This window comes from Pseudopodoces humilis, chromosome 1 (assembly GCF_049639895.1).
Source record: "Pseudopodoces humilis isolate 2021_Gansu_Grassland_sample_001 chromosome 1, ASM4963989v1, whole genome shotgun sequence".
Lineage (NCBI taxonomy): Eukaryota > Metazoa > Chordata > Aves > Passeriformes > Paridae > Pseudopodoces > Pseudopodoces humilis.
This window is the reverse complement of record NC_142200.1, coordinates 37865131-37987026: the sequence shown is the minus strand read 5'-3', so window position 1 is coordinate 37987026 and position 121896 is coordinate 37865131. Positions and strand designations below refer to the sequence as shown.

Below are 121896 nucleotides of genomic sequence, written 5' to 3'. Positions count from 1 at the left end.
TTGCATTCAAAGAATTGCACTTCACAGTTGCACAGTTGGATTGTATTGGAATTCTTTAGGAGCACTAACAGCATGTAGATAAGGCACTGATTGATACCTTCCCTTAGGGTTTACAAAGGTATTTGAAAAATCCTTCACTGCAAACTTTTGAAAGGTACTAAGCAGCCACATTTAGGAGAGAAAACTTGGGGCTGGATAAGTCAAAAGATAGGCACAGGCAGTAAAATTATCAGTTCTCTCAGCAGGAGGAAGTGCCCACTGGTGTTTCAGGGATCCTCTGCTGCCCAGCACATCCACAAATGAAGTTCAAGAGGGAGAGCCAGAAGATAAACAAATTTGCTGATGGTGGAGTTATTTAACTGCAAGGGCCAACTACAAACTGGCAGAAAGAAATTCACGGTATATTGGTGTAAAGTGAGTCAAACAGGCAAAATTATCATCATCACATAGAACCAAGGATTCTGAACTGTTAGGCTTGAGATATTTCTCAATTAGTATTAATCAGAGCTCATTAGCAATCAAAAACAAAACAAGCCTTTGAAGTTAATAAAAAGGAAACCATCATTATGACAGCAGAGTATGGTGTGCCTACATCTTGAGTGCTGTGCAGAGTTCTCTCTCACACTATCAAAAGAGAACCCCATAAAATTGACAGAAACATCTGCAGAGCTGATTATACTTCAAGAGTAGATCTTGGCCATTCAGTATCCTTCTGTCAAGTACAACAGAGAATTTGAAGGGTGCTTGATTTTTCACAGAGGCTCAAGTAGCACTTGTTGATGTTAAAGTATCATTAACCAAAAAATCAGTTTTCTAGCAGTATAAGCAGCAAGCTTCCTAGACTGGCAAAATAAATACAACACATCATTAAGGAACTAGTAAAAAAAAAAATTCCATTTTTTATTCTTTTGAAAGCTGCTGAAATACTTTTATTTAAGGCTTCATGTTAAGGTGAGGCACATCAATGGCTTTATCTAAAATTTTATCTTGCATGCCCTCAGCTAATCATTTCAAGAGGTAACTGACTTATTATGATAACATCTATGAATGTACTTTTTTATTAAATAAGTTATACAACACTCATAAAAAAAAAAGTTCTGGTTCCATAGCATAATTATTTTGACAGAGAAACACAGGAAACTTTTTCCAGAATTTACTTCAGTGTTTTTTATTCCAGCCAGCATTTTCTATTTCCACTTAAGGGGGACAGAAAACCAAGAAATAGTTAAGCTTAGATATGCTTTATAAACCATTAATTTCAATTACCAACCCAAATACCATAAAGACCTACAGAATCATCTCAAATTCACATAGTTGCTCATTTCCAGGATTTCACGGGGCTAAGAACAGATGTGTGTCAGAAATCAGGAAACTGGCTCAATTCCTTTGGGATTCTTTTTTTCCAGAATGGAAGCAAGGGGGAGGAAGGGTAAAGAAGAAAAACAATTTGACTGAAACATCACTCTTTCTCCTGTCTTAAAAAGAAGTAGAGGCTTTGAGCAGAATGGCAATATCAGCTATAGCAGGCAGCTCCAGATAAGGGTTCAGATGTATAATTATCAGTTCTGATAAGTCAGGGATCAGAGCTTTTTGTCTTCAGCATTGCCTACAGCACTTCCTTTCCCAGACACACTACAACCAGATTAGGAAAGATAGCAGATAAGACACAAGCAGTACAGAGGATAGTTCAATAGTGTATGCTTTGAGCACCAGCAGAGGAACATTATTACTGCTGTAAGCAAACCTCCTTTTCAGTACTTCCAGTATCTTGTCCAACACTGAGCCATGCATTATGAAGCACAAATAATCCTCTTTTTTCCCCCTTTTTTAAAAACTACTCTGCACAAAATGTTCTTATACATCAGAATTTACACTGTTCCAACTAGCAAGTTGCTACTAACACACCTGACAGCAGGGAAGTCCTATAAAAAGGACAGGTTGTTAATGCACTTTCTTAATCTTAGTAGCCTTAGAGTGACAAAAAGGTTCTTTATTTCAAGGACTATGTGAGTAGTTCACATTTTCCATATCAGAAGCAGCACACTTCCTGAAATTAAGTACATCAGGGAACAATAAATAGACCACTGACACTACCTATATTTCTGCATTCATTGATTTGTGATACATACTCATTCCTTGGTAAATGAAGAAGAAAAGCTCAAATGCACTACCCCAGCTGGCGTCAAGAACTACTCATATTTGACATTTAAAAAATATCACAAGGTATATATATAAAGAGCCTTCCAAAAGAAGACCCTTATTTGTACTTCACTTACAACCAACAATTTTTCTGCACATCACAGTGAGTAAGGCAGCACATAACTCATAAACCAGAAAAAAGTTATGTCTGCCAACATCTTCATCTTTGCCTCTATCCCCTTCCAGAGTAAAACCCCACAGTATCATTAAGTCTCTTTATTTTTAATTTTCTTATATCAAAACAGTTTGGATTCTTTCTTTTTCAAGTATAAAAAAACAGCAACAAAGCCTTTAGATCACACAGGGGCTAAATTAATTACGTTCAGAGGAAGGGTGGAGGGAAAGAAAAGTCGACAAAAGTAATATAAAGAGTCCTGAGTTTTCCTATTGGCTCTGCTTGAGGGCCCTGAGGCTGGGAAGCAGCTGGTCTGCACTCAGACGCTCCTCTGCATTGGCCTTCCAGCAGCAGCTGATGATGCTCTGCAGTGTCTGTCCCACCGGGGACCGCTGGAACACCTCGGCAGCCAGCGAGGGACGCAGGTTGTAGGCGACCACGGCATAGAGCACGTACTGCCGCTCTCCCAGGTACGGCTGCTCCCGCATGACAATCTGCCAGAGGGTGATGGCAAACGAGTAGATGTCTGCTTTGGCAGTGACCCTCTCCCCCTTGAGGAGCTCAGGGGCACGGTGTGTGTACGTGCCCCCTTGCTGGCAAACATGGGTGCTCTGGGACAAGCCCTTCTCCAGTTTCTGGGAGCACCCAAAGTCTCCAATCTTGCACGCTCCCTGCTCAGTGATGAAAATGTTTGCGGGCTTCAGGTCCAAGTGCACAATGTCCTGTGAGTGCAGAAAGGCTAAGCCGGTCATGATGTCACAAGAATAGCACACGGTCTCTTCCATGCCCAGGGCCTTCCTTCCGCATCCTCCTTCATCGTCCTCCCCCTCTCTCCATGCACCCCCAGTGCCATAAATTACATGGTGCAGAGTGATGTTACCCACGTACTCCATGATGATGGTGCCCAGGCTGTTCTCGCTGGCTGGGGCACACGTGCTGGCAGCCACCACACGTACCACATTATCATGCTGGAGCTGGGCCACGTTCAGCTCAGCCCAGAAGCTCTGCCGCGATGCCAGCCGGTTTTTGCTGCTCTTCTTCACCTGCTTCACAGCCACCGTTGCACCATGGTAGGTGGCTTTGTAGACAGAGCCGAAGCCCCCAGATCCTAAGGGCTGCAGGAGGCAGAGCTGGTCCCAGTCAATGGAGTACCAGGACAGGCGTGGAGGCAAGCGATGAGTCCTGGCTGAAGAAGCTCCCCCCAAAAAGCTTTTGCTGTCTTTGCCAGGGATAACTAAAGGGCTGCTGCAGGGGCGCAAATTTGCAGAGGGTGAATACTCAAAAGAAAGAAAACAATTAAGAGGAACAGGTGATGGCATAATATGAAGGAGAAAACAACAGGCAGCTACTAAGACAGAAGACTAGAAAGCTTCTCTGACAGAAAGGACTCTCACTGACTTCCAAAGCCTTTTATCCTCCCTTCACCGTTTTCTCTCCCTCCCCCAAATGAACTGCATCTGTCACAACTGTCAGAACCAAATCAGATTCACCTGGAAACATTCTTCTCCAGCCCTGAAGCAAATCTCTAAGAAGTCAAGGCAAACGGATTTAAAGCTAAAAAATTAACTCATAAGTATTTTGCATCATTTCTAATCTCAAAAGAAAAATAAATATGTTCTGCCCATTGAATGCCTCTAGCAAAATGCCCCAGGAGTAAATAAAGCAGTGACTGGTGAATGCATTACACCATGGCTCCAGGCAGGAATGATCAGCATCAGGTGCATTAAACAGCTCAAAGTCTTTGTCAGTGGAAGCAGCTGAAGTGGCGACTGCTAAAGTTTGATGAAACTATGGCAGGTGTAGATATAAAAGTGTGTTTATAGGAACCTACCACTTAAACATGACTGGGGGACTGGTTTGGGTGCTCAGCTTTGCCTGTGTAGGACCGCAACCTTAATAGCAGCATAAAGACAAATTATTGTTCTGTATCATCCTTTGGATACAGTAACTAGAATTACACATAAATATTTGGTCATCTTCCTGTCACACCCCATGCAGTACTACAGGTGTGTGTTTCTGGATCCTTCTTAGAAAAATTATTGCTGAATTTACAGGGCTGTTCTGGCAGAAATCAAAGAAACATAATTTTTTGTTAGTGGTCCATGTGGTTTTTAAAGGGCTTTTTTGAATTTTGACCCTCTCACTTATTTGCAGTGCTCATGCTAACTGCCACAGTGTTTGGTACCTGCTGTACTGCTGGACAGCAGAGCACCCTCATGGGACCTATACAGCTAAGGATTTTTGGATATTCCACTATCTCTCTGTACATGTTGACAAATACCTTGGAGAACCTGGAAGCCATTTCCTACCTCCTCACTCTTCCTCTGGATGTCAGATTTTTTCAGTACAGATTCTGCCATGGGACTTCAAACTGACAGTGCCACCTTCTCCAGGGTTTATTTCTGGGCAGCACCAACTCTGCAGGCACTTCCTGCAGGGGTTTCCTGGTGTTTTCATTTTTGTTGTCTTTTTTCCCCTCTGGATGAGTAAAATGCAGCACAGGCTGCTGAGGGGGGGTTTCAAGGTTTTCACCCAGACCATGTGCAAGCAGAACTGGAATGTTCTCCACCTTGAAATGGGTTCAGTTGTTCACCTTAACACACAAACCTCTTGTCACAAAGTCATCTGACCCTCCCTGAACTCCTGATCAGCTCGACCAGAGGGTTTCAAGACATCACTTCTCAATGAATCAGTGATGGGAGATCTTTCCAGTACTGAGATCTAGGACAATCAGGATAAATTTGCCACAGCAATTCACAGGGAAGCAAACTTGGACCACAGATGAAGGGGAACGGAGAATTTGGGTTATCCTCTGGCACCGTGAAACAGACAGACTGGGGAAGACCTAGATAAATAGGTGCTAATAGGACTTGTTAACAAGTGAGAGCCTAAGGGATGCTAAGAGACCTCTAAGACCTGCTAAGATATTAAGGGATGCTAAGAGACCTCGCAAGGGCAGCGGGTGGGACAGTTCCTGCAGATGGGACCGCCTGACAACACAAGGCTCCTCTTCCCTGAAGGAAGGGCTTCTGGCAGTGCAGAGACCCCAAGACCCATCAGGACCCACGCCCCGTGAGCTTTCCCTTGCACAGTGTGGGATAGCCAAGTAACACCCTGCTGCTAGCCCTGCTTTGGGACGTCTCTCTGGCTCATCATCAGTCACACAGGGATGTTTTGGGGGTGGGAGAGGACCAGAGGATCTTTAGTGTAGTTTTATATATTCAGTGAAATCAGCCATGGAAACAACAGGTATTAACTTTCCTCTCTTGAGCAGCACTACCATATTCAGCTTGTATGCAGAAGTCTTTCCAATCTTTGCAGAGAATGTCTTCCAGGCAGCTGAGCTGTGATGGAGATGAAAAGCTGCAGAAAGTGAATGAAGCTACTCTCTCAGAGAGAGAAAATACTTTTATGCCCGTTTTCTGCTAGTAGGGCTCCAATTCTTCAGCAGGCTTCTGTGCCATAGAGCATATAAAAGCTCTAGAAAGCTCTAGAAAGACATTTCTGCTCTGAATTCTCCAAGCCTGTTTTCACCAAGTTATGGTGGCAGTGAAGTTCAAAGGGAAAGTTGGGTGTGGGGAGGCACAGGTAGAAGGATGTGTGGATGAAAAGATGGAGCATAGACCTGTTAAGCTGACAATTGTAGCAGCCTATCTGATGTTTGTGAATGCTATAAAACAGAAAGAAAAATCTGTGTTCATAACATAGACATGATTAGGGCTGTTTCCAAATTTATTTGATTGAAATCACATTCAAAAGGATATATCAGACCTTCCAAATTTTTATTTCCAAACTCCATGTCCTCATCTGTCAGTTGTCCTTGTCCTTTTGTTACCATTTCAGGTAATTTTCTTGTTACCCTTTTCTGTCAGAAATCTTTCTGGTTTGCCCTGCCACGGTAGACATCGTTGTATTGTTCTTGGGGAATACACTGAACTTCTGAACAGGAAGAGGGGCATTCTTTGGGATGTAAAATGCCTCAATATAATTTACTGTTCTGCCTCAATCTTACGGCTGAGGATCAAAGCAAGGGAACATCCAGAGTCTTTCAATGTGAACATGATTAAATCAGATTTAAATGCAAGCAGGCTTTTATTCTTAATGAACATTATTTTCCTGTAAGGTATTGGTAATTTGGCTCAGGGGCTTCCCAGGGGCCACAATTGCTGTAGGATGTCTGTGCTAAGCCCTGTTTAGCTCTGGCATTACCACAGGTGAGGCTGGGGAGCCACTGCAGAGGGGAGCAGGGCTGCTGGGGACATGCCGCCCCTTCTCTCCCGGCCACCCTTCCCCAGGGCAGCCCCCAGCAGCCTCCAACCACACAGTTCCCATTGCACTGCCTTTTCCATCAGGGAAAAGGAAGCTGTAGGAGCCAGAAGTCATCAGTACAGAATGCAATAGGAACTTTTACAAGTGACAGGAGGGAAGCACACAGTCTGTGTCCCATGCAATATGTCACAATAAACCACAATAAACTACAATAAACCACAGCAGCAATGGGTTTGTTCCAAGCTTGTGTGTTGTATTTCTTGCAAGCAAAACGTACCTGTGCATCCAGTGCTGTACCAGCTGCCCAACCTAGTCTGTGCTTCTGGATGAAAAAGAATACAGAATCTCACTCGGTTCCCCCATTCATATTTAATTTGCATAGCAGGAATACAGAAACTCTTTGTTGGCCATTGCTCTTAGTTACTACTGCTGTTTCTGGTCACTGGACAGAAGTCAGCCCCAATACCAAAGGCCTTAAAGGGCTGGCATGGATACAGCACATGGCACAACACAGGGCATGTACCAAACACCAGTTTTGTTTTCATCAAGGTGCATCGCTCTCGTGGTTAATAGTGATTGTCTAAAACAGGAGGACAGGGCTGGGGATCGGACCTGACTTCAGAGAGTTTAGGAGTGTATAGTTATACATCTGTCCTCAATAATTACTTTATTTCTTTGTACATTTGGTGGTTGTACCATGAAACAATCCCTTGAAGGCTTGGCTATCCAGAGGCTTCTAAGAACTGCCTTACAATACAGAGGTAGCACTGTGTTTCTATTAGGTTACTTTGTAACCTTGCTAAAGCAGCCAAATGTAGCTCTTCAGTACTTAAATTACAGTCCTACTCAAAGCAGGACAGTTCCATAGCCTGTGGCTTAGTGACTTCTGAGAGGTTTTCTTCTCTGTTTGAAACCAAGAGTTTTCTTTTTTTCTTCTTTAAGTTAGTCCCTCTGATCTCAGCTTAGGATTTGATGCTGAATATACATTCTCATGCACAGAGTTCCACAGTCCAAGCGTTGTTCCCAGTCCCACCTCACAGACCTCAAATGATATTCAGAGTTGCCTGAAAGGAATTCTGATATCATCAATTGCACAGGTGTTAAGTGATAGCATTGTCTGGAGCCAGTCCCCTACAGAGGCTTGCTCTGGAGACAGGCCACTGATTAACCACTTTTTCCTTTTTTTTTTTTTTTGTTTTTTTTTTGTTTTTTTTTTTTCTTCTTTGCTACAAGAACAAGCCAGAAAAGAATCCAGTTCATGTTTCAGAGTTTGGCTGTTTTGGTGAGAAAAATGACACCTTGGAGCCACAAATACAAGCAAGTTTTCATTAAAGAAGTGAAAGGTAAACCCAAATGCAAGGAAAAAATACATCTGCAAGAACTGTGATGCTGTTTTACTGCTGAGACATCATAATAATAAACATTTTAAAAGGTTAAACCCTAGTTTATAAATAATAAGATCAAGTTTCAAACACACATTGCCAAACAGCTGTTTGATGCTCTTCTCCCTTCACGCTAAGGTTACTCCATGTGTTCAAGAGCACGAAGCAAAGGCTCTCCTTACCTGAACACACTGAGGTTTTAGCTGCAGGCACTGGAAAGGCAGGTGAGGTTTCACAGCTAATTTACAGGGGTCTCAATGACCACGGTGCACCAGGCATAACAATCTGAGACCTGCTGCTGTAGATTAATACCACAATTTCAAAACAGCTCCTTGTGACAACATAAAAGAATCCAAACTTTGGATAAAGACAATGAAATGCAAACTACAGGCTCTCACCCACAGCAGTATTTCCCGGCCATGCAAAGACAGATACCTATCCTGGCTGGTTGAGTGCTGTCACATGGCAGGCACCTTATGCAGTATTTTCAGCCAAATTGTCCAAGACTAGTTTTGCAGTTTTGCCCCTGGAGCAAAGCTGACTTTGCTGGGTCACAGGGAGATGCCAAATATAGTGGTGGAATTTAAGACTTGTAGCTTTAGGACAGCTTCAATGCTCAATGAGAAAAAAAAAATCACAAGGACTTGGGGGAGGGGGGGTAATGTTAGTGCTAAGTCTAGTGCTGGGAGGCTGCTGCTTTGCCAGGTACATGGATTTAATGCTGATGCCCAGACTGATGTTTAAAGGGGTGAGTCTCTCCCAGCAGCTTGCACAATCCCAGTAACACAGATCATGCCCAGCTTTATGATGTATGTTAAATACATTTCCATAGCAAATGTGGTGGCTTCCTGCAAGCATCGCCTCTTTGGACAGATGTAGAGGGGAAGGGGCAAGACAATCAGCTAAATTTGGTGGCTCTGAAGTGGCCTGGGTACTCTGGTGGGGCACAGCAAATTCACAGAGGTTGCCTTAAGTTGAAGGGTTTTAAGCCCAACATTAAAATGGGTCATACAATTCAAGTCCATAATCTCAAGGCTTCCAGTGAGTAAGCAGAAGCTTCTTGTAAAAATACTGCTGAATTCAGCCTAAGCTGAACAGAACATATAAACTATGGGGCAACCCTGTAATACTTCCTTGGTATAAGGAGTCTAACACTGACAAAATAAAAGGAGACTATTTTCAGGTGAGACTTCAGAAAGTTTGGGACTTTAGTCTGTGTTTATTTGTCATAAATGTTTGATATTTGATAGTCTTATGTTACAGCTCAGATGTTGCTCACTTATAGCATGCCCCCAAACCACACAAGGCCTGAATTTTATTTTTATTTTCAATATAAGTACTTGTGAAGGAACTTTAAGTATTTACCCATGACCATATGTCTAACAATTTAACACAAAAGCTAGTAAGCCGGAGTTGAGCCTAATTTGAGAGGAACAGCATGCACAACTTCTCTGCTGAAATTGTATCTAGGACTACACAAGGACAACTGACAAACACCTTCCTCACTGGAGTCTGTGCACCCTTTAGATAAACTGCTGTTTCTCATAGATTAATCAAGTAATTGGAAGAAGCTCTTCCAGCTTGCCTGGGAAACCACACACTTTGTTAACTTGGGGATACCTTAACAAAGAATATGATTCACTTCGAACTTGTAAAACACAAACACTTTAGACTTAAACATTTTGGAGGAAGCCAAAATGAAAAAAACCCAAAACAAATTTATCAACTTCTGCAGCTTGGATTACTTTCCCATGCATACATGCATACATACATACATGTGCACACTAATATTCAACACAGTTTAAGCAATGTACTGATTTTTAGAAACTGTGACTCCTCAGGTTTTCTGCACTACTTAACACATTAAGCAGAAACCCGGCATATGAAAGCCATTCTTCTTTGTACGTGGCAGTTCATTGCGACAGTGAGAATCAGTCCCATGAGTAAACTATCAAGGGATCAATTCAAATGATTTCCAGCTCAGCCACAGCAGCCATTACCATAGGCCTGTTTTCAGAGTGCTCAGCTGACAGCTGATGTCTGTTCAGTCCCCTCTGAGGCAAACTAGCTTTGTAGCATTTCTTGTGGTACAAATATCCCCAAATGAAACAATGCTGAGTGATGACAATGACAAGGAAGAAGAGAATTGTTCATTACATTTTTTACAAATACTCATTTCTCTGAAAAATTACTTGAGGACATGCAGACCATTACAATAAATAAATAAATAAAATGACAGAAAAATAAAAGTACCAGGCATGTTGGTATACCTTTATTAGGAGTAGAGAAAGTTCATACTGAATTACCTGCGATACAGCACATGAGCAGGAACTTGAAACTTCACACTACTGCTAGGGTCTGTCGTTTTCAACACCATTATCTCCAGTGTTGTTCAAAACAGAAATACAGTGTTGCTGTTAATTTGCTAAAGGCCCCAGCTCACACTGATAAGCACCAGTTAATCTTCCAATATACTTCTCGAACTATTAAGTACAGACTAAGTTTTGTAGCAGAGTTTATCTTGCTGTCCCACTTGCTGCCTGTTTGTGATCGCCAATCCTTGCCGTGTGAACAGCAGCTGCCACTTTGGAAAACTTAATTTCTATCCAATTATATAGAATGTTTTGATTTGCAAAGCAGGGAAACCAACAGCATGTACCTGCTCAGCTCTTGCTCATCCAGCAGTAGCTCTGCATTAGTTCTGAATTTCTCTGTCAAAAAACACTTTTTATCCTAGGGTATACTTGTATGTGGAAAGGAAAAGAAGGTGTAAAGAATGAGGGCAAGAGAAGGGGAAGACCAGAATAGCCTTCCTCTTCCACTCCTGGAGGACAGTGAGACCAGGCATAGAGGATACTACAGAACCGTTTTCCTGTACTTCTGCAAATTTTGGAAAGAGGCAGTTACAGGAGAGAGAGAAGGGAAGATGTCTGTGGCTTCGAATTTAACAAGGAAATTCTGGAGGGATTGCATCAAGAGTAACACAACAGATGTCATCTGTGCAATCCCATTCCAGTTACTGCAGAGGCTAGAGGCTATCTGCTTGGAAGGAGGACGTATTAAATCAGTAACAGTGGGTGAGACCAGCTAGGACAGCAACACAGTGAATGGGGTGGTTTTCTCTTGAGGGGTTGCATGTGGGGTATGTGCTTGTGGGTGGTTATAAATTGTTTTGCGGGTATTTCATATCATAGAGCATGTGCTGAGCTTTTGACTCTCGATATAACAAGGCCAACCCTCTCAAACAAGTTAGACACCTGTGGCACAGAAGTGGTAAGTCAGCTCAGAGGAATGGGGTAGAGAAAGGAAAGATGTGGCGAAGGCAAAAGCCAGCAACTCTCTAACAGTCATTTCCCTCCAACTGGGTTACAGCAAGGAACCTACAAAGCCAAGATTTGGAAAAGAGAGGAACTCAAAAGCAGGGAAACACAGACAGGGCTGAAGATGTTAACAAAATATGTTCCAAAAGGCAATGAAATGTGAAATGCCACTCTTTCACTTTCCTGGCAAACAGTCTATGCTAGGGAACACCTGCGTGGAATGGGCAGAGGTAACTTTCTGCAGTAGTGTGCAGGCAGGCTGCTTTGTCTGGCTGCCAGGCACCTCTTCCCCCAGCACTAGCCTGGCTTCCTCAGAAGTCAGTGCCACAGCCAGATGGATTTCTATGGGATCAAAGCAACCGAGTTTCCCCTGAAACATCCTAAATACTGTGTCTAGTACATGCCACACCCTTCAAGTTTGTCCTGAAAACTACAACAAACGATGTATGAGACTTGCATGAACCTGCAATGATGGGGAATCACTCACTATGTGTCCTAAAGGAATGGTCCCGCTATGGATACCCCATACTTACCTTCCAGTGTCTCACAGTGTTTCAAAAATGCAATTTGATGGCAAACTCAATTGCTTCCTTCAGTTCAGATCTGTCTTGTCACAGACACAGTAGCATCATCCCATTTGTTCCTTGGTGAAATCATGAAATGCAGATATTTCTGCGTTAAGATTTTCTGAAAAACTGACATTTTACCAGTCATAAATTATAAAGACAATTATGCCTTTAAACTACACCCAGCAAAACTGGATGTACTCTGTAATTACTTCTTGTAATCCCAAACACGCAGATCAAGATTATCTATTGAAATGCCAGGCGTAAGTTATTCATTAACTAAAACCATTCTGTAATTTTATTGATATATTTTGTGGAGTTCACATATTTTTGTACAGCAAACATAACACTGTAGGCCACAAGAAGCTGCAGCACTATTGTTTAATAGCAGCAAGGTATATTTTATAATCAGGGTATGTGGACAATAAATAGTCTGTTTCTTTGGATGTGAATGTTTAAAATGAAGTTCTGCTGCAGCTTCATAACGTGATTGCTATTTTACAGAGCTTATACACAAAAATATATATGCAATCTTTTTGTCTATATTTTATACAAATACAACAGTAGTTTGTGAATACATTTTAAAGTACATATACATGAAAAGCAACTCAATTTCCCATATCACAGGATAGCAAATTTTAAATGCAAGAAACATATACAAATTCAGTCTGGAATGCAGGGTTTTCTGTGTTCTTTTTTTTTTTCCTCTATTTTTTTTTTTTGACTCAAAACTTTTATCATTAAAAACATTTTAGCATACAAGTCCAAAAAATTTTTCTACTAGCTAAAAATCAGCAATCCGAGTCAGGTTTGGGTGTGACATCATTCACCAATATACTCTTCCTAGTTTTTGTCTAAGGCTTTTAGTAACATATAGTATGTTCTTCACTCCACACCATATAAAAAGCCCACATTTAACATTAACTAGCAGTCACCTATTTTTGTGAACAAGAGCTGGGCTTGTCAGCGTTTAAATTTGCATGTCCAAAATTTTACTTTTGCAAGTGCATATGAATACATTGTGGTGTTGCACAAAGTTCATTAATGACAAATTCAGTCACAGTATAAAAATATATCATACAACTATAGGTCTAGTATAGTCCTTTTTTTTCTATGGGTAAAAATACATCTGAATGAGACAGGGAGGTTTGTAGCACCATGAGAGGAGTTGTATCCCAAGTTACATTAGCAGCATGATCCAATATAACAATATTGCAGGAGTGTTTCTGAGGAGATAAACATTCACTCTGGTTCAACTGTACCACTGAAGCTTATACTGAAAAGTGTTTACATATGATTAGCAATAGTTCTGTGTCACTTCCAGGGCTAGATAACTGTTATCAAAAGACACTGCCTTCCAACAAAAGTAAGACACCCTTATTGCATAAAAGCTTTGGGACTACCCAAACACATTTTGAACTACTGTGGCGTTACTTGTAAGTTGAGCATGATGCTAAGTAAGCTGTGGTTTAAACTGTACACTGGGGGGAAGCAGGACGGGCAGCTAAGCCTATAATGGTTTACTACATACCAGATAAGTATATATATTTCAGAGGCTTATCTATAGACTGAGAAGAATACAGGAGATGCTGCTAAACCAGTGTATGAGACAGACATAACAAAGGATGCAGGATCCCCTCAACATTTATGGATGCAGGATCAGGCCCAAAGTTAACTTCAGACAGCAGCATAGCGATGATAGGATGTGATAAAAAAAAAATCTGTATCAAATACTGCATGTTAAATATTTTTGACAAAGTTTACCATCAAGAACTCCAGAAGACACAGTTTGCAAATGGTGAGGACAAACTCCTAATTGTTTCTGACTGGTATTCAAGATGGCAGTAGAAGACAGTGTAGTTTGAAACATGTAAACCTAGTAAAAACCATTGTAAAACCCTTAAGAAAGACACACTGGTTCTGTGCAATATAGCAAATTGATAAGAAAACACTGTAAAAATGTACCTGTTTAAAATTACAATGTCTACCATTTTGTACACAAAGCATTATACCAAAGGCCTACATATATGTAATCTAATGGCACTTGAAACAAATTATAATAAAAGGTTTTATAATAAAAAGCATAACCTGTAAGAAATTTTCTTAAAAGGTTTAGGTTTTCTTTTTTGAAAGTGCTATATCTTGTAATATGTGTAACATAGAGGTTGACCAAGCTTTATTTTAAAAAATATTGGCCTATAATACAAGTTTAGCTCACTAGGCAAATGATCCTGAAAATATGTACTCTTAACATTCATTATTAGCTTAATAAAGCAATCAGCTCTGGCTCATGTTTCAGTCAGTATATGGTTTTTAAAAACCGCTACTGCCAAATTAACAATAAATCACTCTATTCCACAATTTACTACTAAATAAAGCACAAGCAACAAGTACACAAAAATATATATATTTAAAAAAAAAACAACAACAAAACAACCTTACTAGAAGTTTAGAAGTTGCACAAAGAGTGGTGCATGATCAGCCAGCCCTCCCCCCTCCCACCAAGAATCCAAGGGAAATCAAGAAAACGGGGTTTAAAAACTGATGGTTTAGTAGTGGCCAATATTGGCTCTGCCTAAGTGATGCTCAAGAGCACTCTGGTGGTATTGGTATTGCTTAAAGGGTCAGTCTGCTTCCACGTTACCCTACATCCCAGTTCAGCTGCAAACACTCTGGGTGCAGCCACCCACTGAAACCCTGACTGAATGAGGTTCAATATCTTGTCTGAGGTCTCTATTTCTCAAGTGAAATGTACATCTACTCCAAGTGAAATGTCAGTCCCTTTTCAGGAAGCTAAGGCACGAACAAAGTAGTAAGGGTTCTGGCTACGCACTAAGAAATGGGTGTTGGCAAAGTGTCTGTGGGTTTTGTTTTTTATGAAGTCCTTTGGCAGCTGGGGCCGATAACAAAGTGGCTCCAGACTGGATATTTGTGTGCCAGAGGCTGCCCAGGGAGGGCAGCGCTGCCCGGCCACACTGCTGGGCCAGCTGCAGGATGCCAAGCACTCACAGCTTTCCTCTGCTGCAGGGAGAGTCGCAGATGCTCAGCTCCATGGGGGACATAACCCACCAGAGGAATCAAGTCCATTTATCTTCACCTCAGATTAAAAGGATTGAGAATAAACCCAAGTTTTTCTTAGGTGCGTTACGGTCGTTCATATAAACTAGAGTTACATTCGGTTGCATTCAGCTTGTGCTCTGTTCATCTGTGTTTTTCTTTCCTTTAGAAAGGTGAATGGAAAAAAAGCAATATTGAACAAATCATTCAACTAAAGATGTAAGTAAGCGAGCAATCTGTTTCACAGAAACCAGAGGAAGCAGTCGTGAAGCAGAGCTAAATGCCCACTTTGAGATAACATGCTCCTAAACCCAAAATCTAGGAGTAGTTTGCAGAATTTCAAAAGGTATTTTCCTTATTAATACATCCTTATTTTAATGCCTTTGGAACACAAACACATTTATAAAAATGTTATTTTTTCAGTAATAAAATTTAAATACACATATGTATAAAATAGTAAAACTACACCTGCATATTGCTCCTAGCATTAAAAAAAAACAGTAGGAGCTACTGATAAAACATCCGGAGCATGAGCTCCTTAAATGGGAGCAACTTTTGTTTCTGTGAAGTATATTTAGTTTAACCACTTAAAACCTTATATGAATCCTCATTATTGTTTAAGAGATACTAATGTACTCCATATCCATTTTTTAATTCCTTGTACAAAAATGACAAGGAAAATAATGTGATTGTTGAATTACAGCAAATCTAGTTTGCTTTTATGCATCACAGGGTTGGTTGTTTTTTTAGGGTTTTTTTTTTCCTCTTTTGGTTATTAGGGGTTGGGGAATAGAATATATTGCATTAGGTAAAAGTGGTGTAAGCAATATGCTTTTACTTCACTCCTAAGAGTCCTGTCTTTAAATCTTGGCAATGGGCAAAAAGTCCCTAACCAAGTACCCAGGTGTAGAAAGTGTGATTAACATCTAACTTGCTGCTTAGGAGGACATAACACACCATGTAACACAATTGAAAAGATCACTCCAATAAAAACAAAACAAAACAAAACAAAAAACAAACTGGTAGTTGCAAATTTACATTCACTTTCTGACTGCACACTAGTTTTGAACTGAAAATAGGTACACGCTTTCTGGCTGGACTTGATCCACCCTTTGGCGGTGGCAGCGGGGAGAAGACTGATGCCTACAAATGTGAAAACACTACTGGAAGGTTCCTATGCAGTACTCTTTCTATGCTACTAAAGAGAAAAAAACAGCAAGTTAAGAATTAAAACAAAAACTGCGACAAAATATTCTGCATTACTACATTACAACACTTCTATATTTCAAGATCAGACATTAATTTTGCCTGTTTCCCTATACCAGAGTCACGAAAGCAGAACAACACAGTTTCAAATTCAACTTGAAACATGTCATTTAGGCAAGCAGAGATTCCCTGTCGAAATTCTGTTCAGCCCTAATTTTAGAGAATTATACAATTTTTTTTTTCTTCTGTTATCCATAACAGGCCACCAAAATTTAAGCCAGAAAATGGCAAAATTCTTAACAACTTTTATAATGACTTCAATACAAGTCAAAATGCTATATATATGTACATGTGTATATATGGACTTCTATATATACACACACAAGTTTTCAGAAAAATCTGAATTCTATATTTATTTTAAAAATTTAGATTTGTCATTGTAGAACAGGTCAAATGTGTCACCATTTGGGAAGAGGACTCGTTTGGAAACAGACTGGAGAATTTTTTTCCCAGATCTCAGGAATCCTTGTGATACATATTTTAAATGGATTATTTGCAAATAGTAAAATATATTAAAAGATAAAAGTGGCAGTTCTGCCACTGACATCAATAAAACAGAATAGCTGGTATGGTTGAAGTTTTAAAAACGGGATGAGTGTTGTGAGTTTGCTTGGGACGACTTTCTACTGAACATTTTAAATGTGTAAATTGGCAGTGAAAATGAAAACAATACAATGAGACTGTTTAAAAAAACCCCAACAAACCAAAGTAAACACAGCTGAGAATAAACACTTTCAAAACACTTAAAAAAAGTTAATTTAAATTTCTTACTGGCTTCATGAGATTGGTACTGTACAAAAGCAGAGAATTTATAATGTCTTATAGTAGGCACTAAGTTAAAAATGGTCACCTAAGGCATTTCTACAAATAGACAGTTAACAAGCCAGCTTTGTACATCCTATTGGAAAGCTTGATGAAATCGTGGTAGGGTGGTGGTTGTGCTTAGACTGCTTGTGAAAGCTGCTGACAATGAGTGCAGAGACCCAAGACCTATACTATTGCTAGGATCTTGTGGATCCTGGGTTTGTGGTGGAAGTTGAGTCATAGAAGAATGTGCCTCCTCTTGCGTATAACTCATCCCGAGGTTCCCCACTGAAACAGAAGGATTATAAGGAGGGCCATTTACAGGTATGAAGTTGAACAGCTGAGAAAAGTCCAATGATGGGGCGTTTAGAGGTTCGCTAATAGGAACGGAGCCCTTGGAAAGGGAAACTTCCCCAGACCCATCATCTAGTGGACCTACTTGTGGATCCAGCCCTAGTTTTGATGAAGATGCTTGAGAATCCTGGGATGAAGAAGGCATACCACTTTGCAACTCCATTAAGTAACTTTCAATTTCTCCTTTCAATGGCTGTTCTTTTTCAGGCATAGAAATTGCGTATGAGGTAGTACCGAGCGGATATTTCAACGATAGCTGGTGAGAAGGGTGGACAGACTCCATATCTATTGGACAAGGCATTCCCAATGGTAACGATGTGGCAACCATTTGGTGTGCAGATGCAGAACTCTGCATGGACTGAATCTGAGTGTTGTAGAGATTTAATTGCAAAGTGTTTGTAAATGGCTTTGATGTCAGTTCACTGGAAGGTAAAGACATCACTGGAAGCAGCTCATCCTTAATAGGCACAGAAACATTGCAGGTAAAGGGATCTAGAAGGTCCATTGGCTCTGTTTTGACCTTCAAAAGTTCTTGGTTGTGACTTTTCTTCATGTGGCGCGTGAGGTGATCCTTCCGCCCAAATCTCTGTGCACAGTACTGACAGAGGAAGTCCTTTCTTCCAGTGTGCACTACCATGTGTCTGCGGACATCCTTTCGGGTGTAGAACCGACGATCACAGTGTTCACACTGGTGCTTTTTCTCCTTCACTCCACCCGATGACTTGCCTGCATGAGTTTTTAGGTGCTCCAGCAGCACTCCTGTGCTTTCAAAAGTCTGCAAACATACCTTACAGGTGAGGTCACCACTTGTTGCAGCATGCAAAGCCAGGTGACGTTTGAACCCAAGCTTGGTATTGTAGTTCTTTCCACATTCTTCACACTTAAAGGCCTCTTTGTTGGGATTGTGTGTATGTAGGTGATTCTTTAGGTGATCTTTTCGGTGAAACATTTTCTCACAATAATTACACTTGTGGGTTTTCTCAGGAGAATGAGTAGCCATATGCCTTTAAACACAGATATATTCTGTAAGTAATTATTTTGATCAAAAAACACACGTGCTCATTTTTTAATGGCAGCTAAATACTACACTAAGGGCTGCTTTGCAACAGAACCTTTTAACTGAAAGCTTGACACTACAAAGACAGTTTGACAAATTTAAATATAGCAAAACACGAGCCATTTCTCTTAAATTGACACTTTAGTTTTGGTGGGTTTTAGCTACTGTAACAGGGGTATATGGGCAAGTATGAAAGTACTCATGTAAAAGTCCATAGCCAAAGAACTTTCAGTCCATACTCTTTTTCTTGTGACAATTCCTTATACAAATGAAAATTCTACGCTCATTAAAAACAAAACAAAACAAAACAAAAACAAACAAACAGAAAACAAAAGCAGAAAACAAATTAAGAAACAAAATCAAAGACATTAGCTTGCAAACTTAGGTAATTTAGAATTCTAGAAACAATCCAATGGCTACTTTAATTAACACATCCTCTCTGCAATCAGCTGAAGGTGTACAGAAATATATACTTTTACACGGCTTAACACGGCCAACATAAAATAGATAATATAATCTGAAAGATAAATAGAGTTTAATACCTTAGTAATTTGTACTTAGAAACAAAGGCCTTGGTGCAGTCTTGTTGTGTGCACTTGTAGGGCCTCTCTCCTGTGTGAGAGTATGAGTGAACCTTTAATTTCTCAACACTGTTAAAGGCCTTGTCACACAGTTGGCAAGGAAAGTTTTTTCTTGGTTTGGTTTCACCACGCTTACGTTTCCCTGAAGGGACTTTCTGGGTATCTCTTACTTCTGACAAATCACCAGGAATGACAGTGGCCATCGCAGCCTAAACCAGGCCTTCTTGTTGGACACTTGGGAATTGCCCAACTCCACTAAATGATTTAGCTTTAGATGGCTTCTCAAGTTTCATGTGGTCGTAAAAGAAAGCAAAAGGGGACTGGAAAAAAAAAATAAGAAACAACTAGTTTGTAACTAAACTTAGATTTTGAAGTTTACTTGCTATGTGATGCTTCTGAATAAAACTTAAAAATAAAGTTAGGTTCAGCTGGTCTAATGTAATACCTACAGGTTTCTTTATACTATTTGCTGCAACTCTTAAAATGCATTGCTCAGGATGAACAGATCCACATATGCCCTGAAATCACACCTCAAAACCTTCCCCTCAAGCACTGATGGAGAACAGCAAAGTTTCTGTCAGATTAAGGGAGGCATGAGGCAAAGAGCCTACCTACCCAGACACCTTTTGGCAGTTTCCGATTTCAAAGCAATTACAGCCGCGCCTGTGGTGTTTGCACAGACATCCTCACACACACACATACATACACACACACACACACACACACACACACACAGCTATCGGAGTCTGTGAGCCTCAAAACATTTGAAAACCTGCACAAAATGCAGCAGTACCCATGCTGGCACTAGGGAGGGCAAAGCTCATGTTCCCTTTCAGATGTACCTCCTTCCCCGTGATTACTGCACATCTACACATCTACTCTAGCAAAATGCATGCACTGACAATGATGCCTAACACCAGGTGAAATTCTCCTGTAAACTCACCCTCTGCTAACAGACTTGATCTATGAGCGACAGAAGTCTCACAGATTAGGGTTGGATTAGACAGATCAGAGTTTTATCAGCCCAGTTCTGGAGACCCCCAGCCTCCTCATGCTACCCTGTAAGACATGAAGGCTGTAAGCATTCAGACTCAGGCTAGCTCAGGATGGAGGCTCCAAGTCTTGCCCTGCAGCATAGCAAAATGTCAACTAAACCGGAGGCTTTCATTGTCAGGAGGTGCATGATGTGACTTGTGTCTGACTTGTGGGTGAGAAGCTTTCAATTTGTCATCTGGTATCATATAGTGGCAACTGAGCACCTGCCATCACAGGGCACTCAACAGCTCATCTTTGTCAGGGGTTGCTGACAGCTTCGCTTCATCCTCGGAGCACAACTGCTACTATAGATACCAAAACCCTGTGCTACCCACAGTGGGAAGGGTGGAGCGCGAGGTCTGCAGCAGCGGGGACAAGGAGGACAGCAGGACAGCACTCAGTGCAAGCATTTGGGAGGGCTGGAAAGCCCCAAAATTTAGCTTTTCTCCCTTGAAAGTGCCACCATCCACCCCCAGCCCCGGAGTCGTGGCTGGCAGCTGCTATCCCCTCCGGTCTCTGCCGTGCAGCTGCGCAAGAGGCGGCCGGGCCGGGTGGCACCGGGGCCGGGCAGCGGCCGGGCCAGGGCTCGGCGGCCGGGCAGCGCCACAGCCCCGGCAGCAGGGCCGGGGAAGCCACAGCTGCTGGAACAGGTGGAGCTGGGCAGCTGGAGCCGGGCAGGCACCACCAGGCTGCAGCTGCTCCAGCCCAAAGCCACCTCCCAGGAAAACAAACCGGGCTCTTCCCTGATGGCAGTGAGGGAGTAGCTGGGAGGGAGCTCCAGCTTTAGCTGTCCTCTCACCCCTGCTGAGGGAGGGAGCCAACTGCTCCAGAGAAGAGTGGAGAGCAGTGCCCAGGTGTGCTGGGGGGAAAACTACACACTCCTTGCAAGTGCCCCAGCACGGTCCTGGAAGAAAGCGAGAAGGAAGGTAAGCCTGTGTTTTCTTCAGTGCCTGGCAGGACAGTAGAAGCAAGGAGAGGAAGAAGGGGAAGTGCCTCTTTCTTATTTGCATTTTAAGAAATCCTCAGACTGAGACTTTCATTTAAAATTGTGTATACAGAGTATGTCTTTGTCTAAGCCTTTTCCTCCCTCCTCCCCATTTTCCCTTGTCTTTAGAGGAGGGGAGAAGTACTGGGACACCAAAATGGAAATCTGCTTCCTTTCATCCCTGAAGTCCTTGAATGACAGGTTAAACTATGCTATGTCCTTTAAACAAGCAGTTTTGCAAGACCACCTTATTCCCTTAAATTTTATAAGAAAACACTAACTTCTTTTAAAGATACCTAATGAGAGAAAAGGCATGTCTTTAAGGTCTGTCTTGATTTCAGGTTTGTCTCAAACTCATTCTCACTCGTGGGATGAAGCCTGGAGACATCAGTTCCATGAGTGGGAAAATGCACAGGTCTTCAAAGTATCAGCTTAATTTTATTTTCTGTCTCATAATCAACAATCTAGTTTGTTAATTCTATTTCATAAGAAACAGTTGTTTGGAGACCTAGGAGCAATAATTTTTTTTCAATAAAAAGTAAATGAAGACCAGTTCCAAAGGCTTCAATGAAGCCACCAATGTTACCAAAAAGAGAGACTGATTCACATCAAAGTTGTGATATATCTGTGGATTGAAAGGTATTTTTTTTAATATAGGCTTTAATCAGAATCCAGTAATAAAATAAATTTTGATCTTCTGTTAATGGACACACTGGTCTTCAATGCATATTGGCCTGAATGTAGAATGAAATTTTGTTTTAGTCTAATCTTTCCTGACAAATGAAGTTCAGGGGGGAGAAAAAAAAACAACCTGACCTACACTTGCACAGGGTACTTTTATACCATGCAGCCACCTGCATGAGACCCACAAGAGCTGAGAGCACAGCAGTCACAGCCCTCACAGCATGGCCAGGGCACACTTACAGCCCCAACAGGGTACAAGGCATGCAGCCCCTCTGGCCCCCCTGCCAAAGCCATACCTAGCCCGAGACAGGGCAGGCAGGGTTAGCAGAAAAGGCAAGGGAACAGCCTCCACAGCCTGCTGCATGAGAGTGGCACTACTCCGGCCATGCTGGGTCCAGAGCTCAGCAGCATGTGGACTCTGTGCCCAGACAGTGACAAGAGAAGCAGGGACAGCAGGAAAGATATTGGGAAGGAGGATGAGCCACCACAGGGAGGGAGAGCGGACAGAACCAGGATGGGGGTGTAGGGCTAGGGAGGCTCAGGGAGTGCTGCACAGGCATTGGGAATATCTAAGGACATGAACATAGGGGTTAGCTGGTAACACTGGTGTGGGTGGGAAGGAACTGAACATGCATCAAGCTGGGGTGATGCAGCATATGAGGCCATGCAGAAGGGTGCTCTGCAGAATCTGATGTGACGTCAGAAGCAGCCTTTGCTGTAAAACAGCGAATTAAGCTTAACAAATTAACATCTGACAATTTCTCACTCCGCAATGCAAAGATCATATCTCAGGCTGGAGACCATCCTAAATTCAGGCCAATATAACATTACTGTTATCTTCCCCAAAACTTCAGGTAACCTAGCTGCTGTACCAGTCAGAACATTCACAGGGACAAAGAATTTGGGTTTTGTTTCCTCTACAATCAAAACTAATTAAGCTGACTTTGAACTGTGTTTAAGTGTCCTTAAAAATGCATCATTAGAACAAATATAGTGTGGATCCAATCTTTGACAATGACAGCCTTTTATTTAAAAACATGTATGCACTATTATCTCAGTATCACTTTTCAATAGGTGAAGCAATTAAGAACGTCAGTATTGATCTCTCAATAGCAAATAACCATTTTTTTTCCTTTTTTTGGGTGTGGATATATAGACTGAGCAATGGAGATAAAACTTTAAAAAACCACTGATCCTCAAATATTAAATTTTCCAAAGACCAGCTGAAAGAATTTTATGAGTAATATTGCCTTTTTATGTCTTAACATATTATCACTTAAAATCCACATTCTTACTGGTGCTTTCACAACTGTAGGATGAATGATTATATGCAGTATCAAATATAACAAACACATTACACAAAAGCTTATATATAATACTATTTTTAAAGAAGCATATACTTAAAGCAGGATTAAAGCAGCCTCTGTTCAATGCACACCTGATGTTTGCCCACTAAAGTCCTCAGATTTTGGTCTTAACCAGTTCCGCTGACTCTTCTTGGAGGAAACCAGAATCCAGTACTTCCCATTTTTACTGGTCTGAAAAACAAAAGGAACAATGGACTAGACTCCAGCGAAACCAGTGCATTCATAAAGGCTCTGATGCAGCAAGACCAGGGATTGGAAAGAATTGGAAAGGAAAAGTTAAAAGGGACAGATCCAACCCATGCACAGAACATTATATACTGTTAATTATAAACTGTAGGAATCATTCTTGCATTATCAGTAGTGATTATGCACTTCAATTTGCAGTATACTTACATAATTTCAACTAATGCTATGCTGGACAGTGACACATAAAGAGATAAAATTAGACAAAAGCAAAGGAGTTTTCATAAAGTTAAAAAAAAATTAAAATCCACAGACCACAAATAATTTAGATGTAACAGCAAAGTATGTGAAATGCTGGGCCCAGACTTGAGTTTCTTACTCAGAAAGGACTGAATAAGAGAAGATTCTGGATTAGGCCCAACTTTACTAGAACCTAATGCCTTCATTCTGCTTAATTATACAGGAAATAGCAGCTTAAAAGGTGACCTGCAAAGGAAAATAAAATTAATTTAAAAAAAATAATAAAACCTCTTAATGATGAACGTGCTACAGGTAAATCCCAGAAGAGGGCAAGTCTAGGTATGCCTGAGCAAACTGAGAGGGCCTTTTTGGAATTTCCCTTATATCTCCCTTTTCCCTGCCATCATCCTTTTGTAAATTTGCAGCAGGTCTTCCTTTTCTTGCTAGAAGGCCTCCTGGATGACACAGGTATACACAGAAAACATGTTCAGTGCCTCATTGTAATGGGGAGGTTTATCCTGTCCAATTCTTCCAGATGTGTAAGGGCAAAGCCCTATACAGAGCTCATACCCCACAGCAGGCTGAAGCTGTTTGGCAGGAGCCCTGAAGTAATGTAACATTTCCCCCCACACAAAACATTTTCCTTTCTGGCTTCCCATTCATTCCAGAAATCATTCTTCCTTTTGATACCAAGTTCAGCTCTGCACAACCCCAGCATTCTCAGTCAGTGAGCACAAATGTGAGCAAACAGGTGTCCCTAAACACCTATTAATGTCAGAAGTGCTTCAGAGCAACCGATTGAAGCTCTCTGAGGGCTGAGGAACATTTATGTGGGGCTTTGTACATAGAGGCAGGAGGCAGAAACAGCTCCACTACTCAAAGAAAAAGTTCTGTTTCCAACTAATAAGCACAACCCTCACCTCCACTTTTTGGGGTCCCCAAATCACCTTGTTTAAGGGAGAAAATGCTGGTGACTCCCTACCTCCTCTCCCAGCAAGACCCTTATAAATCAGTTCCCCTGCAATGCCCATCTCAACATCTTCCACTATCACAAAGGAAGAGTTTCACTCCCCAGATGTTTCTATTAATGTACTACTATTGTTAAGTAGACAGTATTTAAGACAGACACATAGATGTAATGGACTAAGTCCTCATGGACTTAGTTCCTTCACTATTCACATTTACAGACTATTTCCTGTTTGCTCACCACACATCTAAAGTCACTCTAGCAAAAAGTAGATGCCCTCAGAGACAGGGAAGGACTATGGAATCAGGGGAAAATGAAGCAACTGGAACAAGTAAATAAACAAGATAAACACGAGAAGTAGCTAAAATGCTGAGAAGAATGAAGGAGGACAGTCAGGTACTCTAATTCATTCATTACCCTATGAATACAGAAAAATCACAATGCAGTAGATCCAGGTGAGGGCAATGCTACACCTACAATTGGTAGATCTCAATTTCTACAGGGCCGTTATTATGTAAAGAGCTCAAGAATGTACACACAAAAGGGGCTATGTTTGTATGAATAATGAAAACATTTACTCCATTTGACAGGATTAAGTGAAAAGATAAAATAATTCCTGTGCTTTTTCAACAATAGGCATGTTATTGGATAAGAGTCTTTTCCTTATGCACAGAAGACAAAAGTTGTCCGTAATAACGCTGATTTCTAGACCACCTTTCTCAGAAGCTTTTGGTGTTAGAAAATGTCTGAGGCATAATACTGGACAAAGATGTACCGTTCTCCTTGTAACTGCTTATAGTCATAGTGTTATTAAGCTTTTCATCTAGATGAGGTAGGAAGAATTTTTAATGAATAACAAAGTTCAAAGTATTCTCCACATGACGCAGAGAAGCATCACACTGCAAAATGCATTGTCACATGCATGTGTCCAAAGCCCACTTGGGTACTAGTAACAAAACATGACTTCTCTAATTTGTCAGAATTCTTAGAATTCTTACAATTTATCAGATTTTTCAGAATTTGTGAAGCACTAATTCTGCTAAATCTCCAAACACCCTGATAATTCCAGGTTAAATAATATTTGAATTTCAACCAAAAAAAAGTGCTCCAAAACCCTTATGTAGAAGATAAATAATATAAAATATAAATATAAAATAATGTATTCTTTTTTAACATTAAAGAGTATCACTGGGTTTTTTTTCCAAATTCACAGCTTCTATTTAAAAATCTCATAAAATACACTTGAAAATCTTTTAAAACATTTGGTATCTCAGCTAAAAGGATAATGAAGACAATACAGAAATATAACCAATAATCCTCCTCCTAACTTGTATTTCATACATAAGAGGGTTCAAGCACACTAAAATGAAATGGCAGTTTCATGGTTATTTTCTTCCAAAATAAAAGAGCAATAATGAGAACACAGTATTTGTCATTCTATCTTTTATATAAAACAGAAAATATAGCTTCAATTCCTGATATCAATCAGTTTTAAACCAAAGGAAGGGTCCTAGAAATATTAGAATCGTAATAGCGGTAGAACTCAGTAAGGAGTTAATAGCATTAGAATCATCATGGGTTTCAAATATTTCTTTAAGGAAACAAAATGGAAAGCGGTTACTTACCCTACGGAAACTGTGATTCTTTAAGAAGTGCTGTCCGCACAGATCCCAGGTGAGCACGTACTCACACGGACAGGACCAAGTCCTCTGAAGTCAGCTATGTCCATCCAGGCTGTGCCTGTGAACCCTCCCAGCTCTGCACAAGGCAAAGGACTCCCCAGCAGTGCCAGGCTCACCAGTGCCCCACCTAGCACGGCCAGCAGCAGTGGCAGCTCCCAGCTCTGCTCTTCACTCACACTGTGGCACAAATCCACTCGCACGCACCTCTGCCACCAACGCGCTGCTTTGGCAAGTGGCAACCTCCCTCTCCTCCCCTGCTGCTCCCAAACAAGTGCTCCCACCCTCCAGGGTTTGGGTGCTGATGTGACTTGAGCTGGCAAGGTTTGCTGTGGTTGATGAAAAGGAGGAGGGGCACGGGAGAGAAATACATGGGCAAGAGTTGATGGCCTAGCTGGAATTGTGGTGTGAGGTTTGGAAAGCTGAAACACCAACTGGCATCCTTGCTGACGAAGAAAGAGGATGAACAAGCACAACCCAAGGAAGCAAGGAGTTGCTGCTGCTCAGGGGAACAAACTAATCTCAGGACACCCCAGTACAACCTCCCTCAGGTTTGCCAGCAGAAAAGGCCCATTCAGAGTAAAGGACAACAGGTGACTTTTGGTGCCTCCACTGCCCATGTACCCTGAAGAGCCACCATTACTTGTAATTATTTTTCCTTTTTTCTGTACCAGGTGACTAATAGTCTAAAAAGCACTGAAAAACAGTCACCTGACTAAAAAGTACTGACAAATGAAATCTGCTCAGTAGGAACAATCAGGGATAGCTGGGGGAGCTGAGTTGGTGAAATCATCAGCAAGAGACAGCTGATGTAGCCACTCAGTGTGGCTCGGAGGAGCCACAATGACTGTCAGACAGCATCTCCATTCGTAGAGAGGCAGTCACTGGACCAGGTTGCCCAGGGAAGCTGTGGATGCCCTGTCCCTGGAAGTGTTCAAGGGGACAGGTTGCATAGAGCTTTGAGCAACTTGGTCTAGTAGAAGGTATCCTTGCCCATGGCATGAGGGCTAGTACTAGATGATCTTTAAAATCCCTTCCAACCCAAACCATTCTATGACTTCAACTACAAACATCATCCCCCTTCAGCTGGGGCTCTTAAAATGGCACAAATGTTGCCAGAGCTCCTGAAGATGAAGGAATCTAACCCCACATTAAGGCAACCAAAGAAGGAGCACCATGTAGCCTTCTCTGGCTTTCCTTGTGCTGTGGGTTTACACACAAGCTTCTCGCTAGGCAGTTCCATTTTGTGGGGGAGCAGATTTAATCCTCCTGCTGATATAGTTGTTGGTTGGAAGGGGCTGAGGACAGAAGTGGCAAAGTGCCTGCACTGCTCCAGGACAGCATGCTGGGACCTGCAGCCCTGCAAGGCTCAGACACCCCTCCTGGATCAACAAGGACCAACGTGCCTACTGCGCACTTGTAAGGGCCTCAGAGAGAGAGTAGGAGGTCTGACTGGCTCTGTAGAAAAACACTACATTTTTTTGCAGCAAACAGAAGCTTCAACTCAGAGTAGCTGCAGGCAGCAGAAGATCCAGCTTCCCACCTGTGGCTTTCAGAGAATTAACTTTCCATAAGGCAGGATCTCAGATGGAGGAGCTGATCCCACCAATGAAAACAGTCAAGCAGGTAAGAAAAATCCATGCTAAGATGTTGAATTGATGACTTTAGGGGTGCCTTTCTCCAAATTGAATTAAAATCAAGTCCTCTGACTGATTCAGGGGTCTACATCCCTGCCTGTGCTTGGCAGGCCATTTGATCTGCATTTATTTGAACAGCATGTCACTTTTTAAGAGACAGCTGAGGGAGCCTGCTCACCTTTGCCCATATTTAGAAAGAGAATCCTGGCTTTTGTAGGAAGATGCTGATCCTCCCCCATTTGTTATTGGCTGAATAGGGGTGGAGGAGGAAAGGGGCAACAAAGTCTCTCCGTGGTTTTTTACATCTGGAAACTCAAGCTGAGGCATTGATGCTGGAGGACAAAAAGGAGGATGGGTATTGCTAGGGTGAGACAACCAGAAAGTGAGTTTCTGCTTGAAAGTCTGACTAGGCCAGAAGAGACTGCACCTGCACTTTCACAAAGTGAAATTTAATTTTCTGTCTGTTTTTTGGTGTAATTTGGAAGAGATCTGAGCAACATGTAGACACCTGGCACAGCTGTCTAAAAATAAGGCACTGCCAAATGGCAGGAGGGGCAGATCTTGGCTCCCAGAGCCCTACCTCTGGCACTTTGGCCTTCTGTACGGCAGGCAGCAAGAGGGGAGAGCTGGTAGGTACCCCACCTGAGAGCAGCTGGGAATCAGCCAGGGTTTTACAGCTCCTTTCCTCTCATAAGCCGACAGATGTGAAAAGACAAAGGAGTCTAACACCAAGGCTCCAGTGGGACAAGACGGTATTGAGAGGTGGGTGATGCCACTTGGCCTTCTGCATTTTCAGACAACAGTTACTGCAAATAACTATTCAAAGACGTAGACCAAAGACTATGGTACAGTGGTGCTTCATGTAAAGGGAGCATGCACACATATGTAAACTCATCACAAAAGAACAGATAGTTTTGTGGTGTGGGTTTTTAAAAAACATACACAAGGCTGTATTTATCTTATCTTGAAGTTCAGCACCTGCTTCTAGCTAACACAACCCAATTCAGGGAAATCCTGCTCCAAGGATTCAAGCTCTAGCCTACAGTGTAGAGGGGTGGCTGAGGGAGCATGGTAGGACAGCAGCAAGAGCATGCACAGGCTGCATGAAGACACAACCAAACCCCCAAATCCAGGCATGCAGCAGGAGAACTGCCTGCGAAAGCTGCTGCAGGAAGATGGAATGATGTGGGAAAAACAGTGGCAATATCTCTCCAGCAATCTTTGATATAAACATAAGAATGACTTAGAGATAATAACACATAAGAGCTCAACCCTCAGGGAAGCAGCCTAACATCTAGAATACAATGAAATAACATAACCACTGAAACTAAAACCAGGCAACCATTGTAGTCTGCTGCAAGTAACAGCACATTACTAATATCTACTGTGTACAGAATGATAATTATGCTACAAAAAATATAGTATAGAAGATAGAAAAAGACAAGATTCATCAATACTAGATTTTATTTAAGGCTTTGCTGGTTTGTTTTTGTGTTTTTTTGCACCACAAACCTACAGAAACTGCAGGTGGGTGAACAGAAAAAAATCCCAATCCCTTCACACCAGTCTGAAATTTGGGTAGCAGTGGAAATAAATGCACTAAAATTATTAAACATTTCTTTTCTTGTGGGCAGTAAATACACAGATTTCAGTAGCAAACATCTGCTAAATATACATTTTATTAATTAAAAAAGCAAGCACTTGGAGGAAAAAACCCACTAGATTCCTGTGGGACAGTAGCCATCATACAAAAATAGGTATTTATATAGATATGACTATTGAGTTTAATACTTTTTTTTATGCTCGTAATTCTATGGAATTCTGAGAGCTGTACTATTTAGAAATTTAGACAACCAGCTTTTTAATTTTAGAAAGTATCCCATTCTTATAATATACTACACTAGAAGGAAGATTACATAACTTTTTTTTCAGAATATAGAAGAAAAATTCTATCATGCTTGCGCTTTTTTTCCTCCTTAAGTTTCTGGAAAAGTAGAACATGAAGTTACTAATGTTTATTTTAGCATGACCTAATAGTCTGTAATTTAAAGAAAAAAAAAAATCACAATACCATCCAGCATCTCTTTGTGGGCTTTCTGTATTTCAGATTACTTAGGTCCACTTTCAATTTTGAGAGCTCAGTTTTGGTTACTAAATGTTCCAAAGGATTCCTGGTTATATATACTAAATAAAAGGAAAAAAGAGCTGCCTAGAGCTAACCCATCTCATGATTGTGGTTTTATGGACTTTTTAAGAATCTCTATGGCACGGCATATATGTTTTTCTAAAAAGTTTAGAGAGACTGTGATACAAATAACACTGTTAGTGTAATTACTGTTAGAATTTTTAAAACCTGTGGATGTGTTTTCATGTGTTTTGGAATCACACCACCAGCACCACCCCTCCTCCACAAGAATAATCTGCACCCGTTTTAGAAGTGATGATGCTTTTGTGAAAATAAACTTTGATTACTATTTAATCTGCATACAGGCCCATGCTATTTTTATAATAAAATGCAAAAGCAAATCCCGTAGATGCATGTGCAAGCACAAACACACAACCTAAAGATGCATGAGATTAAACACTAATACGGTCAGGAACTAATTTGATATTTTTAAGGGAAAGTATTTTCCTTTGTCACAAGACACCTTAAAATGAGCGTGGGCGTGCAGGCAAGTTTAGTGCTACATCTAGGCCATCATTCTATCTTCAGTAATAGCCAAGTAGTACAGAACAGGTCACAGATATTTCTCTGTGTGGTATTTCTCTGATTCTCTTCAGACCACTCACTCCTTTGATGTCAGGGAATTTCTGAGCCATACCTAGCTTCTGTTTAGCAACTTTGAGCACCTCACCCTTCCAAGCAATAGTCCACAATTCTCCTGGAAACCATATAATTTTTTATAATATCTACAACGTATGTTTGACAAGTCATCCCACAGGTCTCTCCACTGGTGATTTCATGAAGGACCTCTTCTTTTTATAGGCTCTGAATCTGCCTTCCCTCCTAACTGTGCGTGCTTTTGTTTTGAAAGGCAGTGCTTAGTCTTCATCTTCCTTCTGCTGCAGATGTCCACAACATTGCCCTGAATTAATTCCTTTCCCAGACCAAAGTCCCAATTTACAAAAATGTTCCTTAATGGAAGCCACTCCATGTAGCTCATCATCCTTACTGACCTTCTCTAAGCTTTTTCCAGTTCCAATAAACCTTCGAAGGCTCCAGAAATACACGCAGGACTTGGAAGCAACTCGAACATACACTCTGGTAATGACATTCTCAAAATTTATTCTGTACATTTTTACTCTAATATTTGGATTGTGTTTTGGTGACCAATGAGTTCATGATCTCACAGGATCGCCAATCACAACTCCCAAATCTTACTCCTCAATGGTAATACTCAGCTCAAATCTAATATATAACGGTGATTGTTCTGCCTAGTTATCCTTCTTAGTTATCATCATAATTTATCTACACTGAGTCCTATCACCCATTTTGTTGCATAGTCCTCAGCACTTTAATGTCCTTCCATCGTTCTTCACAGCAAAGTTGCTTACCCAACTGCTCATCCCCTTACTGATACCATTCATGAACATGTTCCACAGATATCTGTGGAACTTAACTTGGACCCTCCCTTAACTGAGAACTGACCTTCTACTTCTACCCTTTGATTGCACCTCTTAAACTGTCATTTACTGTCATTGTGCAAAGACCTCCCCTCTCATAGCATCTTAGTTTCCTTAAAAAGTCCTTTTGATAAAGGTCACTTTGATTTTTGAATGAGAACATCTTTACTTCTTGCTGATGCCTCCCAAGAACTCCAATTCCCCAAGACAGGACTTCCTCACAAATGCTTCTTTGACTCTTCTCAAGTTATCACTCCTATGCAGTTGGCCACCAATTCTATGCTTTATTACAGCATCTGCCAACCAAATACAGCTTTCAGATTTGCCTGGTACAGGCCTGCATGGCCCAGACTACCCCTGAAACCATGATTTTCCATACTTGCATTTCAGATTTTTCTGAGCCTGAATACTTGAGCATGTACCATTTAGACAATGTAATTAGGTTGTGGAGCACAAACAGATTGCATAGGTGTTACAAGTTTTGCTTTTTGAGACAGTCATTTAACAAATCATAACTGAAGATGTTTTTAACCGTTTCAGCTATCATTAAGTAAAAAAGTTTCTGGTGCTCTAGTCCTGCTAGTTAACACAAGCTCAAATAAGAGGGGCAAGCTGGTGGCTGAAAAGAATCTCAATACCTCATTGTAACTACAAGGACTGTGCTAGGACAAGGCCTTTCACAGGAGCTAATTTCCCCCATGATGCTGCACTAGACGGCTGGGAAGTTTTGGAAAAAAAAGACAACTCATGCAGGACAGATATAAAGTGACTGAGAGACAGGATGGTCTCTCCACTACATAACACCACATCCTGGGTATAGGTGGCAACCATGCAGTAGAGCAAAGCCTATAGCAGAAGCCCACTGCTGCCCTGATTCACACTGCCTGAACAACACTGCCTGGGGGCAAAAGCTGTGACAGGGTTTAGCACTGCTTTTTTGTAACTTTGGATTTTTTTAAACAATATTATTTACTAGAGCTATTCCAACTAAAATGCTGATGATCCTAGTTTCCCTGTTTCCCCTGCCTCTTATCCCAGCCCTCAAAGAAAGGCAACAAGTAAGAAAGACTGACCAATTTCCAAGCAGCCACTTTCACAACAACCTACAGTCAAGGAACTGCTGTTCTATCTGAAAAGAAAGTACTTCATAGATTATTGTTGCTTTGCAATAAATAGAATATGTTACATTTAGTCATGATTGCATTTGTTACTACTGCTACAACTGTGAAGCTGGATGATGGTATCAATGACCTTATGAACTAAAACACAAATGCCTTAGGGAAGGTTAGCTGAAAATTCAGAATACTTAAGGCAATACCAAAGAAAATCCCTCTTCAAAGCTGTAACCAGTGAGCTTTTCTGAAGCTGCACAACACAGACCACAGAAACCAAATGTATTTCTGACACTGTTCATGTACAGCTTTGTGCAATGCTGTTAACTCACACCTAAACAACTTACTCTGACTAGACAGACTTCTCAGAGCCCTCACAAGCCCTGTTACTATGAGAGCATCCTTGTGAACGAGATAAGTACATAGTTCTGCATTTGCTCCCATGTCCCATTTTTAAGTATTCTGCTGCAGAGCACTTTGATGCTGTGCAATGCAATTTGGGATGCACACCTCAATGCATAAGAATTCTGAGATTTGATGCCAGATTAGTGAACGACAAAAAGCAGTCATGCATAATTTAGAACTACACAACTGAACATTGCAGTGGGAAATAAGGTGGGCAGTTAGTAACCAGAATAGCCACCTGGATTATAATATTCAGATTCAGGTGACCAGCAGAAACAACTGGATCAGCTTCAGGCAGCAAAGCCAGAATTTGTTAGAAGTCCACACAGATTTTGTCCTGGAGCTACACCAATAGAAAACCATTTTTGGAGCTCCTGTCACGCTGGTGAAATGTCGTAACATGGTCACCAAACAACTTTACCATTAAATCACAAGGTAATCATCTTGTTATTGGCAAGACAACCAAGTCAGAAAGGCTGACAGTAGCACAAGGTTTCTCCATGTCGTGTCAAGAGACAGAGACAGGGTTCCCTGCTATCACAAAAGCAGCTTGTGAAAAACATACATGTTGCCCTACTCTGTCCCAGCTCCACCTCCAAACACATTGGCTTAAGACTTTCTCAGTGTTGCTGGACACAGTTTACCACAGTAAGCATTCACCAACCCTGGGTGATCTACAATGAAAGACCCAGATGTCCTGAAACTTAAATTTTATTCTCATAGTCTAAAACACCAAGCAACTTACAAGCTCTTCTCTGTTTTTTTAAAGCAACTCAGGAGATTCTGCTTCCCTGATTTCAAGCCTACATTAAGTGATGTGAGAAAAACACATGCAAGACTTTGCCTTGAACAGCTGCAAACTGCTAGTAGGGCAGGCTTCCAGAAAGGTGGAAGGAAGATGGTGACAAAAAAAGATGGAATAAAAATAGTCTTATGACTGTATGGTATGCATCAATGTTTCATGCATATTACGGGAAAAAATCCTGGAGGGCAGATGGAAACATGAAATAGGGATGCTTTTGTGAATCCCAGAGAAGGTCTTCTTCTAAAGTGCTCTCCAACAAGACGCTTGAGCTCCTTTCACGCTGTGGGAAAGCAGCTCTAGGCTAGCAAAAAGTTTGCAATCAAAAAGGTATGTTTAGTTTCATTTTATTTTTAAGCAGTTGTAAAGAGATGAATTTTGCAATAGTTGTGTGTTCAATTAATTTTTGAGACAAGTGTTTAGACAAATGGATTTATTTACTGATTTATCTGACTGTGAATTTTCTTCAGTGAAAAATAATGACCTTAAAAACAAAGCAAGTCCTGCACAGTGCTCCTCTATACGGTATACACAAGAATTAGAGTAGTCAGGAAAAACTTCAGCTCAACTGATGTAGAGGTCTCAATCTGAAATATCTCCTATGTTTTGCATGGTGTTGGAGATAAAATGCTTGACCAGTGTTTTGTTAGAACTGTTTAGGTTTAGCACCTTTGTACTGCCTGTTTCTTGTCCCCTTCCAGAAACACATCATCCATCACAATCTTCTGGGGGTTCTCCAGGAAACCCTCCTTTCACCACTCTGCCTTTGCTGAGCTGACAATTTCAAGGTTCAGATCCCCCTTTTGTTTATCTTCTGAAATCTGATGGTTACCTTTTAGCTACTAATTCCCCTCTTCATATGGGCTTCAGCTTATTTATGTGCTAAGAGAAATCAGAAAAAATAAAGATGTTACTAGTCACCCCACTTTAATACTGCTAACTAGTTTCTTCCCTTATGACCACATTTAGATTCTTTTCTGCCAGTTTCTCTTTTCACCATGCGCCCTTCAAAACTGCAAGATGCTTTCCAAATTACTTCCACATACTACATATGCCGTTGTAGGTTTTTCTGAGACATATGTAATGGGGTAAAATGGTTGCTATTGTTTCAAAACTTGAAATGGTCAGACACTGTTGGATAGGGAATTTGAGTATAAAGGATTCTGCATTTGGTTGTTTGTTGGTTTTTTGTTAGTTTGGTTTTTAAAGAAAAAACTAATACGCATTACATATTTAACTGCATACATGGGAAACTAGCTGTCCTTACGCTGAAGGACAGCACTCCCTAACAAATTCCTGGGACATTTAAGGACCTCATTTATAAAGACAACAGGCAAACTGTGATAATGAACTGCAAGATTACCTATCAATAAGCTTCATCCAAGAGTGTTAGAAGAGCATTTCCTTAGAGGGGAACGAACAAAACCCCAAAACCAACAACCTGACACCTCCTTTACTTGCACTTCTTGTGTCAAACCTCCCTGTTACACACTATTTTTACTCTTTTTATGGCTCCTGAAAATTACTGTAAAATACACTTACTAAGGTAAGAAATTTCTGTTGCAGCTTTTAGATCTACACAAGCTCATTCTACTACACAGAAGATTTAGAACAGAAACACAGCTCAAAATTCTTTGTGTACCTCACCCTGAGTGAAGATTGAGTACAGTAATGATACTCTGCAACAGCACAGCTTTGTATTTGAGACTGTTCTAGGATGAATAAACACTGAGCATGACTAAGGTCTGGAGCAGGGGGGCAGCATAACCAAAGCTGTGATTAGCGAGGAGGAAATGAGAGATCAAATCAGTAGAGAAAGGAGGCAGAAAAGTGTGAATCATGTCTGGGACTTGGCACAGCAAAGTAATATATCATTAAAGCTTTAAAGTAAGACTGATGAGAAGACGACATTTCACTGAGGGGGAACAAGAGTGAAGAAAAAAGAATGCAAAGCCATCAAAAAGTGTGATCAAGAGCTCCTGCAATTGTGGAGTCAGGTACTGGACAAACTACAAAATGTGAGTCAGCAGCACAGTTGTGAGAGTCACTGACTGGGAGGAAGGCAAACCAATGCTTGCTAAGCTGAAGGACGTCACACAGGCAGGGGTGCAGGAAGCAGCAGGAGGAAGCAGTCCCATACATCTCCATCCATTCTCTACGTCTGTGCACACCCCCAACACATGGCTCCCTCCAGGTTTCAAGCTATCTCCCCTTGCACCCAACACGAGGAGCAGAGCTCCAGGGAGCATGGAGATGAGCCATGCCGTGGCTTCAGCTCAGCTGGAACAGGCAGCTCCTTGCTGTGCCTAACTGTGCTGGGCTGCTTCCTGCCTTCCCCACAGCCTCAGGGCCCCCAAGGCAGGGAGCAGACAGTGAGCTCCATGGTGACAACAGCAAGAGCAGGGTTAACACACTCCTTCTGGAGATCTCTGGGTTTTCCAAATAAGGCAAGGTAGGTATGGGACAGAGTTGCAAAGATTTGGACAGTGAGGACAACTGATCTGGGCAGCTAAGATAACTTGATGCTGTTCGTCATGAAACAGGTCTTTTACACAGAGCACAGAGAACAAGGGGAAAGAGAAGACATGGCAGGTAACAGGGAGCTGATACAGTAAAGTTTCTGAGAAGTCCTTTGGTACAGCTGGACTGGTAAGGCTAGCTGAGCAAAGATCAGGGAGAGGGGTAGGGGATACCAACAAGGCTGATCCTCTAGGTGAGAGAGTAAGAGAAATGAAAGGATGGAGGGACAGTAGCTGGAGTGCAGAAGTTTAGAGGTGGTCAGTGAGTGTGGATGAGGAGTTCACAGAAAGGAAATAAAACAGGAGTCTGACATAAGTTTGAGAATGGCTAAGTTAAATGGCAAGGGAAAGGCTGCTACCTGAATGACGGAGCGATGCTCCAGAAAAAGTAGTTTAAACCCTCCTGTGAAGTTTTTGTGCAATTGGGCATGCAATACTTACCGGATCAGTTTCCTCCTCCAGCCTCCACAGGATCCTGTAGCTGTTTCTTGGATATTGCTCCCAGCTGAGGAGACACAGGGCTTTGCAGCAGACCCAGGCCAGGAGGCCACTACAGTATAGGTGAGGCTACTGACTTTTTTTTTGCTGTTTTTTTGGGGTTTTTTTAAAACCCATTTACCTCAGGCCTCTGTTGTGGCACTGTGCACCATCTGAGAGAAGAAAAATAATTCACTCCTGGATTTGGTGGCAATGTCACTTGCAAAACCACAGCCCTGAGCACATATGAGGGCACTGATCAAGAATCCTGTTGAGTTTCTTTGTCTTCTGCTATATCCTTTGTGGTCCCTTGTGCTGATTCATTCCCAAGGCCAGGTCCAGGTGTGTTTTCTCTCTTTCATTTATGTGGAAAGTGACCTGTACCTGTCCATCACTTAGCGATTCATATCTGAGTAGGCTCCGTAAGGGAGCCTTGGCAGACTCTTTAAAACTAATCAATTATTATAACCAACTTTCCTACAACCTCTACCACAAAAAACAGCACTCTTGCCTACCTGCCAACATGTATGGAGCATCTACCTCTACTCAGAATGATCCTGGAGTAAAGCAGGACATGGGTAGTGAGCCAGGTGGGAAGAAATAAAAATTCCAGTGCATTGTAAGCAATCAACCCAAAGAAACCTTGAGTGGAGCCCAGCTCACCACAACAAGCATTTACTACAGTATGTAGCCCTTTGTGATGCAACATTGAGAATGCAGTTCAGCATGGACACATGATGCTGTAAGAGGAACTGCACTGTATTCAATGTAACATCCTACTGTGGACTAAGCCATAGTGAATTGAATTTGTTAATTACTTCTCAGTAACCATCAGCCTAGAAATTCTTTCTCACTTCATCCATTTTGAAGTTCAGAAAAGGATAATCTTACCTATTGTCTACTTAAGTGAATCCTATGTTTCCATACTTACAAAAGGAAAACAGAAGAACAGAAAATGCAGTGAATTTTACATGTAGTTTCTGTTTGTTAGAGAAAAATCCTTTTTCAGCATATAGGAAAAATTATAATGTAGGAAAAAAAAATAAATCCCCACAGTGGGTTAATCCTCATCTTCTACCTTTAAGATATTACTCTAATAGATAACACAAATGGACTTGTAATTACTGTATTCAAAAATCTTCCGTAAGCGACTATGACACCAAAGGAATGGGTCAGATGGATATGTACATTTCGAATCTGCTAAGTCCTGGTCCCATCGCTCTCACATCCCCCTCTGCAGTGTTGAGAAAAGCAGCTCATACCTAAGGCATACCAGCTTACTCATTTCTATCAACTTCCAGTCCTTGCTTAAGAAAGAAATAAAACTACTTACCAAATCCAGCCCACCTCTCTGTCAAGTCTTCCCTCCTTTTGCAACAAGGCCCATCCATCCCTAGTTTCTAAAGTGCAGTCCTAACCACTGTGCTCTTTCAGAGCCTTCACCACTCATGAGCAGCTGCAGAGCCACATTCCTCCTTCCAAGGCTTCCCTACTCTGGTGGCAAAATCCAAGGAATCACTTCAGCTCCTTGCTGCCAAAGCCTGTAGGTCACTGTGCATCACAAACTGAGTCTTGCAGATTTCTATCAAATGGACAGGCTGTGCTTTATTTACAAAGGCTTGGATATTAAGAAGACAGCACTACAAAAAGGAGGAGTATTTATTTATAGATATCATTAGCAATTTACAAGAAAATGAAATAAATAGGTCACATAGGAGCAGCTGAAGCACTGAGCAGCTAACTGGACATTTCAGCTATCTTAAATTCAGTATTACATCAAATGTTGTAAGAGAGCGACAGATCACAAATGCCAAGTTAGTCATTTTCAGTAACAGTTCTCATGGAATTTTTTCCTTCTAAATAATCAAAACAATTGGTCATTGGTCCTTTAAAGGAGAAGTGCTATACCAAACAGAATTTCATAAAATACAGCTGTTTTAACTTCACAGATGCCTCCAGCACATCTGCAGCACCTGCATTTTGGGGCTGCATTTTGATGTTTGTGTCTTTGTTTTTTTTTTGTTGTTGCTGTTTGTTTGTTTTTAACAAGATAACCAGATAAAACTGTTGAAATTATTGGCAATGGAGTAACTTGTTCAGATTCAGAATAACAGGTTTCATCTGTTCTTATGACAGAGATACTCAATAAAGCCACAGCATGGCAAATTTTAAAAGAATAAACAGCACAACTTGTTTTTTAACAGCAAAGTATTAGCCTGTGAGATGAAATGCCAGAAGGCAGCATACAGTTAGACGAGATTTACATAGATAACTAGATCATCCAAAATTATAATATGATTTCAAGAGGGCTTCAGGAAAAAATAATAGCAACCCTCTGTTTCCAGAACAAAATACAAATCAGCAGAGAGTTAAATAAGAGAGGATCTTCTCTGTATCTTACAGTAATACCACCCCTTGAGGCATCTGATAGCACCTAATATCAAGACAAAATACAGGACTAGACAGAACAGTAGTCAGAATTCCTGTGTTGTACCAGATCTAGAGAGGATAACACCTTTGTGGACTCCAAACAGCAGCCTCCCATCTCCCCAGAGCATCTCTTGAAACATGCAGCTGAGCTTGCCTCGAGTATAGCAAAGTATATGTTTTAAGACCTCAGGCACTGGGATACCCGCCAAGTCACAACAAATATGTATACATAATCTAATCTACTAAATTCTGAGTGGAAACTCAGTGCCCTTCAGGTATATCCCTCAAGGCTACGAATAGTATGCTTGTCAGACAGGATGAGGTTTCCCTGTGTAAGTAATAACTGAGCGCTTCTGGCATCTAACCACACCTCCCAGCTTCGTCCAAACCCAAAGATCAGGGAGGGAGGAGTCACCAGCATGAAGGTGAGAAGATTCAGAAATAGGAGCAAAATGAGATTAAGGAAGAGGAAACCAAGACAAATTATAGTGGATTAGGAATAACAAGGCTCTCTCAATAAAACAGTTATAATAAGAAAGCCCTCTTTTCCCTTTGCCTGTCCCTTTATGTGGTAGATGACAAGCTGGTAAAATAAATCCCCCAAAGAAGGGATTCCTGTGAAGAGGAGAAGGGAGCCTAAAAAGTGAAATGAAGCCAAGCAGAGGCAAAGCAGCAGTGTTAATGAATTGCAAGGCAATGTTGCAGACAGAATTTTTCACATCACTGGTATGGTCACCTTTTCTTAGGAAAAAGTGGCTAGAAAGAAAGCCAGTTAAATAATTTGGAGGCTGTAAGGGCTTCTACTGCTAGAAATAAAAATAACAGAACAAGAATCAAAACAGTTTACAATACACACAAATGTAAATACACAGGAACATATGTTGGCAGCAAAAAGCAGTAACTGTTGTCTTCTGAAATGATGGAATATGACTATTTTTCTTTAAAAGCAGGTGACTATTGAGTATGAAATTTCATACCACACTTGTTTCTGTGACCTATGAACCCTCTGTTAAGAAAAGCTAAACAACTGGATAAATTCTAACAAGAGGTCTTTGCATTTGGAATCTCAAATAAAGATTTCACTGGCAGCCTTACTTCTTACCACTAACCAATCTCTTAGTACCTACTAATCCTTTAGAACGCTTGGTTTAATAGCACAGGATAATGGTCAGCTTTATCTGAAGCAGATCTAGTGTGTTCTACGCTACTTATTTTATCAGGGTTTTTTTCCTTCACTTCTGACAGATAATGTTACAATTACAAATTTCAAACTGCAAATGCCCTACTTACTGAAATCTGAGTACCAGAGGGCGAAAAGGGAGATGTGGAGACTCATGCTCATTCCATCAGTGTTTGTAACTGCCCACATGAGCAGTCTTTAAGAAAAAAAGCAATGCCTGTGAACACGAAGCATGGATTCATGACCAGCTAATGCTGGGTAATACAGTCTGACAGCAGGGCATCCACCCAAGCCTTCTATCAGCAAGAACACTTGAAAAAGTAACACATAGAAACTTGGCTGTAGAAATTACATTTCTTTTCTGCCTCCTATCACCTCACAGAAATGTGCCAGAGTAAAGGAAGGTGTGCATCCCCTTCTGCAGAAAGAGCTGGAAGCTCATCTCACTAAATTTAGTAAGCTCATCTTATTAAACCGCACTTGCTACACGTCATCAACCACACACAACACACTTATTTATGACCTGTACTTCCATCCTCTCCCCAAACTCACCCAGTCCTGCCACCTTGCACAAGCTGACACCATGGCTAGTACTGGGGGGAAACATCTGCTACAGAAAAGGGTACAAAACAGTCAAAAAGAGCTAGGGTCATGCAAATGAATGGCTAAGATAAAAAATTCACTGCCAAAACAGGTACAATGGATGGCCTGATGATTTCAACATGTTTCTTTCTGAAATCACTTGCTTTCTTACCAAAGCAGGGGGGTGCTTTTGGAAGAGCCTTTCCCAAATGAAAATAAAAGAATGTATCAGACGTTTACATTTTAATTTCTCATTTCTATCCTACTTGTCACCACAACTTTGAGGTTTGTACCCAAAAGGCTGTACTTGCCAAGAGGAGGGCTTCAAGATATTTCCCTTGAATTACACACAAACCAGCACTGTGAGGCATCAACTTTTCAAAACAAAACAAAACTGAACACAAAACAAACCCCCGAAAACTCACTCAGAATAGATATAGCCACGGTAAAGATAATTGCTGTTAGTTAACCTCAAGGCCTGATCTGTCATCAGATTTGATAGCTGCCTTGGCAAGCAACTTCAGCAGCTACCTTCTCATCTCTGGATCCAATCCCAAAAGCAAAGCAGCTATCTCCAGCTAAACAAGCACTTTGTTTACTTGGGTCAACCATAGGCAGAGGCAACCATGCCCAGCCAACATGCCAAGCTGGCCTGACACAAGCCACCTCCTTGCTGGAAGCCAGACCATGCAGCAAAAGCAGCTGAGTTTTTCAGCTTTTCATCCATGAGCAGCTCCGAGGCAGGGGTAACAGCTCTGGCACAGCGTCTTGGCTAATGCTTTGGGATTGGAGATGGACACATCTGTCCAGCTGTCACGCTGAAGACAGCACACGTCAGCACTCTGTTAGTCTGCCCAGAACTTAGTTATTTTCAGCATGCCTCCACACTGAAACAGTTCAGTGCTTCTTCTTCCTTCCCTTTCCCTTTCCTTTCTTTTTTCCTTTCCTTTCCACACTCTGTGCCAGGCCAGAGACCTAAAACACTCAAGTTAACCATAGAGAGCTACAACAGTCAAATTAACTCTACAGAGAGAATTCCAACCATTTCCATGCAGTCTAAGTCTTTGGTGTGGTTTTGTGCCAGCACAAGAGGAGGCAGAGAAGAGCCACCTCATGAACACGAATGAGCAGTTGGGGATTCCCAAATCTCTAGCCACAAGAGCACGCATAGACTCTTGCGATCGCTTGGTCCTAACTGTACTCGGCTGCCATTCAGAGTCAGGAATGGCAGCGACTTCAGCACCCTGCTGAACATGGGGATTTGGAACCAGCTCTGTCTTGCAGACCCAACATCTGTGAGAAACCAACCCAACAGAACAGACTGAGCACAGAAGACTAACGGAGTATCACGGCATCGTGAGATGCTCTCACCTTATCAGGGGTGACAAAAGGTGCTAAAAGACCAAGTCCATATTATTATTGGCAGGGCATAGATTTCCTTGAATAAACTTGGTGTGATCTAAGTCTGACAATCTACAATCACAACAGAGAAAGCAGTGGGCAACTGTTTGAACTCACTACTCCTACCAGAGTGAAAATAATGTAGAAGTTTACAGCCCTCTGCACCATAGATTGCTATCAACTACAGAGACCAACACAGGGCCTTCTGAAATGTGAATTTTTAAAAAAAGCATCTACCACCCTTATATCATCTTATCTTTCATACTGAAATACTATCTTCTGATTTAACAGGAAGCAAGGCTGTGATGAGATGGAACAGTCTCACAACAACATTAAATCCAAGTGCACAATTTTGCCTCATTTCAATATTGAGAAAGGTGAAGTAAAGTTATCTGGACATACAACTAATGATGATAGCATGGCCTTTTGCTTGGAGTACATTTTCAATGAAAGAATGAAAACATGTAGGTGAGGAAAAATCAAACAAAATGTCACATGATTTTTAAAAGCTGAACGTGTCAAACACCCTGTTTTTCTTCAATATTACAAATAGTTTTTATACAAAAGAAGTACAATACTTCTAGTCTCACTCAATAAGGAATCTCCTACACTACCACCTGAGCAGTAATTTGTTGAGCTGAGAAAGAGGCGTTAGTTTAAGAATAGTATGACAGGAAAAGCCATCGATCAAGAGGAGATGACAACCGATTTCTTTCAGAAAAAGATGGAAGGATGTTAGTTATGGACTACTGCCAAGACTGGTCTTTAGTCTTTTTTGATTTAACACTTTCATTTAGAATTTTTTTATGCCTTTAAGAGAGCATTACAAAAATATGCATAAAATACAAAACTAGGAGGTAGCAGAACTACAGTGCAGATTGAAACAACACCCAAGAAAAATGGTAACAAATCTTAAGGACAGAAACAGAATGAAAAGGATCAACAAAAAACAGAGTAAAGCTCCTAGAGACAGTGGTTTTTGCTGAGAAGTGATGAACTGTTAGCTGGAAGCAGTAGAGAAGGAAAAAATTTGTGTATAACCCTCCTATAAGTAGCTAGTAAAAGTCACTAAAGAGAGCTGGTTCAGAAGAAATAAAATATAATGACTCAAAAAAAGCAGCTGTATTTTCAGTGCAGGGAGGGACATAAAGATGCTACTATAGCGGACTACCAAGATCTTGCTGGGAACACCATGTATAAATCTGATAATAAATAGTCACAAAAAATTTATCTGGGATAGTGCAAAAAACATCTTACCACAGGAAAAAAAAAAGACTGAAGTTCTTAATAAGTAAACAAAAGAGACAGTCAGTAAGGCTGGAGCAAAGAAGTGTACGTGTAAGCTTATCAAAATAAGTTTAGGCTGGAAATTAAAAGGCTTTGTAGACAACAAAACACTGGCTTTAAGTTTACATGGAAAAAACTTCACTAGTTTGCAAGTGGCTCTATATAGGATCACAGAGACAGACATGCTTTCTGTGACAGCGAGGCATCTGGCTCAGCCAGGGTGATTTGTTCCAGTTCTGGGTGATTTGTTCCGGTTCGGGGTCCCTGAATACTCATTGCAACACAACGATGGTCCTTGCAGGCCAGAGCAAAAGTCCATCAGCCCAGCAGCCTTGCTCCAGGAAAAGCCAACAGTAGATCATGAGGAAGACAAGTGCGCAGTATTTTGGGGAAGTATCACCACTTGTGATTTAGGGACTTGGGGATTAAATAGACATCTTATCTGGACAGATTTAATACTCCCCTTTTCCACTATTTTGGCAGCCCTCTCTCATGCCCATGTAATCTTTTGTACTGACAACATCCCATGGCAAGGAGTGCCACAGCTTAATTTCACATTTTATTAACAACAGCTTTCTACTAGCTTGTTCTGAGCCCATTTCTCACTATTTCCCTTTCCTCTTAGCTAATGATTTTGCTCATTCTTTATCGCATCAATATCACTCATGGTTCCTTTATTATTCTGTCTGTGATATGTAATCTAAATGTTTAGTACTCTCCCTTCTGTAGGCTCTTACAGAGCTGAACAGTCTAAGCCAACTTAGGCCTGCCTTGCATGGAAACTGTTTCACTACTTTTTTCATTCATCACCTTGTCTTGTATCTTTGCCATGTTACATAGCTCTTGTACTGTACTGAGGAGACATACACCAAGCCTGTTTGATTTCTTTCCTTACAATTAATTCCCAATATCCAGTGAAGTACTACAGTAAGCTTGACATCTACACCAGGCAAGAAAGCATGAACTTCAATGAACAACTGGGGTGTAGGTAGGAAGACACATGAACAAATAAACATACTGGTGAAGAAGCAACATAATTTAGAAAAGGACATCCAGCTCCAAGAAGCAAGTGGAGTTTCTGGAGAAATCACTACACATGCAGAAAAGGGAGATGCAAATGAATAGTATGCGAGTGAAGTGGCCGGAGAGAGACAGCAAGCTGAACAGACTGGCAGCTCTTCCAATGAAAGGGCTGGAGATATGAAATCAAATGAAAAGCCACAGGTTTGAGAAGGCAATGCACCTGCTTTTCAAACATTTCTGCAGCTTAACTCCTTGCAACAGTGTGTTTAGACACTTTTTAGACACAAAAGCTCAAGAAGTCACATGAAAAAGTTATAGAAAAAGTCCAATAAAGTTTAGTAAATATAAACTGATCATGTTTAGCTCAGGAAGCTTTTGACAAGGGGATTATTGAAGATCAGGAGAATACTCTGGGAGTATCATAGCATCTCCTCTAACTTTTCATGACAATTTTGGTTTTGCCAGTGCCAGAAACTGAACACTAGGTTTTAAAATGCACACAAGTATAATTATTCTCACTAAATAAAATGCAAGCATAGAATTTGATCAGCATTTATCAGGTTAAATAGAAGTACTGTCATCTCAGGCCTTGATCAGGCTGCAAAGCCCTGCTGTTCTCTAGCCACCCTTGATTTCAAAGCAGGACAATTCCTCTTAATTTACACAAGAACCAATGCTGCTGTCAGTAAGTACAAATGTGAACTCAAATCCAGTATATTTGACTATTTGCAGAATGAGTGGGGATCACATTTCATCATGCTGCCAAACACTTGCCATTATATGATAAACTCCTCTATTTAAGCCAACCTACAACTGTGCCAAACTGCCATTGTTTGGGCTGAAATTTTACATATTAGTGTCTGCTTCCCTGCTTTGTTTCTTCAGCTTTTATTCATTCAAAACAGTGCATTTAAAAAACATAAAGGTTAATAGAAAAAAAAAAAGTTGTGTTTGTGTCAAAAAAATCTGGCACACTTTTCCTACTTTTCCTTTGAACACCTTCCTTTGAGACGGAGACTTGAAATTAGACAGGGATAGTGGTGTAGCTGTCATTCCTGTGAACTCTACCCAAATTTAGCCAGTTTTTTAATTCTTATTCCACAATCACATTAGCAACTCAGAAATCAATGTTTTGAGACAGATAATTGAATGCTGTCCTAGACGTCTCAGATTCTACTAGAGATCTCTGTGTCATTTAAACTCAATGCTACAGAGAAGGTCATTAATTTTCCCAGTCCTTGGCATGTGTCTACAAGGAGTGATTTGCAGAAATACTTAGTGCCTGAAGCTGAAGTGAAAGGCAGTGAAAGCTGCATTCTAAACAGATTATGAAGACAATGGTTTTGAAAAACTCTGCCTAGTAATCTCAGAACAGGTTCTTCCAAAAATTCCACAGAAATTTGATTCTTAAACAAACAACTAAAGAAAAAAAACCCTCAAGTGTAATTTACTTTATTCTCACTGCATTTTATCCTGTGCATGCACTGCAGGCTCTCCTTTGGAATCAAGGTGCTTTACAGTATAAGTATCATGATGCAGGGTAGGCGAGAGGTGTCTCTCCATCACAAGAGTCAGAAACAACATACAGGCAGCTCGGCATTTCACCAGGGCAGGGACTCTGGCTGTAGGGTAGGTTTTCTCAAAGTATCCAGAGCCTGAAGCAAAACATCAAACGTGCTAGAGAGCATACCACAACTCTGTATAAATATGTTCCATTGTCAAGATCCATGCATAAGTTTCCAGCCAGAAAACTGCCTTGTGAATTCCCATCTGTGGGATACATACTGCTCTGAGAACCAGCATCCCACTGGGTATTTGCCTTCAATGATCCACAGCCTGAAAAACAGGATAGCACAGGAGTGCCCATGGTGATGACTGAGAGGAACATAATTTGGCTTTGTGAGCCACTGTTGTGCCATGTTGTTAAATTAACACACAAAATTAAACAGTGTGCACACATGAAACTGCAAATACTCTAACTGTTTTTTCCCTTTCCTTTCCACATGTCTCGGTTCTCCTCTTTCAAGTAACACTGTTAGCTCGTCAGGGAAAGGACAGATGCCTGCTGTGCTTTCCTTTTCAGCCTCTAGCACACTGAATCCTAAAAATGGATGCTATTTTTTTTTTTTTTAAGACATTAACAAAGCAACACAACTCCTAAAGTCTCCTTTAGTTCTATTTATTCTTCTCCGGTCACCGGTGCTTGGAAACAAACATTCTTCCTGTCCACTGCTCTCCTGTGAAAGACCACAGTATCTATAGTTACTGGAGAAGAGTGTTTCTTTACTTGAAAGAAGAATGTTTAGTTATCTAGGCTCCAAATCTTCCTATGCTTTACTTTTCAGCTTGCCCCAGAAGGCTTGCTCTTCAACACCAAAACCTTCTATCTTTCTAAAGGTAGCTACTAAAATTCTCTCTCCTCACCAGGAAGCTCGTCAACTCTTAAGAGAATCAAATACCACAATCATATCTGAAACTGAAGAGTCACTTCTGATCATCTTACAGCTTCTAGACAACTTGCCAGCCCCCCCTCCCAGTGCCAGGGAAGAGGTGAGACTGCAACTCTAGCCCTAAGAAATGCTGTCAGAGAGCACAGGTTGAGGCTTTCTAAAAAAAAAAAAAAAAAGAAAAAAAGAACTACCAACTTCCCCAAAACCATTATTTGTAGGCCTTCCTGCCAAAGAAAAGCATATTGGGCAGGTGGCACATACTACCACAAGTTGACACTGGCAAACTCTCACCGGAAGGATACAAATAGCATCAGAAACAGCATCTCAACTTCCTTCAAAATGTCCATGATTTTCTAACAGCCCCAAGAAGCGAACACCAGGATAATTCCCAGTCCTAAGAATGGAATGGCACGACAGAGCAAGGGGAGGAGGACTATATCAAGAAACAATCTTTCCTATTCCTTTCTTAAAGCATGACTACTTACAAGAGGCAATCTCATACTAATACAAGATATTTTTGTCTGATCTTGTTCAGCTGTTTCTCCTTGGACATTTGAATACCAAATTTATTAAAAACAATACTGTATTTTTGGTTAGAGATAGATTAAGAATTTTCCTCCTTAGAATCCATGAGAAGATACTTTCCGTTTAGTTCAGTGGAGCAGCACAAACTTGTGGCTAAGAAATTTTGGGTGTAATTCTTAAAGGCACAAACAAACAAGACAGAGTCCAAGTTGATGCAAAAATTCTCTCAGGGCAACTGTTTATTTTATATAATTCTACCAGCTGTGCAAAGGTGCTCTAACAAAACAAAGCACACTGCAGAAGAAAGGATAACAGCTCAACAAAACTGCAGTATGTCAGAGTTCTTCCCTGGGGAGGGGCGGTGGGGAAATTGGGGCTGGGGTAGGAAGTCCAAGCCTGAGAAGCTGATATGGCACACAACACAGGGCAGCAAGACCCAGGAGCTGAAACCCTGCTGGCAGATGGTTATTTCAGATGGTTCATCTCAAGGAATGTGTTAAGAACAGCACGCAAGAACCCACTGAAGCATTCAAGTAGTCAGAGGATCGCTATATTCTGCAGGTCCTCAGTCACAATTGACTAGTGCTGTATCTGTAAACTACTAGTCAATACAAAAACATTCCTCTTTCCTAGTGATCCTGTGTCACAGACCACCATCAGACTAAGCAGAGCAGAAACATTTTCCTTCTGCAACTGACAAGCACCTTGGGAGTGAAAAATGAAAGCAGAACAGAAAAGAAATCTCGTACAGAAAAGTCGTACATTAAAAAAGCAGTAATGAAACTTTCAGAATGAATGAATCAAAACAAAACCCAAACTGAACTTTTCCTACAAATCAAAGATTTCAAAATGCTAAACAATAGGAAACTTGATTATGAAGAAATCCAAATGCACAAAAATAAAAAGGTCAGATGAAGATGTCTGGAAGTATTATTAAAATGATGGTCCACCTGGAGAAGGTAGTTTTCAGATGGACTGACTACTCTGGGCAATAGTATTTTATGCTCTCTCCATCTTTTCTTAGAGATATAACTGAAAACAATTGTTGAGGAAAGCTGCAGAAATAACAGGATAATAAACAGGAAAGAGTAACAAGATGAGAAAGCAGTCATTGCTAGACAGAAAAATTGAGAAAGCAGAAATCCGGAAAACCTGAAGCAAAATAACAAACAAACAGTTTAACCTTGTTGAGGAAGGACACTGGGACACAGTGATGATAACTAGGAACACACATTCTTCTGGTCCTCTTTTACTATAAGGAACTTATCATGAGCTCAACTTCTTGTCTGATTTGGCTTTTTAAATATAAAAGCTCCTCTTTGGTAAATACATTCTTAACTTTAAAACATAATTATGGTCGGAAAGTTGACACTAAAAATAGCACTAAGGAGCTTCATATTTACATCTTCTTGATTTCTGTATCAATTTACTTGATTGCAACAGTCAAGCGTATGTCCTACAGTCCTCAAGACTCAAAGGGGCTCTCCCAAGGGTTAATCTTGAAGATAAATTTGAAAAGGGTGACACTTTTCAGTTTAAATTCATAAATGATAGTTAAAATCCAATGTGTAACTGTAAACACATTATGTATAAAGAGCAAAGCATTCAAAAATGTTTAGCAACTCTCTTAAGTAAAGAAAGTATCTCAGCAAAAAACCCCCCAAAATTAGATTAGGGAAACATAAGAAAAAATAAAAAGAATACATATTCCACTAATCCATACTGGCATGCCAGGAAAACTTAAAGACAATTTGGAACAAACTTCACAAATACTTACAATTAGGAAATACATGAGGAATAACATCATGAGTAAGTCTTCAAATTAGCAAGTGACCAAGAAGTACACACTTTGCCAATTTCAGTTCAAATCAAAATACTTCATGATACAAGCATATTTTTAGCACTTTCACAAATAAATGAGTTCTTTGGAATAAGATTCTTCACTCACTAATATTCTCATTTTTTTTTCCTTGCAGTGTCAGAAACAGCCATTTCAAGATGACTTTTCCAAACCTCTAAACTGAAAGGGACACTTCACATGTAATCTCATATGAAGTTAGAGTCTGAAAAAAGGACAAACATCTTTTAAATATGAATCTTGGAAAAGTTGCGTCTGGTTGTTTTTTTTTTTTTCCTTCACTTTAACAACTGTCTGAAATAACTACTGCACTAACCTGATGACACCCTTATTTTTTATATTTTCTTATGCCTGTTATTCACTTTCTGGCAGTAATACAACTTCATTTAGCAACAGTTTGGACCCCTCAGTAAGAGAATGTGTACATAGTAGCTCTCTAATCTTGCTGCCCAGCTGCTAAGACAGTCACATGAGTCACTTGCTGCCTTTAGAGCAACACACACCACTTGCTGAATTTAGAGACATTCTCTGTTTCTGCACTGGTCATACATGTAAATTGAGTAATACCCTATCCTAACTACATACAAAACGTTCTAGGTGTTTGTTTTTAGGTTTTTTATATTTACATCAGTGAGTCAAAGAAAATATTTTTTACTAACCCAGCTCTACAAAGTGATTTGTGTACCAATTTTCAGTGTGATCGCTCTTACGCCTGTTGGGCTAACTGCAGCAATCAGTTCAAATGTAAGTAACTTCATCTAATTGTTCAGTGAAAATACAGCCCTGGAAGAATGAAGAACTCTGTCTGCCAGGACGATTCAGTATACAGCTTTGGAACAAAACACTTCACAACAATTCCCTCCTTATCAGTATTTTAAACCGTGACTGTTTGGAACACCACCATATTAAACAGTCTATTTAAAAACAATTTACATAAAGACTGGCATAGTTGCTTCCATGCAACACCTTGGTCTACTAATACATACAACTCCTTGTGGGAAATACTTTATTTACTAACATAATCCCAAAGTGTTATGTAGGAAGTACTATCTCATGCTGTTTGGTGCAGTGCCTTACAGGAAAGCACAGTGAGGAGACAGTTCTTTGGACTATTGCTACATTGGCAGTGTAGGCCTGACGATGTTTCATTTTTCTCTGTATCACATAATACCTTCCTTCCGTATTCTCCCCGTGTCTCATTACAGCACAGTTCTTTGCAGATGGTTATATAGGGATGTGATCAAAGCCACAATGTATTGTGATCTGGCCATCCGTGTTTACTGACTACCAGAGTAACAAAACCGCAACAGAATCACTTCAAGGTACAAGGTTAATGCCACCAAACCTGAGGAGTCTTACATTGTTTGAAACACACCTCTACATTCTACAGTCATTCTACACACACTGCACATTCTACAGTCCAAAAACACACTGGCACAGATTCCAAAAGATGTTTCAGCGGGCCTGAAGAAGAAAGCAGCGTATCAAACCTTAGCTAACTCTGTTAGTTTCAAGTATGGCCAAGCTTGCCTTAAAACAGACTTCTTGCCAGTAGGAAATCACAGTAGGCAATGTCCCAGCTTGCCAGTCAGGCAGTAGCACACTTTCGAGTTAAATGTTCTAATCTGTCAGATAACATTAAATAGACCTCCATAACTAGCCAGAATAGAGTATAACATAGTAACAACTAACTAAACTTTCCACTCATGTTGCACCATTCTGAATTAGCATTTTAAAAATAAATGAAAATGGTTACTTCTATGCTGTTTCAGCAAATTTTGCACAGCAATTCAACTAAATACAAACGAATTCCTTGTATTGGTATTTATTACCTTAATTCTAGTCATTGGTGTACACAGAGCTAGTCAACATATAGGTAAATTTCAGGTTACCATACATATATCTACTATTCTTAGAAGCAACGTTTAAGATTTCTGAAGTCAAAAGAAAAGACAGAACTCTGTTTTCCTGTTGCATTTTTTGCACTTTACAGAGTTTTCTGCCAAGTCAGTACTGCTGTTTCCCACGTCTGTGTGACTCTTTACTCAGCAACAGTATACAATTACAAACATTGAAAAGACAACTTCAGAAAACAAAGTGTCAGAGAAACATGGGGCAAGATTAGCAATTGAAACAACTAATCCAGATGAATCTCAGACTTTCCAATCCAGCTGGCATAAATTCATACTCTTTTGTCTTTTCCGTAATCGCTATAGTATTCTTTTCAAGTATTTGGTTATCACAAAATAATATTCTCCATCAAAACTAGGAATTACTTCCCCTTCCCACTGCAAAAAAAAATTTGCATATGCCATTTCGCCCAATAGCCAGAACTCCTTAGAGGAGGCCAAAACATGCTGACAATTCTTGGGAAAAAAAAAAAATCTGCAATTTGATAATGAAGGTATTATGCATTCTATATATTGAGGACATTTTTCCCCTTAAGAATTCAACTTCATGGGTATATTTCTGGGCTATCCTGGTATCTCTCAGATGGGCTCTTGTAAGAGGTAGCTGCTTAGAATAAAAACATTGCCTACAGAGTGATGTATGATGGCTTAGCGGATTAGCATGTTAAAAACATAATCTCTTTTGACACAGCTATTTTTAAGTGTTCCTAAAAAAAAAATTACAAAATGTTAATTCTGTTTTCCAGTAAACATAACTTTTGATCTGCTGAGTCAGAGATGTTATGCATAAAAATCACAGCAGGAATACAATACTGTTTGTATTTTTTTGGAGGAAAAAGCATGAGCACAATTTTGTGCAAATAATAATAATAATAAAAAAAAAATCACAGAGCAGAATTCAATTAAAGGCAAATCCACCAGAGGGAATCCGTAGTTCTAACAAAACAAAATACTTTTTTTCCTAGGTAATTTCCACATTTCTAGAAAGTCAACTCCAGAGCCATGTAACACCCACATACAGGTTTTATAATATGTACTTTAAACACTGGACTAAAATACTTTGTGCTACTGTGTCAGCACAGTATCACTTTTCTACTTATCGCTTTTAATTCTGAATTCAACCACCCCAAACCAACACTTGCTAACCTTAGAAAGCACTTTATCATGCACTATCTGAATGTAGCAGAAGAGCTTTGTGTTTGTACAGCTTCCAGAAATCATCATGGAAGGTTCTGAATACCTAGGAATATCTAGGTTATGGATGAATGGAGACATAATGCAATTTTTTTCTTTGATCGAGTTATGATGCTTTTGTTATCAAAAACTACATTCTTCTAAATAATATACATTATGTATTATATTAACAAGTATATTAATATCCCAATATTCTCTTATTGAGGGATCCAAGCTATTGCTAAATGAATCTCTCATGACACATAAGTATAATTTAATTCAATGAAAAATATCACCAGATTAGTACAGTAGTTATTTTTCTTTGCTTTCAAGATGGTTTAATATTTTTTGAACATTTTAACTTCATTTGTGGTTACATTAATCACCCTTTCAAACTGACAGGCTTGTAAAATCATCCTAAAGTGTTCGTTTCTGAAACTGCAGGGAAAAAATTAAAATGCCAGTGAGTAAAGGAAGCATCTTATTCCAAATAAATAATATATTTTTTTAAAGCCAGAATTAAGCAGTTTCTTGTTCACACTTTAGAAACCAATCCTTCACTGCCGGTCTGCTCCTTCCACATTCAGGACACTGTGGTTCCATCATTAAGCAGCATCCCCTGCCGAGAAGCACATGACTCTACTGTTCCATGATGTACCCTCAATGACCACCAGCTTCTGAATGAAGCTACAAAAATACTGATTTTAACTTACTAGAAAAAAACTCTGAACAGCTTGCTTCTTGTCAACCTGAAAGACCATGCCTTTCACTGAGTGCCACCTGAAACAATCTCAAATGCATGTCACAATATTAAAAAAGAAAAAAAAGTCATAGGGAAATACCACTTGCTCCCCAAGAAGCACTTCATTTTTAACACAGATCTCTCACTCTGAGATCGGTTTATTATGTTGGCATTACAGACCATACAGTTACCACTATAGATTTACTAATGACCTACCTAGAATTTGATGGATGGAAATGGTGGTATTTCGAAAGCATGAAACAGAGGCTTCGTATCTCAAAGGTCCACAGTGAAAGGAATTGTTAGCATCCAACTAGATTCTAATAAGCTTTGCAAGAGGAATCTGGGCCATGCATTTTTACTAACTGTTTGTTCAATTTAATTTGTTTTCATTTATAGCAAAGCATTGCTGAAAAGAAAAGGAGCCTTTCAAATAATCTGGTCAAGATCAGACAGGGACAAACATCTCCTTCTTCCACTTAGAAATTCTATAGTTCAGATCATTCAGTAGCTTTGCCAGCCACTGCAACATACTAAAAAAAAATAAAAAATCAAGAAACAAACTTCCTAAACAAGTGACAAATGCAAAAAGTAGAGGTTTAAGGATTAATTTCTTTACCCCCACATAACCAGTCTAAAAATACTCAAAGCAAGAAGACATAACACACCCTCTTTGGGTCAGAACTCTGCCATGCACTGGGACTGAAGTAATTTTAACTACATTCTCTCTTAGATGTATCCCCAAACACAAAAATCACATCACAGAATTACAAAGTTGCTAAGTAACAGTTAATTTATAAATTAATTCACAAAGGCAATATTATATTTGTCCAGGAGACCTCATAACCTTCCTACAAAGGCCTAAGTTACAAAAGTGTAACTAAATATTACAGAATTGTAAAATGGTTTGAGCTGCAAGGTACCTTAAAGATCATCCAGTTCCATGGGCAGGTACACCTTTCACTGGAACAGGTCACTCAAAAACCCACCAAATCTGGCCTGGAACACTTCCAGGGATGGGACACCCAGACCTTCTCTGGGCAACCTGTTGACCACAACACCCTCACAGTAAAGAATTTCCTCCTAATGTCAAATCCAAACCTACCTTCTGGAAGTTTTTCTCCTTGTCTTATCACTACACACCCTTAAAAAGTCCCTCTCAAGAGGCTGTTGTCAGCCAAAATGGTGGCAAATTTTATATGTATTTGGGAAAGAAGAATTAACAAATTAGTTAAGCTCTTCTTCAAACTACGAGTCTTACAATCCCAAAGCAAGAAACGGGATTTAAGTATACTTCACAGGACAGTTACAAAGCACTTGCAACCTGACAGCTAATTTCTGCCTGACTTTTAGCTTCTTTTGTTAAGCAGCCTACATGAAACTTTCATGCTAAAACTACCTCCAAATACCAAAGTACCTTCTTTATGATGAAATTCAGATGCTTAACAGAAGGGATTATTTGACCTTCAACCAGAGTTTAACACCTAAAACTATGACATGAACAGGGGACATTTAGAGTATCTATTAAATCTTCAAGGCTTTGCTCAGGAGAGACTTATTGCTTGGTTCCTAATGAAAAATGGAACAAGCAGCACAATACTCAAGTTCTTATTCAGACAAAACCTTTAGGAAATTTAATCTGCTAATGAAGAATTATGGAGCTCATTTCAAGATAACTCAATGTATTATCAGTTTCAAGGCTGCAACATAACTATGTGATTGGTATCACAAATTCCTATGATTTATATATTTTGAGAGGACTGGGGGGCAGTGATTTAAGTCACCAGAGCATCTTTTTGACCACACCTGTCTTCTCATTTGAGGACTGAAGAAAGATCCAGTCTCTTTTTATGATCAGTTGTTTTATTAGTCAAACTACAGAAAAACTGAAAATAATAACACATATTGAACCTGCCCAAACTAAAGTATCTTGCTACTCCAATCAAACAGACAAGCAATCAATGCAGTTAAAAATGCTTAAATGCACTCTCCTTTCAGTACAAATATTTAAGTATAATGAAGAGCAAGAAGTTTGTTTTACATGATGCATAGATAAAAACTATACTAGAAACTGAAATGCATTTTTCAAGATGGACTTAACTTACTTGTTTTCAAATATTCTGAAGTGGCCAAGTTTTCAAGGGTGAAATAACATACTAGAGGGGAGACCTCTAAAACCAATTTTTTTTTTTTTTCCCAAGAAATTTACTTCACAGTTTAACATTTCTGAAAGTATAATCTAGATTTCTGTTTGCCTTCTACAGCAATTGATTCTAGGAGTGCATTTGAGTATTTCTTATGAGAAACAGTGATAGCATGTATTTGACTAATGCTAGAAGACCTGTCATCTTTTCCTTATGTATTAGTTTAATATTCATCCAGTTAGGGACTATTCCCATCACCCAAACACCATCATGATTAAGTTTCCTGTGCTACTCTGCACTCAATTTTTCTACTTGTAGCATCACCAGCTCAAGTTAATTTCACAGTATTCCTTGGGACAACTTTTGTAGTACAAAAATTATCAATACCTAAACTTAAAGGGACACAAATTGATTCTGAGAGAACAAAAGAGTTTTAAACAAGTTAAATAAGTGCTTTTCTGAAAGGGTTCAGAAAAGAGTGTATCCAAAAGAAAAGGATACACTCAGGCAGCTAATACAAAAAACCCTTTAAAATTATAACTGGGAAAACATTACATTTTACAAGTAATGAGAAATTAAACAAATTTGATATAAATATTTCACATACACTTTTTAAAGCAATTTCAACACATACTAAAACCAGCCTGAATAATTAGGATAATTAGCATATTAGGATTCTTAGTTAACTTTTTAAGTAAAAAATAATGTAACTTTGTTGTTTAGGAATAGAGCTGATTTCATTGTACTGGTATGCTTATAACTGTACTTAAACACCATTTAAAATAGCACGTAGCAACACCATCCTTTGACAGATGCAATAATATTTTTATTACTTTTTCTGAAACTGATTAAAATATAGCCATAAGCGATATGTTTGTGCTGGAGCATAATTAGGAGTGGTTCAGACCGAGCACAATCTTAGTATTCAAAAGAATAAAATAAAACTTCAAATCACAGATTAAAAAAAACCCTAAAGATTTAAATAATTGGCATTTATGTCTAAGCTCTTCCCTAAGCTAGGTGGCTCAATCTTTCCTAGTGTCCTAGGTGAAACCAATTATGTATGTATTGACCACAGTAGCTTCCAGTGAACCAAGTAAGTCTGAACATACTGTGTTTAGCTTTTAAACAGAACACAAAACTCTGACACTATTTCATATTTGTTTTATTTTACTTTAATACTCTTCTTAAAGTACTTGTGAAGAGAAGAGCACCAGTAACTGATAGCAAGTAGCTAGCACCATAAACGTACACCTTTGTAGTGTATCATCTTATGAAAATACAAGAATAGCTGCAGGCAATTTCTACTTTTATATATTTATATTTTATCTATACTTGCATGTGATAAATGCAGTATTACCGAGCCTTGCATGTAGGCAGCTGCAGTAAATGCAAAATAGTATAAATGAAAATTCCACACGTGACAGTAAGAGTTTGAAGAAACTTAACATTTACAAACTTGTAAATGTTTTATTGCTAACTATACTGGTTTGATTGAAATTTAAGAGCAAGCTGCCAGAATCTCTCTTTCTGCCTTTCCTTCAAAAAGATTTCTTTTAAAAAAATATTCCTATACCACAATTGATTCAAAAGACATGATGCTGTCCCTAAATGTCTCCTTAACACGCGTGCATGTCTGTAGCCATCCTACATATAAATGTAACGTTCATGATAAATACATACACCACACAGTAAACAGTTTTATTAGAAGTGACAGGCACTTGAGACAGTAAAATCTGATTTGCGTACATAGGGTCTTTCTGCTGCTCAAACACGTTGTATAGTGAGATCTCATTAATTCAGAATCAGATGATCTGCAGGGTTGTTTTAGAAAACTCGTGCACTAGCAAATCTGATACCCCGTAGGACTCAAGTACATAATACATGAAGAGGGAAGCTAAGTTTTCTGACACCCTCCTTCCTTTTTGGTTATTTGGCAATTCATAGTAAAAGTGCATAAGGCAAAATCAGCAATCTACATCTTATTTCATAAGAAATACTTTACACTTGCAGACTGCCAGATCTGATGTGACTCACAACCATAAAGAAAAGCTTTTAAGGTTACAGATACAGTGTCAGGCTACTGGTAAATTACCTGTACAATACATAAGTAAATCTTCATGCAATCTGTATGGCTAAATTGTATCAAATAAAGTATTATTACAGCAATATGGAAAAGATTATTATTAGTTATCCTAACCTAAGTGAAAAAACAACTTTGACAAATAATTCCCTTTAAACACTTTCTAATCTGATTTCTAGGGATATTTTCCTTGAGAGAGGAATTTAGCACATTAAGTGCAAAAGAAGATTATAGCAATTCAGTTTACTGTAACAGACACTTTTTGCATTTTTCAAAGTTTCTTTACATAGTTATTTCTTAATTGCATCTGATGGCAATTCTTAGGTTTTACTTTCCTGACTCCCAGTTGACTTTCTCAAATCTGATTTGAGCTATTTTACTTCAGAGTTTTGAGTTACATACTTTGTTGTATGCATTATAGCCACACTTGTCTGCATTCGTTTTTTTTTTATCTCACTTTTTGGTTTTACAATAGTTCAGACCTTTGGGGTTTTCTTTCTCTCTTTCCTTTCCTCTAAACAAGTACCTGTTGGGCCACATTTTATTTTCTTTGTGCCCCCCCCCCATAAGTCTATAAAAACTACCAGGGTTGGTCATGAATAGAATAGCCCAACACTCTGGCCATGTATTTTAATGTATTGGACAAGGTATCTACACTCTGGACAGACAATGAACCAGGAAGGGGAGAGAAAAAGGTTACAGAGAAGGCTATAATAGAAACTGATTTATTCTTTCAACATGAGAATAACTATATATCCTTTCCTACTCTTCACTGTCAAGTATGTACTTATACAGTCATCTCAAACCCCTGAAATAAATAGTGGTTAATTTTAACACCATGATCCTACAGTAACTGTTTGCTAGACATGCAGGGTCCATTTAAATATTGCAAATTTTATTACATCCTATGAGAAGGCCCCATCCTTTAAAACTGCTAGCACACAACTACTCTTAAAAGCATGCTGTATCTTTTCAAAAGTCAAAAAACTCCTGCTACTTCTACTAATTTCTGCTGTTTGTCCTAGGATGAGACAATAACAGGTGAAGACTGAGAGAGATGTAGATAGATAAACACTTTAACAACACAAACTGAATAAAAATAAAACTGAATCTGCAGTAATGGTGACCAGTTCTGTTTAATATTAGGTCTTCTGAAATTGCATACAATTAGGATCTTTTGCATTTGATATTTGGTGCACAACTGTTTATTTAAAATGCATTAGTAACTGAAATCTATGCAATTTCAGATAAATGTGCACTATATTCCTTGACAACTAAAAAAAAAAAGCATCTGTGTAAGTGATTACACTGAGAGTTAATCAATGTTTTACAGTCAAGTTATGAGATCACACAATTTAAAAATCAATATAAATTGAATTAAATTCTAGATTTTTTTTTTTTTAATTAGAGGAAAAATACACAATTGTCTATTATCAAAATGTCCAGATAACTGCAAAAAAAACAACCCTATGCTTCAGAAATTTAAACATTTTATATTTGATCAATACAAATGTTACTTTGTTCTAATATTTGAATTATTTTTAAATAGTTTTTTAAGGCTACCTAAACATTTGGTAATTAGTTAAAGATGCTTAGCAGTTCAGTGGATAAATACTGCACATTTCTTTCAAAAACTCTGCAAGCTAAATCCTTACTAGTAGCAGATATTTGGAGAATAACTCCTTGAAAGTAAGTTCTCTGTCACTTCAGTGGTGGTCATTACTAGCTACTTTTAAGTCTATACTGATTTGAGAATGGTCTAATTACTTGAACAGATTTAATGTTTTCCAGAATATTTCTGCTTGGCAAACATATAAATTTGTTCAAGAACCCTACCAATAAGTATTTGTTCACAAAATCTGGTTTTAACAACATAAGGGGTTACAGAAAGAAAATTTTAAAAAATTATGGTTTAGACTCTGAAGTAAAAACATCTATTTTACAAAATAACCTTGAACAGTTACAAACAGTAGTTTATTTAGAACATGAGTAGTGCCCTCTTTAACCCATTAATTTTAAAACATATGCAATACCCTTAAAGGAGGAGACTTTAGGGCACCATTTTGACTAACCAGCTGCAGAGATGGACAACCATTAAAAGTGGCTGCACTTTGTACGCAGTGCCTTTTGGAATTACACAAGCTTTTTAAAGCTTTCTTAATTTAAATCTTTAAAGTCCTACATTGAAAACTAATTTTTCAGGATAATTACAAATTAAAATTGCACACCATGAGACACATCTGAGCTAAGCATTCAAGGAAAGCTGAATGCATGTCACTTTAGATTCCTGTATTTCCTTTACTGTTGTAGAATACTGCAGTTATTAATTTTTAAACATTATTGAATGGGGTTGGTAAGTCTCTAAGAAGAATTTAATACATTTACACCTCTCCAGTTTACCTAGAAAAAGTAGGATAATTTTATCAACAACAGCCCATAGTATTTGTTTCCTCTGGTGTTTTAATTTTAAAAAATCTTGAATAAATCAAACTATATCATGTATGGAATCAGACCAATACATAATACAGAATATTATCTTAACTCTTAGAACTAAGGAAACTTTTGAAAGTTACTTTGTATTTTTATTAAAAAGAACACTTCATCACTGTAAGATGAATTCTGTTTTCTACAAAAAAGTAAGTTTGTAAAAAAATAATCCTAAACAACATTTTTTTCTGCTATTATTATCTCCATTTGGATTATACCTTAAAATTAATTCCAGTTTAGAAGAGTATCAAATTCTGAGAGAACACCCTTTCCTCTTTCTCCACCCTAAATCCTGAATTTTTTACTATGGCTGGATGCACTGAATTTACTTTGTAATACATAGCTGTAAGTCAAGAAAGATATTCCACAGCTTTGCTTCTTTCACATTGTTATTACCAGTGTCTATACCTATTTTCAGCATTTAAATATTAATGAATAAAAAGCTCCAAATTAGGTAAAAATGTAGTGATGTGTAAAACACTTCATACTGATGGTCACAGACACAGCATTTGAACAGTTCTCAATACCATTAACTAGTTTATTTAAGTTAGTTCTGCACATCTACTACCATCTGTCTATCTACCCTGGCACATTAAAACTACCAACATATGGTGAACTGCTATTAATTTATCAAATTTCTATGCATTCCAGGGTAATGTTACTTCAGTCAATAAAAATAATAGATCAATTTTAGAAATATTCAGAAAGGAACTTTTAAGTCTGAATTCTTACTAACTATAAAAAAGATCTCTAAACCATAAAAGGCAGTTTTGGAAAAACATTCAATACCATTCCTTTATACAAAATGATTAATCTTTCTTCCTTAATGACCCTGTTTTCTACCCTAAGAGTAGTTAATGCGATTTAATTTTCACATCTGTGAGTCACTGGAAAACTTCGAGATTTCTTCCCAAATCTTTAACCACAAAGGCTATCCTAGGCAACAAGTTTCTTTGCTCACACTTGCAGAAAGGGTACAGATCATTTGCAAGCACATGCTATTCAACACAGAGGGCTATCACAACTCATACTCAACTTCCACAAATACACAGAACACATGTGCTGCAATAGCCTCCCTCCACATTCAGTACCCCATCTTCCCTCTCAAGAACCACATACCTGTATTAAATTTTCAATCTAGAACTAAATACAAAGACTCCAAAAACAAAGCAAGTGCAAAGGAAACATTGCAACTCCTCATAAAGGTATCAAATTGCCATGTTAAGAGGTGATGCTAATTTTTTTAAATAAGATATTCAAAAATAAAATTAAAATACATAGGAGACAATAGGGACAAGCAAAGCATTTCGCATCATCACAGTTAAACATTTCCAAGCTAAAAATTAAGGAAAAAAACAGTACCAGCCAGAACCCATGCTAAAAGCATGCACGCATACAAACATGCACACATATACATGACACTAGACCACGGTTAGGATGGCTTTTCTTTCCGTATATAAAGCCAGAGGCAATTCTTCCAAGTGATGTTATAACTACACAGCTAAGGTGTACTTGTAAAGAGCCTCTACTTTGGCCAATTAAAACCTACAGTTATTTTTCACTATTTTCAAAACCTTTGGGGATGGTTTAGGAGATTTAGGTATAGAATAAACTTTTGAACAAACTCAAGTGTTCCAAATAAAACTGAAAGTATTCAAAGTAAAAATAACACACTTCACAACTTTCACAAAATGTCTGTGAAATTGCCCTACACATAGGGAATTCATCTCCTCCCACAGAATTCACAGCTAGCCGAACAGCACTAGATCTTAATATTAAACAACCTAAGACTATTTCATTTCTGCAACACACATTCCAAAAAACACTCTCCAAAACACGGCATTTTAATTAACACACCAAGAAAACTCCCCTGAAGACCTGCTACACACAAAAGAATTGCTTTGATCCCAACGATTCTGCACATTTCCCCCTGTTATCCTTCCTTAATTTATCAATCTAGGGCCGATTTGATACCTTTCCATTAAAAAAAAAAACAACGAACCACCCCTCTGCTAGAGGCAGAGGTGCTGCAGAGGTGATGATAACCCTAGGAAAAGAGAAGCTGTCTCTTTAAAATGCCCTGCAATGTCCCTGATCCCACGTGGAACCAACATCAGCAGCACTTTCGCATTAACTTCAATGTGAGGAGAGATGAGGCATCATTATTTCATATAAATAAAACGAGGAGACTGCAGAATACATTCTTTATAGGAGACAAACAGGTGAACTGAACGTGCCAGGGAAATCAGCAACCACCCGCAGGAGAGGTGCCCTGCCCCAGAGCCCTCTTTGCTCTCCCTATGGAGCATTAGCTCAACCCCACACCACTCTGAGGAATCCAGTTTAAATAGAGGAGTGAGCCACCAAGAAAACTTGAAATTCAAAGGCAACGAAAATGCACTTTATAAACCGGAAAGGTTTACTCTTTGCCTCACACATCCTAATTAGATCAGGAAAGTGACACTACAAAAGCATTACATTCCGGTCCGGAAAAAAAAAAAAAAAAAAAAAAAAAAGGGGAAAGAAAAAGACAGAGGAAAAGAAAGGAGCCCCCATCTCCCCAAATCCCCCAAACACACACACACACCAAAAAAAAGCATTAAAAAAGGAAGTTATAAAGCACCACATACAGCATTTATCTTATCTAGGATCACTCCGCATTACCCCCAAGTTATACACTTTCTGCACCATCATCTCCCCCTACCTCTCTGTCCTGAAAGGGATTTTCACGTTTTCTCATTGTCGGTGGCGAGTTTTAAGAGGCTTTTGCCTTTCCAAAGAATTCATCAACAGAAAAAAAATAATAAATATTAACTCCTTGCTCCCTGAAACCTTAAAACGGTCTCGGGAAGACACGGGTTTTATTCTGTTACCTTGAGGAAGAAAAGGGGGAGCAGCCCCGATTTTTAGGTATTTTTTGGCATTTTTTTCTGATTTTTATTTTGTTATATGCCTCAGTTCTCCCTCCATTTTGGTTGTTTATGATACTGACAACAAGCTGTCCCTGCTCTCTCTCTCTCTCTCTCCGGATCTCTCCTGCTTTCAGTTAGCAAACCCCCCTCCCCAATGCAACACGACTCAGCACTTACTTGGGTTCACACTTTTCTCTAAACACACACCGATGGGGAAGGGAAAAGCTCCTGAGCTACTCGGAGGAGGAGAGCAGGCAAATTCGTTTCTTTATTACGAAAAAAAAAACTTTTGTCCAAAAAACGACGGGAAAGGGGGGTCGAGTGCCCCAAAGTCACTCCGGATCCCCCCAAAGACGCAGCCGCCAGGTCCGGGGGACACCCCACGGGTAGCCGGGTCCATGGGGGAAATTTCTGTGCGAAATTTGTCCGGTTTGAGGCGGTGGGCGAATTTATATTAATTTTTTCCCTCATTTTTCGGCACCGCGGTCTCTAATGTCTTCCGCTCCCTCTCTCGCCGCTCTCGCCGCTGTCACTGCATTCACAGCACAGGCTCCGGAGAGGCGAGGAGGGGAGGGGGCGGCCGCGCCGCTCCTGCCCCTGCCCCTGCCCCGCGCCCCGGGCCCGGCCCGCCGCGGGGGTCGGCGGCGGGCACCCCGCGCCCTCCTGCCGTCCCCCGGGCAGCCCCGCCGCCTCGCCCGCTCCTCGCGAACCAACAGAGCGCCGCGGGGAGGGAGGGGAGGAGTGGAGGAAACTCCTGAGAGAGGTTTTTCTGAAAATCATCTCTTTCTCCCTCCGAGGGAGGGGAAGGGGGGTGGTGGGGGGGGGGCACCGCTCGCCTCGCCTCCCCTCCCCTGCTTTTCCCCCCGGGGGGGTCCGACGCGGGGCGGCGGGGGGCTGCGGGAGATGGGGGGAGAGGGATGGAAGGGAGGGATGGTTAACACAAACTTTTCCTCACTGCTCGCTGCTCCTCTCTCCTCTCCCCCCTCCTTCTCCTCCTCCCCCTTCATAATTTAAATAACCCTGATATTTCCCTGCTAAACCCCGGCGCCTGCCCCCCAAATCCGCAGCAGACTCACCGCGGGAGCCTCAGCATCCCCTCTGCGCCCCGTTTCCACCCTTTACAGTGTTCTCCGATTTTTCTGTAATTTTTTCCCCATATTTCGGGCTGGACGCGGCGGGCCTGGAAATTGTTTGCTTTCCCGTCTTTCCAGCAGCCATTGTAGTGTATGCGCTGCGGTGCAGCCCAGCCTGCCGCACACGCCGCGCCCACACCGCCCGCCGCCCACACGCACCGCGGGTTGGACGCCTCCCCCAGTCAGTCAGGGCCGCGGCCGCGCCCCGCCGCCGGCGCCTGCGGACCGCGCCGCCCGCCCCGTTGGTGGAAGGAGGCGCCGCTCCCGGCCGGGCCGGGCGCGCCCCCGCCGCCATTGGCGGCCCGGCAGTGCCACTCAGAGCCGCCGGGGCGTGGGCGGCGCCGGCGGGGGGCGGGGGGGAGCCGCGGGGCCGTGAGCGGGGTAGGCTGCGCCCGTACTTAAGCGCTCTGCCCGAGTCGCTGACGTCTTTCGAATTGGAGACGGGCTGCCCCCCTCCCGCCCCGGGCTCCCGCGGACACGGCCGGGGACGGAGGTGAGTGCCGCCGGCGGCGACCCGCGCTGTGCCCGCCCGCCGCTTCCCCTTCCCGGCCGGCGGAGGGAAGTCTCGCTCGACCTTCGCCGGCCGCGGGCCGGGGCAGCCCCGCTCGGGCCCGGCGGCGGCGCGGCCCGGGCACCGCTCCCTGGCGGCAGGTGGTGCCGAGGGGACGCGGCGGGAGCGGCCGCGGGGAGCGACCCGCGGTGGGGAAAGGGGTCCCCGGGCACCTCCGGCCGCTCCGCCGCCGGCGGAAGGCAGGGATCGGGCGGGGGCTGCCGGCCTTGCCTCCGCACCTGGACGGCCCCCGGCCCTCCCGGGGGGCTGAGTCGGGCAAGGCGGCAGCTCCGCGGTGCTGAGCTTCAAGGCCCGCCGGCTGCCTCCTCCTGCCTGCGCCGCCGTAACAGCCCAAAAAGCGGCAGGATTTTTAGTACGGCCTTGGCTCCAGGGCTCAAAGTTTTAATGAGCTGGTCTATACTGCAGCATATTTAGCGCATTTGTAGCTATATGTGTGCATTTAAAGCAGGCCAAACGCTTTTCAATGGGCGGGAGCCTGTAGTAAAGTGCCCTGATGGTTTATGAACTGAAAAAGCCCTAGGGTTAAAGAGTGCCAGCAACAGCCCTGGTTCTCTGTGGTACAGTTTACAACTGTTAATGTGTTAAAGCATAATTAAGAACTGTAGAATAGACAAGCCTTCGGTTGTGGTTGGGCTCCGACCTGTAATCTGAAAGCAGGAAGGGAAGCCCGTACATGTGCAAAACCTGGGAGGAGGAGGAAGCTCGCTTCCTGCCCAACTGCTCATTCGGTCACACAGCAGCATTTCGGCGTGACCCGCCTGCCCTTCCAGCTGATAGTGTTTCAAGTCTGAAGTACTTCGGAGAGGGGGAGAGAGGAACACGCGCAGGAGCTATCAGACCTTTTGGGTAGTGCTAAGAATGTTTAAGCATTTGCCTGCTCTGAGCTGTGCATCTTCATTAGGACCTGAACTGCTTGTTCGTTAAGTAAGTGCTTAATGGATTGTGTGCATTGTTCCTTAGACTAGGCAAGGTTGTAGACTCTGGTAGTGTAATCAAACTGAAAGTGTCAAGTGCGGTTTGTATAAAGAACAGTGTGATTATGATGGCATGTCCTATGACTCAAAAGTATTCTTTCAGAGGGTAAGTCTGAAGTCAGACTAACACTGTACACCTTGAGGCATGTCTGCTTAGGGGATAATATCAATTAAATGCAGAGTTATAACACAGACACATGCAAACATACAAAAATCTTTTATCTGTTGTGGTGAGTTAGGTGAGGCGTTGTGGTATGCTGCTTTTGCTTCGTACTTCACCTTTCCCTCCTCCGTTCTTGAAGTCTGTGATGATGCTAGCATACCTGCTTGTGTTTCCATTTGAGTTGGAAGTGCCTGATCAAAAAAGCACTTCCACCCACCAAGAAAGAACATTTGCTTAGCTTGTGAAATTAACTTAAGCACTGGATAGTTCTCAAAGGAAAGTGAAAGCATTTCTGCCCCCCCTATGCTGTTCATTAAAAGGCCCATTTGCAGAAGATGATCATATGGAAAGCAAAGAGTACTCCAAGCACCAGGAAAGTATACATACACAGCTTGTTAAACCTAAGGCTTGTTTGCTGGGGATAGTTTACTCTTACCCAAAGAAGAAACCTCATGCATGGTCTTCTATGAGCTACGAAGAGCAGTGTTTGATATTTTTTTTTAATTTTAAATCTGGTATCAAGCAAAACGGGCTTTTTACTGCAGACTTGCACTTATCCTTCCCTAATGTGCACAGAAACAGGTCTTAGTTAAGAATTAGCATCAATGTTTTTTGAAAAAGTAAAAAACAAGATCAAGCTGTGTCCTTCATTAGCAGTACTTTAATTTTCTCCCTCTGTCCTATGTTTCTGATTGCATTGATGCAAGCAGTCATCTGGTCAACATTAATTTATTTTTTGTTAGGTTTAGTATTTGTTTGGAGCATGTACCTGTATCGCCATGTGTGTGCCGGAGGCAATGGATAGGAAGCTGTAAAGGGAGTGAGGGTCTGTTGTTCATCTTGATGTCATCATCTTGGATCAGTGCAGATTCTTGGCACTGAACTCTGTGTCTCTCAAGCTTACAGTTCCTAGAGTCAGCGTCAAGCTACTAAATGGTAAAAAATGTGATTCAAGCTGTCATACACAGTGTGGGTCTGGTCCCACCTTGCGGTGAAACCATTTCTTTTTCTGTTAAATGTTTGATACAGTAACACAGTAGATAGCTGGGCACTTGTCATACCTGGGAAAGCTCAGTGAAGATGCAGATGTGATCCAGCAAAGGAGTAGGAACAAATCTGGAAAAGTTCATTTGTACATTCCTCCCACACAGTATTAATTGAAGTGTCTACAGTGTGTTGGCTGTGAACAGCTTCTGTGGAGCTGTTTCTCCTACACATGGTCACTTCCTCCATGATACACAGGCCAGTGAGAGAGCTGCTGCAGTGGCTCCCTTCTCTGCAGGAATTCATCAGGAGTGAGCAGTCTTGGTGATGGGCTAAGCTTGCCAATGTTGTCTTGCTGTTACTGCTTTTGAAATAACGCTTTGCAAAAGAAGTTGGGGTTTTCTTTGGTTTGTTTGTTAAAAAAGATAACCAGACTGGTTTATTAGAAGGCCTTTATAGCATCCTGAGATTCAGACTTAATCCTGAGTTACTGTTAATAGTAGATACTTAACCTGTTTATTTTCCCTTTCTAACCAAGGTACGAGTATCTGTCTAGAATGTCCAGGCATGCGAAAAAGCTTAGAGATCATGATATAAATCCATGTATAGCGGTAAGATGATCAAATTGAGATTTCTGTCTGTACATTTCAATGTTAAGTAATTCACTTTCTGGAGGGCTATTTTGTGGATAGAACACTTTGCATTAAAAGTTTCTTAAGAGTCTGAAGATGGGAAGGGCTGAAAATCATCCACTATAATAAGCATGAAATAGCAAGTAATTCCCCATAAGGAGGAGTAATTCAACTGATAGCAGTCTCTTAAATTTTCTGTCCCTAAAGCCAGAGCCTGAAATCCTGGTTAGACAAGCTTGGTTATTTTTTAAAAGTCTTTTGTGAGTTATACCAAGCATCATTGTAAACAACTATTCTGTGGACTCTGTACTTACTGTCTGAAGAGTACTATTCTCTGTTATCTCCAAATGAAATCACTGCTTGGAAGTACTGATGATCCTTTGTAATAGGTGTTCCTTTGCTCTCTTTGATAGTGTTCTTTCTGAGGAGCTCAATCCTATCTTTATAGATATTCTGGGACCTGTTAAAATGTTTAAACATTGAGCACAGTAACTTCCCTCAGCTCTGAAGTATATTTTCCCCTATTAAAGGAAACAGATGCCACTACAAAATGTATGAATGACAACAACTATAACAAGGATCTGTGTACTGATTATTTTTTGAAGTACAAAAACTGCAGAAAATTCTGGGTAAGCACAGTAAACTTCTTAACTTTTACTCCTTGCTTTGCTTTATGTGTATTACTTCTGACATGCTGCTTTCTGAACCCTTCACTCTTGGCTAATGATGTTTTTACAGTAACTTACCAGCCCAGGTAGTCTCAGTATGCATTGCTGGAAGACTTAAGCACATGAACATCAAAGTACTTCACCTTGGTTGTTCTGAGTTTACTCTCGTATATTGCGAGTCAGTGTTCTTGCAGTACCTGATGTTTTCCTCTGAACTTGAGTCACATATTTCTAGTAATAGGTTCTCTTTTAAACAGATGCGGTGAAAAAGTTCTGAGGAAAGGTAAAGTTATCTGGTCTCCCACTGGTTTGGGTTGTGTGTACCTTAACCTAATATAAAGCTTATTTGGTGGTAGAGAAGTATCATAAGGAACTATGTGCTGTTAAACTGTTTTCTGCTTTTTCCTTTCCTTTTATTATTGTAGTAAAGAGGCTTTAGCTTAGCCTTTAAATACTTATGCAAATTCAAAAAAAAACTATTTACAGATGATGGTGCATTAGTCTGGCACACTAGTAATGGGAATACCGATTGCACTGTATTCTGAAGCAGCAAGGTAAGCTATCAGGTGTCTTAGCTAAACATACTAGTAGTTAGTTCATCAGCTAATCAGGCTTAGAGTACCTAGGTCTTGATATATAAAGCATTTTCCTGTTAAAGAACCTTGTTTGTTTAGAGCTTTGGAGCAAAGGTTCTGTGAAATCTGTTCTCATGGTCTCTTTGTTCTATTTTCAGCATGAAATTATGATGCAAAGGAAGAGAAGTGGTGTGAAACCTGAGATGCCCCCAGCAGAAGAAAGAAAGAAAATCTTGGACTCGATGGGGAAGCTCTACTAACTAGAAACCCGAATTCATTGACTGTTGTCACTGTACATAAGAAGACTTAGCAGCAGCTAGTTACCATTTTATGAACTGGATTTTACAGTTGCCATACCTTGGATTAAAATAAGATCTTAAATTTTGAAATGTGTGAGCTTTCTAGGATAGAACTTCCTGGGTTACTCATACTTCCTGTCATAGGAACCTGACCTCTTTTTATTGTAAGATACGGAAATAGTGCAACTTCTGTAGAAACTTTTGGAAGTAGAAACTACTTTGCTGTGAAATTATAAATCTAAAATTAATGGGACATGCAGAAAGTCTGTTAGAAAAGATGGGATTGGTGAGCATTGCAGTGTGGTTCTAAGTTCTAAAACTGGAGGCCGTTGAGAAGCTGGTACATGCAACTTATTTCTTGCACTCAGCTGTTCTGCTCAATAGTATGGATTTATCATGTGTGATTTTATCACTATTTTCACTTGTGTTGAATTCTGTGTCCCCAGTTAAAATAAGACTGTTCCTAAACTAAAATCCTAAATCCAGCAAGCTTATCATTAGGTCTGCTGCTGTACTTGTCAGTGACAGCAGAAGCTTGCAGTTAATCAGATCTGCAAGTTTTGCTTGTTAGAAGGTTAGGGAGACTGGTGAAGATAAAACTGAACTGCTCAGGTCTGAGCTGAATAGTAATTTCTGTGGATAGTAAATAGATACTTTGGTGGCGGGCAGGCAGGGGAGGACTTGCAGACATGTAAACAGATCCTCTGAGTGACATGGCAGGTTTAACTATAGTACATCTATCTAAGACTCTGGACAGCTGAAACCTGGGGTTTGGAAATGCTTACTCATACCAGATTACAAAGCTCAGTTTAAACAGGTACTCTAATCTTAAATAAGGTTGATTCTTTAGCTAAATTGAACAACTAATAAATGTAAACAGGTTGCTGTCTAGTGGAAACAGTGTGTTTTGCCTTCTGGTGTCCTGGCTTAAAAGCTTGTATCCTGTGATAAAACAGAAAAACTACCGTCATGAGCTCAGGTTCCATGTGAAATCCTTTAGTTCTTACTGGGATCAACTTGGCAGAACTCTGGCTGACCTCATGAAGGATGGTGTAAAAGTGTTGTCTCTCTATTTAGACTGTTTTGGAAAGACTTCATGGCTTTCTGTTTCTCCTGTCTGGCTTGTCTTGTTTCTTTCCACTGTCTAGTAACTCCACAAAATCTGCTTTTGCTCCTCCTTTCTGTTCTCCATCTACATCTGAGTTTTGAAATGAATTTATCCTACCCTCTCTGTTGGAATGAGAGTGTAACTCAACGCCTTTGAGTATGTAATTCTCCAAGCAAAGCTGTGCAGCCTTTAGGCATGTCACAAGTTCTTGTCAGTTCCTGGCAAGGAAAATGTACTTTCTTCCATCAAGATCATAAGATTCTTTATTTCAAATTACTTTCTCCTTGTTTAAAGCAGAAACTTTGACATTTTCTTCTTTGTGTAGTTGTTTTGTTTGTTTGTTGTTGTCTTTAGCTGGTTTTTTGGTTTTGGTTTTGTTTTTGTTTCCCTGTGTGTGGAGCTGAAGATATTTTCATTCTAGATTCAAGGGCATGTTCTTTTCTGCCACATCCGTGTCACCTTTTAATACCTTCCCACATACCAGTCTTTCCTCTTTTTTTTTTTCCTATTTGACACCAGTTCTTTTTTGACTAATTTTAACATTTTGGTCTCTTCTCATTGCAGTTTTTTTTCCATTACCTTTGTTCTGTCTCTGATCTAATGATGTAGTCTTGCAGTGACTTTCTAGTACAGCTCCTTTTGAAGTTTGCATGTTCTCTGCTCTCTCATAGTGAGAGAACTTGCTTTCATTAAACTTAGCCATAATACTTCCTCATTAACCATACCTCACTTTGATGTTCTTGTTCATCTGCAGATTTTGGGGAGCTATTGTCCTCTTCCTTAGGACTGTGTCTCTTCAGACTCTTCTGGCTTTGCTGCCTTGCTTGTCTGAGGGCACCTTCTCTCCTACTTGGCACAGGTTTGTCTTTTGCCACCTCTGCTGTATCTTTGGATGTGTTCTTTGCTCCTATGGCTTTAGCTACTATTCTAGTGCTTGCTGTTTTTCTGCTGCTGTGCTCTTAAATTTTGGGCTTTTGTTAAAATCTACAGTGTATTTTAAATATATGCCAGAAAAACATCATCTTGTTCTTGATGTGGTTATGCCGATTCTTCTTTGCATAAGCTCAAGTTCCTTAAAATTATCTCATTTATCCTGGGACTTCCTTTCACCTTCCCTTTGCACGTAGAAATGCTCTTTCTCTCAGGTTAACTGTTGAACTTAAAAGTTGGGGTTTTTTCTTGACAATATTTATGTAAGAAGCTTCTGCTAGTGTTGTTTTCTTTTGAAGGATGACTGGCCTGTCTTTTGCCATTGATAGGTACCCTGTGTTGCTTTAAGTGTTTGTAAAGAACTAGTACTGGTCTTCAAAAAATCAGAAAAGGAGATGCATTACTGCCTTCAGGTATCAATGCAAGAATATGGGATCACAGGATGCACTAAGGTGTGTGTAATGCAGGAACAGTAGTCTAACATCAAACTTCCAATCATCAATGGATGCACTTGGTAGCTCCCTGTGGATGTTAGAACAAAAATTAGTTTAGTGTAGAACGGAGAGCAATTTAGGCAGTGACCTTTAGTAGATTTCATTCAGGTAATCAGTCATCTGTTGTAGGGAATGCCATTTATTTCCATTGCATATGCCTTACTGTTAAATAACACAGGTTCATGAAAAATCATGGGAGAGCATGGAGTTTTCTTCCTTGTGTCGTAATGTCTCTCAAGAGTGATCTGTTACTTGAGTATGCGATTTTATTATTTTTATCCGTCACTTGAGGCTGAGGTTCTTGCTTTCACTACTGAAGCTCGAGTGGTAGAGTGTGATAGCTAAGTCATAGGCTCTTATGAGTTGAGATTTTTCCATTAGTTTTTGTAGTGTGATTAACTATCTTTGGTTGTGAGCCAAAGATAATAGTCTTTTCCTCATACCTGAGAGCTTACATTCCACACTTCACTGGACATCCTGCCACTCTTACTGGACAAAAAAAATCGGGGCTGAATTCTTAATTTCCCTGAAGCACACTCTTGTGTATAAACTCAGAAAGCATAACACAGTGGACAATAATTAGTTAAAAAGCAGGGAAGGGACCGGAGGGTTGTGTTTTGTTTTTTAATGTGTGATTTTTTTTTTTAATATGTGTAATTACTCATTTGGCTTGTGATACAAGGACTAAGTCTGTATAGTGGCATTAAGGTTTGATAATTTTTTTGTTTGGCAGCTGGATGGTGCTGTTGTACAACAGACTGAAAACAGAAGCACTCCACCCACTACTGGCTCTTTGAAGCTTTTTTGGTCTTCCCACAGAGGTAGCAGAATTCATCCAATAGAAAGGAAAGATTGGTCCTGAAACAGAAAAGGAGGACGTGAGTCTAAATCATTGCTGGGAAATAGGAGACTTCTGTGCAGCCTCAGAAGCCTTAGAATATGGTCCTTGATAGATTTTTTTTCTTTCACTGTTACTTGATCACAACTAGGAACTGAGCAGCAGCTGTAGGTTTTCTCACAGGTCTGGGTGAATATCCCAATTCCCACCTGTACATTTTTGCCATCTCATTTTTTCTGTTATCTACAGTGCAAGGCCTTGTCTGGCTCAGTTTTCTACTGCCACAATTGGGATGAGTCTGTGCTCTTGAAGATGTTCAAAGGAGTTTCACAGAATTGCAGAGTATGCTGATTTGGAAGGGACCCACAAGGATCATTGAGTCCAAGTTTTCTAGCTCTAGAGCCCTGAAATTTTCTTAGGATTTAGCTGAAGCTTTTAAAGGCAGGTAGTTGCATCTGCTGCTGCTTCAAGTCTCCTTCATGGTCTTGTAATAAAACTTCAGCACTCAAGTGATCAAGAACATGTGCATAGGTGAGCTTTTGGTGGAACTTTTGCAGAACAGATAAGATGAATTTAGAGTACAAAATGTTATGCTGCTCTAATGCATTTGGAGACAGCCTTTAACTCATGTTAAGAGTATCTACATCTTTAAAGATGGTCTTCCAAAATAGCCATAAAATAAGTAATTATTTTGTAGAAAAACAGTACACTGTTGCAGGCTTTTGTTTTCTTGGAAGAATCTGAGGCAACTGGAAGAAATAGTTCTGTAAGTATCAAAGTAGTAGGAAAGTGAAACAAGCAGACTGCTTCAGAATGTTTTATTTTTTGTTGCAGCCTATTTGATATGAAGAAAAGGGAAGTACTGCATTTATATAACTAAATGCAGTGAATCATTTAAACTTAATTGTTTTATGACATATATCATACCATATGTAGTAAATCAAACCATCAGATTGTGAATAAGTAATTTTTCTCTATCCTTTAGGTTTTTACCTTGCTGACTCCTATCTCAAAATCCTTTTTTGGAAGAATGGTTCTGAAAATCCTCAATTATGACTTCCTCTTAAAAGTCCTACTACCCTTGAGCTACGTCTTTACCTATTCTACTTCAATAAACTGCTATGCACTGCAAACACTTCCTGATACCAAGAGACTGGCAGAACACAACAGAATTCTGCATAGAACAAAATTGAGCTAATGTCTGTCAAAATGGAAAACAATTGTAGCAAGGTGATGTGTAATGACAATATTACGCTCAAGATACTATATTCAGTCAATACCTCACTTTTAAAAGCAATTCACAGCTCCAAGACAAATTGACACTAACAGAAATAGGGGCCATCAGCTCAAGCTTGACTTTGAAGAATCTAAACATTTTTAGTTGATGGTAAAAGATTACAATTGCTTTGGCAAAAAAGATTTTGCAGTGTTTTTATGGAAATAGCCTGCTGGTAATATTTTGTTACTGTGTAACACTTGGATCTCAATTTTTTTTTTTCCCTGAAAGGTGGATCCCTGAGTGGTATTGCATGCAGAGTTGCAGTTGTTGAAGTGATCAGTCAATGTGGTTGCATATTACAAGTAGAGGGTGACATTTTCTCCTATTTTTATTCAATAGTGGAATTGAATGAAGTTGCTGCATTCGAATATATCGGTCATACAGTGCTTGCTTCAATCCATAGGTTTCAAAAGGGTGAGATGAAGCTAACGGGACAAATCCTTAGGTAGAGGGTACACTATGAATTTGCCAGATCCTGCAATATCAGTTTTTGAGTACTTTCTGGCTCTATTTTTCCTAAAGGTGAATGGTTTTGAATGGATGTTACTGATAATCTTAAGAAATGCTGTGTTTTGGTATCCATCTATGTGACAGGCAAACTAAAGCGGTTCTTAAGTTAAAAGTGACTGTTCAAGATGTCGGAAAAACCCCTTTGACTCTCAGATGGAAAATGAACAGGCCTTGAGGGTTCTACACCTGTTGGCTGTTGTGTTGTTTAGCCATCAAAAGCCTGTGTATGACAGAAACTTTGATCCCAGAAGTTTCTGGTGCTTCATGTTCTACTTTGCACTTTTGTGCTGACAGACTGCTTGTTCTTACCTCAGCTCTGCTGGGGTTTATGGAGAAAATATTTTGTCAGCCTTGATTTTTGCCAGATCGACTGTGAAGTCTGCTTGGGTGTAGGTGAACAGAAGGAAATTTATTTTTCTGCGAGGTGTTGCTTGAATGAGTATCTTTACCGTCATTCCCTTCAACAGCTGCCATTCTATGTCCCTTCTTCCTCCCTCCAGCAGGTGCCTCTGAGTGATTCCCAGCATCAGTGCTAATACTGACCTCTACCCTGGGGCATGTATCCAGCTGCCAAATAACAAAGGGAAAAGGGAATGACCATTGCTCTCCAGCCCAGCTGGACCTCTGAGCACTTCTGTGGAGCTCCAGCCACCCTTGTGTTCCTGGGCTGGAAGGGACAATGTAGGGTGTCCGAGTAAGCAGCAAAATACAGGAAGCAAATGCTGAAGTCACAGCTGCTCCCACAAGTCAGAAGAGGCTTTCTGTGCTTGAAAAAGGGCTTAGCTATTCAAAGCTGTGAGCACACAAGGGCTGTGATTCTTAAACTCAGCGCTGTCAGTTGAGTCTGTTACCCTGGCATTATCCAGTCCACCACCAAACCCTGTCCCTGAGCACCTTATCTACACATCTTTCCAATAGCTCCAGGAATGGTGACTCCACCACACCCCTGGGCAGCCTCTTCCAATGGCTGACCACCCTTTTGGTGAAGAAAATTTTCCTAGTCTCCAATCTAAAGCTCCCCTGGCAAACAAGGCCTTTTCCTCTTGTCCAGACTGACTCTCAGCTCATTACAATCTGCTTTCAGGCTGTTGCAGAGAGCAATGAGATGCCCCACTGAGCCTCCTTTCCCCCAGGCTAAACAACCCCAGTTCCCTTAGCTACTTCTCATAAAACTTGTGCTCTAGACCCTTCTTGAAGAATGTCTAGCCTTCCTGGACTTGTTTCCAAAGCAGTCCTATCAGCCAGGCTCCTAAACAGCCCAAAGTCTGTACACCAAGTGTCCAGTGTGGTGGTTCTGCCAAATTCTGGACACATCTTCCTTCTACCCCTCCACCTGCTCCATTCTCTGAAAATCAAAAACTCATTTAATGATTTCATGCCCCAGATGGTTTCCAACAGTCCTTTTCTGTTCACAAACAACTAGAGTCTTCCCTAGCTGGCTCTCTCATTAGCTATGTTAGGAAGCTAGGAATTTCCTGGACTTTTTTTCTCTGCTGTGCTCTATGAGGTGGCAAGCAGCTAGAATCAGATAGAACCTAGAAGGAACCATGTCTCCTAGCACCTTCAGCTAGGCAGCGTAAATAGTCTTTACAGTGTGCCCATCTATTTTGTCACAGAATTGATCACACTGCAATTAGGTGCTGCAAGCATACATGTATGAGGAGCAGAAACCCACTGAAAAGGCTCACTGGTAGGTCTTTACCTACATCTGCACCAAAAGCAGTTTTGAGGTTTCTGCCCTTTAAACTTTTAATTTTCAAAACCCTGAGAATCAATTATAATGATAAATAACACTTCAGTTCTTTTGCCATTTCTGTGAGACTAGAAGAGTTCACAAAATGCTTTGGTTTTCTGTGGTGTAGGAAAATTGCCAGCCAGGAGTTGGTAGAAAGTGTCAGTATTTCTTTCTCCTCTAGTTTGGCAGCTGCAGATCAGCCTGCCAGAAAAGCTGCTATAAAGCTGGATGTTAGCAAGCAGGCGGCTGCTCCTTGAGTCAAGGAAATCTCATTCTCTGACCCAAACAGGTACAGATTAATCAATTTTTGTACAGGTCTGCAAATGCAGGCTGGTCATTTTTGATTGCGCTGGTGAAGTCATTTGTTGCTGGTTATTGCTACTGTAAAGCCCCAAGAAGCTGACACTGTTTCTAAAATCAGAGCAATTTGCTAACATAAAATGTTAATTGATTAACTTGGTTTTGTTCATGTCATTTCTTGGGTCTAGAATTGCTGTTTACTTGTAGAAAACAATTTTTTGGGCAAGTTTTTTCTTGTGATTTATTTCCAGTTCAGCTTTCACATTGCTAGATTCTGCACTAACCTAAGAGAAAAAACATTTGCTGTTAAGTAAGGGATTAATACTGCTGATGAGATGTGTCTGACACAGGAGGTTCACAGATGTTCTTGCACAAGCCTTTAGAAGGGCATTCAACATGTGGCGTTGTAGGAACAGACTCAGCAAATCTTAGGTAAGGAAATTGACTTAATAAATCTCTTTTCATCTAACTAGACGGAGCCAAATCAGGTACTTAGCCAGAAATTTTTGTTTATTAGTGCAGTATAATTTGGTGCTTACAAAGCTCTCTGGTTTAGGCAGTGTTTGTGAGGTGAAGGCACAGTGGCATTGGGAGGTTTCCTGCTGGAAGAGGGTGGTTCTGCTGGGAGCACAGCGGTGCTTGCTGCAGAGATGCTACTCACAATCAGACATCCTCATCCACAACCCATCCCAAAAAAATCACTTGACATGAAATCTAAATAAAGCTGAGCTGTTTGGTTGACTGTTTGCTGCTTTTAATTTCATCAGTGATAAGCACCAGAGAGAGGCTGAAGTAGGGAATTGTCAGAATACCAGAAGGCATCCTAGGACTCTGCTTCCAGTCTCACAGTAATTTCTGGGGTTTCTAACAAGGGGAACTGTTCACTGTATTACATTCACATGCATAAACCCTTTTGTGGATAGTGCATGTGTTGGCATATGAAGAGTTCTTTCAAAAGTCCATATTCAATACAGATTTCAACATCTCTGGTCAGCAATTTTCTATCTCCAAGTACCACAGAAGTTTGCCATGTTTTATAATTGTGATTTCTCCCAAGAGATATGATTGCAGGAAGAAGAAATTTTTCTTTTGTCAGAAGTTGCCTCCCTATATCTTTTTCTCTACTGGAAGATGTGTGTGGTATTTGGGATATGCTTTTCTTCACAGTGGATCTTGGATGAGGGATCATGTGCTTTGGATTTTGCCTAACAGGTACCCTGTCAGGTAGCTCACAGATAGTGTTGACTCCCACAGTATTTATCCAAATGACCTTAAAATTACTTATTCAAAGAAACAAAATGAAGGTCATAGCCTTTCCCACCTCAATCCCCTATTCCAGTAGCTGAAATAGTGACATCTAATATTGGTTTGGCAGATTATTTCATGTAATGTCGTGAGAGACCCTACCTAACAAAACAGTAGTCAGCATATGCTGGATAATGTAGTAAGTGTAACAGTAATAAAGTTGTATTGTGGGTGGTGAAACACAGGGCTTTTGGATGCCTTACTCTGAGAATAGCCATGATAAGGATCTGCCTTCATAATAAGGTATGGAATTGTCATTCTGACAGTCTAGTAAGCTCTGTTTGACACAGAGAGAATGATACCTTCCCAGAAACAGCAGGACTTAATAAAGAGTTCCTGTACTACAAATAAGGGTAATAGAAACAAAGTTTTCCTCCTATACATTTCTTAAGGAAATGTGGTGTTTATGCAGATCGTATTACTGGTACCTTTCTTCCTCAGGTACTAAAAATCCCTAATTCTTGGTGGAAAAAAAAAGATGTTTGGCAGTAGCTGAGTGCTTCTTATGCATCTGCCTTGAATCCTGCCCTGCTGTGGAGGACAGCTAAGATGCAATTTACCACAGGCACAAAAAGAACTTCTAAATTCTTCACAAAGACCATATTCTACCAGCTGGGCTGAAACAAACAAAAAATACGCAAGTGATGGCAGCTAATGGCGTTTCCAAATAGGCCATCTCTAACCCTATTCTCTAGACAGGTACTTTGTACCTATACTAATAATTTAATTGTTCAAACTTCTAGGCCTCATTCCACCAAAAGAACCTCACAACAAAAACCCCTTTTTTTTAAAAAAAAAAAACCAAACCTAAGAGAAAACCAGCCTAAATCTGAGTAAGCATTTATAGATCAGTCTTCGCTGCATGTCTGTAATCATGTGCATGTTTGCTCTCTTCTGAAGCCATCATATTTTAGCTCTCAAAACTACAAATCTACAAATGTAATTTTTCCTGTCTTTGAAACCTGTTTAAAATATTTGAATGTTACTAAGCTAAATATCATTTGTGAGGATAATTGAAGCAAGCAGAGAGAATGGAAAAATAGTATTAGAGGGTATTTCCAGACTTATTTTAGTATGAAATAAAATAAAAATATATTTTAAAAATTTCCTCTAGGAGAGGGATTTTATTGCCAATGTAAAATCTGGATTTTTGACAAAATGGAGACCTAGGCCATAGACACATTACTCTTTTGAATAACTTTTAGAAATTCATATGCACCTGTACTATCGAGGTTCCCCACTCAGCAAATGGCCAAGTCTGGAGCCTCAGTTACTGGTGATTATATGTTCTATTGGAGCACATGGATGGGGCACAGTGCAGCCTGTGCCTTATTTGTTGTAGACCTGTGGCATCCCCACAGGGCTCTTGTAGTCATAGACCCATGCCCAGACATCATGAGTTTCAGACAAGCTTTTTCAGAATGGAAATCTGTCATTTTAAGCAACGTTTCTTCCCTCTAGGGGAAGTTGGCCTAGAGGTCTGTTGGCCCTCTAGGTATGTCTCAGGCTATACTCATGGTATGGAAATGCCAAACCACTTGATACATCTTAAATTCTGAGCTTTAACTGTTTTTATCACATTCCTCATGCTGTTACATCTCCATCCAAGTTCCTCAAGAAGTTGCACCACATGTTAACTTCAAGTCCTTCCTCCCATCTGGAGAAGTTGGTGCAAAAAAAGAAGATATGGAAATATTTTGCCTCTACTCATGTTGCCTTAGAGAAACAGCTTTTTTGGGAAGCTGGAGCCTAATTCTAGTCCAGTTTTCTTGTCCTGAGGTAAACCTAACGTTTGCCTTCAAGAAGATAAGTGTGTCCACTTTATTCATCTCTACCCTTGATGGCAGAAATTGTTTTCAATCCAGGCTGCATGGTCAGGGTGGAAATGCAGTAGATGCTCCTGCTCTGTGGAAACTCAGATGAAAGTGATTGAGACTTACTTTGACTATAGCCAAGTGTTCTAAAGTATTACACAGTCTGTGAATCTGGTTTTTCTGTGCTGTGTATTAATGAATAACCAACTGTGTACCTTTATGTTGCCAAGTTTGGTGTTTTAATTGTTCGTTTCAGAACATGGAAAGCAACTAATTGTTACTAGGTTGTGTTTGTTTGTTGTGGGGTTTTTGGGGTTTTTCATTTTTATTTTTTTTAAAGTGGTGCCTATGATTAGTAAACAAAACATTGTAAGGTGAGATAAATTGAAGAGCTGAGCTAACAGCTCACCACTGTCAAATGAGGAGACCCTGCTCCCTTTACCCTGTCCCATTGCCTAGGGACAGCTCATCTTCAGCTTCCACCAGTTTTTACACTTGCTGGGTCCTTCACTGGACTGCTCACATTTGCTACCAAAGCAACTTAAAGGGAACAGCTCCTCTGTGGGTGGTGATGGTCTTACATAATTTCACACTTAAACAAAGTGATTGTGCAAGCACTGGGACATGTGAGCCTCAGGCACAAAGCAGCATCTGCTTACAGATAACCATTTATGATTGCTGCCCTTCTGTTCACTTACAGACATGGGAGGGCTAGTGACCTCCCATGTAAGACTGGGTTACCACAAAGTGATGAGTCAAGATTGTAACAGCTCACATCCTCTGTGGCTCACCAGAGAGACCTCTAACACCAAAAGATTCCAGTTGCAGGTCAGTGGGTTCAATTCCAATTTTCCCATATAGTTGTTTAACAACAAAAGCCTGCAAAAAAAGGTCTGACTAACTAATCATGAGTATTGCTTCCTGTTTTTTTCTGAAGCTAAACCCAGAACAACGGTTTGTGCAATGATGATGAACTGTTAAATAAATTAAGTCTCCTTCCCTATGGACTTCATAATAAAAATTGTAAATAATGTTTTGCAAACACAGCTGCAGGCCTACGGACTGTCATTCCCAGATGGCATGAATTAGTGGAGGAAGGTTTTTTGTGCTTCCCTTGTCCAGTGCCCACCCCTCCTTGGGTTTTGCATGTGCTAGTTTTGGTCAGGGATGACTCAGCTGCTGGTCAATCACCTGCTGAAGTGCTGAAAGTGCTGATTTGGCTGCAGTTCCTCAAGCAACAGTGAACTATCAAGGCAGACTGGAAAGAGAATAGTCTTCTGCAGCTGGGAGAATTTTCGTGCTTGCACATCTTGATTTGCTGCTATTAGAGGTTGCACAGATACTACTGTGATATCAAAAATGGCTATTGAGATCTTGCTTGCTAAAAAAGTTCCTTGTGCAACTGCTTATTCATAACAGAGCTTTTCACAGGAATTGCTCAAAAGTTGTCTTTAAGAGAAAACCAGATGGTGAATGGCTCATGGACAATGTAATTAGATAAATGCTTGTAATGGATGTTTTGCTGTTTTCCTGTTGGTGACTTGCAAAGTAAGGGAATATTCCAATCAGAGTGATTGTTCCAGAAAAATATATGATGTCGAGAAAATCTTTCTGAAATCTTGTTATTTCAAATTACCATTTTCTGGATTGGTGGTGGAGGAGAAAGACAGAAGGAAAACTGAAAACCACATGGAAAACTTTGCCAGGCTCTACATCCCTACGTGTCCAACCAGCAGCTAGGGAGAGAAATATCTAAAACTTATTGTCACCATGTGGCAAGTCTAAATGTCTTTTACAAACAAAGACTGTTCAAAAGATAAAAACCAATGTTAGTTTACTGCAATAATTTTTAGCTTATGTGATCAATGCTCCTTTTTCACTACTTTATTCAGGGTTGGTATCTTCTTCACCTTAGGAGTCAAAAAATCACAGAATCTTTTAGCTTGGAAAAGACCTCTGGGGTCATTGCGTCCAATTGATGACCAAACACCACCACATCAATTAGAACACGACACTGTCACTTCTGATCTTTCCTTAAACACTGCCAGGAATGGTGACTCCACCACCTCCCTGGGCATTACAATTCCATTACATTTCCATTACAATGCTTAACAAATATGAAAAAGTTCCTCCTGATGTTCAGCCTGAACTTCCCCTGGCACGGCTTAAGGCTGTGTGCTTTAATCCTGTCATTTGTTACCTGGAAGAAGAGGCCAACTGCCCATCTTGTTCCTTTCAGGGCATTGCAGAGAGTGTTAAGGCCCCACCTGAGCCTCCTTTTCTTCAGGCTAAACAACCTTAGCTCCCTCAGCCACTCCTCATCAGACTTGTGCTCCAAACCCTTCACCCGCTTTGTTGCTCTTCTCTGAAAATGCTCCAGAACCAAAATGTCCCTCCTGATCTGAGGGGCTGAACACAGGACTCAAGGCGTGGCCTCACCAGTGCCGGGTACAGGGGCACAATCCCTGCCCTGCTCCTGCTGGCCACACTAATGCTGATTCAGGCCAGGATGCCACTGGCCTTTTTGGCCACCTGGGCACAGCTGGCTCATGTTCAGACGCTGTTGCCCAGCACCTCCAGGTTGGTTTCCTCCAGCCACTCTGCCCCAGCCTGTACAGGTAGTAGCAGTGTAGAGTGTATAGTCATGGTGTATATACCATCTGCCTGCTCTCAGCAACAGTAGCACCAACTGCCCCTGCTGATGAGCAGACACTGTGAGGAGATCATCCCCATGCCTCTCTTGTGGCCCTAAGGAAGAATCAGCATGTGGAGAACAGTGTCATGGCTCCTGTTCAGCTGGTTATCCGGGTCACCCTTTCCCAACAGGTATTTCTTACCATCATCTTTGTCAGCATCTTCTGAGCCAAAACCCTCCTGCAAACCAATGGTTGCACAATGGTGGTTAAATTCCCTGTCATGTAGGGTGGAGAAAACAGAGCCAAAAAGAATTATTTAAAGTTACATATCTGTGTAACTTCTCATTGTGGCAAAGCCAGAGGGTTCATCACCTGGCAGGACCAAGGTAAACAAACTAAGTCTATTTTTATCAATTCGTATTTTTGGAATACAAATTATTGATGTTATTAACTTTTCTGGTGGGGGGAAAATCCAAGGATGTGGCAGAATCCCAATGCATAAGCCAGATTTCCTTATATAGTCACTCAATAAGCCTTCAAACTAGTCCTATGATAAGCATATTGTTTGAAAACCAGATAGGGGATTTACTCAAAGGCATTCCTTCACGTATTTTCCCATGAGTATTCCACATTAGTAATATTAAAACATATTCCATTGTCGGGAATAGCAGACATTGGACTTGGTGCCATTTGAGGTACACACAGAACTAGTGATCCAAGGCATCACCTCATGCAGAATGCAAATGTCCATATATCTGCAGAAAAGTAAATGCAAGGGTGCACACACCTCTCCAAGTGCTGCCTACTCTAATCCCATTCCAGCCTCTGTGGAAAGCCACTGCTAAAATGTGTGTGCTTAGTTGCTTGACAGCATACACAAATCTTAAATACAATTATTAGCAGCATTGTATGACTGTGATTTTCCTTTGTTTTGTCTTCCTACCTCAATTTCTTTTCAAACCATCAACCACTTTAGTGTAGAAAGTTTCCATACCACTGAAGCTATTTACCATTATGTTAAGCTAAAGTTAAGCACAACATCTGTGTAAAGTTTATAGGTATTTATCTTTTTCTTCTAAGACAATTACTCTTGTTAAGAGACAATTACTTTAAAAGACTATAGTTCAGTTACAATCAATCCATTTTGCTAATCTCTAAAAATATCCAAGGTAACAGTGGTCAATTTATAGCAGTCCTTTCTCTATGCAAGCAAAACACAAAGGTTCTTAAAATTTTCCATCCAAGTCTCGTTACAGTCCAGCTAGGGAGTGGCAATAGGATGGAAGCCAAGGAATTTCCAGAAATCTTGAAGTGCTACTAAGTCACTACTGACGCAGTGCCCTGACTACTTGCTTGATGAAAGATGCAAGGCCATTCTGCCCCTAATTAGAAGATATTATTAATGCATACCAAAAAAGAGTAAAAAATTCTTGCCTGCATATAGTGGGGAAAGAAAAATGGTACTTATTTTCCCATTTAGGAACAAACACAATCTTTTAGCACTCTTTGGCCCCAGTCTCTGGAAAAGACTATTTTAGTTACCACATTTTCTAAGTCCCTTTCTCAATTCAAGTAATTCTTTATTCAGATTATATTTGGTATACTGTTTAAAAGATTAATGCTTCTATTGATGCGAAAATATCCTTAAAAATATTAGTAGATGCATAAAATCTGGAGACCAGTCCTGTGGCAGAATGTCTCCCAAAACAGGTTTAATGTTTATATACACAGGTGTGAAGCCCTAATGAATCCTGAACTTCATTAGCTACAACAGAAGTTCTAATGCAGGAATGTAAGAATGGACATTGTAGATTTCCTGGGGGTGATTTCCTGGATTTCAAAGTGGCAAGATCACGTGCTTCAACACAGTTTTTAGAGAATTTGTATTTGGTTTTAAAGGCATAATTTATTGCTCTGACTTCTTCAAAACCCTCAAAAAAAGAATTGTTGTGAACTTATCCCTTAGCTTGTTCTCTTGATCTCCTTGGATTTCTACTGCTACATTCTGGATTTTAAGACAACACTATCAAAAAGAAAAAGAACAAGAAACCAAAATAATCAATCTGTAACTCAGGTGGAGAACATGGATAGATATTCCTGGTATGTCTTTGTGGCTTTTTCTGCTCTAATATAACAAAACACAAAAACATATATATACAAGAGAATAATACAGGACAGGCCTTCATGATGGAAATAATGCAGCAGCTCTTCGTGTGGATGTGAAAAATCCATTGTTTCTGTGCCATGTTCTGAAAAATAACGTTAAAAAGGCTAGGCTTGTGGCTGGCTGAATAAAAATAAATGCTGCAAACATGCCACTGTCTCCTTAGCCTAGGTTCCTAACAGTCAGGGTGCTACCCCCTAAAATGCTTGCTATAAGAGATTATTTAATCTGACAGACAAGTCACTACCTGGCTTCAGATGTCAATCTCAAACCTGCTACAGTATACTAAATTGCAAAAACTAGTTGAAAAGATTTTTAAAAGAGGATAGGCTTGGAAATCTTCCTGTCTGCCTCTTTATACCTCTGTGTATGCAGAATCAAAACAAAATCTAAACATACATATATGTATGTATGTATATGTATATATGTCTGTATATAAATGTTCTGGGGTGACTTTATGACACTGGTATGTATCTCCAATCGCCTGGTTTATGTTACATATTAAGTTCTGTACCTATATTCCACTCTTCCAAAGTGCTTATCCTTTTTGCAAAATACCTTGTTTGTGAGACACTATGTAAACCTACCCCTATTTTAGGTCAGGAAATTCTCTAGAACAGTAGAAACTGATCCAGCCTTCAAGAGTCCTGTGGACCAAAACAAAGTTTTCTGGCACATCCCACAAAGAGACCATATACCAACTAATTACTCATCAACAATACCACCAATATCATCCTTCCCTCTTTTCTTGTACTCTCCACATATTTAGTGGACTCCCATTTGAACAGGTGAATTGAAGTTCCTCACTTTTTTTATCCCTCCTCCAGTCTTTTTTTCTAAGGAGGTTTTCCACTTTGGATATTGCAGTTCTTTTCCAACAAATGTAGCTGCCTCTTTCCAAATCTAGGAAAAAGCAGATATCAGGACACTATTTCTTACATATGAAGTGATTCTTTAAGTGCTCTCTCCTCTTTGAATGGGAGCTGAAAATCTGACCCATTTAAATGGGCAGAATTACAGTCACACACAAATTAAAAGCAAAGAAACCTTTTCAATTATCTGAATGCTAAGGACCAAGCCACAATCCCTAAAATGTTGTTATAAATGTCATTGCAGATAAAATTATCTGAATCTAAAAGCATGAAAGAGGGCAGTCAGACATTTCATTGCCAATGTGGAAAAAATAAAGGTTGAATAAACTAGTATCATAGCTGTCTTTCAAGTCCTTGGCTCAGAAGCAAGGTTGGAAACAGATTTCTGCCTCTTGCTGCTGGTGGAGATAATTGCTACAGCAGGCTCTAACTGCTTCAAGTATTTTTATTTTATTTTTGGTGGAATTAACTTGGTATTCCTTTTTTTAGGAAATTTGAACACAGAAATTTCAGCTAGGCGCCTTATCAATTACTCCCATTGTCTGTTAAAGACTGACTAAATACCAGAGGGTAGAAATTACATACTTCCTGAAGGAAACACTTCAAACTAGCCCCTCACCTGGCTATTCTAGTGATATTTGCTCCTTCTGGATATACCACCCTTGACAGATGTGATTACTTGGAACTGACAGCTCTCTCTTAATTTGTTAAAAGCTCTCCAAAACACAGGTAGGACATTCTGCAATAACTGTAGCATGATTCAAATCAGTTTTGTAACTTTACTAGCTGTGCATGGTGCATTGTGTGAGTGTGCATTGTGTGTGCTTCAGGTTTAATCATTATGCCAGAAATACGCAGACAATAAATAATGCAAAGTGTGTTTTCTAGAATTAAGATAGAGATAACCTTCCATGTTAACCTTCCAACAAAAATTCACATTTCAGGGGAACAGTCATTAAAGACCATGTGCTCAACAGATTCCTCAGCTATCATGTGTCACCTTGCATTAATCCCTCAGCAAGCTGCCTTTACAGCAATACAGTTAATAGAGGTGATGCAGATACCTGCCCAGGGCGATGGCATCATCACCCAGGTTCCATAGCTGAGACCATGGCACCTTCTAGGTGTGAAGTTTATGGTGCCAAGAGGCAAAACTTGTTCAGCAAGAACCTGTTGAATTGCTGTTGGCTGTGTGTGCTGACAGTGTTGCTCTTGCTGCTCGTATTCTGGCTCTGTTGATTCTTCTCTCTGTGCCAAAGCTGGGTTTGCTGCCTCTGGACCCCAAGACACGGACAGGCGAAAGTGTAACAATATGTCTCAGGGTCCCTCCCTCCTGGGCAGGGACTGTGGAAGACTGCTCCACTACAAGTCCTGCAGAATGTTTTAATGTCTTAGATGTAGCTATGCACGACTTTGGATAAGGGGTGAAATCTCTCAACACAGCTGTACCAAGAAACCAGGTTTGTTTTAATCGAGCAGCAACTACCCAGCAGATTCAACACCGCAAGGCACCTTGGCGTAGAACTTCTGCCTTTGTCACGCCTTTGTCTTGAACATCTCTGTCACAATATCCGTAGTGTGATATTGCCAAGGGCAAAGAAAGAAGGTGTGATTTTTTCCACCTCTCTTCCCTAGACAGAGCTATATTTTCCTCAGCCATAGGCCATGGCCTACCTGTGAAGTTCTCACAGAACTTCAGGCTGTGAGCTTGGTCACCAAGAGGCCTGTCTCTTTGAAAGAGAAAATATCATCAAGCTGTAGACACCTAAGACTAGAGAGAAAGTTGTCATACAGTGAGTGGACAAAAGACCCTGCTTGTAGTGCTCTCTCACCTACTGAAGCATTGATAATGCATTTTTAAATGTCACCTGTGAGACAGTAATCCTGCATTTTTCTAGAATATCTGATAACTGTGGATCCAAACCCATTTCTCTTGATTGTCACAGCAAAGAAAAAGTCAGTGAGAGAAGCTATTTTGTTAAAATACTTATTTCACAAAGCCTATGGCTTTGAACAGCTGCTTAGCAAAGTATGCAGTCCACACCGGTGTCTTTGGAAGAACAACTTCCCCTAGGAAAGTTACCAAAAAAGAGGTACCTGCTTGGCTCCTTCCTAAAATGAAAACAGACCACCATGAACATCAGATTCCAAGCAGGTTCACATAGTTCCTGGGTGTGAATTCCAAATTCATAAAATAAAAATGGAGTTTGTATCTCAGCTACTGTTTTTTTGTTTGTTTTTCTTCTCAGTCCTGTTCAGATGATTTAATCATGTTAATTTTTCTTGGCACTATGTTCTCCATGTTTTGAAGCATTAGGAGACACCAAGATTTCTGCTACCACAGGAATATGATCTCACATAGAAAAGGAATACAGCAGGCAATAAAATACCATGGGTTGCCTTTGAATCACTATAACCATGATTATTAGGCCAATGCAGACATCCCAGCCAAATGTGGGACAGCAATTTTTTGGGAGAGACTATTTAAAATTTCAAGCAGTAGCCATGAGACCAACAATTCTTTTGTGGGAGCTGCCTGATATACCATCCAGCACTCAGACATTACGCTGTCACAGCTGAAATGCTCTTCCCTTTCAAGTTTATCTTCTTGTTTGGGTGCCACAGTGATCCTTCCATGAGTTTTCTTTCTGAGAGCAGAAGGAAAGACTCTTTCTTGGCATCAGGAAAGCAGTAAGTCAAGATCATTGTTATGCTGGAAGTAAGCCACCTTTTATCTCAAGACATTTATATCCCAGTTGAAGATCCAAACACTCACTCCATGCAGCCTCCAGAACACAGGGGAAGGATGTGTGCTGTTTGACCTCCAGGATACAACTCCACATCTGTCATGCCATCATAGGAGATGGGGGAGATAAAAACCACCACAGGACAGGCTGTAATCCTCCAGGCACATGATGTAATTTACCAGTGACCACAATATTCAATGTGGTAGCAGCACATTTATATAAAAGCCATTATTTGTGTACTCCTACTAGGACAGCTAGCAAGCAGAGATTTTCTGGTGAAGCTCTGTATGACATATTATGTATGCTCAGTCTAGTACAGAAATTGGTCTCTAAGAGATATGAATAGACTCATAACTAGTTTTTGCATATACTCAATGAGTCCAGTGAAGGGCTGCAGAGATAATTAAGACACTGGAGCACCTGCCATACAAGGAGAGGTTGAGATTTCTGGGACTGCTTAGTCTCGAGAAAAGGCTCAGCCCCAATGCGTATAAGTACCTAAAAGGAAGGTGTAAAAGACAAACTTAGACTCTTAGTGGTATCCTCTGAAAGGATATGAAAAAAAGTACATTCAATTTACACACAATTTTCATTTATTTGTTTTTAAAAAGATTGTGAACAAACACTAGAACAGGTTACCCAGGGAGATTGTAGAGTTTCCAACCTTTGAGATATACAAAACTTAAGTGAGCACAGGTCCTTGCCACTGATTCTGTGAAGTATTAAAATCCCTTGGAGACATAGTTATCTGGTACAGATTATAAGATAAAATCCTCCTAGGTCTGTGACAAACATGATCCTGCTGAGAATCCCCAAATCCCCCTGCCAGACTCACTGCTTCTAATTTTCTTCAGCAGAATGTGTTCACAAAGAGACTAAAACTGAAAAGCTACTTGCTCTCACTAGAGCTGGAGTTTGATTTTCCCCTTTGCTCTAGAACTCTGTGTATCTAGTATTTCATAGCCAGGAGGGAAAAGTATGTTCTGTTACTATAAAAAGGTGAGGAGGCTGAAGACACAGATACACCACGTAGTTATTAGTGGTAGAATTTGTGAACAGTGCCATGTGTGTATGGACTGCACATTGAGAATCTTTTTTTTACTTGGTTAACTTCTGTTTCCTGAGGTGTACTGTAAAATGAGTAAAACTTTTGAGGAAGAAAAGCTGAAGATCTGAAAGGAGATGGAAACAAGTATCTTCTTCATCAGTCTGAATTCTAGCTCTCATGAATCCATCATAAAGGTAAGGTGATTTTTAACGTACTTGTTTTACTCAGTGTTTCTTGCTCATCAGTAGTAAAACAGTGCTATGCGAACCTTTCTCTGCTAATTGCTATTTACTAATTGTATAGACAAGGGAAATGAAGGTAGTTATTGGGCCATCATTTAAAGGAAAAGACTCCCCATTAAAAAAGTCCTCCTTTTCTCCATACTGTTTCAGTTGCTGTACCAATTGCTAGCAGAGAACCGTGACATGAAGTGGACTTGGCATGTACAGAAGTGACATACACATAAGCTTCCTTTTTCTTGCTTTGGATTACAAAAAGTCAAGGTAGCTTTCTAAGCATCCATTGTCAAAAAGGGCAATGCGTCTTCGGCATATGCTCAAAATAAATTGAGTCCTAAGAGTAAAGGGAAAGTAAAACAAGTCTCTGTAGACACAAGGCAACCTGTCACCCAACTCAGAGAAGCTAAACACTATGCTGTTACTCAAAGGACAGCTGTAATGATACCATTCAGCTCTGCCACCATCACTGCCTTCTGAAATAATCCCAAGAGAAACCCCTATTATACAAGACAATACCCTTTCTTATAGTAGTTCGTTGTCTTGTTGACAAGACATTGAATAGCCCACCTAGACTGGAAGTCTCATGCTTTATAAATACAAGTTTATTCTTCCCAGGAGATGACAATTAAAAATAGTTCTTAAAATACTGTACTTAAAAGATACAAAGACTTCTGTTACAAAGTTGCAGTCATGGTATTAGTTTTTAAAATAAATTAGGCACAAAGTAGATTAGCAACACAAATGCTTAATTTACATATCTTTCCTTGTCCCTGCCCCAACATCCATTGTCATCTGTATGTTGAGAGATCACACCTCCAAAGTTAATAAGTGTAATTTTATTTTTTTTAACAACACAGTGCATATTTTTATCTCACAAAACTTTCATTTGTAAGAGTTAGAATCTGTTGTTTGAGGAAATTCTTGAATTTCTCTCTTACCAGGGAATGGTCATGGCACCAGCAGTACAGCCCATCCTCGTGGTTCACTGAATGGCAACAAGAAGTCAGATCCACTCCAAGTTTTTCTGGCTACCTGCTAAATATTTGTGATTTCTCGGTCTTTTCTTCCCCCCAGAGTTGCCAATTATTGGTTTGTGATGCAGGATCCCATTTAAGGCATTATAAACCAAAGCAACTAAATTCAATTAATGTATTTCCATAATGGGGTGAAAACAATTTGCTGCACTAAAAAAAATAGTTCAGATGAAAGCTGTTGATTGGCAGTTAAAAAGCAACTCTTCAAAATCTTGTTGCTGTTGAGAAATGAGGCACCCAAAGTTCACAGCTGCTAGTGAAGCAAACTTTTCCCACCACCACCTTTAACAACATTCACTTTAAAGCTGCTGGTGTCTGAATTTTGTGCTTTTTCACTCGTTCTTTGGTCGACCTTTGAAGGTATTCATGATATCAAAGGCTCCAAAGTAGTCTAACAGGAGAACAGCTGCTTTCACTGGTAGGAAGCTGTAAGGTAGGGATAAGGAAGAAAAAGATAAAAAGGAACAAACAGACATCAGAAGAGTTGTACATTTTTATCACAGAATTAGTTTAACCTGGCTAATACTGGCAAAGGCTGTATATAGACCCACTGGTCATCTCCAAATATCATTTACATTTGGCAGCCTGAGTTTTTAGTTAGATCAGTATTCCAACCTGGCTTGCAACAGAGTCAAAAGTGCCCAAATGCTGGAGCAAGACACCAGATGGGTTTACAGTTGGGCTCAATGATCTTAGAGGTCTTTTCCAACTAATAATTCTCTGACATGCAGTAATGGAGAAGAAGGCCCGGTCTCTATAACCCCCAGTAAAACTGCACCCCAACAGAGTCAGCAAGGCACATTTAGACATTTCTGTCATTGTTCTGTGGCCCAAGGATAGACTGAACCCATAGAAACAAACAAAAAAAACTTTCAAAAATGTGCATAGCTTAATGAAAATTCACACCAATAAGTAGAAACCTCTTTTATACTTTAAGCATCCCTGGACAGAAGGAGAGGGGAAAAGAAACATAACTTACCTTTTCAAAAAATGTAAAGTATAAATGATGCGTGGTATGAACAATACTTCTTGGTTCTGCCGAACAGCACTGATTATCCTCTCAGCCACATACTCTGGATCCAGAACAGGAGCCAGACGTGGCCATCTGGAAAAGAAAATATTTACAGCTATAATACAAATTGCTTTGGATTCACGTTTTATTCAAAAAATATCTCAATTTTACAGTTATTCAACTAAAAAAAGAAATAAATACCACAAGTCCTATGAACAACAGAATCTTCATTAGTTAGAGTGAGTGTCTCTCATAAGACAAAACCAGAGACCTTCATATTAAGACACACCAGACTTTTATTTGGCTTATAAACTCTGCCATTATATGTGCATGCTAAGCAAAGCTCTGCTATCAATTTCAGGAGGAGAATGGGGGTTTAGAAACCAGAGAGGACAAATGGAGCTTTGGACAAATGGACAAATATGGCTTCTGCAGAGGAAAGGACACCAATTATGCTTCACATTTTAGCTTAAATGAACAGTAAAGTACCTAGGCCTTTTATGTTGCATAGTCACTGGACAGCTATCTAATCTCTAATAACACCCATCTGAACTCTAAGAATAGTACAGGCAGAAAAAAAGCCCAGCTCATTATTTTCATAAAGGAAATAGGGGCTTATAACATGCTAAAATTGTAACTTTCATAAAAACCTCACAGGAGTTTACTCACTTGGATTTAACACCATCAAACATTCCTGTGTTTATAGCGAAAGGACATACAATTGTGGTTTTAACACCAGTTTTTCTCAAAGCTCTCATCTCCATATCAATTGATTCAGCAAAACCGATTGCTGCAAATTTACTTGCACAGTAATCTGTAAAATAAAACATTAATTGCAGATAAATATTTAAATTTACAAATTAAACTTTACATCAGAATAGGAATGGTTTTCAGGATTAGATGAAAATTTGCTTTTGATGTGATTTGTTCATTTTCTTTCCCCTCCTAAATCAACTAGATGTTCTAGTTGTTCTAGACTGGCAGACAGAGGGTTTCTCATGACATCCCTGCTATCACTTTTCCACTCTCTAATGAACAATGGTAAATGAAATTATTTTTTCATACCATTTTTTCTTTAAATCCGTGCACTCACTTATTACGCCTCAAACTCACATTGTCAAGACTCTCTAAGGTGGTTTTAACTTGAAACTCAGTTTGTACTTATTATCATTCCCTTGGAGCTAGATTTCTTTTACTGCTAGGCCACCTTGTTTCATATTCTTCCTCTTTGTATACATGTTCCAGAAATGCCTTCTGAGCTTCCTCTAAATCTAAAGTGCCCTCTTCCCTATCAGAAACCCACAAATAAATTTTAACAGCATTGAGGTTCTCAGAATCCAAAGTTCTATATGGCATCTAGATCCTTCTGCCTTGACAGAAAAACCTGTTTCACAGCACTGCTAAGCTTCTGGAAAATGTTTTGCAAAGAAATCAGTTTGGCTTTGTTTTCCCCCATGGATATTGACTACAGAGTTTAAAATGAAACTAATTACCTCAATTTATATCAGCTTTAATACACTACCTGAAACCTGATTGGCTCCACACAGTCCTGCACAGCTTGTTATGCTAACCAAGTGTCCATGGTTAGCGGCAATCATTGCTGGGAGGAAGGCTTTGTAAGTCTGCAAAGTAAATCAGAGCTGCAGTGTAACATTTCACTAAGTAAGCTACATGCCACAACATTTTGAAGGTGTTTGCTGGTTTTAAAGAAATTCTCCCAACAGTTTAAATAAGCTTTCCCCCTTCCATTATGGAAGGGATGTGTCTGTGTATGTATGTGGAGCTTGTTGTTTGAATTCTAACCTCCAATAATTTAAATGGGGAGTTTCCACCCCACCAGTACTACCCCAGATGGTAACTTGATGAAAGCTAAATAAGCTAGTCATGAAGTTTCTTTCAAATTAGAATTAAGTGTTCACTGAAAATTTTGTGAAATGGCAAAGATTTTAATTTCATGTTTTCCTCCTATTAAATTCTTCTATTAAATTAATTAAATCTTTGTGATTAAATTTATTTCTAAATAAACTGAAACATGATTGAATATTTTCTTTACAATTCTTTATGCTAGGAACACCATATAGGTGACCTGTCTCCACTGGAAGGAAGAAAAAGCACACCAGGTTACTCATCCTGGACAAAAGCTCCACTTAGTATTAAGAGGATTATCAGAACATGTGGTGTTTCTTACTGAAATTATCACAGCCACAGAACAACTGGAACACCAATGGAACAGAAGAACTGAAGTAGAATTGAACACTTCTCTGTTACTAGGGGCAGCAATTATTAGGGTGGGACTGTTTCTTGTCAATTAATAATGAGACTGTAACATATGACTAGCCTCAGAATTTATCAGATGGTAGACTTTAGTTCTTAAGAGAATTTCTAAATGTGAACTGCTTCTACCTGCCTACACTAGAGATTCACAAAGGATCCATTCTTCCATGCTTTTTAAAAATTTTACAGACTCCAGAGCAAAGTAAGTGACTTCTTGATAATTTCTGACTGAACTTCCAAAGAGCTCTATATCCTTCCATGTTTTCCTTAATTCCAAAAGGCAAAATTAACATTAAAAACATTTTAAAGGTATGTCTTAGTATGTATATGCAAAATACAGGTATTACCCAGAAGTGTGCCATTGTGTTCACTTCCATGGTTTTTTCTAGAAGTGAATCTGGAGAATCAAGAAATCTCTTCCCGATTACAATACCAGCATTGTTGATTAGGATGCTGACATCGCCAACTTCTTTTTTAACCTAAAACAAAAAGCGTGAAGATAGTGTGCAATAAACACAAAACATTCTTTTCAAGTATTATATATGAAAACAAAAGAAATATTACACATTTAAATAAGTTGAACTTATGCTTGTTATGCATCCAAACACCTCAGTTGCTTGCACAGTCTCACCTGATGCCTTTTTAAAGGGGAGCTCTTAAATGGATTTTCTTCAGATTTGTGGAGCCCAACAGCTCCACACAAGCTACTGGTTTCAGCACCTCTATTTCTGAGGTCAAATGTTTCAGATAAGTCTTTAATGTAGAAAGCTTAACTAATACAACAAGTATTTTGTTACAGTAAACACATCTTAAAACTAAAGAACAATTCTGGACTAGAATCTGGTACACTCTACCCCAGAAATTAAGTTGGCTAAAAAATAATACCTATACATTTAATTCAGTAAGATGAAATATAGTTTTCATTTTAGCTCTGGACTGAGAACATTCATGAACAGACTCATTTGAGAGAACAACTGTAGGCCAGCAGATAGCAAGATATTGTGTCAGCTCTCCAAAGGAGAATGAAAATATTTAATATCGAATTTGAAGTACAGGTCATTGATCTGAGCAATCTGGGAAAAATGAAATGGGTATAACAGTGAAGAATTAAAGAGTAATTTATCATCTATCTTTTATTCTAACTTCCCCATCTTCCTTAAACTTGCTCCAATCTTGTCTGGTTTTTTTTAACTAAGCTTTACAAGTTGGATACTTCTGGAACAGGGACATTAGAAATAAATTTTAAGCTATAGGTTTTAATAGCCAAAAGACTGTCCCTCATCCTTTTGGTACAGGAAAGAAACAATGACCTGATACATGCAGAGCCTTTAGGTTTTCTTCCCACCAAAGTAACTTTTTCATGATGTCTCTGTGTGGCTGATGAAGCACATACTAAAGATTCACATACACTTCATTTTGGCTTTAAGACTGTTCTGTTGTGAGCAAAGTTTTCAAACGTATCCTGAGCTGCCAGCATGAGTTTAGTTCATCACAGTCTTGAAAACTCCAAGTCTAAAGCATAAAGCTGAATCACCAGAAGGGGAAAAAGGACCTGGAACCACGCTGTCATATCTTGCAAAGGCTGATGCTGAGCACTAAGAACCAAAGTCTACTACACTGCATGAAGGAAACAGAGGCACTGAACACCACCTAATACTAAAGTCTTTTTGTAACTGGTAAGATTGTATGATTCTATATCATCAGCAGGACATGCCATTTCTGCAATAATGGTAGTAGGGTGTTCTCTTCTATGCAGATCAGCATGAGGATTATTAGTGAATCTGACAGTTGCTGAACTGCTGACAGAAGGTTATAAGTGAGGGACCATTAACTGGACCCTACTACAACTTCTTTGTCCTGCCTAACGCTGTTTGCATCATCCTGAACCACTGTCACACATATCTGCACCCTGTTCTCTGTTTTTTTAAATTTGGCCAGTATGGCTCAGGCACTGCTTTTCTCTATGGGCCCATGAGGACTCAATTCAAGTCCTCAAAACTAAATATGAATTTTAATCTGCTTCATTCCAGTATTCTTCACACTACAATACTCCTCCTCCAGTCCTCCCAGTTCAGCAGGAAGCTACAGGCCTGTGGAGAGATGTGCAGCTTCTCTGCAAGGACAGCAGATGTCCAGCTCAGCTGGTGTAACAGAGCTGCGAGGGCGACCAAGGCTGATCAGCGTTACTGGAATACAAAACCAATAGCACCAGCCTCTAACAAGCTGCAATTCATGCACAAGCTTCACATATCAGAAAGCTTGTCATAGTAGTTTTTGCACTGATAGAAAAAGACAGAAGGCTAGAGCTTCTTAAAGATCACCAAAACATTGTTTCAGCCAACAGATGTTTCTGAAGACAGCTGAACTTTTTTTTAAAAAAAATTCATCGCTAAGCAAGACTCACTGTGGAAACCTCTTAGTTCAACAGTTAAATTTAGCAAATTTTAAGCAAATGAGAGCGGGTTTTTACACTTGAAACTGTTTAACAATTTTAGCTTTTGGCAATACTGCTAGTCTGTCCAAATTAACTAACAACATGCTATGTTTACAAAGCTCTGCAGCAATGAAGGAAAGAAATATTTAAGACATCAAGATACATTTATTAATTCAGATAAAGTAAGTCTCCAAAAATCTCTTCACAGCAATGGAATTATTTGAAAATTGCCTAAGCAGTTAATCCGTTTTACAATGTATGGTCTTTTGGTAAAAGGCTGCCAGAACTTGAAATACTGCTTTAGCTTCAATAAATTGATTTTCCGCACTTCACGATTAAGTGCCTGCTCAGTAATTGAATGAATGAATGAGAAGCTACCCAGTTAAAATGAGCTACTGAAAAAGAGAGCCGGCTCTTTCTGTTTTTTAAGGAATAGAGATACACAAGTCAACTCTAAAAAACAGAATTCCTGAAATAGATATGAAGCCAAATACATTCAGGATCAATTAACTTAAATCTCTCACTTTGAATTCACTGGAAAACTTAATAATGCATCTTACACCCATGCTTGCACTTATCTTGGAATAATGTCAAAGCCACAAATAAGATACTTTACCTGGTCAGCTACTCTGTAGATATCCTGTCTTTTGCTACAGTCACAGATGTAAGAGTGTACTCTTCCTGCCCCATTTTCTCTGGCCAGTCTAACGGCACAGTTGAGCCCTTCTTGATTAATATCCCAGAGGACCACTGTGGCTCCAAGGCTGGCAAACTTTATCGCCAAGACTCTTCCAATGCCACTTCCTGCTCCTGTAATTAATACGATTTCACCACTAACATTCTTCTTTCGTCCAGGAACAACCAAGAACACCAGTGACTCCAGTAAATAATAAACAAAAAGTACAATGCATCTTAATGTTTCCAGGAAGAAGTTCATCTTCAGACTGTTTCTTCAGATACCTGATAAAAAACCCAAAACATTTACCAGATAGGGTAAACCACAGAGAAAATGCAAATATCAACATTGCAAAAACATTTTCAGATCCATTCTAAATATTTTCTCTAGCCTGCTTTTGAGTGTTGTTTCAAAAAAATATATAGGTTTACACCTGCATATCTAATCCATTTGTCCTTTTTCTGACTCATTTCAGGCTGCTTCCACTTTCCTCCAGGATGCAATACACAATTCATTTACCATTCAGCAGCAGTGGAAACACCTGCCCTCATCTGCTTTAAAAATGGCCCATCCCTCATGTCATAGGTTTTGTTCTCTGGTCTGACAGAATGTGGACAAAAATCTAAAATAAATACACCCTACTACTAATAAAAAATCTGCCCATTGAGCATCTTAAACAGAAATGCATGACAATTACAACTCAAAACTTATGGTTTGATGAAAGCACTTTAGTGCCCACAAACTAGTCCTATAGGTCAGGAAAAATTCTGCTTTTACGACTTTGTAGGCACTACTTGTCACCATGAAATCATATGCAAACTACTCACAGTCCCAACTGTGCTGAAAAAACATAAGAAGCTTCAGAGGATAATGTGCTTATAAATCTCCAAAGCACACCAGATAAATAACTGTCTGTTACTACTGACTTTTCAGTTACCTGTACTACCATTATTGAGGAGAGCCCACTTTTGCAGTTGAACACATTTAAGAATGCACTGCAAAGCTGTAGAGTTTCTTCTCTTCACCTCCCTGCATTAAGCAAATGTCATAGGCTTGAATCATACCATCTCAGGTATGTGCTTAACCTCACAATCTGTACACATTCCAGTAGTGCTGACACCAAGCAGGCTTTTAAATCCTTGGAGGAATGTTATTTTATTTTCCAGTGTATAAAAGCTGTGCAAGAAATTCATCCTTCGTCAAAACAGGTTTTAATCTTTGACTAACAACATTATGAAGCAATAACATCTTTCTCAGCTAAGAGCATGCTGGCACTTACACTTCAACCTTTAGCACTACATGCCCAGACTGATTACATCTCTCAGTTAACTTTGCTATCTATGTGTATAGGTAATCATGTTTGACAAGTGCCAGGAGATAGGTCACTTAGATCCCTGCTACTCTGAGCAAAGTTCATGAAATTTAGCATGTGAACGTACACGTGTCACCACGAGTTTCAGGTTTTCTGCATGGGAAACTAGGCCAGTCTTGAAAAGAAACAGGTCTCTGTTAAAGCAGAGCTAGATATTTCAGAAAGTCTTCTGGCAGAAACATTGGGACAGCTTAAAACTGTTCTGATAACAGAAAAATATTTGCCAAAGATATAGTGGGTAGGCAAACAAGTTCTTTCTGGAAAAGTCATGTGGTGAATGCTTTCTATTGAGTACTTTCTATTTTTCATTCTCATTAAAATGTGACAAAATGTGTGCAGAGGCAGTAACACCAGTAAGAAATGAAACAAGTATCAAAACAGCACTGGAACATTTTTCTAGAGCCAATATTGGCGTTTCCTGTAATAAGGTTCTCTTATCTATAGAGCTATTATGGTTCTAAGCAAAAATGGAGTTATAAAGGAAAAATGTTATTAAATTTCCTGTACACAAAAAAAAGTGCAAGATTTTGTAACCACAAGTTTTTTGTTGAGTCTAAAAAGAGAAGCAACAATTCTTTAAAATAAATGTAGTTGCTGCATTTAACTTTACTGCACTAATTTAATGCACTTAACATAAAACTCTCCATTTGCATGAAAGGGGACTGGTATCTCTGGCATAGAGAAGGGTGCTAAAGTTAATCCCTGTAGAAAACCAAGCAAGACAATTGCCTTCAGAGGCAATATACAATTTGACCTAAATTCAGTTTAAAATTTATGACAGTAATTCTTTAAGTAAAATATTAATGTATTAGGCTTGTATAGGTCAGAAGCACATTAGATCTTTCAGAAAAGTATGACTTTCCATTTAATGAAGCAGAGTTTATGGATACAGACCACAGGAGACTTCCTGTTAGAAGACCAACTCTGCATCCTTCAATGAGATGCTTAATCTCCACAGACACATCTCTCCCCTAACCCAGACTTGACTGGGTCTCCATTCTCACTCAATTCATTAGTATTGATAATTACACCAACTACTGTAATCAAGCATATCCATACAGACATATTTGCCACTCACTTGGCCGATTTTGGCTTCTCAACTAAAGTGAGCAGAGATATATATTTACAGGTGAATTAATCAAAGGGCCTTTGGTACATATAAGATCTCAGATCACTTCTCATGCCTTGTATTGTTTTTTAGTATGCCTGTGTCCACACAGACGTAAGTGTGGAGGGCTTTTATTGGGTAGAGAAGTGTCAGACGTTCTACAATGTTTTATCTGCTCCTGAAATCTTTCTGATAACTTGGCCAGCAAAGGTTTGTCGGTACATGTGCCAACACTCACCACCGACAGGCTCTTGCAGACCTGACAGGGTCTTAAAGACCACCATCCCTGCTCACGAATCACAGGGATTGAGGCTGGCAGCTGACTGGCACATCACCTTTGCTAGTCGAAGGACTAAAGGTTGATCTCACAATCACCTGAGCAGCGTTTGGCAAGGATGAATTTTTCTTACTGTACCGGGAGAGTTACGATCCCACAAAAATATAGCAGTCCTGTAGCCAAGGCTGCCCAAGTGCAGCAGTAGAATCCTCAGCCCCCGGAGGACGCTGGATAACCTTACTGTCACCTGGCACAGAGCGCCTACCAACCCAATCAGCATCCTAAGTAACCCCACAGGCAGCGTTCAGCTGCAGTGACCGGCTCACCACCTCCCCTTCGGGCCGCCTTCCCAGGACGCTGCCCCGCAGCTCCCGGCTGCCCACGGCCCTCGATCCTCCTCCCGAGCTCCCGCACACCGTGACCCGTCCCGGCGCCCGCCGGCCCACAGCGCCCCGGCACCGGGGGTACCTTCGCCTGCCGGCCTGCAGGACGGGCAGGGAACCTCCGCCTCCCGGAGCGGCGCAGCGGCTCTGGGGCGGGCGGGCACGGAGGGAGCAGGGAGCACAGCAGGGCGGAGCGGAGCAGCCCTGCCTCTATCAGGCAGCCCGCCCCGGCGCGGGGCTGAGCGGATGCCCGGGGGCGGGTCGCCATGGCACGGCAGGACCCGGCACGGCACGGCAGAACCCGGCACGGCACGGCAGGACCCGGCACGGTACGGGAGGGTATGGCCGGTGTCCGCTCGGCAGCGGCAGAACGCCGAGCTGGGGGCTGCAGCTGCCGCGGCGCTGTCCGCGCTCCGCCCGGGGCTGCCGGCCGCCGGGATGGGATTCAGCCGGGCGGGGGGAGCGGGACGCCACGGAGCTGCGGGGTCCTCCCCGGGAAGGAGAACGGAAGGAGAGCCGCGGCCCTGGGCGGCCGTGAGGACGCTTTGCTCCGTGGGCTCTTCGCTGAGGCCGGAGTAAGGTCAAAAGCTCAAAGGACGGAGCAGTTTGTTGGGCGGAGGCCATCGGGACAACTCCCCAACTCCCCCGCACTTTCCCTGGGTTTTTGTTGCTGTTTGTTGGGGTTGTGGTGGTTATTTTTGTTTTGTTGTTTTTGTTTGTTTTTGTTTGTGGCTTTTTGTTTGTTTAAAAAACTGTTTATAGACATGAGGTGGTTGTGACTCCGTGGTGACACCTGTACCTAAAGGTGTGGTTGATGTAAAGAGGTCACCTGGCCTGTGTGAAGCCATGCTGGATGGAAGGGGCTTTTCTTCATTTACTGCTATATATACATAATTCCCTTATGGCAGCATTGTTTTGGAAGGCTTTTTTAACCATGTGCTCATCCTTAGGCAGCAGAACTCTGAAATTGTAAGTTGCTGAGCATTCACAACTTCAAGGAAAGTTTGTATGATGAGTGCTTAGTACCACCAGAAAAATATGACTGAAGACATTCGCTTGGCAAATCATTATAACAATTATTAATATGCCTGTATTAAAGCAGTACATTCAGGAGGCTAATGACAGTCAAACAGTGAAACTGGCTGCTGCTTTCTTTTTGTGGATTGTATTGTTTAAAGTGGGTCACTTAAAAAAGTGTAAAAACCCCACCCCATTTATTTAATTTCAAAAAGATTTTAAACATGTGCTTTGCACTAATACTTGGAAATTAATAGCATTTAACAGTGAGAGTGACCTAATGATTGGAGTTGGAGGCTAGAAAGTGGGAGACACATCCCCTTTCCCTACCTTGTATGAAGATTTTGGGCATGTAAGAAACTTGCTGAATAAAACTTGCTGAAACAACTTTCACCAGATAGCTTCATTTTGCTAGTCTACATTATGAAAGACTAAAAGTAGTTTGTAGGGATACAATTTTTAAGACTGTCAGATTAGCATCTTTCACAGTCTTATGTCAGAGAAGACAGAAGTGGAATCATTATTTTTTATTCTAGTCTAGAAATTGAACTACTCTAATTTGTGTCAGATGAGGATGCCTCCCTCTTGCCACGTGTTACTTTTGAACTAATTTTTGAGTGCTGTCATGTTGTTCTATTGGGAACGGCGAGAAGAATGACACAGACTCTCTTGTGTGTTGAACAGGAGAGCAAAGGTTTTTATTCTTGATCTTGTTTTATAGACATGTTTGAGAAAGTCTGAAAGGTAAAACTCTCATTGATCATTAAAGTAACACATCTACCATCACTGGTTAAGTGTAACATCACCCCTTGACTGTTTCCTGAACACCACCTGCAAAGATTGTTGTCCTTTACCAAGGACTGTTTGGATTCTTTCTCATACTTTCTTAGGCCCAAATAAGAAGCCTGTGACTTGGTTTCACACAGGCTCTGTTCCCTTCTTTTTGCATTTAGTATCTACACTGTCAGAATTCCAGGAGTGTAGAACTGAGATTGGTGTTGTTGGACTGTTTTGTGTAATGTCCCACTGAATGTCTTCAAAGGAACCCAATGTCATTCAAGTAATAAGAACATGTATTATGAACTTTTTAAGTGCTAACACTTCTGCTTGTCTGTAGGACTTATGCTGTGTGTGTCTGGAAGTCTGTAGCCTTTTTTACTGAGGGCTGTATTGTATTTTGGCCTACCTTAACTTCAAGAAAGCACTTAGCATCTGTTGTTGGGTAGGTGTTGGCATCTCAGCTGGAACAGTGTACCCAGTAGCACACTGGAGTGCTGTTTATGCTTCATGTGAATCTGTGGTAGATGTTTTATTACATTCGCCGGACTTCACCATCAGCTAATCTTGATTATAAATGTATCACAAGAAGCATGAATAAACCAAATAGAGAGTTAAGGTTGGTCCAAGCTGGATAAATGCAATTGCATGGTGATAGCACAGTCATCTTTACTTTAGAGTAAAATAACCAAGAATATCCTATCATGCTGTTGGAGCCATATTCTCTTAAAAGCTCTCATTTCTTTTTTCTTTATCAGAACACTCAAAATGCAATAAATATTTTGATATTAAAGCATCATTTATCCCCCATATGTCTTAGCTGTTGAAGTAGAATAGTATAATATGCCTGTAAATAGTCTGATCTTTCTGCTTTCTTTGAATCCTTATGGTAGAATTCTAAAATGACCTCATTGTGTGTTCTTCAACGTCTTCATGAGGGGAGGTGGAGGGGCAGGTACTGATCTCTTCACTCTCATAAGGATTCAAGGAAACAGCATGAATCTGAGTGAGTCAGGAGAGTTTGAGGTTGGATCTCAGGAAAAGATTGTCCACCCAGACGGTGGCTGAACACTGGAACAGGCTCCCCAGGGGTCACAGCACCAAGCTCAAGAAGCATTTGGGCAGTGCTCTCAGGTACACGGTGTGACCTCTTGAAGTGTCCTGTGCAGGGCCAAGAGTTGGACTTGATGATCCTGATTAGTCCATTCCAACTCAGTGTGTTCTCTAATTCTATGGTAAGTTTTCATTGGCAGTATCAGCTGCTTTAGCAATTGCAGGTATGTCACTGCAATTGCAGCCTACACAAACTTGTCCTTAGTCACACCTTGCAACTTCTAAGAGATCAGTGAGTCTTAATATGTCTAATGTCTTCATCAGAGAAGTCAAATGTCTCCTGTGTTGGCTCTGAAGGAAACAGGGCAAACACTACTTAGCCAGACTTCCTCAAAATTCACTTCTCCTTTTTAATTCCTGCAGAAGAAAAACAGCTGGGGCAAAGATTCCAGTCAAGAAGAAGGATTATCATCCTGAACACAGAAGACTAAGTGACATTCTGAACTTTCATTTACTATGTGCATTTCCTTTGAATGACATTTACCATCTAATGGAGGTTTATGGAATTCTAGTTCCCTTTATAAGTAGATTTGAAAATACAGGAAAAAAAAGTGTAACAAACTATTTGCAAAAGTGACAAACTATTACCCACTGGTGCCCATTTATTTCATCTGGGAGAAGTGCTAAGTCCTGTTTAGTGAGGATGAGGGGGTAAGATGTGCTGCATTAACATCTGTTCAAAGTATCTGGGAACTACACAGCAAATATAACCAGCAGCTTTGGTGTTCCTAAATTGGAGAGGGACAAATTCGCACTGCAAGAGGATTATGCTAGCACTAAGTATCACCATGATATAGCCACTGGATGCTCAGGTCCCATAGTTCACTGCCTGTTAAGATGTATTTACAATGTCAGGACCCGATAGATTGCTTTTAATTCCCCAAGCATTTTCGGCAGTGAACCTCATCAGAATAAAATGTGTTGATACGGGCCAGCTCTGTGATGAAATTTATCGTATGTTCACACAGTGTAGGGGGTAGTGTGGCAAGAGGAGTGAAAGCTTGCAAAACAAGACTAACTTAATTTGGGTTCCCATGCCATAAGACAGTGTGGTATGGGTGCTCTTGCCTCTAACCATGGCAACAGGTAGTATTATACACAGGGGTATGTGTGAAATTATGTTCTTTACCCATACAGGAATGCCTGTTAAATCAGTCTGGTAATCAGGAAGCATTGGCTGAGCTCCCTTGTGCTTCCAGAGTTAACCCACTTCATTCAGAACAGCGAGATGAATGAATAAAAAAGGGTGCATTCTAGTGTGATGCAGAAATGTTACAGCATATGCTCAAATATTAAATGTCCAAGACCTGTTACAAATCAGCTTTGTTAGCAGTGTATGTTTTCTGATCCCTCACTAGGATTTTATTTGCCAATGTATAAGCTGCAACTTTGAATCACAATGAACACAGATAAACAGTTGGCTGCCACAATCAGCTGCAAAGAGACTGCTGCTATGATTTTTCGCCTTCATGAAAACAAAAATATTTGTGAATAGTTACTGGAGGAGTCTGGGCTAAAACATCATTGCAATGTAAAGGCTGTCAGGATGGATTTTTTTTTTTTTAAAAAAGGCAATTAATAATTCTTGTTGATCAGTAAAGACAGTGAGGCAGTTTCCTGCCATTTGGGACTTGGAAAAAATGCTTCCTAATAAAGAATAAAGCAAGGTTTCTGACATGGAAAAATTAGAGACACAGCAGGGAAGCAAAACCAGCAAAAAAGGTTGGGGGTCTGGGAAATGAGGCAGCAAGGCTGATATTCAGTTAACAGAAAGGAAAAATTAGCAAGGTTTTAATTTATTAATTGACTACATAGGAAAACTGTGGGTTGAAAAGTGTATTCTAGAACAGGAATGGTAGCGCTAGGAGGAGAACACAGAATGGAAGCAGCAGGGTCTAACCAAAGAACTAATTTAAACCTCCATGGAAAGACTCCAAGTGTGGCAATCACAAACATCTCACCTGGGCATGCAGATCTGTGCCCTGATGGAAAGTCAGGGCAGCCTCACATGCAGGTAGGGGCTAGAAGTGAAGATAGATGATAGGGGGAGAAGGAAATGAATAATGGTTCTGTGTCAGACCTAACCTTCATTTCTCTACTTTTCCTTCTTTTCAAATTCTGTTGCTTTTTGTCTTGTTTTAGATGTTAAACAGCCTGGGGAGAGTGAGGTGCAGAGTTTCTTGTGTATTCTAATGCACTCTGGAACATGTGTCCACTAATTCTCCAAGTGTTCAGCTTCATTCCATAATAGTATCACTGTAAGCTGCCATGAAAATAAAAAATTTGCTCCTTTGCTCCTCTGTTACTTTGTTTTTTTATAGGCCTAAAGGAGATGGGAGTTTCCAGCTTTGCACCATACTTTCTAGGATATCAGCTGATGTGATTATTCAGTATCAGGATTTTTGCCTAGTCTCATTTAAGTGCCTCTCAACAAGACAGAAAGTACCCTTTGTCCCTCAGTAAAACTTTGTGAGTGCCAGAATATACTTGCATGTGTTGTGATGGTTGATTTTGGCTTGCTGTGTATTTCTCAAAAGTTGAGATAATGCTGCTAATGTCTGTGAAGAAAATAAAGGCCGATACATTCCTCTGCATTGCTGGCCTGCAAATGGAGAAAAAATGCTATGAAAGGAAAAATGGCTGATATTTTTATACTTTTATGTTCATGATATCATACTTAGCTGCCAGCTGCAATGACATTACCTCTCAAATCTGCTACATGTAAAACCACAGCACTGTTTTGCTTTTGGATTTTAACTTGCCCTTTTCTCTACAATTTCTAAGTTATTAGGGTCTTCAGCTACTGAGGAAATCCAAACATAAATATTTTGGTGAAACTGTTTTCTCAGAGAATATATAAATTCCTGAACATTGAGCATGAAGTATTTACAGGAGTTTACTGGCTTGGACAAAGTTTCACTGTGTTGCCCTGGTTACTTCAAAAGAGCCTCAAAACTGCTACCTTTGGAGTGATCCAGCTGATTTCTGAGGGACCAGAGATTAAATTACCTCTGCTTTGCCAGGTTTGATTCAAACTTAAATGTCACTCTCCCTCATCTGCAAATCTGGATTTCTATGGTCCACTTAATAGTCCACTCAGTATTTAAGTTCAGCAACTCCCCAATGGAAGCCAAGAGTGTACAGGCCTGGTTTCTACACAGTGGTTCTAGATGTACCTCAGTGCTACATGCTTGTGCTGCATGGTACAAGTGACACAACAGGCAGTGCAAACTGGTCTTTTCATCATGTAAAATACTGATCTAAACTAGGGAAATTATTTGTATTCAGGGCTTTGAAGTCTTGAGTACTTAGGAGTCTACTGACCTATGCTGTACACTGTAGGTTAGAAAGTTGGAGAGTATAAGGAAAAAGACATTTCAAATCCTAAAGCAGGTGGAAAAATCCTTTCCAGCTCTTTCAGTCACACTTCTCAACCCTTTTTTACATTGTACTACATTTTGTTGTATTTTATTACTCTATTTACACTTTGATGACCTTATTACATCCATTTGCCTACACTTGTTTGAAATGCATCCAATGCATTTGTTAATACATTTTCCCTACAATAAACTGTTTTATCTTTGAGTATTATATGTAAGATTCTAATTTTAAGATTCACTATTATCCCATTTCAGCTCTGATTGTAATGCCTGTAGCTGACTATTGATGGATTAAACTGAGCATTATGTTGATTGGTGGCAAAAGGCTGATGCATGTGATGCCACAGTAGGACAAAGTGGTATGACAAAAAAGTCTCAAGGAAGTCTGTGAAGAAAGGAAACCTGTCCAGGAGATCTCTACTCTCAGCACACCCTAAGGGAAAAACTTACCAGTTCTTTTGTAGTCCTTTATCTTTCACTGTATTTTATACTAGAAATGGAGAAATTTAAACTTTTTTCCACAGCTGACTTTGAATAGCTATGGGAGATTTTGATTTTGTTTTTTTTTTTTTCCCCAAGACATCACTTGCTAAGTGTGGAACCTCACCCACATAAATCCTATAAAGCAATAATCACACCATGAGGAATCCATTGTGACCCACATCTTCCATGCTTAGTGAGAACTAACTCCCCTGTGCTTTTAGTCCCATCTTAGAAAAGGTCTAGAATGACTTGGAAAGTGTGCCAAAGGATGAACAGGCTGTCATGCTGTGCAATAGCTTTTGCCTAAGAGACATTTCAACAGCTTGGAAGAATTGAGAGGTGTGATAGAAGAACATAGCATCTGAAATGGTGTGGATGAACTGAATGATTATTCAGTTTCTCACAATAAACGAGGAGGTGATAACAACTGACAGTCATCCTCAAGGTGTAAATGAAAGAAAAGAAACTGCTCTTTCCCTCTACACCCTTAGTCCTAGAAAGCAGACTGATTTTCATGGTGAAAACTGTAATTATTTTATGCAGGTTGATTATAAAATGAATACATACACTAGAAAAAGTGTATTAAAATCCAGTGTTTTTAGTGATTGCCTACTACAAGTCCCATTTCAGTCTTTTATGTATGTATGTTAGAAGTATTGGACACTTTGCAAAGTGATTGTAGAAAATGGTCTTATTGCTCAGAGCAGCAGTTTAAAGGAAGAAGTGTATAATTTCAGAAGGCTAAATTACACAGCTAATATGACATGACTGATTCTTACACAGCACTGGCAGTGACACTGTTCATTGCAGAAGAACAGCCATACTGTGTCAGTCAAAACATCTATTTAACCTTGTATTTTACTCCTCATGTAGCCAGCAGCACATACTTAGGCAAACAATGTAAGAACAGGGAAAGCAAACAAGTGCTCTTTCAGTGCATATGGACACATTCAGTCAGGGACTTCCTAAGCCACAGAAAACAATTTTGCATTTAATGTTCCTGATAGATAAATGGAGATGCTTGTACATTACTGCACCTTGTGAATAATTATGGAAATGTTGCTTTTATGCCTTTTGATCTTTGGATAATGTCTTTGAACTTTCCCTTAGGAAAAAGACCTTTTGTATGTAAGGTGCACGTTTTTGGTTTGTTCATGTTACTATGTCACATACCTATAAAGTCTTGGGGTTTCATCTCACCTGCCCTTGTAGGCATTAGGGAATAAGCATATAATATTTTTATTGTGCAATTAGAACTATTAATTATTGAAGGCACCACTGAATTGGTAAACAATGTACATCTGCCTACCTGTTGCATTTTAGCTGTGATCCATGGATTGTTTTATCTGCGGATCATATGACAACTAACTAAAAATGTAAACCTCACTGGGCTTAAATTTGCCATATGGGGATGTAGCTCCACTGGAAAATTTGTAGACATCTGAAAACCAAGATTGAAAAATACATTAGGAAGGGAAGCTCATTAAGGAAGGTGGAAAAAAGCTTTCCATCATGTTCAAGAGACCTCCATTTTATTATTTTTTTTTTTCTAAATTGTCACGTCACCCATAGTTCTTGAAGAAAAAGTGATCTATCAACTTTCTGAGCAAAGAAAATGCATAGGCCAGCTCGGGTACCAGTTTTCAGTTGGAAGCCACTAAAAATCAAACCTGAGCTTTAAATATTCTCTTCTTATTTTCACGTTGTCTGCATTTGTTTGTGTGCACTCCCAAATACAGGTGGGTACAGTTTTGTTTTGCATGTTTGTGTAACTTCATAGACTGCCTTTTTACATCTGGCATAACACTGGGAAACAAAACATTGGTTAGGAAGGCACGGCCAAAGAGATGGCCGAGATGCCAACCTCACATTCCTGGTCTTTCCTAGCCAGGTGTGCATGGTATACAGCCACAGCCTCACAGAGCCTGACTTTGCATTTGGAACGAACACCCACAAACAGTCCCAGCCCGGAGCCCCCACGATCCCTCAACAGCTGTTAGTCTCCAGGATGCCTGCGAAGTGATTATAGAAACCATAAATTAAATAAATTATTTTAAAACCCGACGTCTGAAGTGCCACAGCCCTCCAGAGGAAGGAACCCCTCCCCGTGGAAGCACCTGGGAAGCGGCGGGAGCCCCCCCTCCCCGCTCCCCCTGGCTGCCGCTGCCGTTACCGGTCTCACTGGCAACTGAGGAAGCGGTGATGCTTTTTATAGGCTGCGGAGCTTTCCCCTTTCGCCTTGCACCTACAGTTAAAAACACCCTCACACCCTTTCCCTTCCAGGCGCTCCGGAAAGCTAGAACGCGAGGCACCGGCGCTCCCAGCAGCCCCAGCCGGGCCCAGCCGCTCCCCGCCCCGCGCTGCCGGGAAATGTAGTCCGGCCGGGGCGGCGGGAGGGGCGGCCCGCGGGGCCGGGGCGCAGCGGCGGCCCCAGCCGGAATGCCGCTCCCCGCCGTGTCCCCGCTCGCAGCTTCCCAGGGCGGGGAGCGGAGCGCGGATCCTCGCCGTGCCCCCGCTCGCAGCCTCCCGGGGCGGGGGGCGGCGGCGGGGAAGCCCCGCGGGAGCCGCGGGAGCGGTGCGGGGCCCTGGTGCCACAAAATGGCACCTGCCGGATGGAACGGGCGGGCGCCGCGCACGGCTCGGTCCCTCAGGGCCATGGGCCCCGTTGCCGCAATGGTGGCACTTGTGCAACGGGGGCTGATAGAGCAATAAGCACCTAATACAACAACGTGGGTCCCGAAATGTTTTCTCTGGGCCTCGAGCTTAGGTGTGCCCGTGTGACGACGTTTCCTTGGGTGGGAAACACACCTGGGTGCTTACATGCGAGTGCTCATGTTTTCGTTGTGCCAGGTTTCAGTGTTACAGGCCATGTTTCAACCAGATCTGTTTCTCCATGTCACCGGGTCTGGAATTTATTTTTTGCATGTGTGTGATACTAAAAACTCAAGTCATCCACAATTACTGGCTTGCATTGTCTTCCCCACGGCCTTTCCTTTGGTGGTGGTGTGCTCTCAACTCATTTGGGATAACAAACAGATCACAGTCTCTCCTATAGGAGAATCCTATCTAGTTCCACTGAAGAAGATCTTAGCCATCCCATATTTACTACATGCTGTAATCCCATGAGTCTCCCAAGCATCATCTCTTTGACAGTTGGATGTATGTCATACACACCTTTTTATAGCCAGATTCTTAGCTCTTCTCACCACTCTCTTTCTGTGCATTGCTAACTTAAGCACTCCTAAAACTCTACAGTACTTCCTACTCAGCCAGCTGACCACTTTTATTCTTTCCACCCTTAACTATTCTCTTCAATTTTATTTTTATTTCATCTTGTTAAATCTTAAAAATCAATCCTTTACTTACAAGTTGCAACATTAAAATAGTATCTATCTTTCAGTCATTTCCCATTGACCTCAGAAATCTAAGGAGAGACTTTCCACAGAGGGAGTTGCCCAGACACTTGGCAACAGGACACAGAAATGTGTAGAAGATTATGAAAGGCTGCTAGCAGATCAATCCCCACTATAGCAAAGCCAGAGAACCTCTTAAACATCAGGGGTGTAAGAATGGACAATGCATTGTTAATGACCCATGGAGTCTGTTTCTTTCTAAATTCTGTGTTAGGTCTGGAAAGCAGGGTCAGGAGAAGCTCTGATACACACATCAACATAAGAAGCCTCGTTGCTAAAGTGCAACAACAGTAGTCAAAGCTGGGATAGTGAAGCACATGGGAACATGCTTTGCCAGCCAGGCTTACACAGGTTAGGACTGCAGTATAAGAGTTTCTGCTGCATGGGCCGGAACTGGAGCTAGTGGGGAGCAGCAGTGTTATACTGGCACCTGTGCTCCTTGACTTCTTTTCTTTGGCACTGGGAAGGTGCTGGCCTGAATAATGCCAACATAATAGGTTACCCATTGTAACTTACTAAAAGATTACTGTAAAGTGCAAAGTTTCTCTCACAAGAAATTATGGGAGTACCTTGGCCACAGGCAGAACTCTTTGCAAACCCATACAAATAATGTCTGACTTGAATACTTTCTAGATCTTGCTGGATTTTCAAACATTTAGGTGTGTCTCCGCAATTTGCTTATGTTTGTTGCCTACCTCTTCATTAGTTCTGTTTTTAACTGTATCTAGCTGTATTTTAGCTGTATCTAACTACCATAGAACTGTTTCTGCATGTGAATTAAATTTGGTTTGGAGGCAAAGTGCTCGAGATCAATTCACTCAGCGGCTTGTTGGTTTGTTTGGTTTTTTTTGGTGTTTGGTTGGTTGGTTTTGTTTCTTTTACAGGAAAAGACCTGTGCTTCTTTGTCTGCCATCATGGTAATAAGGTGTAACAGAAAATGAAACCCCCTGGGGTTTATTTCATATACTTACTCCTGTAAACCTCCTTCATGTTTGGCAAACTTGCTTTGCCTGTGGAAAATGGAACTGTAACCACTTTGAAACTAGATAATCTTACTAATTTTTACTCTGAATTATTTAACATGCTCCATAGAAAATTTTATAATACTCAACATTATTTCCTGATGGCCCTATATTTAAAAAAAAAACAAACCAAAACCAAAACTTCCTGAGTGTCATAATCCAGAAATAGTGGATGTTTGAAGAGGTGATGGCCATTAGATGTTTCTGGAATTTACTGGACTACTGCGTGTACAAAGGTTGGTGCAGCACAGAGGTTTCAGGTTTAATAGGTTAATATGATCCTCAAAACAATCTCATTTTAAAGGATGTATATTTATGCCCGTGTAGAGAAATTTCCTCTGTATGTAATTTTAATATTACTGCTAAATCACTATGACCATGAAATCTTAAGCAAAAAACATATGCAATGGAGGGAATGTGACTCCTTGAAAAGTTGAGCCAACAGTTGACGGTCCTGAACAGCTGAGTTCAAACCAGTGGTGCCTGGTTTTCAGATCTAATGATCACACTAATCAGTCCTTCCAGTGGAGCCATTATTTTTCTCTGTGTTCTAATCTTCTTTTTGCTGGTGTCTCTTTGTAGAAAGTCCTTGAAGCAAATTTCCACTTTCATTTTGTGTCTCCTGTTTCTTCTTTATCACTGAATCCTGTGAATTTCTTCTTGCGTGTCCTGCCAGCTCCTGTGAAGATGTAATGATGCATTCTTTCATTTGTTTAGGACCTGTAGCAACCACAGTAAAAGGTACACACCAAGATATTTGATACATAGTAAAATGATGCTTTAATTTGATTTATTACCAAGAAAAATAAAACAACTGTAATAAGGAAGTCCTGGGCTTTCATATTTGACCAATTACACACGTGTGGAATGGGGCAGGAACAATTGTCATCCTGCTGTGTTTGGTCTTACCTGATGCCACGACAGTTCCAATTGTTGATGACCATCTCTCAAGGCCTGAAAAATCTGGAGTTGAATGGACATCAGAGATCAGAAGGCTCAAAAGAAGAATGAACTGGAGCTCACTATAGGAAGAAGTCAAAGGCCACCGTAGATTTTAAACAGTCAGTATGTTGCCTCATACAGTTGAGATGATTTTGTATCATCAGTAGATAGATTTACCTCATGAACTTCTCAAATTTGTCTATGTTCAGGTTTTGCTTTGTCTATTTTGCAACACTTAAAAGTAGAGTTGCAGGTCAAAACTAAAATGAACACCATCTTTGCAGGATGTTATTTTCCACTATTCCACATCAGTTTCACCTTTTTTAAATCATAAATAATCATAATCATATTTCTTTTTATGGAAAGAAAATATACATTGTTTGTACTCTACAAAATAATTTGCATGGGTAAGATGCAAGCTTGTTAGGCTTATGACTAAGTTTACAGCTCACTATAACACCATCCATAAGCTCTTAAACCAGAAAAACAGGGCCAATGTGGCATCAAAGACTCATGAGAGATAAGCTGTCTTAATTTTTATTTTTTTTTCATGATAATCACTTGACACAAGAGAGGATTGCATACAGAAGGGTGAGGAAGAAATGGCTGACCTTGTGATTTAAAAAGCTTGGCCATTAGCTTAATAATCCTACAGGTTTCACTGCAGAAAAATGTGTTACCACATTGTCAAAATTGTTTTGTAATGTCTCATGCTCTTTTAGGATGTGCAGTTCAATAACATTCTGATCCCTGAAAACCAGAGTGTGGAATCAGGGTACATGCTAATGTAACTAGCTCTTCCTCATTGAACAGGTGATAATCACTTGGAGTTGCCTGATGCTGTCCCCATCTTTAGATGATGCTGAATTGAAGGATTAGGAGATTAGGTGGAATAGTTTGAGAAAGCTGTTAATTAGACATTAGATGATTCATCCTTTAGTACAGGATGGAGGATGAAGGCTCTCTTCTGGACCCTCTCTATGATCACAAAATTGATTAGAAGGATTCCTTTCCTATAAGGAAAGGCTGAAAGAGTTGGGGTTGTTCAACCCGGAGAAGGTTCCAGGGAGACCTTACTGCAGACTTTGAATACTTTTGTAGCACTTGTAAAATAGATTGGGACAAACTTTGTAGCAGGGCCTGTTATGATAGAAGGAGGTGCAAAACTTTTTAACTGAAGGAGGGTACATTCAAAGTAGATAAAAGGAAGAAAGTTTTTACAATGAGGACAGTGAAACACTGCAGCAGGTTGCCCAGCAGGGTGGTGGATGTTCACTTCTTGGAAACATTCAGATAGAATGGGGCTCTGAGAACCTGATCTAGTTGAAGATGTCCCTGCCTATTGCAGGGGAGTTGGACTAGGTGACTTTTAAAAGCCCCTTCCAACCCAAACTATTTTATGATTCTACAATCCACCCCATTTATATGATCAAAGGAAGACAAGAGATTCCCAAGATTCCAAGCTATTCAGAATGGCCAGAGCCAAGTTTTATGCCATGTATCAGTGTTGAATTTCTGTGTTTTGTCAGGGCTGCTGATGTACAGGGGTCTGTATGTGTTGTAGGGGTCCATGGTAGGATATGAAAGGATAACTTTGTGTAAGGACTGGTGTGATTGAGAACAAAATAACAGTTTATAAAATTTACCAGGGTTAATTCTGGGCACAAGACTAAAAGTTTGAGTACATAGCTGTGTAGGATGCTTGGTTTAATATGTCTCATAGACATATGCTTAGGTTTAGTAACAAGGTGGAATCAGTATCAAAGCCTCAATTCTAGAACAGTATCTTCACAGGCAAAATATACTAATGCTATTTATATTATAATTAACATTATATAATTATAATTATAGATGCTCAAAGTGAGCAGAATTTAAGTGTTTTTGGCATGTATCTTAACTCTTTAGTGCTTATCTTCAAAAGTCTGAGTGACAATGAACATGGTGCATGGTTGGTGTATGATCCTATTCTTAGCATTTGTCTTTTTGTACACCACTCTACAGGAGAAGAGGGCTAATGCTCAAAATTCAAAATAGCTAAAATATATTAGGGTCAATGAGAGAAACAAAAAATTTGGTTTAACTGCCAAATTCCTGCAGCATATTGAGGACATCCTTCTCCTTTCCACTTACCTGCTCACTTTTCTCCCAAAGACACCAGCTTTATGCCAGACAGCATTCCCAGCTCACCCTCTTTAATTCCCGTTGAAGTCTTGTAAGTGGCCATGCAAGTATGTAAAAAGCTGGTGCTTTTCATCTCACATATTCTCTTCCTGGACACACCATAAATGTCAGTTTAATTTAGGGTTCAGGAGTTCTGGGTTACCTGAGGTATCTGCTGTGCCAGGAGGCACCTCTTTATAATGGTGTGATTAGCCTCATTATTTTTCTTTGAAAAGGAAAGGGTGACACTCTTCTTATATTCAGCCTAGTGAATTTATACCAAGATCTGATTGAAACAGTGAATGCATTGCAGCTGTTAAATCACTATGTTAATCATAATAGCTCAAGGTCTTGGGTGGAAGATGAGCCCAGGTCATTGACTCCTCAGTAGTTTATGCACAGCACTGGTATGTTAACAAAGAGCTTGTGATTGCTATAGTCACCCAATTCATGTATAACCACATGGATAAAAGAAATAAGAGGTCAAGATTTTCTGGCAGCAGCTTCTGGGAGGAGCAGAGCTGAGATCTGTGATTTGCTTGTAAGAGCTTTATTTGTCTGTAGTGATTTATTTAAATCTCATGAAAGTGGAATGTGCTGCAGTTTTGCCCTTCCCAGTCTGAGGGTTAAATTTGCATTTCCTTCGATGTCTCTCCAGCTAACATGAAAATAACTTCCATGTGTGTCACTTCTCTCCTCAAAAATATTTGGAGTTCCTTCAAAATTAGGTTTGGTATTCAGAATATACCCCCAAACTACAATTATCCCCAAGCACTTGAATGTAGTTTTAATTTTTTTATTTCAGTGTATTCTTGAGAGCTACAAGACCTTCTCTATTATTTCTTCAGTGCTAAAAACAGCAGTATGTCAATGTACAGCCATTGCCAACACCTTTCTGAATATTAGTTTTAATAGGCTCTTTCGTATTTCTGTTAATAGACAAAGAAATGAGGAGGTCAAGTTTGTAGGGAGCACAGTGAAACTTGGTTTTTAGTACGTGTTGAGACCCCAGGACCCTCATCTCATGAGCCTGGTTTCTGACCACAATGTCACATTACTAACCAAGATGTCTCTGCCAGTGATATCATCAGGAGCATTTGGCAGAATGGCATATTACATTTCCATACCTTTTGTGAAGACTTGTGGGAGAGAAGAGAGTTGAGCTGAGAGAAATGTAGGAAGAATTGAGTCTTTGCCTGCTCAGGGGCAGCCAATGCTTGGCCAGTCCTCCAGTGCTGTCTGAACAGGGTGCTCTTAGTCCCCAGGCAAACCAGCAGGAGCTATGGAGAAGAGATGGAGCTATGGACAGGAAGACATCAAGGGTGTGAACCAAACAGCTTCAGCTAGACATGCAAGGGTTGACTGAAGGTGTGGCAGGGTTCTGCCTTGATGGGGAAGAATTGGAAGGGTTAGGAAGGGATATGAGAGAGTGGACAGTGGTGCTGTGATGGTGTTGCTGGGGTCATGTAGGGTGTTGTGCTGGCCCATTAGTAGCGCTGTCCATGGAATAATATGGGAGATCTGATTACAACCGAGAGAAAGAGATGAGAAGAGAACAAGGGTGGCAGAGAATAGTTGTGTTTTCTTTTGTGATGAAGTGGGATTTCAGTGAAGGGTGCAAGATCACTTTTAGGGCCAATAATACAGCTTTGCAGGCTCTTTCACCAGGAATGTTTTTGTTTCTTTGAAGATGAGATTACTAGATGTGACAGAGCTGTCTGTCTCCATGGTAGCAGAGCAGGCTATGGAAGGAGCAAATGCAAACCCAAGTTTTCATTTTGGCTAATGTTGTTTTCTCAGGGCTTGTCTGCACTAGGATACTTTGGAATGTTAAATGAAATAAATTACTGCACATATGCTAAGTTGCACTAAACATCTGTGTGGATATTCTCAGTGATTGTAATAGGTCACCATATCTTAGCCTACTAAAAAATTAAAACTGCTCTTCTAAATGAAAATGTAGTGGAGTCTTGCTTACATTCATCATCTGGTTATTTGTTTTAATGGAAAGACATTTTCCTTAGTGCCCTATATGAATGAAGCCTTAAGTGAAGACAGTACTGGAGTCAGCTTCTTGGGCAACAAAGCTCACAAGCTTAGCTGAAAGTGATATTAGACATCAAGTTCTCCTTAGGAAGCTCTTGTTAACACAAAAAATCTAAAAATATCTCCTTCTTGGTGCTGACAGGCGCATCTATTACAGGACATTTCAATCTGCCTTTTTGAAAAAGTTTATAGTGAGACAATTCCGGAAATATTTGGAGGCTTCATATTTCCTTGATCCCCGCCAAATTCGTTTCAGGCTTCATTATGGTAGGGAAACTGTAAGACTGTCTGTCTTATTAGTTTACTGCAATTGTCAAAGACTGAGTTTACACATCAATTATCTACAAAAATCAGGTCAGAAAATTTGGGGACTCCATTGTAGATAAATATACTTGATTGATAAATATTTTTCACAAAGGCATGGGCACATCTTTCAATGTAGGAAGTCACAGTAAAAATGTTGACTGGTCTTGTCTGCAGGTTGTATTACATGATGTTTAACAAGGCAGACTGAATACAGAAACTTGTCAAAGTAAAGTATTATAGAAGTGACCTCACTAACTGGCAGAGCTCAGTATTTTCTATTTTGTGATAAAGGGTAGATATATGAATTTCAATATGTCTTAAATACTTAAATGCAATAAATAAAAAAATTAAAATGTTCAGTCAGGTTAAGAATTCATTTCACCATTTTTGTATTAGAAGAACTTACCTTTATTTATCTGAAAGGGTATTCCCATAGGATGAGATATGTAGGTGATACCCTTGTTCATAGTCGGGGGCTGACTGATTCCCAGAAGTCAGTTATGTTCTGAAGGTGGAGATATGGGAGGACCACAAGACTCAGCAATAGTTCTTTGAAAGATCCAGAGCTGAAGACTAAGGATTGCTGTACTTTTCAGCCCATATGTTTGTCTGGACCTGGATAGTATTCATATTCTCTAAAGAATATTCTAAATAATATGAATATGTTTCTCTAATCCCCGAGGAAAATAAAGGATAAACACAGGAGATTCCAACTGAGATAGAACTGTGGCAATGAAAAAAGCAAGACAGAAGAGTAAAGAAATAGGTTATACACTGAGGCCACCTACTGGATATTATTGAATTAGCAGAACAAATGGTAGAAAAACTGCAGATTCGGTTGGCAGGAGTCCAAAGCAAAACAGGAAAACTATCTTGCTCTTAAACCAAAAATAAACAAACAACCCAACACAAAAAAAAAAAAAAAAAAAAGGGGGGGGGAAGAGAGAAGGGGAAGACCAATCAGAAAAACCCGCATGAAAACAAAACCAAAAAAAAAAAAAATGAGGAAAAACATACATAGCATGAATATTTTGGAAGCTCTGATTTTTTTTTTTTTTTTTCCCTCTCTAAGAAGTTAAAGAAAAGGAAACAACTTGTAATTGGATAACTTCTTGTGTCTTTCTTCCATTTTTTCTTTCTTTCTTTCTGGTCAGTCAGACATGAAGAACTTGATTCAGCAGGAGGGCTTTCCATCCAGTAGGACAGGGCAAGAGACCACCTGGTTTTCCAGTAAGAACCTGGACAGTTTTGGCCCCAGTTGTTATGATTTCTGCTTCTGGTTGTTTTGTAACTAAATATAAGTGAAGAATACAGAGCTCAAGAGCTTATTTCACAACTTAAATACAACAACACGGGCATGTTACAGACATGACTGTATTGATGGGCAGAGAAGTCTGAATAAAACACATAATATCTGGACAAATTATAAGGGAGAGACTCCATTTTCCACCCAGAGTATCAGAGCAGTGTCCTGTGCTTGCTGATGCTGAAATATCAGAATCAGGGAAAAGCACTGTCAAGGCTAAAAGTCTGCTGTGTGGTTTTCTAGGCATTTCACTGCAGATTTATGGTTGGTAAGCTTGGCTTCTGAATGGCAGGGATGTATTCAATTTTTTTCCTGGCTTCAGTATGTTGCTGATCTTTTGTGCACTATTTTTTCTTCAGAAAAGTTTCCAGTTCCTAGTGAATGGATTATGTACTTAATTTATTCTGTTTTCTTCCCTGGTGAAAACAATATGCTGGTCTTTGACTGGTCTGGAAAGAGCAGGTCTAGCTTTCATCATATGTGTTACTTGGTATTTTCTGGAACCAATTATCAGTGTGATAATATAGTCACAGCCTCATACAGCATCATCAAATATACTCACAATATCAATGAGTGGCTTTTGTCTGTCTGAATTAGGTGAAGCACACATTGTCATGTCAGGGAACAACTATCTGATATCTCATAAGGAGACTAGCAATCTGTACAGTTTGGGAATATCCCACTTCCCACAACTTAAGTGGTAAATTCATTATTTGTTTAAAAAGACAGTAGTAGAGCTGGATTAATATGTTCCATGGAAAATCTTCAGAAACTTGGAAACTACATCTTGAAACCGCAACTAGTACTGAATAAAAGTAATTCAAACACTTATGCAGGAAAGTTGACATCTAAAATGTCTTAAATTACTGTTGTGGGTAAGAACTCCACTCATGGCAGTATTCGTCTATTTTTAGTGTTTACATTTGATTCATTGTATCTCAAAATTATTCAGGTTTTAGTTGAGACATAATTTTCAGCCCTGAAATATTTGCATTTGCATGTCAAATACAAAGTCTTTTCATGAAATAAGATTTTGTTTTGCCTAGTAGTCTTTGATCTCACCTGTAATGTGTTGGCTCAGATATGCAGTTTAAAAAAAAAAAAAAAAAAAAGTGTTGATAGAATCAAAAGCTTTTCCCTGATATAAACTTCCCAAAACGTGCTTAGCAAAAATAAACTTTTATTTAATTGGAATTGTTTGTTTTATTTTTTTTTTTCTCATGCCATTGGCATAAATATTTTTTCATGAAACGTATTTATTAGGCCAACTTTCATGCATAAACCACAGAAACTCATTCCAAAACAGGTTATGCATTTAAAAGATGAATGTTGAGGTTGAAATATTGTTTTCTTGATTTGAAGAAGAATCCCATGCCTAAGTAAATTCTAATTGATTTATAACACACATTATAATAACGTGTATTTTTGTATTAACCATCTTAAAATTCTTACAGGAATACTAGAATAGAAATAAAACTGTTAAATATGTCTCATGTTATTCTATCTTGCCATGTACTCTGGTGTGTATGTGTGTATGTGGCCTAAAATAGCATATGACTGATCATATCTTCTCAAGAAAATAAAATTCAGAGGTTCTGGTTTTAGTGACACTGTTGAAGACTACTGCTGGATCCCATTCTTTGTTTGAATATGTGGTGAAAAAACCAACTTGTCCTTTTTATGGACACAAAGACGTGCTCCTCTATCAGCAAAGGGATACTGAAAGGTTGAGTAGCAGTCCTGTTGCAAATTGCCTGGCTGTTACAGGGGACAAATAGGAGTCAAATTTGGACCAGGAATGTGTTCTGGTGCACAGTAAAGTCAATTACATAGTGGGCTACACTGGGAGGAGCATTGCCAAATTGTGGGAAGTTATTTTGCTCATCTAATGATAAGGTGCAATAACCACAAGACTTGGCCTGGGATGTTCAGGATGGACACTAGAGAAAACTTCTTTATTTTCTTTATTTTCTGAGTCCAGGGAGATGGAGAAATCTCTTTCCAGTTTTCAAATAGACAAAGCCCTGGTTGACCCTGTAGTGCTGAGTGGAAAGTTGGGTTAGAAACCCCTAGGGACACCTTCCAGTTTATGTGCTTATGATTCTGTGATAAATCTTATGAAGAAGAAAATTCTGCCTGCCTGAAATGAAAGCTGGCAAAGTTCAGCTGTGCTTAGTACAGCCCGTGAGTGTTTTTCATGTGATTTAGGAATTATTCCAAACACAGTGACATCATTCACACAGCTCTGGATTGTACAATGGTTACACAGAATCTCTGCTATCATTCTTTGGCTGTTGATATATGTCTATACAGGAAAAATTTATAACAGAAATATCTATGATGCCCCTACAGCCCTCATCCCAGGTTATTTGCAAATGTGTGCTCAGTAAGAACAGAGAGCTCCTCTGTACTGTGAGTTTTTAAAAAGGTTCTGCAGCAAATGACCCATGAGTCACAAGAAAGAAGTGATCAGTCTCCACAGACCTCCCTGGCTCCCTTGGAACTGTGAGAAGATTCATCATATCCTTGGTTTTCATCTTCATCCATCAGTGTCTGTCATCTGTATTAGTAAAGAAAATAGCATCAGAGCCTGACCACTCTCCCATGTTTATCTGTGCTGTGGCACTATTAGTGGGTTTTGTCTTTATCAGTCAGCCCTCCTCTAAACAATGCATCATCATGATTTTGAGGACAGTACAGGCCAGGGATCATTCACTGAGGCCAACACATTTTTGAGAAGAGCATTTAGGTTCGTAGGCTTCAGTGACTAGTCATCCTTATTTATTATTTGTTGCAACATAAAATGTCAAAGATTTTATGTATCTATGAGGAGTCAAATAAGAGAATGAGGTTTCTCAGGTGTCTCACTAGACATAAAGAAGATTCAGTCAGTGGCAAACATTGAAGTGTTGCTAGTAAATTCAAGTACCATAAAAACTGCTCATCTAGTGTCTAAGATTGTTTAAGAGCTTGCAGCTGTTCTTCTGATGAAAAGAAACTGTAATGATTTACACATTTATATCTACACTGGATTTTGTTGCTAGTACCATTTGATGTTTCCCAGATGTTTTAGAACAGATTCTCTATTCACCGTTTTCATGCCACCCTTCATTTCTTGACCTCTTATATTCTCAACTGTATAATCACCAGGTTTATTAACCCTAATCTGCTTTATCTTTTTCTTAGAGGAAAGCCACTTTGTGGTTCAAAATTACCCTTGCTTGGTTTCTCGCTACCTTTTCATTTCTGCTGTGCCCTTTCAGTTATGGTCTTGGTATTCATAATGCACATAATTGATTTTACCCAGTGGCATAATGATATTTTTTGTCTTTCTCAGTATTAATTTCCTAATAATTCATAGCATTTTCCTGAGTTTTTATTAAAAAGCCTTTATTCAACACTGGTATCTGGTGTTTGTGTTGATATTTTTATGTAACCCTGTATTATATCTATAAAATCTCACTCTCTAGTAATAGCCAAGTTGGGGCCATAATTAGATTTGTTTGAGAAGTTAGGATTGTGTTTTCATGTGTCATTTTACACTTGTTTACATAAAAGTGATTTCCTCTGGTATTTTTGTACTTAGTCACTCAATCTCCTGAGGCTTTTCTGTGGTTCATTTTCAGGCCTCATGATGCTGAATAACCCCATCAGCAGCACACCATGTCTCCTTCTGAGTCACACCTTTTTGTGGTCATTTCGGATATGATGAACACTTTGGATCAGAACACCATGCAGTTTGTGGCAGTTGGCATTTATTCCTGTTTTTTTTTTTAACAACTGCAATAGCACAAGGGGTTTTCCTGTCAGTGTAATTTTTAAAAGTCTTGTCAAATGTCTTTTTGAATTTGTATACACTATGTTAAATTTTTCTCCCTGGTCTGTAGGCTTCTTGGTTACTTCAGAGATAGATCTGTGAGACAATTGCAGTAGCTTTCCTAAAGTATATTCAATTCTACATTTATTCTGTATTTCTTATGTCAGTCATTTGCAGAAAACAGATAATTACTTCTACTAAGTATATATAGAGATACAGTGAATGATATGGATGGAAATGGACACCTGAAACCATGCAGAAAAAAGGATATTTATGGAATATGTAACTTACTTGGTTTGTTTGCACTGCTTTAATGATCTTCTGATAGAGTTGCATCAATGTATACATTGCATATCTACCATTCACAATTTCCTCAGTCAAGAAATATTGCTGATGGAAGTTATATTTTACCATCAAAAATTTCCCGAGTACTTATGCAGAGGCAACTACCCATTAGTAAAGAGATACTATTACTTTTTTTTCCTACTCCATTGAAATGAAGATGTGGAACATATAAAGCGATACTACAGAAAGTCTGTTTTGATCAAGCACTAGTTTGTTCTGTGATGTGAATAAGAAAGTAAAGGACTGTCATGACTAGAAAAGAATTAGGAAAAGGAAATACTGACAAACTCATTGTATTTAAATACTAA

The 121896-nt window shown here is 40.1% G+C and overlaps 4 protein-coding genes and 2 long non-coding RNA genes across 11 annotated transcripts; 3 read left to right on the top strand and 3 right to left on the bottom strand.

The window, feature by feature from the left end:
* Positions 1-691: 691 nt before the first annotated feature.
* MOS (MOS proto-oncogene, serine/threonine kinase) lies at positions 692-3731 on the bottom strand. Its single transcript, XM_005517145.2, has one exon. The coding sequence runs from the start codon at positions 3631-3633 to the stop codon at positions 2584-2586; it is 1050 nt and encodes a 349-aa protein (XP_005517202.2). The 5' UTR covers positions 3634-3731; the 3' UTR covers positions 692-2583.
* A 6624-nt stretch (positions 3732-10355) lies between these two features.
* PLAG1 (PLAG1 zinc finger) lies at positions 10356-64126 on the bottom strand. 5 transcript variants are annotated; one of them, XR_015773441.1, is made up of 5 exons: positions 63950-64126; positions 23113-23212; positions 18932-19290; positions 11819-18336; positions 10356-11345 (listed from the first exon to the last, which is right to left on the bottom strand). XR_015773441.1 is itself a non-coding variant. In XM_014257111.2 (5 exons), the coding sequence occupies exons 3-5, from the start codon at positions 19171-19173 to the stop codon at positions 15021-15023; spliced, it is 1212 nt and encodes a 403-aa protein (XP_014112586.1). In that variant the 5' UTR covers positions 19174-19290; positions 23113-23212; positions 63950-64126; the 3' UTR covers positions 11665-15020. The 5 variants fall into 5 exon arrangements, 4 of the variants coding, with proteins under 4 accessions (XP_014112586.1, XP_014112565.1, XP_087917090.1 ...); XM_014257111.2 differs by lacking the exon at positions 10356-11345 and having other exon boundaries at positions 11665-15071; positions 17418-18336; XM_014257090.2 differs by lacking the exon at positions 10356-11345 and having other exon boundaries at positions 11665-18336.
* Positions 64127-64341: 215 nt separating this feature from the next.
* Positions 64342-69770, top strand: CHCHD7 (coiled-coil-helix-coiled-coil-helix domain containing 7). Its single transcript, XM_005517425.3, has 4 exons — positions 64342-64499; positions 67237-67309; positions 67861-67959; positions 68732-69770. Exons 2-4 carry the CDS (start codon positions 67256-67258, stop codon positions 68831-68833), a joined length of 255 nt encoding a protein of 84 aa, XP_005517482.1. The 5' UTR covers positions 64342-64499; positions 67237-67255; the 3' UTR covers positions 68834-69770.
* A 2522-nt stretch (positions 69771-72292) lies between these two features.
* LOC148185058 (uncharacterized) lies at positions 72293-80802 on the top strand. Its single transcript, XR_015771840.1, has 2 exons — positions 72293-72773; positions 73228-80802. It is a non-coding gene; the product is annotated as an uncharacterized LOC148185058 (long non-coding RNA).
* A 7916-nt stretch (positions 80803-88718) lies between these two features.
* Positions 88719-95815, top strand: LOC148185057 (uncharacterized). Its single transcript, XR_015773952.1, has 3 exons — positions 88719-88846; positions 93006-93413; positions 95242-95815. It is a non-coding gene; the product is annotated as an uncharacterized LOC148185057 (long non-coding RNA).
* Positions 89473-99638, bottom strand: LOC102105535 (epidermal retinol dehydrogenase 2-like). Of its 2 annotated transcripts, none has more exons than XM_005517424.3 (7): positions 99547-99638; positions 96262-96605; positions 93559-93690; positions 92460-92559; positions 91607-91751; positions 90905-91030; positions 89473-90351 (listed from the first exon to the last, which is right to left on the bottom strand). In XM_005517424.3, exons 2-7 carry the CDS (start codon positions 96580-96582, stop codon positions 90258-90260), a joined length of 918 nt encoding a protein of 305 aa, XP_005517481.1. In that variant the 5' UTR covers positions 96583-96605; positions 99547-99638; the 3' UTR covers positions 89473-90257. The 2 variants fall into 2 exon arrangements, with proteins under 2 accessions (XP_005517481.1, XP_014113652.1); XM_014258177.2 differs by lacking the exon at positions 99547-99638 and adding an exon at positions 99405-99475.
* Between the last annotated feature and the right edge of the window lie 22258 nt (positions 99639-121896).

Coding starts and splice junctions, on each gene's coding strand:
- PLAG1 (XM_014257090.2), bottom strand. CDS start 19,173: ATGGCCACTGTCATTCCTGGTGATTTGTCAGAAGTAAGAGATACCCAG. Junction 18,337..18,931: donor TCTAAGTACAAATTACTAAG/GTATTAAACTCT, acceptor CTGTGTTTAAAG/GCATATGGCTACTCATTCTC.
- MOS (XM_005517145.2), bottom strand. CDS start 3,633: ATGCCATCACCTGTTCCTCTTAATTGTTTTCTTTCTTTTGAGTATTCA.
- LOC102105535 (XM_005517424.3), bottom strand. CDS start 96,582: ATGAACTTCTTCCTGGAAACATTAAGATGCATTGTACTTTTTGTTTAT. Junction 91,752..92,459: donor TGGAGCCAATCAGGTTTCAG/GTAGTGTATTAA, acceptor TTTATTTTACAG/ATTACTGTGCAAGTAAATTT. Junction 90,352..90,904: donor ACTTTACATTTTTTGAAAAG/GTAAGTTATGTT, acceptor CCTACCTTACAG/CTTCCTACCAGTGAAAGCAG.
- CHCHD7 (XM_005517425.3), top strand. CDS start 67,256: ATGTCCAGGCATGCGAAAAAGCTTAGAGATCATGATATAAATCCATGT. Junction 67,310..67,860: donor ATATAAATCCATGTATAGCG/GTAAGATGATCA, acceptor CCCCTATTAAAG/GAAACAGATGCCACTACAAA. Junction 67,960..68,731: donor AAAACTGCAGAAAATTCTGG/GTAAGCACAGTA, acceptor TTCTATTTTCAG/CATGAAATTATGATGCAAAG.